A 144,179-nucleotide genomic window follows, 5' to 3' on the forward strand; every position below is an offset into this window, starting at 1 on the left:
GTGGACTATTATACTAAATGGAAGGCAATGTGGTGGCCTTTATACTATATGGTGGACTATGTGGTAACATTATACTATTTGAAGGGTTATGTGAGGGCCATTGTACTGTTTGCAAGGCCATTGTACTTTTTTCAGCACTTTGTGGGGGCCATTATACTGTGTTCATGGCTATGTAGAGCCCATTATACTGTTTGAAAGGCTATTATAATGAATGCGAGTAATTAAATTGTGAAGGTTTGTGTGGGGTCCATCGTAATGTGTGGAGGGCTTGGTAGGAGTTTTTATGCTGTTTGGAAGGCTGTGTAGAGTGGATTATATTGTTTTAAGGGTTAGCGGGGGCCATTACACAGTGTGGATGGTTGTGCTGGGGCCATTATACTGTCTGTGGGCCATTATAATGTATGTAGGGCTATGTGGGGGGCATATTTGGACAGTTGGGGTATCATACAGTGTTGGGGTCACCACAGTTTTCCAGGGGAGTTGAGGTGGGGGGTACAGGAGGGTCATCATACTGCCTATGTGGTGGAATTCAATGTGAGGGTATCATACCATATTTGGGTGGGCAGTTTTTGTTGGCCTCATTCTTTATAGGTGCAATCAAAAGACAATCAATGTGCGTCAATAGGAGGAAAATTAATTTGTAAGGGATGCAAAGTTGTGAGATATGCTCTTCTGTGACCGCACCAAATATTTTTTGGGGGCATTCCAATTAGACATAAATTGAGAAACACCTGTGCTAAAAGCCTTCAGAGAAGGACAGCCTATGGGAGAAAACAAAAGCTGCAAACAGGTATATTGCACATCCAGTCAAACGTCTACAAATTTACATAAGATACACTCAAGAAACCATAAATAGGTATATACCTTTCGTGCTATTATGTCGGTCGCAGGCAGGGCCGGACTGGGACTAAAATTCAGCCCTGGCATTTGAAGTTACACAGGCCCACTTGTCACATGGTGACTGTATAATATCGTTGTACACTTGTAGGCAGGGCCAGTTTTAGGCAAAGTGGGGCCCTAGGCAAACTTTAAAATGGGGCCCCAAATGCTAACATATTGCACATCACACAAAAGCATTTCGGTTGTATTTACGTGCGGTGAGTTCAGGCCGCTAAATGAGTTTGATCAACAATACTGAAGTTGTTCAACACTTGTTTCCCGGCCTCTTTCCACCAGCTAAGGAAAAATGATGGGACAGAACGATCACTAATAGATCACTAACAGATCACCATACAGTATCATGTTATCAGCAGCACATCTACAGTTTACACCGGTGATATACCCCATAGTCCTCTATATATTATAATGTGCTTCACAGTCCTAGTATATAGTAGTATATACAGCACAGCCCACACAGTAGTATATGCAGCACAGCCCGTGTACTAGTATATACAGCACAGCCCACACAGTAGTACAGTATATACAGCACAGCCCACACAGTAGTATATACAGCACAGCCCACACAGTGGTATATACAGCACAGCCCGCGTAGTAGTATACAGCACAGCCCACATCTCTTCCCCCCCCCCCACTCCCCGAGAATGGCCCCACAGTCCAGGAAAAAAAAACAACACACTCCTCACCTCTCTTGCCCACGCTGCTCCCTGCTCCTGTCTCGGCGTTTGCAGTCTGCCCGGGACACAGCAGGTGCGCGATGATATGATGTCATCGTGCACCCACAGTGTCAGAGGCAGAGCGGGGAATGATGGGAGAGGCAGCGTCTGTAGACGCTCTCTCATCCATCATTGCATTCAACTGTACCGGCGTCATAGACGCTGGTATAGTTGAATGCGACGGCAGGGGGGTGAGTCGGCGCTGGCGGAGGGGTGAGTCGGCGCTGGCGGGGGAGGCGGATCGAGCAGCCCACTACTGGCACTTGCCCTTCTGGCATTTGCCAGTAGTGCCCAATGGCCAGGACTCACAGCGAGTATGCTAAATTGAAAAAACTTTATGTATACAGTACATCAACAGCACAATACGTATATATGTAAATGAAAACCAATAAAAACACAATATGAGGTAGTTTGTGTGCACTGTACACCGAATAGCAAACTTTGGGGTAGTGACAAACCAGGCTGCAAACAGGTGATTTATAGAAATTAAAGTATGGAGATCAGCCTAATCTGCCCACCCTGCCATCGTAGCGTATGTGCCAATATGCATTCAGCTACACATTAAAAACCTCAACAAACAGAGGAAACACTATACAGTAATGAAGTATGTAATTACCCCATTCCCCGCTATGCAGTCCAGCAAAGTTCTTAGTTGCATCCACTTGAAACAAGAGCCGCACTCGGTGCTGTACGGAGGTCCTTGTCGAAATAAAGAAGCAAGTAGAGCTGCGGGCCTGGATGGTGACGTGTCTGAACACAAAAACCAAGGCAATACGGGCACAGGTACAGCAGCTTGTGACATCACATAGTCCACGGAGCAAGAAAGCCGATGCGATACACCAGTCCTAGTCCTTACACGTTTTGGAAAACTCGATTTCCTTCTTTAGAGGATGTAATGCCGGTGGGTTTGTACCTTGTTTCTCCGGTGTTACTCTGCATGTCTCTGCTTTAACCCTTTGCTCCTCTCCGCCTAACTAGCAGGGATACTGTTGTCTGTTACCTGTATGGATGCAGCTCAGTTCCCTGCTCCTCTGTGTAGCTGTACATGTGTTGTGATGGCTTTGCTCTGCTGCATGACCATCCGCATGTGCGGTTCCTGGTTGCCGCTGTGGAAGCTATACACGGGTTGCAAGGTGCACTGCAGCTGGTGCATGAATTTCCACATGTGTCCAGGCTTGCAGCCGCTGTCAGGTGCCCTAAGCCTTAGTTTCTGTGTTAACTGTTCTGTAATGGTTTCTGTTTGTGCTTAGGGTGGGCGTGGCCACACCTTCCCTGCTTTTATTAGGGTTAGTGTGTGCACCTGAGTTGCCTTCCCCAGCCTATTGCTGAGGGGCAGCTCCTATATAAACTCCATCTTTCCTGTTGGGCATTGCCAGAGCTTTACAATAAGTCTGAGTCTTGCCATGTGTGTGCGGGGTTCAGCTCCTGTTCTGCCTGCATTCAGTTCTGGGAAAGCTGACCCCTGTTCTTCCGCCTGCTCTGGGGGCTGAGTACCCAGATCGGTTTCTGTTTGTGTCTTGTTTTTCCGCCTGCTCTGGGGGCTGAGTACCCAGATCCGCCTTTCCTGGAGGCTGCAAATCCAGGCCCGTTTCTGTTGTGTTTTCTTTCCTGCCTCCTTGATGGCTGCATTCTCAGGTCCAAACCCTTGATCCTGTTTCCATTCCTCTACCTGACCCTGTCTGAACTGTGTCCTCTGTGTTATGTTCCTGAAGTCCCTCTGTGTCTGAAACCCTGTACCCAGTGACTGTGAACTAACCTGGGTTCATCCTTTAAAGATGGAATCCGGTGTTTTTGCTGAGCGTTTACTATGCTGTGCTCAGCCTGCTATGCAGTACTAGCTCAGTCTGGCCCCAGTCCAACTCAGCGGTGCTGGCACCATCCAGCTTGAGTACCTTCCTAGGTCCGATTCCCAGAGCCTGACGGCCATAGTTAGAAACCTGACAGCCACTGCCTGGAGATGATGTCCGGAGACTGGCGACTGCTGTCTGGTTCCCGGAGACCAACCACCGCTGACTGGTTCTGTGTCATCCGTGTCCCAGCCGATGACCTAGGCCAGCACACCGGTGTCCCAATGTCATGCTGGTGCTCCAATGTCCTGCCTGTGTTCCGATGTCCTGATGTCCAGCCCGTGTCCAGATGTCCTGATGTCCAGCCTGTGTCCAGATGTCCAGCCTGTGTCCTGATGCTCCGATGCACAGCCTATGTCCAGCCTGTGTCCAGATGATCTGCCTGTGTCCCGATGGTACCCCGGGATCCACACTGTGATGTCTGTCCTGGGTCGGTGTCTGATGTTATCCTACTGAGCCTGTGCTATGCCTAAGGCCTGATAGAGAGGCCGTCCTAGTATGCCCGTGCCAGATGACCCTGGACTACATCAATCCGTGATGTCCTCCTGCCTTCGTCTGTTTCCCTGAGACATGTACCCTTTCTTGACGTGAGTAATCGGGAGCCTGGCATAGTTATGTTCTGTTTATGTACTGTGATTTTGTTAGAGTAAACTTTATCTTTCTTCTTACCTGAAATTGTGCGGTGTTACCTAGTTCTGTATGTCACCATCTTGTCCACAAGTTCAGCTGCCACAGACCCTGCTCGCTGCCCTTCCCTAGTCTGGGTAGGTCCAGGTTCCCTTCTGTGGTCCAGTGGGTCCACATTCCATTCCCACCTGGGACACTCACCCCACGTCATCGTGGTCTGGCGACGTGGATGCATCTGCGTTCGCAGCTGTAACAAAGGGGACTGGTAACAAGCTATACTGAGAGGCTTTTGTGTCCCTTTAATGCAGCAGAAAATGTAAGTAAAATATGCAAATTATGGATATGCAAATACTGCCTGCACTTCAGAAGATGAATATATAGATGCATACACACATCATAAGATATTAATCGCAAAATATATGGGTGTCAACAAAGGATACACACAGCCATCTGCACATGCTGCCCACAAGAGGGAAAGACATGTTTAAAAATCTATTTTTTTCTTCCACTCAACTTCCCATTAATATGCTTGGATGCAGCACTCTGTGAACATCCAGCTTCTTTAGCAATGGCCTTTTATGGCTTACCCTCCTTGTGGAGTGTCAGTGACTGCCTTCTGGACATCTGTCAAGTCAGCAGTCTTCCCCATGATTGTGGAGCCTACTGAAACAGACTATGGGATCTTTTTAAATGCTTAGGAAGCCTTTGCAGGTGTTTTTTGTTAGGCTAGGGTCACATTTGCGTATTTGGGTGCAGCGTCGTCGACGCAACACATGATGCACTGAAAACGCACGCAAAACGCAGCATATTTTTTACTGTCTAGACACTAGATAAAGACCACCAATGGATAGAAGAGGGTGGGTGTAATGGAATTTGTGTATATATACCCTGGCAGAGATGAATTCCTCCCTTTTTGCTTGTGGTTACAGCATCAAGATGCAGCGTCCCATGGAGAGTATCTACATGAATATGAATTGGATTTTGCCTTGGCTAATGCTTATGCTATTGCCTTTCATGAACAAAGGAAAAGAGAAAAACGGAGGAGTCATCGGCGCTTTTGGCTACACCCAATACTTGAAGTCCGTGAGAGCCGTGGAGCCTACCATTGCTTATTTGGTGAGCCGAATGACAATCTGGAAAAATATTTTGAATATACCAGGATGTCACAAGACAGCTTCCGCTATCTGCTGCGTCTTGTGGAAGGATCCATTACCAGGCAGGACACACAGCTACGGAGCTCAATTTCTGCAGAGGAACAGCTGCTGGTGACTTAGGTTTGGAGTCTCCACACTTTCCAGAATTGTTGCCGACACATGCCGCGCTTTGTGGGACAATCTCCGTGATTAATTTTTACCCCTCCCTACTACTGAATTATGGGAGGCCAACGCCAAAAAATTTGAACAAGTTTGTTCTTTCCCGAACTGCATTGGAGCTGTGGATGGGAAGCAAATTAGGATTACAAAGCCTGCAAGAACTGGATCTCAGTTCTTTAATTACAAAAAATACTTCTCCACAGTGCTCATGGCAATTGCAGGTGCAGACTGCAGGTTTATCGCCGTGGACATTGGAGCGTTTGGCCAGACAAATGACTCGCGGACATTTAAAGAGTCAGATATGGGCCGAAGGTTATATGGGAACAATTTTAATTTCCCCCAGCCACGACCTCTTCCCAACACCGAAGGCCCGGCAATGCCATTTGTTGTGGTTGGGGATGAGGCATTTCAAATGTGTGACAACCTACTGAAACCCTACTCCAGTCAGGGCTTGGACCACACCAAAAGTTGTTTTAATTATAGACTTCCAGGGCCAGAAGAACTGTGGAGTGCGCCTTTGGGATCCTTGTCTCCAAATGGCGTATTTTAGGATCCGCCATTAATCTGAAAATTGAGACAGTGGATGACGGTGAAGGCTTGTGTGTTTCTCCACAATTACATTATTGCTAAAGAGAGACTGAACGTGGAACTAGATGAACCCATATCAAACCCTTTGCCCGATTACCAAGATCATCCTCTGAGGAAAACTGTTGAAATTGGGCAGATGAGGGATCGATTTGCTTCCTATTTTGTTTCTGATGTTGGCCGTGTGTCATGGCAAGATCAAATGGTGTAGTGTTTATGTTTAACAGTTATACTTTATCCTGCTTTTAACTTACAATAAATTTATTGTGCTTAAAATCAAAGAAAACACTGACATTTAAAGATTTTAACACTATTGTGTCCTTTAAATGTAACTAGGTACCTAATGTAATGTTCTTTCAATTTTGTAATGTTCCTAGATTTTGTACTGTGTTGTGTTTTGAATAAACGTACTTTATTGTGCCTTTCCTTTTTAAAAACTGCTCATTTTTTAAAATTTTTTTGTTGTCAATAAAAAAATTTTAAAACTATTCCAATGTCCATTTTAGTACCAACTGTGTGTACCACAAAAAATGTGCTCAGGTGATCACCAGTTCCCAAATAGACTCTGCCAAACCACCCCACTTATGTTCACATAGCCGTGTGTTCCATAGTTGAGTGAACATGATCGGCTCCCTCCTTGTCAAGCTATGAAGCTTGCAGACTAGTTGCATATGGAACCCGGCTTCATGTAGCGCGCTGGCTGAAGCAGTTTTCAGCCGTTGCAGCTGCATGTGCCGCGGCTGTGTGACAGGCTCTACACATGCATGGCGAGGCCAACAAATAGGCCTGGGTTGTGCATGTGTTCTGCCTGTCACACAGCCTCGGAACATGCGGTTGCGGTGGAGGAAAAATGCAGATCATAATCCGCACTCCAGGAAGCCGGGTTCCATATGCTAGTAGTCGGCAAGTGTTATAGCTTGCCAAGGAGGGAGCCGATCATGTTCGCTCAACTCTAGTGAGTTAACACTATTGAACTCAGGATGCTGGAAAACATCCTGAGTCAAATAGTGGCGACACTTGGCCACGTGACTATTGCTACCACCTCACCTGACCCATTACCTTAAAGTATGTTTAAAAATTGTAATATTTTTTTGTAATCCTCTTTGTGTTTGTAACACCTCATAGTACAATGAGAGACACGAAAAAAAAGATTAAAAAATGGATAAAATAGTGTCTGACATTGCAGATATGAGGTGTGAAAAACAAAAGATTTGTGTACACGGCGCACGGTGTGAGTTGCCGGCAACTAATTTTAGAACAATAAAAAGAAATTGAGTTTGCAACATAACATTTTTATTGGGGGAAACAAAAAAAAAAAAGGGGGAAAGATTCTTAAGGGGTATCTACGTCGGCAATTAAGGGCGACTGATATCCACCGGTTTGGGAGTGGGTAGAGGAGGAAGAGGAACCGTACTCAAGAATGCTGGACGGTATCTCAGACCACCCTGTGGCCGACGGTGGTGAGATTGCCAAAGCAGGAGGGGAGGGAGGAGGCACGACCAGTCGACGAGTGACTGTTGACTGGCTCTGGCTACTCCTGCTCCGGCTTGACCCCGGCCGAGAGCTCGGTGAGGGTATTGGAGCAGCCAGAGCCGCCGTAGCTGTCCGGGTTTTTCGTTTTTTCCTCTCTCCCTCTGGGTGTTCCTCTGCATGCCGTCTTCTGGAACTTGATGGCCTGGCAGGAGCAGGACTCGGCGGCTCGGTGCGATGGTGTCGGTGGCAGCATCCCTCAGCACCCGGACCTCGGTAGAGTTGCTGTGCAGCAGGACTAGGAGTCATGCTTGCCAGCGTTGGTACAACTGGCATTGTAGTCGCTGACTGCATGATCCTAGCCTGCTGCAGAGCACTCACACAGGTGTTGTTGCAGGCCTGCATCACCGAAATCTGGAGTTCCGGTGTAAGGTGTTCCACCATACCCTTAGCAATGGCACTAAAAAAATGTTTTGCCGGCTTCATGAGCTCGGATTCCATTGATTCAAGGTGCCGGTCGATATTGGACAGAGCAGTGTCCATCCTATCTCCCAGCACCTTGAAACAATTTTGGAAAACCGTGCCCAAATGAAAATATTCGGGCATTAGCGGCCTGTCCAAGGACCGCTGATGCTGTCGGGAATACCCGAAAGAAGGAGCGCCTGAGGCCTCGGCCAAGGGAACACCAGATGGACCGCCTGCCGGTTCTCCAGATGGTGGTGCATGCCTGCTCTCGCTGTGGGACGGCTGTGACTGCTCAGATGGCGATTCATGAAGGACCGCTCCAGATGGCCGAACAGGTTCGAGGGTGCTGCTGTGTGTTCTGTAAAAACATAAGGAAAACATTAGTATACAAAATATAACATTTCACATTCGCCATCTCCTGTGTAATATAAAGTTAACATTACATCACACAACACTATAAAATAATTTAACATAATTGTAAAGGGTCACTTCCGTCTGTCAGTCTGTCTGTCATTCACTCACGGTTATTCATTCGCTGATTGTTCTCGCCAGCTGCCTGTCATGGCTGACGCGACCAATCAGCGACGGGCACAGTCCTGAATAAAATGGCCGCTCCTTACTCCCTGCAGTAAATGCCTGTCGCCCGCATACTCCCCTCTGTCATCGCTAAACACAGGCCGGCGGTAACGCACCACGTTATGCCGCGGGTTAAGCAATCCGTTGCCGCCGTTAAACCTTGGTGTCACCAACTTTTTACTATTGACGCTGCCTATGCCGCATCAATATTAAAAAAATTTAACAAATTTGATTTTAAAAAATACCATGCTATACTCAACCTCCGTAGCCGTTTGCGATGGCCGCCATCGTTTACGCTTATCGGCGGACCGGCCATGACGTCACGGTCATGTGACCGAGACGTCATCACAGGTCCTGTGATCAGACAAACCCTGGGAACGGAAACTGCCGTGAACTAGAAGGTCTCCCGTGGAATTTTATTTATTTTTTTAAACTGTGACAAACCTGGATGGGCATTATACTACGCCACTATGAAATATTGTACGTGGCTGGGCAATATACTATGTGGCTCTGTGCTGTATACTACGTCACTGGACTATACTAAATGGTTGGGCAATATACTACGTGGCTGGCCAATATACTACGTGAACATGCATGTTGTACAATACCCGATGTGTTGGAATAGGTACTAAATACTTACTCTCGGCGGCCAAGGATCGGTCTCAGGAACTGTAGAAGTTGTGTGTACTTATACGTTGATGTCCTTGCCGCAGCAGCACCACTTCGAGCCTGTTCCTCCTCCTTCCGCAGGCCCCGATTGAAACGGTCCTTCATGGAACGCCATCTTGTCTTCAATTTTTTGACTGTGAAAAAGCCCCCCCCCAAAAAAAGGTTACAGATTGAACATTTTCAAATGATAACACAACCGTGTGCGATGCAACAAACTTGCAGGAGTTGATCACATCACACATGGTTGTGTTATCCTGGCCTAATGGGTCAGAGCGGCGTTTCAGCAATACTTACCAAAGTTAGCTTTGTCCGTGGATGAAGCACTGTCAAAGCCATCCCACAGCGATTTGGCCACCTCAGCCCACATACGCCTCAACACGACCTGGTCCGCGTGCTGGGGGTCACGGCTGTCCCACAACGGGCCTCGCTCTTGGATACAGGTGACCATGAGATCAACGTCAATCCCCTCATCTTGGTCCCATTGTGAAACCTTAAATAATTGAAAAACATTAATGTTTTCAAGCTACATAAAAATAGCTACCCCCCCCCCCAAAAAAAAATGAAATGAAAAAAAAAAAACATTCCTAATGTTGTTTGAAAAAATATACTTACTCGCCGTCTTGCCACCACAGCTTGGCCCCGAAGTCGCTGCTCCTGCTGGGTCGCTTCCTCCTCACTTGAAGAAGCCTGGAAAATATTTAAAAAAAAATTAGTGACACGTGTACAAATACAACGAATAGTAAGCAACAGTAGATCATGTACTCACTGAACTCCCCTGCGGCGTTGTGTGGCTTGAGTCTGTGGCCATTACCACGATAAATTCTGCAAGGAAAAATTGAAAAAAATGATTACATTAACAGAATGCACAATACACAGCCACATAGAAGAAAATATCAAAAATACCATACATAACATTAAGACCACAACGGACAGTGCACTCATAGGACAATGCCAACTGCACAAGTGCTGAGCAAACCACACTGCCATATATTAAAATAAAAATCAATGGCAGAGATGACACAATGCCAGAGTATAGCAAAAGCAGAATACAACAGTCCCAGAAAAGATAACAAAACAAATAATAAGCAACTGCCCCCTATGTACAAATCAAAAAAAGACGCATATACCTTTTTTTAAAAAAAAATATATTTTTCAGAAAGGGCCAAGAAAAGGCAATCCATTATAAACCACCATACTTTACAATAAAACCAACAAGACAGGAGCCAAGAAAAAGCCATACGGTTACATATAACCCCAGAAATAGAAACCAGAATTAAAACCCCAGAAACCATAAACCACATAACCCCAGAAACGGAATAAAAAAAAAATCATATAAAGAAAAACCACAGTGGAACCACCGCATGCAATTACAGAACAACCCAAAAAGCGAACCCCCCCCCCCCCCCAAAAAAAAAAAAAAGGGAAAAGAAAAGTCAATCCTGGATAAACCACCATACTTTACAATAAAACCAACAAGGCCGGAGGCAAAGAAATGCCATCATAACACCAGAAATACATCACAACCAGATAATAAAAAAACACCAATTTCCATTAGGCTACTTTCACACTAGCGTTAACTGTAAACCGTCTAAAAACGTCTTTTTTGCCGAAAAAACGGATGCGTCAAAAAAGTGCAAAACAGTGACAAACGTATGCTACGCATACAGCATTTCGACGGATACATCGCAAATCCGCTAAACGTTTCCGTTGAAAATACTGGATACGTTGCATCCGTTTTACCATCCGTTGCATCCGTTTTTCCGACGGATCCGTTTTTAAAATGGGAGGCTCCCAAATTTGATTGACTCCTGGAAAATATGGAAAACTATATAGTTACTGTTTTTACAGCCCATCTTTGAGGGTTTTAGTTTAGTGGCAACGATGGAAGGTGTTCTTGGTAGGATTGCGAGTTTGTTTACTGATGTTATCTTTGAGACGAATCGCCTGGATATCATAGTGCGGGAGAAGGAGGCGGCAGCGGAAAAACGTAGGATGCTTCTGCAGCAACGGAGGAGGCGACTGTGGATTCATCCGATTAATGAACTACGGATGACCCGGGGTGTCCAGTCCACTCTGTACCTGGAGTTGCGGCACAATCCACACAAATTCTACAACTACGTGCGGATGAGGATGGAAAATTTTGACTTTTTGCTTGCAAAAATGGAGGATGTCATCCAAAGACAGGACACAAGGATGAGGCTTGCCATCACACCGGCGGAGCGGCTGATGGTGACCCTGCGGTAAGCCTCTTTTTTTTCTGTCATTGGTCATTTTTAATGTTATATTACATGCTGCAGACAATACTGCGCTGGCATACTGCGCACTATTTTCTGCAGCATGTAATTTTGGTTTTCTTTGCGGCCATTCCACTGCTTTTTTTAAATGTCATTGCTGATATTGAATGTTTTACAACAGACTGCAGAAAATACTGCGCTGAAATATTGCGTTGCATTTTCTGCAGTTTTTTTTTTGGGGGGGGGGGTTGGTTGACATGCAACTTCTTGTTTTTCTGTCATTGGTCATTTTTAATGTTATATTACATGCTGCAGACAATACTGCGCTGACATACTGCGCAGTATTTTCTGCAGCATGTAATTTTGGTTTTCTTTGCGGCAATTCCACTGCTTCTTTACACCGGTTTCATGCTGGTTTTATTGGGTGTCCCGTCCTTAAAAAAAATTTCACAGTGCCATATTGAAACTTGTTGGTCTGTGCAATTTTTCTAACATTTTTTTTTTTTTTTAACAGTTTCCTAGCTACGGGTGAATCTATGACTTCGCTCCATTACCAATTCCGGCTGGGCATTTCCACTATTTCAGGAATAGTGAAGGACACATGTCGGGCTATTTGGACCACTTTACAGCCAGAGTATATCCCCCAACCATCCATGGAAATCTGGTTGCGAAGTGCAGAACAGTTTCAGCAAATTTGCAATTTCCCAAATTGTGTGGGTTCAGTTGACGGGAAACACATACGGATTGCGAAACCGGCAGGAACAGGATCAGAGTACTATAATTACAAGAAGTATTTCTCCATCGTCCTTATGGCTATTGCAGACGCCAACTGCAAGTTCCTTGCCGTGGACATAGGAGCGTATGGACGGTCCAACGATTCGCAAGTTCTTAAAAACTCTCCAATGGGTCGTTGCCTTTATGGAGAGAGCTACGATATCCCGCCAGCCAGACCACTGCCAGGAACAAGTGAACCAGCCATGGAATATGTTTGTGTAGGTGATGAAGCCTTTCAACTGTCGCCGCACCTACTGAAACCGTATAGTAGCCGGAACTTAACCCATACCAAGCTGGTCTTTAATTACCGGCTTACTAGAGCACGAAGAGTAGTGGAGTGTTCTTTTGGCATATTGATGGCGAAGTGGCGAGTTCTGCTGACGGCAATCAAACTGAAAACCACAACTATAGACGAGGTAGTTAAAGCCTGTGTGGTGCTCCACAACTTTGTCCTTTCAAAGGAGCCCATTTCCTTGGATGACGAAGAGTTGGAGACCACCTTGTGGGCTACCGCAGCAGCTCGGTTCGCTCTACAGGTTCTGTTACAAGGATGAGGGACCAGTTTGCCGATTATTTTGTGTCACCTGTCGGGCGGATCCCATGGCAAGACATGATTGTGTAACCTGTTTTCCATGTGTTTGTTTATGTAAAAAATGTGTTTCTTCAGAAAAAAAAAAAAAAAAAAAAGTACAAAAGCGTGGTTTTCTTGCTAGTAAAACCAATATGTTATACCTTTCACACGTCTGGTGTTTATTTTTATTTTACCTTTGTTATTAGTTACCATATGACCTTAATAAATCCACACACACACACACACACACAGAGTAGAATTTTAATCAAACTGAATTTCATTTGAACTCTTTTTTCAAAACTTTATTTTATTTCCAAAAAACAAAAAAATATATATATGTTCAAACTTTTTTTAAAATATTTTTTACATTGTTTGGTAGAAAATAACTTTTTTAACAAACAGCCATTTATAAGTCTTGAAAGTGTGGGGTGGAGATACGAGGGGAGGAGGGGCTGGAAGGTTGGACCACGTCGATAGGTGGGGACCCTACTTGTTTGGGGTGCAGTGGAAGGGGGGGGGGGGTAAAACCAGGAGGCTGACCACAGGGGGGTGGTGTTGGGGTAGGGGGAAGACTTACTGGGGAAGAAAAGCTGGGCAAGGAAGAAAACATTGGGGAAGAAATTTGGTTTGGGGACCGGGATGGGTATGGGGACTGGGTTTGGTGTGGGGACTGGGTTGGGTATTGGGGCTGGGTTGGGTAATGGGGCTGGGTTGGGTAATGGGGCTGGTATGGGGATTGGGGCTGGGTTTGGTATTGGGGCTGGTGTGAGCATTGGTGCTGGGTTTGGTAATGGGGGTATGGTGTGGAAATGGGGCCCTTGGTGGGGCCTGGGGTGGAAATGGGGCCTGGGGTGGAATTGTAGTGGAGGTGTGGGGAGGTGTGTGGGTAGATTGGGGGTCGTTAATGGCCTTCAGTAGAGCATTATGGCAGGTATTCATTACCCGCATCTGTTGCTCAAAAGAAAGCTTCTCCATGCTCCTGAGCATGGATTGAAAAAAAATATTGGCCGGATCTGGACTTACAGCTGAATGCAGCCTATCCAAGCGACTGCTGGTTTCCTGGCTTGTTTCACTGATGCGTGATTGCACCATGTTGAAACTAGCAGTCACTTGCTCTCCCAAAATTTTGAAAGAGCCTTGGAAGGATGCATTCAGGTGTAAGAACTCAGGAGCATAGCTCCTTTCCTGACCCCTCTGTCGCTGCCGCCAAGAACCTAATGGTGGTCTAGAGGTGGCAGGATCAGAGGGGTGGGGTAAAGGGAACGCTAACTGTTCAGCATCAGATGCGAGCAATGAAGGCTGCAATAATGCTCCACTGCTTGGGGCGGATGAAGTGGAGGGGACAGAGGAGGGGTCAGTGGTGTGGGGCCTACCGACGTGGCCCTCAGTGGCGGACTCAGGAGGGATCGCTCCAGAGGGCGCAGAGGAAGATGCAGGCGCCCGGTGGCTGGAGAAGGTGCTGTGAAAGAAAAAACAAACGAAATTAATACATTGATATGAAAAAGCCCTGACTGAAAGCAAACTAAGTAGACAGGTTAACATGGTTATTAGTGGACTGTAGAATACTTACAGTCTGCTCAGCATTGTTCGCCTCAGGAAGGAGAGGGCCTGGCCATGTTTATATTTGCTCCTCTTCCTTCCTTCAGAGCCACTCGGGGCCTGCATCTCCTCGTTAAATTCCCTTTTAAAGCGATCCCTCAGTGACCGCCACCGCTTCCTAACCTTTTGACCTGTGAAGACAAGAATCAAAAGAAAAAAAAAAAATTGGTAAATGAAATACATTACAGTCAGCTCAAAACATCACTGGAAAGTGAATACTTACCTACTTTGCTCAGCTGCTGAGGATGAAGGCTCTCCCACCTTGGAAAGAGGTTGTGACACACTTCGTCCCAGAGCCGACGGGTGACACCGGTATCGGCATGCCTGCGGTCAGCCATGTTCCACAGCGGCTCCCGCTCGTGAACCTCCTCGATTAGACAGTCAATGTCGATGTCATCATCGTAGTCTTCGGCGGGAGCACGCTGTGAAGCCTGTGCAAAAAAAGAAGAAAAACAAACAAATGAGTACACTGAAACACTAAAGTACCAATAGAATCCCCCTCCCAACAAAAAAAAACCTCACTGATGGCCGACCGCGGCGACGATACCGCCGACGTTGGGAGTGTCTGGGAGAACCTTCAGCGGCAGCAGCAGCAGCAGCAGCCTGAAATAAAGGAAACAAATTCTCAGTAATGTAGGCATATATTTTCTGTGTTTAGTTATGTATGAAAATCTGTTTTGTGTATGGTGCAGTGTGATGTGCGAAGCAAATGTTTCACCACTACTTACACTTGGTTCCTCCTCCACTAGCATCTCTCCACCCGTCTCGCCCCCTTCTGACAGCTCCTCATCTGATTCAGCTTCCTGTTGAAACATAATTTATGCATGTAGTGATCCACAAAAATGTAAGTTTAAAAAAACAAAAACATTTAAACCACATGCTGCACAGACCACTATACTTAGTAAACACATCAGGAAAAGGCAATTAACCAATTAAGGCATGGACAAATGCACATGCAATCAATAAGATGCGCACTAACATGAGCACTAACATGCTTGGTATGTGTCCACGTTTAGGATTGCATCAGGATTTGGTCCAGATTTTCCAGCAGTTTTTGTAATCCAAAACCAGAAGTGTAACAATTAGGAAACGTATAATAAAAAAAAACATGCACCACTTCGGCATTTTACACCCACTCCTGGTTTTGGCTTACAAATACTGATGAAAAATCCTGATGCAATCCTGAACGTGGACACATACCCTCCCACATGAACAGGCATAAGATTGGCAAAGGCATAATAAGGTACAGGCACATGAAGACATACTTACAAAAGCACACAGCCGTACAAAAATACACACACACGCACGCACATAAGCTTTATGCAAATACACATATGTACAACAAAGGCAGAAAGGTGGACCCAATCAGAAGACGCATACACACACACACACGTAAAAAAGGCTGACAATCCTTTGGCTGGAGCTGCATGTCTTCACAGTGGCTGGCATCAGGGTGGACCTGGACTCTAGCATGGCACTGGCTGGTGCAGGACGATGGCAGGCCTCAGGTTCTCTTAAGGTTTTAAGCTCTTGCTGTAGTCAGTACCTCATACACACACAAATGCACAGGCACACAGATGCACACAAAAATTGCAATACTCACACTGGCTCTATGGTGGCTGGAGTCTTGTGGCTGGCTCCTGTGGCTGGCTGGGGTCTTGTAGCTGGGGTCTTGTGGCTGGGATCCTGTGGCTGGGATCCTGTGGCTGGGGTCTTGTGGCTGGCAGTCTTCTCTCTTGGGTCTTGCAGGCATATGTGGGGTTGAAGGCCCAGGCCAGGTTTATATAGATTTGGGGGTGTCTGGCCAATTGGCAACAAAATCCTGCTTCTGAGCATGCTCAGTGTAAAAAAAACGTATTGCAGCGCTGTATTGCGTCGTACGACGTGTCCCGACGCATCCGTCGCTCATAGGCTTCCATTGCAGCCAACGACGTATGCCGCAGGATGCGTCGCAACAAGTTTTATATGCGGAGACAAAAAACGTTACAATCAACGTTTTTTGCCGACGACGTGTCGCCAAATTTCGACGCATACGTCGTAAGACGGACACGACGTATGCCAATACGTCGCAATACGTCGCCAATACAAGTCTATGGGGAAAAAAACGCATCCAGCAAAAACTTTTGCTGGATGCGTTTTTTCTGAAAAAAGATGTTTTTAGACGGTTTACAGTTAACGCTAGTGTGAAAGTAGCCTTAAACAACCACAGTATAGCCGGATTAAAGTGCAGAGCAAACATTAAACATCCACAAATTGCAATAAAAAAATTAAAAAATAAAACACACATAAAAAAGAAAATGCGCAGATACATTCTATACTTAGATCTCTTGAAAGCAGATCTGAGAGAGAGCTTGTCTTGTGTGTGTCCTATGCTGCAGGCAATTGACAAACCAAGAAAAAACTTTATCTATATATATATATGGGTTGTTTTGTCACTGTCTAGACGCTTATCTTGTTATTTTATTAAACGATGCATGCGTCACACAACGCGCTGCGACACACGGACTTGCGCCCTCTGCCTTCTCAATTGACTTAAATGGGGTTTTTGACGCATTGGCGACGCATGCGTTTTTAAAAAAAATTTAGACGCTACAAAACTGCAACATGTAGCGTCGGCCGCGCCCTGCCAGGTGCGCCCAAACGACACATGCGTCGGAAAACGCGTGAAAACGCATAACAACGCATGTCCATGCGCCCCCAATGTTAAAGATAGGGGCGCATGACGCATGTGTCGACGATGCTGCGCCCAAAGGCGCAAATGTGAACGTAGCCTTATTCTAATTTACTGAGATAATGACTTATGGGTTTTCATTGGCTGTAAGCCATAATCATCAACATTAACATAAATAAATACTTAAAATAGATCACTCTGTAATGACTCTAGGTAATATATGAGTTTCACTTTTTGCATTGAAGCACAGAAATAAATTAACTTTTTGATGATATTCTAATTTTGTGAGAAGCACTTGTATTTGAGTTAGTCCTGAAAAGGGCTGTTGGTTTAATGTAACACCAGGAGCAACTCTCCCTACACTATGTCCGTGTGCAATGCTCCAAACATGGCGTCACCAGGTCCTATACAGACTTGATGGTACTATATGGCGGGCAGAGTAATGCCAGTAGCCAACATGTTTATGGCGGGCAATCCGGTCTAATAGCCGCTAAACACGTGAGTATAACACCCAAATACCCGGATACTCGATCACGTACTGAGCCCGCTCTCCCATCACCACACATCAACCTTCTTGATGCATAGAAAACCCCCAAAGGCTGATTATAATCATGGCTCCGCTCCATACACCTCGTACACACACGGCTCCGCTCCATACACCTCGTACACATGCGGCTCCGCTCCGTACACCTCGTACACACACGGCTCCGCTCCTTACACCTCGTACACATGCGGCTCCGCTCCTTACACCTCGTACACACACGGCTCCGCTCCGTACACCTCGTACACATGCGGCTCCGCTCCTTACACCTCGTACACACATGGCTCTGCTCCGTACACATCATACACACACGGCTCCGCTCCGTACACCTCGTACACACACGGCTCCGCTCCGTACACCTCGAACACACACGGCTCCGCTCCGTACACCCCGTACACACACGGCTCTGCTCCGTACACCCCGTACACACACGGCTCCGCTCCGTACACCTCGAACACACACGGCTCCGCTCCGTACACCTCGTACACACACGGCTCCGCTCCATACACCTCGTACACACGGCTCCGCTCCATACACCCCGTACACACACGGCTCCGCTCCGTACACCCCGTACACACACGGCTCCGCTCCGTACACCCCGTACACACACGGCTCTGCTCCGTACACCCCGTACACACACGGCTCTGCTATATCCACACTGTAAACCCCTCCTGACCCCACACATAAACTTCCCCTCATCCAGCACCATGACAACCAGCACAGCAGAGTCCTGCATACACTGAGGCCCCTGATCATGTGACCCCTGACTCCTCCCCCCCTGTGACCTCATCACAGGTCCTGTGCACAGAGCAGCCATATAGGTGGAGTGCGGCTCTGCGGGTGGAGGTCGGTGCTGGAGGCTCCATTATTCTCTGGTTGAGCCTAGAGTGTATGGGCTCCTTCCAGGTATATATTATTGTAGATATAGACTGTAAAAAGAAAAGAATGTCCAGCTTCACCGAATCCGTAAAAAAGAGTTTTCTTTATTCACATACTATTGAGCATAGAGGATACAGACTTCAGCACAAGCGATATGGGTAAGAATCTCAACGCGTTTCTGGAGACTAAGCTCCCTTAATCATGACATTCTAGATACAGACTGTACAGACTCCTGTCAGGTATATATTATTGTAGATACAGACTGTACGGGCCCCTGTCAGGTATATATTATTGTAGATATAGACTGTAAAAAGAAAAGAATGTCCAGCTTCACCGAATCCGTAAAAAAGAGTTTTCTTTATTCACATACTATTGAGCATAGAGGATACAGACTTCAGCACAAGCGATATGGGTAAGAATCTCAACGCGTTTCTGGAGACTAAGCTCCCTTAATCATGACATTCTAGATACAGACTGTACGGACTCCTGTCAGGTATATATTATTGTAGATACAGACTGTACGGGCCCCTGTCAGGTATATATTATTGTAGATATAGACTGTACGGGCTCCTGTCAGGTATATATTATTGTAGATACAGACTGTACAGGCTCCTGTCAGGTATATATTATTGTAGATATAGACTGTACGGGCTCCTGTCAGGTATATATTATTGTAGATATAGACTGTACGGGCTCCTGTCAGGTATATATTATTGTAGATACAGACTGTACGGACTCCTGTCAGGTATATATTATTGTAGATACAGACTGTACGGGCTCCTGTCAGGTATATATTATTGTAGATACAGACTGTATGGACTCCTGTCAGGTATATATTATTGTAGATACAGACTGTACGGGCTCCTGTCAGGTATATATTATTGTAGATATAGACTGTACGGGCTCCTGTCAGGTATATATTATTGTAGATATAGACTGTACGGGCTCCTGTCAGGCATATATTATTGTAGATATAGACTGTATGGGCTCCTGTCAGGTATATATTATTGTAGATACAGACTGTACAGGCTCCTGTCAGGTATATATTATTGTAGATACAGACTGTACGGGCTCCTGTCAGGTATATATTATTGTAGATACAGACTGTATTGGCTCCTGTCAGGTATATATTATTGTAGATATAGACTGTACGGGCTCCTGTCAGGTACATATTATTGTAGATACAGACGGTACGGGCTCCTGTCAGGTACATATTATTGTAGATACAGACGGTACGGGCTCCTGTCAGGTATATATTATTGGAAGCCCCCCCCCTACTTTACGTAGGGAATATAGGGGAGGTCACATGGCCACACAGCCTCTACAGCTGATTGGCCATTTCTGGTTGCTAACCAAGGTTGTTATTTTTGGTATTCATATTTGGTATTTTATTGGGTAAATCCGGCCCCAATCAGCCGTTTTGGCGGTCTTTTAACGGCTGACAATTGGTTGTCAGCGCGTTGCCTTGCTGTCGCCGGGATATTTATGGCCAGGTACTGGCAGGTTTCAACCATTGTGAGGTACCATGTGAAGAAAGAAGACCCCACCCTCCCTCCCTTAAAGCTGTACTTTGTCGTGATGTTTATGTTGTGGGAAAATCGCCCAGTCTCTGGGTGGATGGTTTGTTGGTTTATGGAATATTTGGTCAATTACTTGATTATTTATTTGGGATTGTTTGTTAAGTTATCAATGAGTTACCCAAAATAAACATCACGGCCTTATTTTTCCACTAAGAAAACTTTGTCTTGTGTTTATTTATGTATGAATGAGGCTTGTGTTGCCATGTAGATATAGACTGTACGGGCTCCTGTCAGGTATATATCAGTGATGATATCAGAATGTATGGGCTCCTGTCAGGTATATATATCATTGACGGTATCAGAATGTATGGGCTCCTGTCAGGTATATATCAGTGATGATATCAGAATGTATGGGCTCCTGTCAGGTATATATATCATTGACGGTATCAGAATGTACGGGCCCCTGTCAGGTATATATTAGTGATGATATCAGAATGTATGGGCCTCTGTCAGGTATATATTACTGATAATATCAGAATGTACGGGCTCCTGTCAGGTATATATTAGTGATGATATCAGAATGTATGGGCCCGTCAGGTATATATTAGTGATGATATCAGAATGTACGGGCTCCTGTCAGGTATATATTAGTGATGATATCAGAATGTGTGGGCTCCTGTCAGGTGTATATTAGTGATGATATCAGAATGTGTGGGCTCCTGTCAGGTATATATTACTGATAATATCAGAATGTACGGGCTCCTGTCAGGTATATATTAGTGATGATATCAGAATGTATGGGCCCCGTCAGGTATATATATTAGTGATGATATCAGAATGTATGGGCCCCTGTCAGGTATATATTAGTGATGATATCAGAATGTATGGGCTCCTGTCAGGTATATATTAGTGATGATATCAGAATGTATGGGCCCCGTCAGGTATATATATTACTGATGATATCAGAATGTATGGGCCTCTGTCAGGTATATATTACTGATAATATCAGAATGTACGGGCTCCTGTCAGGTATATATTAGTGATGATATCAGAATGTATGGGCTCCTGTCAGGTATATATATTAGTGATAATATCAGAATGTATGGGCCTCTGTCAGGTATATATTACTGATAATATCAGAATGTACGGGCTCCTGTCAGGTATATATTAGTGATGATATCAGAATGTATGGGCTCCTGTCAGGTATATATTAGTGATGATATCAGAATGTATGGGCCCGTCAGGTATATATTAGTGATGATATCAGAATGTATGGGCCCCTGTCAGGTATATATTACTGATAATATCAGAATGTACGGGCTCCTGTCAGGTATATATTAGTAATGATATCAGAATGTATGGGCTCCTGTCAGGTATATATTAGTGATGATATCAGAATGTATGGGCCCCTGTCAGGTATATATTACTGATAATATCAGAATGTATGGGCTCCTGTCAGGTATATATATTAGTGATGATATCAGAATGTATGGGCCCCTGTCAGGTATATATATTAGTGATGATATCAGAATGTATGGGCCACTGTCAGGTATATATTAGTGATATCAGAATGTATGGGCCCTGTCAGGTATATATATTAGTGATGATATCAGAATGTATGGGCTCCTGTCAGGTATATATTAGTGATGTATCAGAATGTATGGGCTCCTGTCAGGTATATATATTAGTGATGATATCAGAATGTATGGGCCCTGTCAGGTATATATATTAGTGATGATATCAGAATGTATGGGCCCTGTCAGGTATATATATTAGTGATGATATCAGAATGTATGGGCTCCTGTCAGGTATATATTAGTGATGTATCAGAATGTATGGGCTCCTGTCAGGTGTATATTAGTGATGATATCAGAATGTATGGGCCCTGTCAGGTATATATTATTGTAGATATAGACTGTATGGGCTCGTCAGGTATATATTACGGATTATATCAGAATGTATGGGCCCCTGTCAGGTATATATGCTGCGATTGTTCTCGTATGCTGATTCGGCATGCAAAAATAATCACAGATGTGATCTGCCCCATAGATTAACACTGGTCCGAGTGCCATGCGATGCTTTCTCACATAGCGCTCATCCGTATTCTACGCTAGTGTGACCCCGGCCTTAAACTTATGAAGCGACACAGACCACCTGCAGTTCAGCCACCATCAATATTTAAATTACAAGTTTTTCACCATCCAAAAAAATGCTAATTTTAACCTAGTTCCATAGGTTTCTTAAAGGGAACTTGTCACCAGGTTTTCCCCATATATAGTACCACCAGCACCTATATGGCCTTATACACACCCTTCTAGAGTGCTGTACCGTATATACTCGCGCATAAGCCGAAATTTTTTTGGGCAGAAAGAGACCCTCTCGGCTTATACTCGAGTCATTGTCGGCGGGGAAGCGGCGGCTGTCACATACTCACCTGCTCCTGGCGCAGTCCCTGCATGTCCGATGGTCTCCGGGCAGCTCTTCCTGTGTTCAGCGGTCACGTGGTTCTGCTCATTAATGAATATGGACGCATAATGGTTAAGGCTATGTGCGCACGTTGCAGATTTGCTTGAGGAAATGTCTGCATGGTTAGTGCGTCTCTTAGCAGAAAACGCAGTGGAAATTCTGTACTTTTTTATGCGGATTTGATGCGTTTCTGTAAATCGTGAGCGCTAAATAAAGATATATTAAAATAAATAAATAAATAAATAAAGGAATTTGATGCATTTCCTTATTCAAACTCTTCACGAGATACCCTCATTAATATTAACTAAAGACACACACACACCCATGTAGGAGCATTAACATAATTAACCTACATATGCTGTAAAAAAAACAACTAAGAAACCTGCGTGAAATGCAATATGTTTATTTTTCAAAAAATAAAACCTGCATGGGCTCCCGCATAATTTTCATAACCAGCAGTGGGAATGCTGACAGCTGATGTTACTATTCTGGAAAGGAGCCAATAACCATAAAGGTTCCCAGGCTATTAATATCACCTCACAGCTGTTTGCTTAGCCTTTACTGGCTATTTTACAGGGGGACACAAAATATTGACATAAAATCCAACCAGCAAATGCTAGGCAGACAGCTGTAGGCTGATATTTATAACCTGTGAAGAGGCCATGGATATTGGCAGCCCCACAGGCTAAAAACCATCAGCTCTCAGCCGTCGCAGAAATGGCGCATCTTATAGATGTGCCAATTCCGGCACTTAGCCTCGCTCTTCCCACTTGCCCTGTAGCAGAGGGGTTCATAATTGTGCGGTTGATGTCACCTTTTTATTGTCAAGTAACATCAAGCCCACAGGTTAGTAATGGAGAGGCATCTATCAGACATCTCTCCATTACTAAGCTGGCCTAATGTCACCTTACAATACAAAGGTGACATTAACCCCTTATTACCCCATATGCCACCGCTACAGGGCAGTGAGAAGACAGAGGCTGAGTGCCAGAATTGGCGCATCTTACAGATGCACCTTTTCTGGGGTGGCAATAACCATGGTCCCTCTCTAGGCTATAATATCTGTCCTCAGTCACTGGCTTTCACTCTGTGGCACAGAAAATTGTGCGGGAGCCCACGCCAGTTTTTTCAGTGAAAACATTATTAAATACATACAGGCCCCAAATTTTACACACACACACACACACACACACTACTAACCGTATTAGTCACTGACCTATATAAGTCTAACTGTTCTGCAATGGTTTACTGTATGTAAACCATGTCTCCTATCCTGTCAGCCTCTGCAATGATTTAACAGAAGCCGACAAATTAACTATCAGCTATTCCGCTGTCCGTGTGATATATTATAATATATATATATATACACATACATACACACAGACAGTACAGACCAAATGTTTAGACACACCTCATTTAAAGATTTTTCTGTATTTTCATGACTATGAAAACTGTACATTCACACTGAAGGCATCAAAACTATGTGGAATTATATACTTAATAAAAGTGTAAGGCAACTGAAAATATGTCTTATATTCTAGGTTTTTCAAAGTAGCCACGTTTTGCTTTGATGACTGCTTTGCACACTCTTGGCATTCTCTTGATGAGCTTCAAGAGGTAGTCACCGGGAATGGTCTTCCAACAATCTTGAAGGAGTTCCCAGAGATGCTTAGCACTTGTTGGCCCTTTTTGCCTTCACTCTGCGGTCCAGCTCACCCCAAACCATCTCGATTGGGTTCAGGTCTGGTGACTGTGGAGACCAGGTCATCTGGCGTAGCACCCCATCACTCATCTTCTTGGTCAAATAGCCCTTACACAGCCTGGAGGTGTGTTTGGGGTCATTATCCTGTTGAAAAATAAATGATGGTCCAACTAAACGCAAATAGGATGGATAGCATGCCGCTGCAAGATGCTGTGGTAGCCATGCAGGGTCAGTATGCCTTCAATTTTGAATAAATCCCCAACAGTGTCACCAGCAAAGCACCCCCAAACCATTACATCTCCTCCTCCATGCTTCACGGTAGGAACCAGGCATGTAGAGTCCATCCGTTCACCTTTTCTGTGTTGCACAAAGACACGGTGGTTGGAACCAAAGATCTCAAATTTGGACTCATCTGACCAAAGCACAGATTTCCACTGGTCTAATGTCCATTCCTTGTGTTATTTAGCCCAAACAAGTCTCTTCTGCTTGTTGCCTGTCCTTAGCAGTGGTTTCCTAGCAGCTATTTTACCATGAAGGCCTGCTGCACAAAGTCTCATCTTAAGGGCTTGTTTCCATTTGCGAGAAACACGTCCGTATCTCGCATGTGGAAACCAAGCTGTAGCACCTGCACTCCAGAGCGGAGCGTGCGGCCGCATAGGAACACATGGAGCTGCACGCTCCGCTCCAAAGTGCCGGCGCCACAGCTTGGTTTCCACATGCGAGATACGGATGTGTTTCTCGCAAATGGAAACAAGCCCTAACAGTTGTTGTAGAGATGTGTCTGCTGCTAGAACTCTGTGTGGCATTGACCTGGTCTCTAATCTGAGCTGCTGTTAACCTGCGATTTCTGAGGATGGTGACTCGGATAAACTTATCCTCAGAAGCAGAGGTGACTCTTGGTATTCCTTTCCTGGGGCGGTCCTCATGTGAGCCAGTTTCTTAGTAGCGCTTGGTGGTTTTTGCCACTGCACTTGGGGACACTTTTAAAGTTTTCCCAATTTTTCGGACTGACTGACCTTCATTTCTTAAAGTAATGATGGCCACTCGTTTTTCTTTACTTAGCTGCTTTTTTCCTGCCATAATACAAATTCTAACAGTCTATTCAGTAGGACTATCAGCTGTGTATCCACCAGACTTCTGCACAACACAACTGATGGTCCCAAACCCATTTATAAGGCAAGAAATCCCACTTATTAAACCTGACAGGGCACACCTGTGAAGTGAAAATCATTCCCAGTGACTACCTCTTGCAGCTCATCAAGAGAATGCCAAGAGTGTGCAAAGCAGTCATCAAAGAAAGAGGTGGCTACTTTGAAGAACCTAGAATATAAGACATAATTTCAGTTGTTTCACACTTTTTTGTTAAGTATATAATTCCACATGTGTTAATTCATAGTTTTGATGCCTTCAGTGTGAATGTACAATTTTCATAGTCATGAAAATACAGAAAAATCTTTAAATGAGAAGGTGTGTCCAAACTTTTGGTCTGTAGTGTATCTCTTTAGATTTTAAATACACCTATACTGTGTGTATATATCTATTCTATTGTAACCTGTCAGTGTGATTTTACTGTACACTGCACCTGAATTGTCGGGCCTTTCAAAGGACACTGTTGCGTATTTCTCGCAAGTCACACTGATGGCCCGTGTGGTGCGAGTTTTTCTTGCACAAATAGACTTTCATTGGCGAGTCTCAGCTGATATACGGTGCAAATCACAGCATACTGCAATTTCACTCGCACATATACGGCCTTGAAAAAAAAGTGATGGGAGATTAACATTGGTTCGAGTGCTATGCGATTTTTTTCTCGCATAGCACTCGTCCGTATTCCTCTCTAGTGTGACTCCCGCCTTAAAGGGAAAATCATTAAAAATTTATATTTTTTAAAATTTGTAAAATTTCTGATTTTTTTACAAAATAAAGCAAAACATATCAACTCAAGTTTACCATTATCATAAAGTCTAATATAACACGAAAAAAAAAAATTAATCTCAAAATCAATGGGATGTTGAAGCATTCCAGAGTTATTACTATATAAAGTGACACTGGTCAGATTTTAAAAAATTGGCCCCGCCACAAAGGGGCTAAGAGCTTGTACATGTGAACATTGTTTCAAAGGTGGCTTACCTGTCTCAGGCAGGTTTCACACCAGCGTTCGGCAGCCTTCTTCCTCCATTAAGCCCCGCCCACTGCTGCGCCTCTTCCTTCAGCTCCGCCTAAGTCTGCATGCATCCCCTATCTAACATTGGTTACGCAGGCATGCCTCATTTTAAAGATGCGCTGAACTGCGTCGAACGCAACATGTTGCATTTTATTGCAGTCGGCGCGTTAAAACAACGCATGCGGAGGCATCCGCTTGGCCTGCGTACCCAATATTAAAGATAGGGTATGCAGGACGCATGCAGACGTAGGCGGAACTGAATGAAGAATTGTGGCAGTGAGCGGGGCTTAGGCTACTTTCACACTAGTCAGTCGGTACGGGCCGTCGCAAACCGTCGGCCCGACGGACAGTATGTTTTATGTAGAACAACGTGGGCAGCGGAGGCAGTTTTACAACGCATCCGTGGCCCATTGTGAGTTCCGGGGAGGAGGGGGCGGAGTTCAGGCACACATGCGCGGTCGAAAATGGCGGACTCGACGCACAAAAAAACGTTACATGGAACTTTTTTTGTGCCGACGGTCCGCCAAAACACGACGCATCTGTCGCACGACGGATGCGACGTGTGGCAATCCGTCCCAATGTGTTGCTAATGAAAGTCTATGGAGAAAAAACGCATCATGCAGGCAACTTTGCAGGATGCGTTTTTTCTCCAAAACTACGCATTGAGACGTACAGCAAGCGACGTTAGTGTGAAAGTAGCCTTAACGGAGGAAGAAGGCTGCCATCCGCAGCCCTGCCGAACGCTGGTGTGAAACCAGCCTAAGGCTGTTATTATAGCACCTTACATGTGTTACACAGATACATCATGGGCTTGTCCTGCCCTGCGCATGAAATGAAAGGCGAAAACACAATGTGGAGACTTCAGAGCAATGTTTTATTTACATTCAGAACTGGTTTAAGAGGAACAAATGACCATTTCCCACAGAAATCTCAGACTTTTACTTATAGAAATACTGGATAAATATCATTTTACCATTAGATATAGAAACATTTCTAATTTTATAAAACTGCATTTTTTTGCATTGAATAACTTTATGCCCTTGCTTGTTTCATTTTATGCATTTCTACAGTATTTTAAAACTGTAATATGCTGTTGGTGCATGCGGGCTGGACTGTCGGTTTGGTATGTGGCTCTGCCCCCCCCCCCTGCCTCCAATGTCTGAGGTTTCGGTGTCCCAGACCAGAGATCATAATAACGGCCTTGAATTGTGAAGGACACGGCAGCCGACCCTGAGAAACATCCAAGGTGGGAACGCCCCATCATGTCAAAGAGAGTCTGCTAGATCCAGGCCTAGCAGACCAGTGCCGGTGGGTTCATGGATGCCAGGAGGGGGTTGGCCTAAAGGAAGGTCTCGTCTTTTTCTGGCGGGTCGGAGAGTTGTCCCGTCGTTTTTTTGGACAGAACATTTCCAAAACAACCAAAATTGAACAGCAGATCTCTTGGGAGGCAGACTTTAGTCCTCTGTTGCAGAAGCGAAGTACTCTTAAACTGATAGGTGCAGAGTAGGACACACTAGAAAGTTGGCGTGCATGATTGTTCAGGGCACTGGCGGTGTGGACCGGCCACCAGAGAAGGCCTAGACCGAAGCCTGGATATTTTAAGAGCAGGGTCACAGGAGCCTCTGGAAAACATGGAGGCTGCATGAATAGGAAGGTTTCCCCAGGAGACGTCCATATTGCTCAGGGGCAAACTAGGACATACTTGTCCTGTCCTTTCCATTTTTTTTTTTTAAAGTAGCCCCCTCACTGCCTGGTAGGATGTATGTGTCCTGAAGATCACACATCATTCTTCACAGACCGATGATGAAGATGGGCATGGAATAACCTGGACGCAGACCTTTCGGCGGCTGGCACATAACGGATTAGTCTTCCCTCCCTACTCTATCTGGCTCTAGGGGGGCGAGAGGGTAGGGGGATTCGTGGCATGGATCGTCCTCTGGGGAACCACAAACACTCTTGATGTGTCAGGGCCTTGCCTCATAGACCACAGATGATACGGTAGTGACAATTCTAGGTGGGAGATTAGAGTGACAATTCCACTGTCACCCTCAAAAGCCGTATCTGAAAAAAAAAGAAAAAGAAAAAGGAAAATCGTTAATAAAAAAAACCCCCAAAACCTAAGTCAGAAACTGGGCTGGGTGGTCCAGACCCATGTCTGCCTCCTACTGACATTAAGCTAAAAAGGATTAGCTTCGTGCCAGTTGGTGGTGTGGCCTCCTCTACAGGGAAATACCTAAATTTTTTTTTGCATAGCATAAGCAGCATACACTCATATTTTTTTTGGTGTACCCCAATGAAGCATTAGCCCCCCCCCCCCCCCACAACAACCAGATGGCCACACAGCATAACCTCGCTCCCCCAGTCAGAAACCTGCACCTCACATTAACCAGCGGGCCACACAGCATAACCTTGCTCCCCCAGTCAGAAACCTCCACCTCACATTAACCGGCGGACCCCACAGGATAAATCCAAAGCCCACCAGACATTCCCTCCCCTCAAGCGTAAATCCAAATATGACGCCCCCTGCCCCAACCATAAATCCCATCAGACACCCCCTCCAATCGAACGCCACCCCAGCTTAAACTCTCATCGGACGTCCAACCCCCACAAACCCCCATCGGACGTCCAACCCCCATCGGACGTCCAACCCCCACAAACCCCCATCGGACGTACAACCCCCACCGGACGCGGAACCCCCCACCCAACAGAAACCCCCAGATGCAGACCCCCCACCCCGCACAAACCCCTATCAGACGTGGACCCCCCCACCCAGCACAAACCCCCATCGGACGTCCAACCCCCATCGGACGTCCAACCCCCACAAACCCCCATCGGACGTACAACCCCCACCGGACGCGGAACCCCCCACCCAGCAGAAACCCCCAGATGCAGACCCCCCACCCCGCACAAACCCCTATCAGACGTGGACCCCCCCACCCAGCACAAACCCCCATCGGACGTGGACCCCCCCACCCAGCACACACCCCCTTCGATGTCCACCCCCCACCCAGCTTAAACCCTCTTCAGCCCCCCCAAACCCAACCCATAAGCAGGTCACCCCCCAATAAAAGGGATCCCCCAGTAAGCAGCAGGTCACCCCCCAATAAAAGGGTTCCATCTGTAAGCAGCAGGTCGTCCCCAAATCCCACCACGGGATCCCCCCAATAGCCAGCAGCAGGTCGCCTCCCCACATTCCACGACAAGCAGGTCGCCTCCCCACATTCAACGACAAGCAGGTCGCCTCCCCACATTCAACGACAAGCAGGTCGCCTCCCCACATTCAACGACAAGCAGGTCGCCTCCCCACATTCAACGACAAGCAGGTCGCCTCCCCACATTCCACGACAAGCAGGTCGCCTCCCCACATTCAACGACAAGCAGGTCGCCTCCCCACATTCAACGACAAGCAGGTCGCCTCCCCACATTCAACGACAAGCAGGTCGCCTACCAACATTCAACGACAAGCAGGTCGCCTCCCCACATTCAACGACAAGCAGGTCGCCTCCCCACATTCAACGACAAGCAGGTCGCCTCCCCACATTCAACGACAAGCAGGTCGCCTCCCCACATTCAACGACAAGCAGGTCGCCTCCCCACATTCAACGACAAGCAGGTCGCCTCCCCACTAGCAGGTCGCCCTCAAATCTCACCACAGGGGTCCCCCAAATAGCCTGCAGCAGGTCACCCCTCACATGCAGGTCGCCTCCCCACATCCCACCACAAGCAGGTCACCCCCCACATCCCACCACAGGGGTCCCCCAATAGCTTGCAGCAGGTCTCCTCCCACATCCACCACAAGGGTCCCCCCCAATAGACAGCAGGTCACGCCCTCCCAAAACCCGACCACAAGCATGTCGCCCTCAAACCCCACCACCAGGGTCTCCCCAATAGCCAGCAGCAGGTCGCCCCCACTAAAAGGGGTCCACCCCGTAAGCAGCAAGTCACCTCCAAACCCCACCACAGGGGTCCCCCTCAATAGCCAGCAGGTCACCCCCAAACCCCACCACAGGGGCCCATCAATAGCCATCAGCAGGTCACCCCTCCACAAGCAGGTCGCCTCCCCAAACCCAACCATAAGCAGGTCACCCTCACTAAAATGGGTCCCCCGCACGCAGGTCGCCCCCAAATCACACCACAGGGGTCCCACCATAGGGGTCACCCCAATAGCCAGCAGCAGGTCTCCCACCCCAAACAAGTCACCCCATAAGCAGCAGGTCACCCCTAAATCCCACAACAGGGGTCCCCCCAATTGCCAGCAGCAGGTCACCCCCCACTAAAATGGGTCACCCCCAATAGCATGCAGCAGGTCGCCCCCCCACAAGCAGGTCAGGGGTCCCCCAATAGCCTGCAGCCCCCCTCACACAAGCAGGTCGCCTACCACAGAAGTCCACCACAACAGACAGCAGCAGTCCCCCCCCCACAAAATCCCACAATAGCCAGCAGCAGCAGGTCCCCCCAAAATCCCACCACAGGGGTCCCCCACAATAGCCAGCAGCAGCGGAGCCCACCAAAATCCCACCGCAGGGGTCCCCCACAATAGCCAGCAGCAGCGGAGCCTCCCAAAATCCCACCGCAGGGGTCCCCCACAATAGCCAGCAGCAGCGGAGCCCCCCAAAATCCCACCGCAGGGATCCCCCACAATAGCCAGCAGCAGCGGAGCCCCCCAAACCACACCGGTCCCCCACAATAGCCAGCAGCAGCGGAGCCCCCCAAAATCCCACCGCAGGGATCCCCCACAATACCCAGCAGCAGCGGAGCCCCCCAAAACCACACCGGTCCCCCACAATAGCCAGCAGCAGCGGAGCCCACCAAAATCCCACCACAGGGGTCCCCCACAATAGCCAGCAGCAGCGGAGCCCCCCAAAATCCCACAGCAGGGGTCCCCCACAATAGCCAGCAGCAGCGGAGCCCCCCCAAAATCCCACCACAGGGGTCCCCCACAATAGCCAGCAGCAGCGGAGCCCACCAAAATCCCACCACAGGGGTCCCCCACAATAGCCAGCAGCAGCGGAGCCCCCCAAAATCCCACAGCAGGGGTCCCCCACAATAGCCAGCAGCAGCGGAGCCCCCCAAAATCCCACCACAGGGGTCCCCCACAATAGCCAGCAGAAGCGGAGCCCCCCAAAATCCCACCACAGGGGTCCCCCACAATAGCCAGCAGCAGCGGAGCCCCCCAAAATCCCACAGCAGGGGTCCCCCACAATAGCCAGCAGCAGCGGAGCCCACCAAAATCCCACAGCAGGGGTCCCCCACAATAGCCAGCAGCAGCGGAGCCCCCCAAAATAGCCAGCAGCAGCGGAGCCCACCAAAATCCCACCACAGGGGTCCCCCACAATAGCCAGCAGCAGCGGAGCCCCCCAAAATCCCACCACAGGGGTCCCCCACAATAGCCAGCAGAAGCGGAGCCCCCCAAAATCCCACAGCAGGGGTCCCCCACAATAGCCAGCAGCAGCGGAGCCCCCCAAAATCCCACCGCAGTGGTCCCCCACAATAGCCAGCAGCAGCAGAGACCCCCAAAATCCTACTTCAGGGGTCCCCCACAATAGCCAGCAACAGCGGAGCCCCCCAAAATCCCACCACGGGTCACTCCCCACACAGACAAGTAGGTCGACCACCACAGGGCCTCCCCCCAATAGCGATCAGCAAGCAGCATTTTTCACCCTGAAACCACTGACCTCCATGGCGTCCAGAAGCTGTCATGCTGCTTTCCTTTGCCGCCTTGGAGAACACGCCCCCTCCCGATAGGACACGCCCCCGGAAATGACGTCACACCTGGAAGGAGCAGCCCATACACTCTAGCATCTACCATTATTCTCTATGTGGAGTGCGGCTCTGCGGGTGGAGGTCGGTGCTGGAGGCTCCATTATTCTCTATGTGGAGTGCGGCTCTGTGGGTGGAGGTCAGTGCTGGAGGCTCCATTATTCTCTATGTGGAGTGCGGCTCTGCGGGTGGAGGTCGGTGCTGGAGGCTCCATTATTCTCTATGTGGAGTGCGGCTCTGCGGGTGGAGGTCGGTGCTGGAGGCTCCATTATTCTCTATGTGGAGTGCGGCTCTGTGGGTGGAGGTCAGTGCTGGAGGCTCCATTATTCTCTATGTGGAGTGCGGCTCTGCGGGTGGAGGTCGGTGCTGGAGGCTCCATTATTCTCTATGTGGAGTGCGGCTCTGCGGGTGGAGGTCAGTGCTGGACAGGGCCGGCTCCAGGTTTTTGAGGGCCCCGGGCGAAAGAGTCTCAGTGGGCCCCCCCCCCTTAAAATATATCACGATTCATGATGCCCAGATACAGCGGAGAAATATAGGTATAGTACAATGCCAGATTTCACTTCTTACATGAGTGATAGCTATTGTAAATTCTGCAGTGTATATATACAGGACAGGAGAAGTGGTACTGTGCGGTGTATATATACAGGAGGAGTGGTACTGTACAGTGTATATATACAGGAGGAGTGGTACTGTGCAGTGTATATATACAGGGGAGAGGTACTGTGCAGTGTATATATACAGGAGGAGCGGTACTGTGCAGTGTATATATACAGGAGGAGAGGTACTGTGCAGTGTATATATACAGGGGAGAGGTACTGTGCAGTGTATATATACAGGAGGAGCGGTACTGTACAGTGTATATATACAGGAGGAGTGGTACTGTACAGTGTATATATACAGGAGGAGTGGTGCTATGCAGTGTATATATACAGGAGGAGTGGTACTGTACAGTGTATATATACAGGAGGAGTGGTACTGTGCAGTGTATATATACAGGACAGTGTCCCATCAACCAGCATCCTCTGTACTCTCGATGTGAACAGTCTGTACACATCTATTTCTCACGACAAGGGTATACAAGCAGTTTTACAAACTCTGGAGGAAGCAAACACTGACATAAGGTCACGTGAATTGTGTCTCGACCTTCTCAACTTAGTATTGAGAGAAAATTTCTTCCGTTTTGAGGACGATTTTTTTGTCCAGACGTGCGGGACCGCCATGGGCTCAAATGTCGCCCCCGCCTACGCTAATCTATACATGGACAGATTCGAGCGTGACCATATCTACGCCAATCCATTATTTCAGCAGCATGCCATCGTGTGGCTCCGCTATATCGATGACATCTTTTGTATCTGGCTGGGAGACCTCAGTAGCCTATCCACCTTCTTTAATACCCTCAATAGCGTCAGGGAAGAACTCAAATTCACACTTTCTCATAATTCAGAGACTATTACCTTTCTAGACACAAGGGTGCAGAAGGACCCCCAGGGCAAATTAACCACCGACATTTACACCAAGCCCACTGACTGTAATAATCTCCTTCGTTATGACAGTTGCCACCCCAAATCCACAAGGGATAGTCTTCCACGGTCGCAATTCAAAAGGGTTACGAGAATTGTATCCGATAGTGCCACTAGAAAATCCAGATTACAGGAAATGTCAGATAAATTCAAATCTAGGAATTATCCATCTACACTACTAGCCACGGAAATGTCCAGGGCCCTCGATGATACGGTAACCAACCCTTCCACCACGAAACCACCTAGGTTACCTTTTGTGCATGACCATCATCCATCCATGAACAAGGTCCACAATCTGATTCATAAACATTGGCCTCTCCTCACGAAAGCGTATCCCAACATCACCATATTCAGAAACCCACCTTTAATGTGTCTCAGAAGACCTCAAAATATTAAAGACAGAGTGGTCAGGGCTGACATAGGCCAGAACAGCAGAACATCCACACGTACCCTCACAGGGCTTCGCAGAACTGGCACCTTTCCGTGCCTAAACTGTATGAGTTGTTCAAATATCATTAAAGGCAATGAAGTCGTACACCCCCGAACTGGCAAATCATACCCTATCAAAGATTTCTTCACATGCGAAACAAACTTTGTGGTATACATAATAAAATGCCCATGTGGATTGCTTTACGTGGGAGAGACCACCCAGGCCATACGCGACCGTATTTCTGGACATAAGTCCACTATTCGATGTGGTAAGACATGGCTACCCCTACCAGCACATTTTAAAGAGGCTAAACACAACATATCTCAATTAAGATACCAGATCATTGAAAAAGTGCCAAGACCAAAGAGAGGTGGTAACCACATCCGCTTATTAAAACAAAGGGAAACGTATTGGATATACACCTTAGATACCCTACACCCCAGAGGGTTAAATCGAGAAATAGATTGGCTAATCTGATATATTTCTTTCCCTAGACCCATTGAAAAACCGTTTGAAAAATCGTATGTCTCAGTTTCTTCATCCTTCTTCTGGGGCGGTAAGACCAACCTATATCCCCCTTTTTTTTTTCCCTTTTTTCCTTTTTTCTTTTCTCTTTTTCCTTTAAACCCCCCCCTTTATTTTCTTTTATTTTCCATTTTCTTTTGTTTGGACTCCTACAAATGCCGATTAGTATTATTATATTTTCAATTGTTTACCAATTCATTTACTTATTTACTTATTTTTGTTTGTTTGTTCAATTATCTATTGAATATGGTACCATCCTCATTGTACTGACCGTGAATTACTATATATACTATCAGCATTCCATGTATATGAACCGCCGACTAAGCTATATACTGTTACCACAATACTATGTATTATTACCATGACTATGTATACATTACTAGCAGTCTCCCTAGAAGGATATCCCACTTTTATCTCCATCTACTAGTGCCCTCCTCCCTTTTTTTATATAGCACTTTAGTGACTCAGTCACCCACGCAGGCGCAGACATTCCTGGCTAGCACAGTCCAGCGCGTGCGCGCTATATACCCCCTCCGCAAACCGCCATGACGCTTTACATCATGACAGAGAGTGGTGTTACACCACACGTGCAGGCACGGGTCTCCATAGACACCTGTGCTATGATCCGGCGCAGGCGCAATAGCGCCGCATTCACTTCCGGTCACATGACCGGACGGCACTGGATTAAAGGGATCCCTCCTCTGGTGCAGAACACACACGCTGCACCAGCACGCCGTTGTGCCCGCAGGACCACTGCGCCACCAATCCTAGTAAGTACGCCTTTACTACCCTTTGAAACACAAGCGGCAGTACATGCCACATTCTCACCCTCACCCACTCCACTTACTACAGCTCAGTGTTCACGGTCAGGACAGCGCTCCTCTGGCTGGCCGTTCCTGTTCCTCCTCCAGTGCAGTACGCATATACTACACGAGCACGCTGTGGCTCCAGCAAGACTACTGCGCCTCCTATTTCTTGTAAGTACTGTTGCACACATTCAGTGCTCACCCAATAATCGACTCCATCGCCATCACATGCCACTTACCCTGACAACTTTGCCCACTATAGCTCAAGCACCACAGTCAGGACAGCGCTCCTTTGGCTTGCTGCAAACCCCTCCTGGATCATCCACTAAACTGGTACATATATATATACATATGCATATTCTTCCCCTTTTTTCTCCTTTTGGTTCTTCTTCTCTTTTTTCCTTCCTCCACCCACGGTCACGCCATATTAAATCATTGAGAGACGCACCACCATAAACTACATCTAAGTCCTTGTTCTCAATGTTACACTTGGCCAGTGATATTTAGGCTACCTTCTTAACTATTCTTCCCCCTCTCCTTTCACCTTCAGGAAGTATATCAGCAATTTGAGATATCCCAATAAACGGTGCCAATAACCTTTCGGTGACCTTAAAGGGTATGCTCCATGTTTATTTTATTTAATTTGGATTTAATCATTTACGCTTTATACCTATTCCTGTACTACTGATACCCAGTGTCTTTTTCTTGGATGTTGCCAGCCTAGATGCATCTTCATATCTGCACCCATATCAACCTGGATAGACTGGCTCTCTTATATTTTGTAAATATCTTGTATATTTGTATATGAAACATTCTGACTGTATATATTGTTTTATATTTTTTCCAGCGACTATGTGATAAAGGCCGGAGTTCGGCCGAAACGTCAAAAATACTGTCGCTTCATCCACCACCGTAAATAAAATGTATTCACTTGAAAGCATACTTATCTATTGAGTGCAGTGATTCTATATCTATTTTATACAGGAGGAGTGGTACTGTACAGTGTATATATACAGGAGGAGTGGTGCTATGCAGTGTATATATACAGGAGTGGTACTGTGCAGTGTATATATACAGGAGGAGTGGTACTGTACAGTGTATATATACAGGAGGAGTGGTACTGTGCAGTGTATATATACAGGAGGAGTGGTACTGTACAGTGTATATATACAGGAGGAGTGGTGCTATGCAGTGTATATATACAGGACAGGAGGAGTGGTAATGTGCAGTGTATATATACAGGAGGAGTGGTACTGTGCAGTGTATATATACAGGAGGAGTGGTGCTATGCAGTGTATATATACAGGAGGAGTGGTACTGTACAGTGTATATATACAGGAGGAGTGGTGCTATGCAGTGTATATATACAGGAGGAGTGGTACTGTACAGTGTATATATACAGGAGGAGTGGTACTGTGCAGTTTATATATACAGGAGGAGTGGTACTGTGCAGTGTATATATACAGGACAGGAGGAGTGGTACTGTGCAGTGTATATATACAGGACAGGAGGAGTGGTACTGTGCAGTGTATATATACAGGACAGGAGGAGTGGTACTGTGCCGTGTATATATACAGGACAGGAGGAGGGGTACTGTGCAGTGTATATATACAGGACAGGAGGAGTGGTGCTGTGCAGTGTATATATACAGGACAGGAGGAGTGGTACTATGCAGTGTGTATATATATATATAGGACAGGAGGAGTGGTACTGTGCAGTGTATATATACAGGACAGGAGGAGTGGTACTGTGCAGTGTATATATACAGGAGGAGTGGTGCTATGCAGTGTATATATACAGGAGGAGTGGTACTGTGCAGTTTATATATACAGGAGGAGTGGTACTGTGCAGTGTATATATACAGGACAGGAGGAGTGGTACTGTGCAGTGTATATATACAGGACAGGAGGAGTGGTACTGTGCAGTGTATATATACAGGACAGGAGGAGTGGTACTGTGCCGTGTATATATACAGGACAGGAGGAGTGGTACTATGCAGTGTGTATATATATATATAGGACAGGAGGAGTGGTACTGTGCAGTGTATATATACAGGACAGGAGGAGTGGTACTGTGCAGTGTATATATACAGGACAGGAGGAGTGGTACTGTGCCGTGTATATATACAGGACAGGAGGAGTGGTACTATGCAGTGTGTATATATATATATAGGACAGGAGGAGTGGTACTGTGCAGTGTATATATACAGGACAGGAGGAGTGGTACTGTGCAGTGTATATATACAGGGGAGCGGTACTGTGCAGTGTGTATATATACAGGACAGGAGTGGTACTGTACAGTGTATATATACAGGGGAGTGGTACTGTGCAGTGTATATACTTCAACAGCCGCCCAGCCCAGGCCCCCAGCACCTGTCCTGTATATATATTATATACACTGTATCTATGCAGGCTGTGCTGGGGGCCTGGGCTGGGAGGCTGCTGTAGTATATATATATCAGCTGCAGCCGCCCAGCCCATGGCCGCCCCAGGTCACCCAGTCCCAGACTGTCAGAACATACAGCGATATAGCATGGCACTCACTCAGGTGCTGGTAGGAGCTCCGTCTCCTCCGATAAGTTCAGCAGTGCACACAGTCAGGAGATTCAGAGCAGGAGAACTCTCCGCCCACAATGTCACGCTGGCTGTGTCCTTAATTAACCCCTATGTGTGCCTGGCCCTGCACTGACAGTGAGAAGATGCTTGTGCCAGCGCAAATTGAAAGGGTAGAAAGGGTTAAAGCAGCCAGATGGCTCTATGACTGTGTGAGTGGGCCCCCCTGTCTCGTCAGGGCCCCGGCAATTGCCCGGCTAGGCCGGGTGTTGACGCCGGCCCTGGTGCTGGAGGCCCCATTATTCTCTATGTGGAGTGCGGCTCTGCGGGTGGAGGTCGGTGCTGGAGGCTCCATTATTCTCTATGTGGAGTGCGGCTCTGCGGGTGGAGGTCGGTGCTGGAGGCTCCATTATTCTCTATGTGGAGTGCGGCTCTGCGGGTGGAGGTCAGTGCTGGAGGCTCCATTATTCTCTATGTGGAGTGCGGCTCTGCGGGTGGAGGTTGGTGCTGGAGGCTCCATTATTCTCTATGTGGAGTGCGGCTCTGCGGGTGGAGGTCGGTGCTGGAGGCTCCATTATTCTCTATGTGGAGTGCGGGTGGAGGTCGGTGCTGGAGGCTCCATTATTCTCTATGTGGAGTGCGGCTCTGCGGGTGGAGGTCAGTGCTGGAGGCTCCATTATTCTCTATGTGGAGTGCGGCTCTGCGGGTGGAGGTCGGTGCTGGAGGCTCCATTATTCTCTATGTGGAGTGGGGCTCTGCGGGTGGAGGTCGGTGCTGGAGGCTCCATTATTCTCTATGTGGAGTGCGGCTCTGCGGGTGGAGGTCAGTGCTGGAGGCTCCATTATTCTCTATGTGGAGTGCGGCTCTGCGGGTGGAGGTCGGTGCTGGAGGCTCCATTATTCTCTATGTGGAGTGCGGCTCTGCGGGTGGAGGTCAGTGCTGGAGGCTCCATTATTCTCTATGTGGAGTGCGGCTCTGCGGGTGGAGGTCGGTGCTGGAGGCCCCATTATTCTCTATGTGGAGTGCGGCTCTGTGGGTGGAGGTCGGTGCTGGAGGCTCCATTATTCTCTATGTGGAGTGCGGCTCTGCGGGTGGAGGTCGGTGCTGGAGGCTCCATTATTCTCTATGTGGAGTGCGGGTGGAGGTCGGTGCTGGAGGCTCCATTATTCTCTATGTGGAGTGGGGCTCTGCGGGTGGAGGTCGGTGCTGGAGGCTCCATTATTCTCTATGTGGAGTGCGGCTCTGCGGGTGGAGGTCGGTGCTGGAGGCTCCATTATTCTCTATGTGGAGTGGGGCTCTGCGGGTGGAGTTTCCACACCAGAACTGTAGCAGGTAAAGACCCCAATATCCACAGGTGTCCCTTCTAATTGGGGGAACTATCATCTCTAATAATCCTCGGACAGTTCTGACAAACACGGGAAAGTGCCCCTTTATGGAGATGACAGAAAGTCTGTTTAGTCCCTTTAGCTTCATAGTATCAGCTCTAATCCAATGGTGAGAGAGCGATTTACCCTGAAGAGTCGCAGATTGTGGGGTTGTTATAAAATGTTATATTTAGGGGGTTTGTGTTGTCTCCTTATAAGAATCAAAAGAAAACCAAAAACAATACCAATGGAATCCTAGACTACAAAAACAAACCAAAACACAAGGATTCCTAAAATATAACTTTTAATAAACAAAGTTAAAATGCAAAGTTCTAAAATTGAGGACAATACAATGAAAATAAGTAACAAGGGAACTAACTGACCCCTATCAAAAACCTTACTCCTATCCACTACCTATTTGCGGGGGTAGGCACCCTAAGTTTCTGCGGTTGGTGCCCCCGCTCCTCGAAGACTGGCCCTGTTGGCCCTACAAATACCCTATAATACCTAGAAAGGTAATGTCACAAATATGAACCCAAAAACCAAAATTATCATAAAAAATTAGCAAAAATAGTATAAATAAATAAGAAAAAATTAGAAAAAACAAACTAAACAGAAAAACTCAAAAATTGGTATTTAGCCCAAGCTGAAGACCCTAAATAGGGTGTTCACATATCATATATTTAATGGGGTACATAGCGGGAGAGATATTACACAGAACAACTCAAAAACAAGAGAGAGACCCTCAGATAGCAATAATACCAACATATCCCCCTCCCTGCATAGAGTAGAAAACCCCAATCACCACATCTGTAGTTACAATGGTCTGTAGATTTGTCCCTAAGCAAAAGTATCATAAAAAATAAACAAAAAATTGTATGAAAAACATAATATAAAAAAATAATCAAAAACAAAAAAACGAAAAATAATTCAGTAACCAACAGCTTGGATGCCCCAATAAGGTATATAGACCAAATATCACTTTTTTTTGGGCCAATAGAGAGGGAAAATATTAATGTCCCATTTATGCACAAAACTCAGTTATGGGAAACCACTCAAATGACAATAATGCCTATATATGGATCTCACACAATGGTGAAATCAGCAAAAGCTAGATCCAAAAAAAAACCTCCTTTAATACATCGGCTGGTTCAAAAAAAGTCATTTCAAAGAGTGGAGACACCAGAGTATGATGCAATTCATTATCCCAAAGAGATGTATATATCATGTATCAAAAAAGTCATTCTGATGGCCATATCATATATAAACCAAATAAAGCGTATTTCACGCAGAGAAGAGATGAGGATATGGCCCGTCCACTACGTCGAGGTCCTTCAGTCCCGTTGTAAATATGGATCCAGCAGTCATATAAATAGCCACATATCATGCAGCAGAAGATAATCATTAAGCCATATCAAGCATATCGGTGCGGCAACCGTTTATCTGGCCATATCATATGCAGCAAAAATAGTCATTAGGCCATATTAGGCATTTTACTCATCTGATTCACAGAAGTCCTTTCACCAATGCTGCAGATATCGGTCCAGCCACCAACAGACCTCTCCAAAGCGTAGTCATAAGGCCATATCGAACCCTTTACTCATCTGATGTAGAAAAAATCCTTCGACAACGCTGCAGATATCAGTCCAGCCATCAGAACATCTCCATCCAGGATAACATCCCTTATAATACCCAACGCGTTTCCCCCCCGTGGGAAAACCGGGGGTTCATCAGGGGGTAGTGACCGTCCAAACGATGCAGAGATAGTGACCGTCCAAACGATGCAGAGATATCTCTGCATCGTTTGGACGGTCACTACCCCCTGATGAACCCCCGGTTTTCCCACGGGGGGGAAACGCGTTGGGTATTATAAGGGATGTTATCCTGGATGGAGATGTTCTGATGGCTGGACTGATATCTGCAGCGTTGTCGAAGGATTTTTTCTACATCAGATGAGTAAAGGGTTCGATATGGCCTTATGACTACGCTTTGGAGATGTCTGTTGGTGGCTGGACCGATATCTGCAGCATTGGTGAAAGGACTTCTGTGAATCAGATGAGTAAAATGCCTAATATGGCCTAATGACTATTTTTGCTGCATATGATATGGCCAGATAAACGGTTGCCGCACCGATATGCTTGATATGGCTTAATGATTATCTTCTGCTGCATGATATGTGGCTATTTATATGACTGCTGGATCCATATTTACAACGGGACTGAAGGACCTCGACGTAGTGGACGGGCCATATCCTCTTCTCTGCGTGAAATACGCTTTATTTGGTTTATATATGATATGGCCATCAGAATGACTTTTTTGATACATGATATATACATCTCTTTGGGATAATGAATTGCATCATACTCTGGTGTCTCCACTCTTTGAAATGACTTTTTTTGAACCAGCCGATGTATTAAAGGAGGTTTTTTTTTGGATCTAGCTTTTGCTGATTTCACCATTGTGTGAGATCCATATATAGGCATTATTGTCATTTGAGTGGTTTCCCATAACTGAGTTTTGTGCATAAATGGGACATTAATATTTTCCCTCTCTATTGGCCCAAAAAAAAGTGATATTTGGTCTATATACCTTATTGGGGCATCCAAGCTGTTGGTTACTGAATTATTTTTCATTTTTTTGTTTTTGATTATTTTTTATATTATGTTTTTCATACAATTTTTTGTTTATTTTTTATGATACTTTTGCTTAGGGACAAATCTACAGACCATTGTAACTACAGATGTGGTGATTGGGGTTTTCTACTCTATGCAGGGAGGGGGATATGTTGGTATTATTGCTATCTGAGGGTCTCTCTCTTGTTTTTGAGTTGTTCTGTGTAATATCTCTCCCGCTATGTACCCCATTAAATATATGATATGTGAACACCCTATTTAGGGTCTTCAGCTTGGGCTAAATACCAATTTTTGAGTTTTTCTGTTTAGTTTGTTTTTTCTAATTTTTTCTTATTTATTTATACTATTTTTGCTAATTTTTTATGATAATTTTGGTTTTTGGGTTCATATTTGTGACATTACCTTTCTAGGTATTATAGGGTATTTGTAGGGCCAACAGGGCCAGTCTTCGAGGAGCGGGGGCACCAACCGCAGAAACTTAGGGTGCCTACCCCCGCAAATAGGTAGTGGATAGGAGTAAGGTTTTTGATAGGGGTCAGTTAGTTCCCTTGTTACTTATTTTCATTGTATTGTCCTCAATTTTAGAACTTTGCATTTTAACTTTGTTTATTAAAAGTTATATTTTAAGAATCCTTGTGTTTTGGTTTGTCCTTATAAGAATCACAATGGTTTTGTTCCTTTTCGCTGATAGATACAAACGACTATGAAAGACGGGAACCAAGAAAACCTGTATTACTCTCATAGTACGGGGCCTCCACACAGTATTGTCGGGAAACCTCCATATAGAGGCCGGTGGGGATGGAGTCAGTGACCGACTCTGGACAAATCTGTTTCTAGAGCCGTAGTAGAAGATGAAGATGTCGTCCTCATCATGAAGTAGTTATTTCTCCTGTCCCATGTAATGAATATCTCCTGCAGTATTACTAATGCCGATTCCAGGGTCGGGAAATGAGACGAGAATTAGCGTTATGGAAGATGAGTCTATGAGGAACGTATTCAGCTGCCGACTCCGAGGGAGAAACTGCTTGTTGTCTGTGGCCTAAATATATAGGTTTTATTAGTAGATGGAAAGAAGAAAACTAAACACTGTAAAATAGCAAATATACCATTGCTGCTTGGGTCCCCTCCAGTCTCTGTATTTTCTGCTCAGTCCTAACGAAGTTATGATTCTTAGGGTATGTGCACACGTTGCGGATTTCTTGCAGAAAATTCCTGAAGAAAACCTGAAATTTTCTGCAAGAAATCCGCATTTTTTTTTTTGCGTTTTTTTTCCGTTTTTTTCGCGTTTTTTTAGCATTCTGCAAGCGTAATTAGCTTGCAGAATGCTAAAGTTTTCCAAGCGATCTGTAGCATCGCTTGGAAAACTGACTGACAGGTTGGTCACACTTGTCAAACATAGCGTTTGACAAGTGTGACCAACTTTTTACTATAGATGCAGCTTATGCAGCATCTATAGTAAAAGATAGAATGTTAAAAATAATAAAAAAAATAAAAAAATGCTTATACTCACCCAGACATCTCCTCAGCGGCGTCCGTTCCTCTTTCTCTAGCTGGCGTGTGCGCACAGGACCTTCCGTGACGTCACGGTCCGGTCACGTGAGCGGTCACATGACCGCTCACGACCAATCACAGGACAGTGACGTCATTCGGCGAGGTCCTTCAGCGCACACCAGCTACAGGAACCAGCCAGCGTGCAGCACAGAGGCGGGAACACAGCGCCGGACATCGAGGGTGAGTATAGGACTGTTTTTTATTTTATTTCTTATTTTTTTACCAATTATATGGTGCCCAGTGCGTGGAGGAGAGTCTCCTCTCCTCCACCCTGGGTACCAACCGCACATAATCTGCTTACTTCCCGCATCGTGGGCACAGCCCCGTGCGGGAAGTAAGCAGATCAATGGACCCCTAGGTGTGCGGAATCCCCGCAATTCCGCATTTTTAATGAACATGTTGCTTTTTTTTCCGCTATGCGATTTTTTTCGCGGAAAAAATCGCAACATTTGCACAAAAAATGCGGAATACCTTGTAAATAATAGGAGGCATATGTTAGCGTTTTTTTCGCGTTTTTATCACGTTTTTATAGCGAAAAAAACGCGAAAAAAACGCTAACAATCCTGAACGTGTGCACATGGCCTTACAGCCAATCAGTCACCAAAGCAGTGAGTAACATAGGCAGTGATTGGGAGCATGGAGGAGATGTCTAAAGGTACCGTCACACTAAGCGACGCTGCAGCGATAGCGACAGCGATGCCGATCACTGCAGCGTCGCTGTGTGGTCGCTGGAGAGCTGTCACACAGACCGCTCTCCAGCGACCAACGATGCCGAGGTCCCCGGGTAACCAGGGTAAACATCGGGTTGCTAAGCGCAGGGCCGCGCTTAGTAACCCGATGTTTACCCTGGTTACCAGCGTAAAATGTAAGTACATACTTACATGCGTCCCCCGGCGTCCGCTTCCTGTAATGACTGAGCACCGGCAGTAGCAGGGCACAGCGGTGACGTCACCGCTGTGCTGTGCTTTCACTTTCAATTTGCGGCGCTCAGTCAGTGTGGGAAGCGGACGCCGGGGGAAGCATGTGAGTATGTACTGTTTGTTTTTTTTTACATTTTACGCTGGTAACCAGGGTAAACATCGGGTTACTAAGCGCGGCCCTGCGCTTAGTAACCCGATGTTTACCCTGGTTACCAGTGTAAAATATCGCTGGTATGGTTGCTTTTGCTGTCAAACACGGCGATACACGGCGACCTAGCGACCAAATAATGTGCAGACCTTCTAGCAGCGACCAGCAATTTCACAGCGGGATTCTGATCGCTGCTGCGTGTCAAATACAGCGATATCGCTCCCTAGGACGCTGCAACGTCACAGATCGCTGGCGACGTTGCTTAGTGTGACGGTACCTTTAGTCAGCAATTCAACTTACGTTCCAGTCCATACAAGACTAGAGAGTACAACATCTACAAGTTTTATCTTTTTATGTTTTCCATTATTATCGCCAAGATTTTTATGATGTTACATCGGCTCATCTTCTTCTCATTCAGGTCTCTACAATATCCAATCCTCTGTGAAGATCTACTATAGAAGAGAATTTTCCTGATTTACCCATCAAAGATGGATATGGACAGAGACAAGATGGTGGAGAGGATATTACACCTCACCCTAGAGATCCTCTTCCGGCTTACTGGAGAGGTGAGAGATTCTGATGACGTCACATTACATCATTCTTATCTATGGGAATAACAGATGGACAGAACTGGAGAGGTGAGGACTCTGGAAATGTCTGTAGTGAGATTTATTAATGTGTCTCTCCATAACCAGGATTACACAGTAGTGAAGAAGACCTCTAGTGAACGCTGTCAGGACCCTGTGTCTGAGGGATGCGGAAGACCCCTGAGCCCAATCACAGGGCCTCCACCTCACCCCCTGATACATGAGGACATCAATGACCAGAAGATCCTAGAACTCACCTACAAGATGATTGAGCTGCTGACTGGAGAGGTGACACTGCTGGGAATGCTGGGACATTATACAGTAACGCTATGAAGGGATCGGGGGGATGACGGTGTCATTGTATGTGTCAGGTTCCTATAAGGTGTCAGGATGTCTCCGTCTATTTCTCAATGGAGGAGTGGGAGTATTTAGAAGGACACAAAGATCTGTACAAGGACATCATGATGGAGGTTCCCCAGCCCCTAAAATCACCAGGTAATGGACTGGACTAAATACAGACGGCCTATAATTATCTGTATGTAAAGAATAAATTCAGTCCCTGTATGTGTTTCTTCCAGATCTATCCAGTAGGAGGACAACACCAGAGAGATGTCCCCATCCTCTTCTTCCACAGGACTGTAAACAAGAAGATCCCAATGTTCCTCAGGATCATCAGGTAGATAGAGAGGTGTCATGAGATCTCCCCTATGATGTGTAGACAACTGTGAAGGTTTTGTGCTCAGTTTTGTTTTATCCACCATTATTATGTTTTGTTTTGTTTTTTTTATTATCGCTGACCGCACCCACTGAGAGAAGGGATCCGTCCCCAGTAACAGGAAACCTACAGATGAAAAGGGGCTCACCTCCTCAGTTGGTTTCTTGTTCCTGCGGGAACCTGCGCAGGAAAGATTACCTTGGCCTGTTCCTGCCACCTGTGCGGTGTCTGGGGAACGGCTGGGGCTGTGGCACCAGAAGCAGCGTCTGGAGATCCCTGCCTGTCAGTCTTCACCCTCGTCTGATGGTGGATGATGTGAGGCCAGGATCCGGAAGAGGCTGTCCTGGCTCACGCGGTGCAGTAGGACCAGACCGGCACTCATCTTGTGGAGCGGGATTCGTGCATCGGCTGCCCTTCTCTTCCATCGGGCAGTGCTTCCGGGTTTAGGCCCATGCATGCGCACTGCCCATTCAACATTACTGAACTGAAATTGCCTGGGTTCACTTCCAGGGGTCCGGGGAGGCTTGTTCCGGAGATGGACGGGCTGTAAGCATAAGATCCGGCGGCCTCCTGCTGCCAATGTGTCCCAAAGATGTCCTCTCCAGGAGAATCTGAGGTGCACCCACAGGTGGTGGAAGTGCAGCCGGACAGCAATCCCAATAACAGCAGTGGGCGCTCCCAAGAGGGCAACTCCACTAACAAGAGTGTACGGAGTAAGCTGTACCATCTAGAACTCGTGCTGTGCCTCCGCTTCCAGAACCGGTGCCACATCACAGCTTCACTGGGTGAGTGTTACATGACTCTGCCTATTAAGCTGACTCACCTTCTTTCTGTGTACCTCCCTATCAGGCTAAGAAAACTAAAAAAGCCAAGCACAAAGAATGTGCCTTGTGCTCACAACCCCTTCCTGACCTCCATCTTAAGACTGTGTCAGAGTTGTATCAGCCAGACTTTAGAGGAGGAGTCCTCGGTTAGATCCGCTGATATATGATTAATGATAAGAGAGGAACTTCAGTCCTTAGGATGTTCAAACAGGCATAAGAAACATAAGTCTAAAGCAAGGAGTGTTACCCCTGTCTCCAGTTCTGCTTCCAGTAGTGACCAGGCTGGATTCTCTGGTGCTTCTAATTCATTGTCATCTGGTGAAGAAGGGCTGTCTTTTTTTTCCCATAGAGAGTATGGATAACCTGGTGAAATCAGTTAGAAATAGTTAGAAATACCATGGGGCTTTTAGAGGTGAAAGAGGTTAGATCTACAAAGGAAATTATGTTTGCAGGTCTCTCGCAGAAAAAGAGACGAGCTTTCCCGGTTATTGGTGTGGTGAAGGATTTGGTCAGGATGGAATGGAGCAAGCAGGGACAGCGCGAGGGTTCCTCCCTTCATCTTCCAGGAGGAGGTATCCCTTTGTCCCTTTGAGGAAGATGACCGGACAGCTTGGTCCAAGGTGGACTCTGCAGTGGCTTCGACTTCTAGACATTTTGTCCTGCCTGTAGAAGATTCTGTGGTCCTATCTGACCCTCTAGACAAGTGTTTCTCAACTCCAATCCTCAAGACCCACCAACAGGTCATGTTTTCAGGATTTCCTTAGTATTGCCCAGGTGATGGAATTAATGCTTGAGCAGGTAATGAAATTATCACCTGTGCAATACTAAGTAAATCCTGAAAACATGACCTGTTGGTGGGTCTTGAGGACTGGAGTTGAGAAACATTGCTCTAGACTGCAAAGCAGAGACATTACTTAAAAGATCATGGGAGTCCTGCACCAGAGCCTTTAGACCGGCTATATCCAGAACATGTACAAAAATTGTACATGTTCTGGATAAAATTGTACAAAGTCTAAATTGTGCACAATTCCATGCCAAGGTGAGTTCCTGTTTGGCAGTGTGCTCGATTAGATCCTCACCAAGGCGGGAAAGAGAAAGAAGGGGTTCCCTAAACAGTCTGTTCCGTCCTACAGGAGGGCCTTCAGAAAGTGACCATTAGGTAGAAGGTGGCCTTATGAAAACCGAGATCGCTGGGAGACAAAGGAGACCAAACAAAAAGGTGCCCATTTTAGCGGATCCTCTCCCAGGAAGAGTAATAAATTCCATTGACCCTGACCTCCTGTGGGCGGCAGGTTAAAATTTTTTTGCCACAGATGGCGGGAGATCACTTCTAATCCCTGGACCCTGGGCTTAGTAACATCGGGGTTGAAACTAGAGTTTTGTCGAATCCCCTCAGATTCCTTTGTCATCACCTCTCTTAGATCCCCGGCACAACAGGAGGCTCTTGAGTTGGAGGTTTTATGTCTATTATCTAAGCATGTCCTGGTGGAGGTCCCGGGAGACCAGGAGGGAAGGGGATTCCATGGGTAGTGAAACCGTCCAGGATAGTTACTACGAATGCTAGCCCTGATGGATGGGGAGCTCATATGGACGATAACCTGGCCCAGGGGCAGAGGTCCATAGAGGAGGCTGTTGACTCCTCAAATCTAAAGGAATTAAAGGCAGTCAGTCATGCTTTACATCGCTTTCTCCCACAGCTGCAGGGGACGCATGTGAGAGTTTTGTCGGACAATACCATGTCAGTTGCATACGTAAATTGGCAAGGCGGAACTTGATCAAAATTGCTGATGTCTACTGTGGTGGATGTTCTCGATCTGGTCGAAGCCCATCTCTTGTCCCTCTCAGCCCTTCACATCAGGGGAGTGGAAAATCTTAAAGCGGCTTCCTCAGTCGCCATACGTTATATCAGAGAGAATGGGGTCTCAGTCACCAAGTATTCAGGAATTTAGCGGACTTGTGGGGACTTCCGAAAATAGACTTGTTTGCTACCAGGGACAACAGAAAGGTCCAAAGATTTGCCTCCCTGGACAGAGCAGATCAGCCGGAGTTGGTCGACTCCCTCCAGTTCCCTTGTCGCTTCAGTCTGGCCTATGCGTTTCCTCCAATGATAGTGCCTCCACAAGTCATCAGGAAGATCAGGGACGAGAGAGAAAGGGTAATTCTCTTTGCTCCTTTCTGGCCCAAGAGACCTTGGTTTTCATGGCTCAGAGCCATGTCCATATCCGACCCCTGGATCTTCCCATCAGATCTGGGCCTGCTCTCTTGCAGTCCATTCTGTCATACTTGGGTTAGAGGTCTCCACTTGACGGCGTGGAACTTGAGGCAGTTGTTGAAATTAAAGGGGTTTTCTGACAACCTGATTAGTACCAGTCTGCAGAGTAGGAAAGAATCCACGACCAAGATATACTGTAGAGTGTGGAGGAAGTTCCTTAATTTTCATACTGGGCCTTTCTCTAGTGAGGTTCCACTTGCTGCAATTTTCGAGGGTTGGGAGCTGGGTTTTTCAGTTAACACATTAAAGGATCAGATATCAGCTTTTGGGAGCCCTATCTAGTCGTAATATTGCAGGAGATAGATGGGTTGCACGGTTTATTTCAGCGTGTGAGCGTAGCGACTCTGTACACATTGCTCGCTTGCCTCCCTAGGACGTGCATCTGGTCCTTGATGCCCTGATAGGTCCGTCTTCTGTCTTGTCGCATGAAAGTACATATTAAATATCCCTGAAGGCAGAGTACGGCTCTGTTTGTGTCTTTTCAGAGCCACAGGAAAGGGTTTGGAGTCACAAGGAGCACTTTATCACGTTGGATCACAGCTACAATCTGTCTGGCTTACTCAGCAAAGGGTGAAGGTCCTCCGGATGGAATAAGGGCACATTCGGCACGGGCTATGGCATTCTCCTGGGCTAAGAAGGCGGACATCTCGATTGATCTGATATGTAATGCTGCAACATGGTCTTCACCATCTATCTTTTACAGCCACTATAGACTCAATTTGTCATCATCTTCTGACTTGGTTTTCGGGAGACCTGTCCTCAATACGGTGGTCCCTCCCAGATGATGGTTCTCTGTAAGTCTCTCAGTGGGTGCTGTCATGGCGAGAATAAAAAAGGATTACTTACCGGTAATTGTATTTTATGGAGTCCACGACAGAACCCACTTCCCTCCCTTAGTAGCACATAATAGAGATGTGTATCTATTTCACTCCGGGTGATGGTAGTATACGTTGAAGTATATGTTTATACATATTGAGTAGTTTTTATGAAGATGTTCTAATGTTTTCTTGGCGGTTCCTCTTGTACTCTGTAATCCAACTGAGGAGGGGAGGGGGACCACCCCTTTTTATCTGTAGGCTTCTTGTTCCTGGGGGTGGATCCCCTCTCTCAGTGGGTGCTATCGTGGACTCCATAAAATACAATTACTGGTAAGTAATCCGGTTTATCCAGTTTGTAATGAGAACGGTGGAGATGGCATGATCAGAGCTGATCATAGATGTGTCTTCTCCATCTGTCTGTGACTTTTACAATATTTGTTTCAGTGTGAAGATCTGACCCGTATTAATACTACAGAGACGTATGTGAGGGGTGATGACGAGTGGTGTAAAGAGGAGATTCCTACATATGACTACCCAGGTGAGTAGTAACCACTAAATGCAGAGAAGTCACAGATTCTTCTCAGCCACTGTCTGTGGCTGCTTTATCGGTGGTGTAGTCTGGCTGGATCACAATCGTGTGAGCACCATTTTGCCTCTAGACCACAACATTCTCCTCCACCCAAAAGTGTTCAAATGACTTTGGACTTTAAAAGCCCTTTTCTATAGAATATATAGCCTGGAGGGCCAACCTACACCCTGAAATTAGGAGACGATGGTCGTAACCTGCCCAGATCTGTAAACTCAAATGACAGTGTACGTAGAATGTGCTGACAAGTTAGAAAATCACTTGAAGAAAAATACTATGATGGGCCTGTAAGAGAAATTGGAGAGTAATGATGCTGCTGGCTTCCTATAACCTGTTATCTTATTGGATGAATCTACCTTCTTCCCCTTCTGTGCTGCTGAATGTGATCATATGGTCCCTACAAGACCAGGTCCAGTCTTTCTGGACAAACTTTGCTTTTATGATCGACAACATTAAATGTGCAGTGAGGGCCAAGTGTGAATTTCTGTACTGTAAGGGTATGTGTCCACGTTCAGGATTGCATCAGGATTTGGTCAGGATTTTACATCAGTATTTGTAAGCCAAAACCAGGAGTGGGTGATAAATGCAGAAGTGGTGCATATGTTTCTATTATACTTTTCCTCTATCTGTTCCACTCCTGGTTTTGGCTTACAAATACTGATGTAAAATCCTGACCAAATCCTGATGCAATCCTGAACGTGGACACATACCCTTACAGTTTCCCTTTTATACTGAATTTTCAATTTTACCCCTCGCCACGACAGCACCCACTTGAGAGAGGGACCCGCCCATAGGAACAGGAAACCTACAGAGATAAAAAGGGCTGTCCCCCTCTCCTCCTCAGTTGGTTTCCTGTTCCTATCGGAAATCCCTGGATTCCTACAGATGGAGGTGGTTGGAGCACCTCCAGATTACCTGAGCCTGTGCACCCGCCTGTGTGGTCCTCTCGATGACAGCAGGGGCTGCGGCATCAGTAGTAGCGGCGGGGGAGCCACTGCATGCAGCCTCCCCCCTCGTCTGTTCACCATTCGGCAGGTTCCGGACAACAAAGCCCGGCCTATGGAGGAGGCATGTGTGTGTGTGTGTGGGGCCGATCTTCCAGTTACCAGCGGTGGAGTGCAGTGCTAGAAGGCGGCGGAGGCTGCGTCGTGCGTGTAAGTCCATGCTGCTTCATTGAACCGGAAGTGGTCGGAGCACTTCTGGTTCGCGGCGGGCGGCGCGCTGCAGATGACCGCGCAATTCAAATGGCAGGCCGGGGCACAGAGCTATTCGCTCAGTATGCTGTCCCCGGCACATGATGAGCATCCACCAGCGGTGGAGCAAGATAGCGCTGTCAAAATCAGCGCTAAGGGCTCAAAATCATCGGCAAAAAGGAGTGGTCATTCCATGGAAGGATCTGACACTCACATGAGAAGTAAAACGAGGAGTAGAGATGCAGATCTACTCAGACCCCACACAGCGTCTCCACCTCCAAAACCGGTATGATGAAGATGATAGCTTCACTGGGTGAGTGTTTATGATCCTCTACCTATAAGCTGATCCCTTCCTTCTCTGCCTCTCCCCTTAGGCTAAGAAGACCAATAAATCTAAGTATAAGGAGTGTGCCCTGTGTATGCAACCCCTGCCCGACACGTATCTTAAAAGGTTGTGTCAAGGCTGTATAGATCAGACCTTACAGGATGAGGCGGCTGTTACAACCACAAATATCAGAGCCATAATAAGGCAGGAGATCCAATCTCTGGGATCAAAATCCCAAAAGAAACATGGAAGTAAGCGCCTTTCTCCCGTTTCCAGTTCAGAGTCTGAAGAGGGCTTAATCTGATCCTTCAATACCTCAGGATCATCTCCCAGCTCTTCTGAGGATGAAGGCGGAGCAAGTTTTCCAGTCGACAGTATAGACAACCTTATAAAATCCGTTAGGAACACAATGGGGTGTCCAGATACTAAGGAGGTCAGGTCGGTTCAGGACATCATGTTTGCAGGACTAGGCCAGAAAAAACGGTGTGCCTTTCTGGTCATATCCACTATTAAAGACCTTGTCAAAAAAGAATGGGACAAACAGGGCAAAGGGTTTCTCCCATCATCTTCCAAAAGGCGTTACCCTTTTAGTGATGAGGAATTAGCAGTGTGGTCTAAAGTCCCTAAGGTAGATGCAGCGGTAGCATCCACCTCAAAGCAATCTTCCCTTCCGGTAGAAGATGCAGGAATCTTACTAGATCCACTAGATCGTAAGACTGCAGCTCTCCTTAAAAGATCTTGGGAGACGAACACGGGAGCCTTTAAACCGGCCATATCAGGCACATGCACAGCTAGGTCACTATTAGTTGAATAGACCAGCTGGAGCAACAGGTAAAAGGCAAGATCACAAGAGAAAAAATTCTCCAGACCGTTCCACTGATCAGAAGTGCTGCGGCATTTTTAGCGGACGCTTCAGCGGATTCTCTCCGTCTGGCAGCGAGATCAGCAGGCCTGGTCAACGTGGCTCGTCGAGCCCTCTGGCTGAAAGGATGGAAGGGGGATGCACAGTCAAAATCCAGACTATGTACAATCCCGTGCCAGGGTGAGTTCCTGTTTGCAAAGGTTCTTGACGACCTACTCAATAAAGCAGGAGAAAGAAGGAAGGGATTTCCTAAACAGTTTCTTCCTTCTTATAGGAGAGCGTTAATAGAGTAGTCACAAACATTTTACATGTACGAATATATAATCAATATTCTATCAGAAGAAAATTTACTGTGAATGTCACCTGCATGCATGTCAGGACTATAATCAGGAAAAGTGCCAAAACTCCATATATAAACATCACAAAAAACGCAGTTAAATGCTCCCATAAAATGCATAAGTTTATTTAGAAACCAATAAAACATATATCAAAACAGAGGACAGATTAATCGATAACAATGAGGGGAAGTGAAGCGCTATGTGGCGGTACAAGTTGCCCAAGGACTACAAGGCTCCATCACTGCACAACCATACCAATGATTATAATTAATAAATAAACGACCCATGGCCATATCAAGTAGAAAGGATCAATATCCCTATGTATGGAAGCATAATAGCAATACACAAATCATGGCCACATGCATCTAAATATGCAACAATAATAATACCTGGTATGTGTTACAGCGGGAAGCCTAGAGTCCGGGGTGTATCTGTATGGGGCATCTATGGGGCCATAATGTTTGTGCAGCACTATATGGGGCAATAATGTGTGTGCAGCACTATATGGGGCCATAACGTTTGTGCAGCACTATATGGGGCCATAATGTTTGTGCAGCACTATATGGGGCCATAACATTTGTGCAGCACTATATGGGGCAAGTGTCTGTATGGAGCATCTTATAGGGCCATAATCAATGTTTTTGCAGCACTATATGGGGCAAATATCTTTATAGAGCATCTTATGGGGACATAATCAGCATTTGTGCAGCATTATATTGGGCAAATGTGTCTATGGAGGATCTTATGGGGCCTCTATTAACCTTTATGCAGGATTATATGGGGCATATTTTAATATGGAACATCTTATGGGGCCATCATGAACTGTATGGAGCATTATATGGGGCTCCTGATTCAATATGGATATTCAAAAACACTTAACCTACTGATGTCTCAATTAATTTTACTTTTATTGGTATCTATTTTTACTTTTGACATTTACCGGTAGCTGCTGCATTTCCCACCCTAGGCTTATACTCGAGTCATTAAGTTTTCCCAGTTTTTTGTGGCAAAATTAGGGGGGTAGGCTTATACTCGGGTCGGCTTATACTCAAGTATGTAAGGCTACGTTCACATTTGCGTTGTGCGCCGCAGCGTCGTCGCCGCAACGCACAACGCAAACAAAAACGCAGTTGCGTTTTGACCAAAAAACGCAGCGTTTTGCGCCGCATGCGTTTTTTGGCATTGAGTCATTCTTCATCCCCCCCCCCCAAAGTCTAGACAATGTTTTGCATTTTTTATTGGAAAACGCATGCGTCATACAACGCACCACGACGCAAATACTTGCGTCGTCTGCGTTGTCAATACAAGTCAATGGGAAAAAAGGCGCATCGACGACGCAAACACGACGCATGCGTTTTTTAAAAAGTCTGCGCCGCACAAAAAATGCAACATGTTGCGTTTGCCGCGCCCTGACAGGTGCGCCCTAACGCCGCATGCGGCGTACAACGCACCAAAACGCATGACAACGCATGTACATGCGGCGCCATGCGGCCCCAATGTTAAAGATAGGGCCGCACGACGCATGCGTTTTGTTGCGGCGACGACGCTGCGGCGCACAACGCAAATGTGAACGTAGCCTAAGGTAATTATAATCATTGGTATGGTTGTGCAGTGATGGGGCCTTGTAGTCCTTGGGCAACTTGTACCGCCACATAGTGCTTCATTTCCCCTTATTGTTGTCCATTAATCTGTCCTCTGTTTTCATATATGTTTTATTGGTTTCTAAATAAACTTATACATTTTATGGGAGCATTTAACTGCGTTTTTGTGATGTTTATTTATAGGAGAGCGCTTAGAAGACGGCCATTTAACAGGAGAAGGCCGTATGAACCACAAAGGGATCGCTGGGAAACAAAGGAAACAAAACAGAAAGGTGCCTTATTTAGTTATCCCGAAACATCCAGACGTGGTAGATACCATCAGTAATGAAATCCCAGTGGGTGGAAGACTGAAATATTTTCACCACAAATGGGAATGCATAACTTCAAACCAGTGGATCCTTCGTCTAGTAAAATCCGGACTAAAATTAGAATTTTCCCAACTACCAAGGGATAATTTTATTGTAACATCACTGAGAGCGCCGGAACAGCAAGAAGCGCTTCATTCAGAAATTTTGAGTCTTTTGGCTAAGAATGTTCTTATAGAAGTACCAAAGGATCATGAAGGGTTCCTAAACCGGATGGTTCTTTTCGTACTATAATTAACCTAAAAAGATTAAATTCCTTTTTGCATGACCACACCTTCAAGATGGAGTCAATAAGGTCCACTGTTACATTTTTGTTTCCTAGATGTTTCATGACGGGTCTAGATTTGAAGGATGCGTACTACCATCTTCCCATCTGTGCAGAACATCAACAATACCTCAGAGTGGCGGTCAACCTACAGGGCCGGATCCGTCACTTCCAATTTACGGCTATGCCATTCGGCCTTTCCATGGCTCCTCGGGCTTTCACAAAAGTCATGCTCGTGGTGATGGCTTATCTGTGTCATCAGGATACGTTAATCGTACCTTACCTAGATGACTTTTTAATAATTGGAAATTCAGCCTCGCAATGTAAAGAACGTTTGGCTAATACCATTTCATCTTTGCAGGCTTTAGGTTGAATTGTGAACTTCAAAAAATCCAGGCTTCAACCAGAAGCACTTCAGCCCTTCCTAGGACTAATCTTGGACTCTGTAAGTCAAAAATGTTTCTTACCAGAATCCCAAAAATTAACCATAATTTCAAAAGTTACTATGGCAAGGTCTAATCCTCAAATGTCCCTAAGAGATGCCATGTCTCTTTTAGGCTTACTCTCCTCCTGCATCCCTGCGGTTCAATGGGCCCAATATCATACTAGGGCCTTGCAACATGAGATTCTGTATGCACAATCACACTGTCAGGGTCCTTTAAATACAAAAATTACCCTATCAAAAGACGTGATTAATTCACTGCATTGGTGGTTAGATAAAAATCATTTGTCCAGAGGTGTCTCATGGACAATAATCCCCTCTAAAATAGTCACCACTGACGCAGGCCCAGAGGTGTGGGGAGCCCATTTCAGTAAAAATATAGCTCAAGGTTGCTGGAATACGGTAGAGATTCAGCAGTCCTCCAACTGGAAGGAACTAAAAGCGGTTAATTATGCCTTAAATGCTTTCCTTCCTCAGCTCCAAGGATCCCATATGAGAATCCTATCAGACAACACAGCATCCGTCGCATATTTAAATCGTCAAGGCGGAACGCGATCAGGAAGTCTAATGTCTTCAGCGGCAAACATTTTCAACCTAGCAGAACCCAATTTTCTGTCACTCACGGCTCTCCATATTAGAGGAGTAGAAAATTCAAATGCTGACTTCCTAAGTCGCCATGCACTCCGCCAAGGAGAATGGACTCTCAATCCTCAAATATTCAGGAGCATAGTGAAGATATGGGGTCTTCCACAAATAGACCTGTTCGCCACCAGAAAAAAACAGACAAGTGCAGATGTTCGCCTCCTTAAATGTAGTAGATCATCCAGACATAATAGACTCGCTCCAGTACCCGTGGAACTACGACCTAGCCTATGCCTTTCCTCCAATGATGCTGATTCCGTTGGTCATCAAGAAGATAAGGGAAGAAAAGGCCAGGATCATTCTGATAGCACCATTCTGGCCAAAAAGGCTTTGGTTCTCTTGTCTTCGAGCGATGTCAGTTTGCAATCCCTGGATTCTGCCAGTGATCCCAGACCTACTGTCTCAGGGTCCATTTTACCATCCACAAGTGAAAGGTCTTCACCTAACGGCGTGGAACTTGAGAGGCAAATACTGACATTAAGAGGGTTTTCTCAAGAACTAATTAACACCTTAATGTTAAGCAGGAAGAAATCTACAACTTTAATATACAGTAGAGTATGGAAAAAGTTCCTGACTTTCTATACAAAACCCTTCTCTAGCAAGGTTCCTATTAAAGCCATCCTAGAGTTCCTACAAAAAGGCCATGCATTGGGTTTGTCAGTCAATACGTTAAGGGTTCAGGTGTCCGCTTTAGGAGCCCTCTATAGTGCTAACATAGCGGGGGACAGGTGGATAGCAAGATTCATTAGAGCATGCAAAAGATGTACCCTAGTACATATCCCACGTTTACCTCCCTGGGACTTGAATCTAGTTCTTGATGCTTTTAAGTGAACCCCCTTTTGAGCCCTTACATTCTATTCCTCTAAAAAATCTCACGTATAAGGTAGCCTTATTGATAGCCTTGACCTCGGCCAGAAGAGTAGGGGACATCCAAGCTCTCTCCATAGACCCTTCTTTCTTAATGATATACCAGGACAGGGTGGTTCTCAAGCCTGATCCATCATATCTTCCCAAAGTAGCATCCTATTACCATAGATCTCAAGAGATCGTGTTGCCTTCCTTTTATGACAATCCATCAAATCCAGAGGGAAGAGAAGCTACATACAGTGGGGCAAAAAAGTATTTAGTCAGTCAGCAATAGTGCAAGTTCCACCACTTAAAAAGATGAGAGGCGTCTGTAATTTACATCATAGGTAGACCTCAACTATGGGAGACAAACTGAGAAAAAAAAATCCAGAAAATCACATTGTCTGTTTTTTTATCATTTTATTTGCATATTCTGGTGGAAAATAAGTATTTGGTCAGAAACAAAATTTCATCTCAATACTTTGTAATATATCCTTTGTTGGCAATGACAGAGGTCAAACGTTTTCTGTAAGTCTTCACAAGGTTGCCACACACTGTTGTTGGTATGTTGGCCCATTCCTCCATGCAGATCTCCTCTAGAGCAGTGATGTTTTTGGCTTTTCGCTTGGCAACACGGACTTTCAACTCCCTCCAAAGGTTTTCTATAGGGTTGAGATCTGGAGACTGGCTAGGCCACTCCAGGACCTTGAAATGCTTCTTACGAAGCCACTCCTTCGTTGCCCTGGCGGTGTGCTTTGGATTATTGTCATGTTGAAAGACCCAGCCACGTTTCATCTTCAATGCCCTTGCTGATGGAAGGAGGTTTGCACTCAAAATCTCACGATACATGGCCCCATTCATTCTTTCATGTACCCGGATCAGTCGTCCTGGCCCCTTTGCAGAGAAACAGCCCCAAAGCATGATGTTTCCACCACCATGCTTTACAGTAGGTATGGTGTTTGATGGATGCAACTCGGTATTCTTTTTCCTCCAAACACGACAAGTTGTGTTTCTACCAAACAGTTCCAGTTTGGTTTCATCAGACCATAGGACATTCTCCCAAAACTCCTCTGGATCATCCAAATGCTCTCTAGCAAACTTCAGACGGGCCCGGACATGTACTGGCTTAAGCAGTGGGACACGTCTGGCACTGCAGGATCTGAGTCCATGGTGGCGTAGTGTGTTACTTATGGTAGGCCTTGTTACATTGGTCCCAGCTCTCTGCAGTTCATTCACTAGGTCCCCCCGCGTGGTTCTGGGATTTTTGCTCACCGTTCTTGTGATCATTCTGACCCCACGGGGTGGGATTTTGCGTGGAGCCCCAGATTGAGGGAGATTATCAGTGGTCTTGAATGTCTTCCATTTTCTAATTATTGCTCCCACTGTTGATTTCTTCACTCCAAGCTGGTTGGCTATTGCAGATTCAGTCTTCCCAGCCTGGTGCAGGGCTACAATTTTGTTTCTGGTGTCCTTTGACAGCTCTTTGGTCTTCACCATAGTGCAGTTTGGAGTCAGACTGTTTGAGGGTGTGCACAGGTGTCTTTTTATACTGATAACAAGTTTAAACAGGTGCCATTACTACAGGTAATGAGTGGAGGAAAGAGGAGACTCTTAAAGAAGAAGTTACAGGTCTGTGAGAGCCAGAAATCTTGATTGTTTGTTTCTGACCAAATACTTATTTTCCACCATAATATGCAAATAAAATGATAAAAAAACAGACAATGTGATTTTCTGGATTTTTTTTTCTCAGTTTGTCTCCCATAGTTGAGGTCTACCTATGATGTAAATTACAGACGCCTCTCATCTTTTTAAGTGGTGGAACTTGCACTATTGCTGACTGACTAAATACTTTTTTGCCCCACTGTATGTTGGATGTGAAAAGAGCAGTCTTAAATTACAAATAGAGAACCCAGTCCTGCAGACAGAGTAGGGCTCTGTTTGTATGTTTTCAGGGTCACAGAAAAGGCCACGAGGTTACGAAGGCTACCTTGTCCCGCTGGATCAGAGATGCCATCTGTCTGGCCTACTTATCAAAAAGCAAAAATCCTCCAGAAGGAGTGAAAGCACATTCGGCCCAGGCTGTATCATCCTTGTTGGCAGAGAATAAAGACATCTCCATCGAGCTCATATGTAAGGCCGCAACCTGGTCGTCACCCTTGACCTTTTATAAGCATTATAGACTTGATCTATCTTCTACATCTGACTTGGCATTCGGGAGAGCTGTCCTCAGCACGGTGATCCCACCCAGGTGAAGGTTCTCTGTAAATCTCTCAATTGGGTGCTGTCGTGGCGAAGGGTAAAAAGCCGGATTACTTACAGTTAATGCCCTTTTAATGAGCCACGACAGCACCCTGTCACTTCCCACCCTAGTTGCTATGTATGGTTACATATACGGTATATTTTGTTCATGGGTGAATATAAATAAGATAAAACGTACAAAAGTTTACGGACATATATTAATTTAACAACGGCGGTTCCTCTCGTACTCTGAAAAACAACTGAGGAGGAGAGGGGGACCCTTTTTATCTCTGTAGGTTTCCTGTTCCTATGGGCGGGTCCCTCTCTCAAGTGGGTGCTTTCGTGGTTCATTAAAAGGGCATTACCGGTAAGTAATCCGGCTTTTCTTTTAAAACCAAATAACTTCAAGGAGAATTGTGATAAACTACATAAAAAACATTACACCTGTGCCATGATATATCTCTAAGCTGTGTGGCGCTGATGGCTGTAATATACAGTACAGACTAAAAGTTTGGACACACCTTCTCATTTAAAGATTTTTCTGTATTTTCATGACTATGAAATTTGTACATTCACACTAAAGGCATCAAAACTATGAATTAACACGTGGCATTATATACTTAATTTCAGTTGTTTCACACTTTTTTGTTATGTCTTATATTCTAGGTTTTTCAAAGTAGCCACCTTTTGCTTTGATGACTGCTTTGCACACTCTTGGCATTCTCTTGATGAGCTTCAAGAGGTAGTCACCGGAAATGGTTTTCACTTCACAGGTGTGCCCTGTCAGGTTTAATAAGTGGGATTTCTTGCCTTGTTGGGGGCCATCAGTTGTGTTGTGCAGAAGTCTGGTGGATACACAGCTGATAGTCCTACTGAATAGACTGTTCGAATTTGTATTATGGCCAGAAAAAAGCAGCTAAGTAAAGAAAAACGAGTGGCCATCATTACTTTAAGAAATGAAGGTCAGTTAGTCAGAAAAATTGGGAAAATTTTGAAAGTGTCCCCAAGTGCAGTGGGAAAAACCATCAAGCGCTACAAAAAAACTGGCTCACATAAAGACTGCCCCAGGAAAGGAAGACCAAGAGTCACCTCTGCTTCTGAGGATAAGTTTATCCAAGTCACCAGCCTCAGAAATCGCAGGTTAACAGCAGCTCAGATTAGAGACCAGGTCAATGCCACACAGAGTTCCAGCAGCAGACACATCTCTACAACAACTGTTAAGAGGAGACTTTGTGCAGCAGGCCTTCATGGTAAAATAGTTGCTAGGAAACCACTGCTAAGGACAGGCAACAAGCAGAAGAGACTTGTTTGGGCTAAAGAACACAAGGAATGGACATTAGACCAGTGGAAATCTGTGCTTTGGTCTGATGAGTCCAAATTTGAGATCTTTGGTTCCATCCACCGTGTCTTTGTGCGATGCAGAAAAGGTGAACGGATGGACTCTACATGCCTGGTTCCCACCGTGAAGCATGGAGGAGGGGGTGTGATGGTGTGGGAGTGCTTTGCTGGTGACACTATTGGGGATTTATTCAAAATTGAAGGCATACTGAACCAGCATGGCTACCACAGCATCTTGCAGCGGCATGCTATTCCATCCAGTTTACGTTTAGTTGGACCATCGTTTATTTTTCAACAAGACAATGACCCCAAACACACCTCCAGGCTGTGTAAGGGCTAATTGACCAAGCAGGAGAGTGATGGGGTGCTACGCCAGATGACCTGGCCTCCACAGTCACCAGACCTGAACCCAATTGATGGTTCGGGGTGAGCTGGATCGCAGAGTGAAGGCAAAACTGCCAACAAGTGCTAAGCGTCTCTGGGAACTCCTTCAAGATTGCTGGAAGACCATTCCCGGTGACTACCTCTTGAAGCTCATCAAGCGAATGCGAAGAGTGTGCAAAGCAGTCATCACAGCAAAAGGTGGCTACTTTGAAAAACCTAGAATATAAGACATATTTTCAGTAGTTTCACACTTTTTTGTTAAGTATATAATTCCACATGTGTTTATTTATAGTTTTGATGCCTTCAGTGTGAATGTACAATTTTCATAGTCATGAAAATACAGAAAAATCTTTAAATGAGAAGGTGTGTCAAAACTTTGGGTCTGTACTGTACATTTATTCACCCCTGCAGGAGATGTGTTGGCATGGCTCGAGCCCTGGTTTCATGGATTCACTCCACATCATAAATTACCGTATATACTTGAATATAAGCTGAGATTTTCAGCCCATTTTTGGGGGCTGAAAGTCCCCCTCTCGGCTTATACTCGAGTCATACCCAGGGGTCGGCAGGGGAGGGGGAGCGGTGGCGTCTAATTATACTCACCTGCTCCTGGTGCGGTCCCTGCAGGTCCCTGTCTCCCTGGCGCCCCAGCTTCTTCCTGTACTGAGCGGTCACATGGTACCGCTCATTACAGTAATGAATATGCTGCTCTACCTCCCATAGGGGTGGAGCCGCATATTCATTACTGTAATGAGCGGTAACGGTGACCGTTCAGTACAGGAAGAAGCTGCGGCGCCGGGGAAACAGGGACAGGAGCAGGTGAGTATAACGGGGAGCGCAGCGTTGCGCGATACTCACCTCCCCGTTCCGGGCGCCGCTCCGTCTTCAGCGTCTTCTGCAGTGACGCTCAGGTCAGAGGGCGCGATGACATGGAGTGGCGCCGGATCGAAGTCAGGTGAATATTGAAAGTGCCGGGGGCCTGAGCGACGGAGAGGTATGTTGTTTTTTTTTGTTTGTTTGTTTTTTAAATCGCAGCAACAGCAAATGGGGCAAGTGTCTGTATGGAGCATCTTATGGGGCCATAACATTTGTGCAGCCCTATATGGGGCAAGTGTCTGTATGGGGCCATAATCAACGTTTGTGCAGCACTATATGGGGTAAGTGTCTGTATGGATCATCTTATGGGGCCATAACGTTTGTGCAGCATTGTATGGGGCAAATATCTTTATGGAGCATCTTAAGGGGCCATAATCAAAGTTTGTGCAGCATTATATGGGGCAAATGTCTGTATGGAGCATCTTATGGGGCCATTATTAACCTTTATGCAGAATTGTATGGGGCATATTTTAATATGGAGCATCTTATGGGGCCATCATAAACTTTATGGGGCTCCTGATTCAATAAGGATATTCAAAAACACTTAACCTACTGATGTCTCAATTAATTCTACTTTTATTGGTATCTATTTTTACTTTTGACATTTACCGGTGGCTGCTGTATTTCCCTCCCTAGGCTTATACTCGAGTCATTAAGTTTTCCCAGTTTTTTTTTTTGTGGCAAAATTAGGGGGGTCGGCTTACAATCGGGTCGGCTTATACTCGAGTATATGCGGTACATTAGGCTTTCAATCCTCAATAATTCTGATTAATGTACAATCTCTCCTGAAATGGGGGGCACTAATACTTTCTGTACTCTTCTAGACAGGACTCTCATAATTTCTCCAGTGGTTCACCATAAATGGGTGCTCTGGTTTAGTGTTTGAGCTCTCCCCTCATACATACGTTGTTGTTGGGGATGTATCATAGAATAAAAAAACTGTCTATTTTTTTACCTGTTCATCTGTATGATATTTTGATTGTGGTGGGATCACCCTGCCTCAGTTATCTGAGTCTGTAACTCCGTGGTAGTCCTTAACCCCTTTCCGACATCGGGTCACCGATGGGTTGGCATGACCACCAGAGGTCTCCTGGAGACCTCTATGGTTGTCACTGCTGGCTTGCACGTGGTGGGAGCACATACAAGTGAGTAATCCTGCTACATCCAGGTGATCTGATCATCGCTTGTATGTAGCTGAGCCGATCGGGTTATGGCAGCTTCTAGTCCAAAATAGAAGTGTCCATGGAGACTATTGAAGCATGCCAAAAGTAGAAATTTTTTTTTAATAAAAATATAAAAAAATATAAAAGTTCATATCACCCCCTTTTGCCCTATTTAAAACAATAAAAAAATCAAACATAAACCTATTTGATATCGCCGAGTTCAGAATCACCCAATATATCAATATTAAAAAAGAATTAACCTGATTGCTAAATGGCGTAGCGACAAAAAAAAGTCAGTGCCAGAATTACTTTCTTTTTTTTGGTCTCCATGACATTGCATTAAAATGCAATAACTGACGATCAAAACATCATATATGCACCAAAATGGTATAATTAAAAATGTCAGCTCAGTGCGCAAAAAATCAGCCCTCACCCAACCCAAGATCACGAAAAATGGAGAAGCTACGGGTATCGGAAAATGGTGCTATTTATTTATTTATTTTTTAACCCCTTCCCGACCTGTGACACAGCGTAGGCGTCATGAAAGTCGGTGCCAATCCGACCTGTGACGCATATGCTGTGTCACAGAATGATCGCGTCCCTGCAGGCCGGGTGAAAGGGTTAACTCCAATTTCACCCGACATGCAGGGACAGGGGGAGTGGTACTTTAGCCCAGGGGGGGTGGCTTTAGCCCAGGGGGGATTGGCTGTTGAAAGTGCAACAGCCAATCAGAGCAATTTGTAATATTTCACCTATGAAAATGGTGAAATATTACAATCCAACCATGGCCGATGCTGCAATAGCATCAGCCATGGCTGGAGACCCCGAACTGCCCACCCCACCGACTGATGGCGGCGATCTGCAGCCGCCGTCAGTGTTCCGTACCCCTCCGTCCTGTCCTAAGCGCCTTCCTCTCCCATCCGACACTCCCCACCCTCCCCTCTGCCCCCCCCCCGCTGTCCGATCGCCCCCCCCATACTTACCTAGTCCCGGTGTCCTCGGTCTTCTCGCATGGGCGCCACCATCTTGGAAAATGGCATGCGCAGTGCGCCGGCCGATTCGTTCTTTGCACATTTTGATCGCTGCAATAGGTTCTATCACAGCGATCAAAATAAAAAAATAGTAAATAACCCCCCCCTCCTTTATCACCCCCATAGGTAGGGCCAATAATAAAATACTGAAAATATATTTATTTTTGTTTTTCTGTTAGGATTAGGGGTAGGGTTAGGGGTAGGGTTGCACTTAGGGTTGCACTTAGGGATGCACTTAGGGTTGCACTTAGGGATGCACTTAGGGTTGCACTTAGGGTTGCACTTAGGGTTGCACTTAGGGATAGTGTTGCACTTAGGGATGCACTTAGGGATAGGGTTGCACTTAGGGTTGCACTTAGGGATAGGGTTGCACTTAGGGTTGCACTTAGGGATGGGGTTGCACTTAGGGATAGGGTTGCACTTAGGGATAGGGTTGCACTTAGGGATAGGGTTGCACTTAGGGATAGGGTTGCACTTAGGGATAGGGCTGCACTTAGGGATAGGGTTGCACTTAGGGATAGGGCTGCACTTAGGGATAGGGCTGCACTTAGGGATAGGGCTGCACTTAGGGATAGGGCTGCACTTAGGGATAGGGCTGCACTTAGGGATAGGGCTGCACTTAGGGATAGGGCTGCACTTAGGGATAGGGCTGCACTTAGGGATAGGGCTGCACTTAGGGATAGGGCTGCACTTAGGGATAGGGCTGCACTTAGGGATAGGGCTGCACTTAGGGATAGGGCTGCACTTAGGGATAGGGCTGCACTTAGGGATAGGGCTGCACTTAGGGATAGGGCTGCACTTAGGGATAGGGCTGCACTTAGGGATAGGGCTGCACTTAGGGATAGGGCTGCACTTAGGGATAGGGCTGCACTTAGGGATAGGGCTGCACTTAGGGATAGGGCTGCACTTAGGGATAGGGCTGCACTTAGGGCTGCACTTAGGGCTGCACTTAGGGCTGCACTTAGGGCTGCACTTAGGGCTGCACTTAGGGCTGCACTTAGGGCTGCACTTAGGGATAGGGCTGCACTTAGGGATAGGGCTGCACTTAGGGATAGGGCTGCACTTAGGGATAGGGCTGCACTTAGGGATAGGGCTGCACTTAGGGATAGGGCTGCACTTAGGGATAGGGCTGCACTTAGGGCTGCACTTAGGGATAGGGCTGCACTTAGGGATAGGGCTGCACTTAGGGCTGCACTTAGGGATAGGGCTGCACTTAGGGATAGGGCTGCACTTAGGGATCGGGTTAGAATTAGGGTTAGGGTTACAATTAGTGTTAGAGTTAGGGTTAGAATTAGGGCTAGGGTTGGAATTAGGGTTAGAATCAGGCTATGTGCACATGGTGCAGATTTGGCTGCGGATCCGCAGCGGATTGGTCGCTGCGGATTCGTAGCAGTTTTCCATCATGTTTACAGTACCACATAAACCTATGGAAAACCAAATCCGCTGTGCCCATGGTGCGGAAAATACAGCGGGGAAACACTGCGTTGTACTTTCCGCAGCATGTCAATTCTTTGTGCGGATTTCGCAGCGTTTTACACCTGCTCCATAATAGGAATCCGCAGGTGAAATCCACACAAAAACACACTGGAAATCCGCGGTAAATCAGCAGGTAAAGCGCAGTGCGTTTTACCTGCAGATTTTTCAAAAACTGCGGAAAAATCCGCACACAAGTCCGCAACGTGGGCACATAGCCTTAGGGTTAGGGTTGGAATTAGGGTTAAGACTAGGGTTAGGGGTGTGTTGGGGTTAGGGTTGGGATTAGGATTAGGAGTGTGTTGGGGTTAGTGTTGGAGTTAGAATTGAGGGGTTTCCACTGTTTAGGCACATCAGGGGGTCTCCAAACGCGACATGGCGCCACCATTGATTCCAGCCAATCTTGCGTTGAAAAAGTCAAATGGTGCTCTCTCCCTTCCGAGCCCCGACGTGTGCCCAAACAGTGGTTTACCCCCACATATGGGGTACCAGTGTACTCAGGAGAAACTGGACAACAACTTTTGGGGTCCAATTTCTCCTGTAACCCTTGGGAAAATAAAAAATTGCAGGCTAAAAAATTTATTTTTGAGGAAAGAAAAATGATTTTTTATTTTCACGGCTCTGCGTTATAAACTTCTGTGAAGCACTTGGGGGTTCAAAGTGCTCACCACACATCTAGATTAGTTCCTTTGGGAGTCTGGTTTCCAAAATGGGGTCACTTGTGGGGAGTTTCTACTGTTTAGGCACATCAGGGGCTCTGCAAACGCAACGTGACGCCCGCAGAGCATTCCATCAAAGTCTGCATTTCAAAATGTCACTACTTCCCTTCCGAGCCCTGACGTGCGCCCAAACAGTGGTTTACCCCCACATATGGGGTATCGGCGTACTCAGGAGAAACTGGACAACAACTTTTGGGGTCAAATTTCTCCTGTTACCCTTGGGAAATTAAAAAATTGCTCGCTAAATCATCTTTTTTGAGGAAAGAAAAATGATTTTTTATTTTCACGGCTCTGCGTTGTAAACTTCTGTGAAGCACTTGGGGGTTGAACGTGCTCACCACACATCTAGATAAGTTCCTTGGGGGGTCTAGTTTCCAAAATGGGGTCACTTGTGGGGGGTTTCTACTGTTTAGGCACATCAGGGGCTTTGCAAACGTAACATGATGCCCGCAGACCATTCCATCAAAGTCTGCATTCCAAAACGTCACTACTTCCCTTCCGATCCCCGGCATGTGCCCAAACGGTGGTTTACCCCTACATATGGGGTACCAGCTTTTTAAGGAGAAACTGGACAACAACTTCTGGGGTCAAATTTCTCCTGTTACCCTTGGGAAAATAAAAAATTGGGGGCTAAAAATCATTTTTTGAGAAAAGAAAAATTATTTTTTATTTTCACGGCTCTGCGTTATAAACTTCTGTGAAGCAGCTGGGGGTTTAAAGTGCTCACTATGCATCTAGATAAGTTCCTTGAGGGGTCTAGTTTCCAAAATGGGGTCACATGTGGGGGAGCTCCAATGTTTAGGCACACAGGGTCTCTCCAAACGCGACATGGTGTCCGCTAACGATGGAGATAATTTTTCATTCAAAAAGTCAAATGGCGCTCCTTCCCTTCCGAGCCTTACCATGTGCCCAAACAGTGGTTTACCTCCACATGTGAGGTATCGGTGTACTCAGGAGAAATTGTCCAACAAATTTTTGGATCCATTTTATCCTGTTGCCCAGGTGAAAATGAAAAAATTGACGCTAAAATAATTTTTTTGTGAAAAAAAAGTACTGTTTCATTTTTACGGATCAATTTGTGAAGCACCTGGGGGTTTAAAGTGCTCACTATGCTTCTAGATAAGTTCCTTGGGGGGTCTAGTTTCCAAAATGGGGTCACTTGTGGGGGAGCTCCAATGTTTAGGCACACGGGGGCTCTCCAAACACGACATGGTGTCCGCTAAAGATTGGAGCCAATTTTTCATTGAAAAAGTCAAATGGCGCTCCTTCCCTTCCGAGCCCTGCCGTGCACCCAAACAGTGGTTTACCCCCACATATGAGGTATCAGCGTACTCAGGACAAATTGGACAACAACGTTCGTGGTCCAGTTTCTCCTTTTACCCTTGGGAAAATAAAAAAATTGTTGCTAAAAGATCATTTTTGTGACTAAAAAGTTAAATGTTCATTTTTTACTTCCATGTTGCTTCTGCTGCTGTGAAACACCTGAAGGGTTAATAAACTTCTTGAATGTGGTTTTGAGCACCTTGAGGGGTGCAGTTTTTAGAATGGTGTCACTTTTGGGTATTTTCAGCCATATAGAACCCTCAAACTGACTTCAAATGTGAGGTGGTCCCTAAAAAAAATGGTTTTGTAAATTTTGTTGTAAAAATGAGAAATCACTGGTCAAATTTTAACTCTTATAACTTCCTAGCAAAAAAAAAAATTTGTTTCCAAAATTGTGCTGATGTAAAAGTAGACATGTAGGAAATGTTATTTATTAACTATTTTGTGTTACATAACTCTCTGGTTTAACAGAATAAAAATTCAAAATGTGAAAATTGCAAAATTTTCGCCAAATTTCCATTTTTTTCACAAATTTCCATTTTTTTCACAAATAAACGCAGAAATTCTAAAGAAATGAGGTATCGCGCTAAAACCACTATAGACAACTTGTGCTACAAGTTGTGTGATAAACCTATTTTACCCAAGTTGTGTGATAAACCTATTTTACCCACAGTAGATTAGACTGTCAAAATTGGTGACAGGCACATGTGAAAATGAAGAATAAACATAGGCACTTACTGCGTCATGGAGGATAGTGCCGCTAGGTGTACTGATCTGCGGATGTTGATACTGAAGGTTTCAGACCACAGGACGACAGGAGACTTGCTCTTTTGTGTGAAAAGCCCGCAGAGCCAGAAGCTCCCTGGCCGGTGGTGATCCTGGATGCGCGGCTGAAAAAATGGCCGACGCTGCTGAACTATGCAGCGTGTGACGTCACAAAGGCTACGGAGCTAGAAAGGGGCCAAAACTAACCAACGCGTTTCTAGGGACTGCGTCCCTCTTCGTCAACCAACTAACGCGTTGGTTAGTTTTGGCCCCTTTCTAGCTCCGTAGCCTTTGTGACATCACACGCTGCATAGTTCAGCAGCGTCGGCCATTTTTTCAGCCGCGCATCCAGGATCACCACCGGCCGGGGAGCTTCTGGCTCTGCGGGCTTTTCACACAAAAGAGCAAGTCTCCTGTCGTCCTGTGGTCTGAAACCTTCAGTATCAACATCCGCAGATCAGTACACCTAGCGGCACTATCCTCCATGACGCAGTAAGTGCCTATGTTTATTTTTCATTTTCACATGTGCCTGTCACCAATTTTGACAGTCTAATCTACTGTGGGTAAAATAGGTTTATCACACAACTTGTAGCACAAGTTGTCTATAGTAGTTTTAGCGCGATACCTCATTTCTTTAGAATATTTTGGTTCACCTGTGGGTGTGACAGGGGAGGCACGGCACCTGTCTGGTATCAGCAGCTTTTTTCCCAGTTTGTCACGAGCGCCAGTGTGATAATTCTTTGTTGGTTAAACGCAGAAATTATCGACCTAAATTTACCACTAACATGAAGCCCAATATGTCACGAAAAAACATTCTCAGAACCGCTAGGATGCGGTGAAGCGTTCCAGAGTTATTACCTCATAAAGGGACACTGGTCAGAATTGCAAAAAACGGCCAGGTCATTAAGGTCAAAATAGGCTGGGTCATGAAGGGGTTAACAAAGTTTGGATTTCTTTTTTCACCACTTAGATAAAAAAGAACGTAGATATGTTTGGTGTCTATGAATTTGTGGTAATCTGGAGAACCATACTGGCTGGTCAGTTTTAGTATTTAGTGAATATAGTAAAAAAGCAAGACAAAAAACAACTGTGGGATTGCCCTTTTTTTTCCAATTTCACTGCACTTGGAATTTTTTTTCCCGTTTTCCAGTAAACAATATGTTAAAACTAAACTCTTGTTCAAAAATACAACTCAACCCACAAAAAACAAGCCCTCACATTACAATATTTAACAAAAAATAAAAGTTATGGCTCTGGGAAGAAGTGGAGCAAAAAATGAAAATGCAAAACCAAAAATACCTCTGGTCGTTAAGGGGTTAAAAAGGTCTCCATTCCCTTTTCCAAATGCTTGAGATCTAAATTTATCAAACGTCTGCTCTACACTATTGGGCTATATGCACACAATCCATTTTCGTGGCATTTTTTTTTACGTCTGTAAATGCTCCAAAAATGCAATGGAATACTAAAGCAAGGGAAATCACAGACCATCCTGAAGTGTACTGCACATTATCAGTAAATTTCTGTCCGTATTTGTATTGTTTTATTTTCTGCAGCATGCCAATTCTTTTTGCGTTTCTGCTGCGTTTTTGACTCTTTGACTTCAACTGAGTCAGTCAAATCTGCAGCTAAAACACAGGTGTAAAAAGGTTTGCGGACTAGCTTCAGATTTGCTGTCAAAAACGCTGCAAATTGTCAAAGGGAAATACTGTCAAAAGGAGGAAGAGTGTGTGGGCGGAGAATATGTATGTGTCTGTGTGTGAGCGGAGAATACGTGCGTGTGTGTCTCTGTGTGTGGGCGGAGAATGTGTGTCTGTACTCAAGCGACGGACATGTATACCCAGGCGTCGTCTGATGGGACTACTACTCCCATCTGGCTACATCTTTTGACAGGAGGTAGTCGCTACTGCAGTGTACCACTGAGCCCCCGTGAAAGTTCACTGGAGTTGATTAGCTGATCAGCTCCGGTGCTCTCACTTACGGCATCGCTGTATGGGAAAGTTCTCACACAGCGGTAGTGCCCTAAGTGAGAGAATCGCAGCTGATCAGCTGATGAACTCCAGTGAACTCTCACAGCAGCGCAGTGTTACACTGCGGGAATAATTACCTCCTGTCAATGTATCACTGGAGGCCAGGTATAGCAGTCACATCTCCTGATGTGACTGCTCTACACGTGAGATCGCCGTGGGACACTTGATATTAAATGGACTACGGCGGACAGGATAGTATATGTTCGTTTATTATTGTTTTGATTGTTTGCGGGAGACAAGGGAGTTGGAGATTAGGCATTCAGTAAATATGGTACATTTTGATTCAATAAAGGAGTCTGTGATTATTTCAAATAAAGGACTTTATTCTGGGTGTCTGTGTTTTATACAATATCATTAGGGCTAGTAATGGATAGGTGTCTTATAGAAGTCTCTCCATTACTAACCTGTGGGCTTGATGTCACCTGATAATACAAAGGCGACATCAACCCCACAGATATGAACCTCACTTGCCAACGCTACAGGGCAAGTGGGAAGAGCGAGGCTAAGTGCCAGAACTGGCGCATCTATAAGATGTGCCATTTCTGGGGTGGCTGAGAGCTGAAGTTTCTAACCTGGGGGATGCCAATATCCATGGTCCCTTCCCAGGCTATTAATAACACCCTGCAGCTGTCTGTCAAGCCTTAGCTGGTTCGAGCTTATAGGAGGAACCCATGTCAATTTTTTTTCTGGGGTTTCCCTGTAAACTAGCCAGTAAAGGCTAAGCAAATGGCTGTGAGCTGATATTTATACTCGTAGCCTGCAAATCTTTGGCTTTTGGCTCCTTCCCAGAATATTTACATCAGCTGTCGGCTTTCCCTCTGCTGGTTATGAAAACTATGCGGGAGCCCGGGCAATTTTTTTAAAAATATTTTGAATAATAAAACAGATATTGCATTTCATGCAGATTTCTGACAATTGCTTTTTTGTTACAGCATATGTAGGTTAATTATGTTAATGCTCCTACATAGGCTGGTGTGTCTTTATTTAATATTAATGAGGATATCTTGTTGAACAAGGAAATTACATCACAATTAATATTTTTTTTTTTTAAATATATCTTTATTTAGCTCTTTGGATATGCAAAAACGCATAAAACCACGTGTATTGTCAGCTGCGTTTTTCTGCCAAGAGATGCAGAAACCGTGTAGCAAATACGCAATGTGCGCACACAGCCTTATATATAGTTTTATTTAAAAGTATATTTCTTGTTGAAATTAATGTGATAGTTTATATTGCTATCGTAAAGGCCAATATTTTCTAAGAGCCACTGAGTTCCATACTTTAATTACCCCGACGAGGTTTTGCCGTTAGTTACTCATTGTTTCTTTTTATACTTAAAAAGACTGTTCAGCTTGATTATTTCAGTAGGTGTGTTATATAGTTGCAGTTTTGCCCATCATCCTTTAACTTCTTTAACCCCTTTACATCTGGATTTACACACAGACCCCTAGGCTTGGACCACATTGATATTTGCATTTCAGTAGTATGAGATGACAAGAAGAATAGTCAGGTAGTCTGGCTACAACCGTGAGGGAAGAGAAAATACAAAATCAAAAGACACAAGAGTAGTCAGTAAACAGGCCGGAGTCACAACAGGAAACAAATACCCAAGCTGGGAGCTGAGTACAGAGGACTGAACCAGAGGAGAACCAGCCTGTATCTCGCAGCTTCCAGCAATATGCTTCAAGCTTTAGTGGGGTGTGGTGCTTTCCAGTTGGCTGAAGTAAGGAGCAGATTACTCTAGCTGGACAGCGTGCACACCCAAACCCATGGATGGTACCCCTGCCAGAATGGATGGTATCACAGGTTGCAGGCAACTTAAACTTGGTGGCTCGACAGTCTGCGCCCCCCAGAGCTTCTGGTTCTTATGTCTCCTCCATTACCAGCGCCGCCTATAGAATGAATAAGCAGACGGCATAAGAGCAGATCCCAGAGAAGCTGGGACACAGCATTTGTAAAAGCCCTAATATGACAAAATGTCAGAAAACCAGAGCAGTAGAAATCCCTATAAAGTGACTCCATTTTGGACAGTATAACCCTCTGTGAATTAATCTTTAGGAGTAGTGACAATTTTGACTCCACAGCCACTTTCCGTTAATTAGCGCACAGTGGATGTTGGAGAGTAAAAATGGAAAATTTACCGTTTTATTACCCAACACATAGTGCCAAGATTGTGCTCCAGAAGACACACGCACCATAAATTAAGTGGGTTCTTCTCACTATAGTAATGCCAAATACATGGATGCTAAATGTGGTTTGAGCACACTGCAAGGCTAGTAAGCGAGGGGGAGATTTAACTTTGGAGAGTGGATATTGCTAGATTGGTTTATGGAAGTGATGTTGCTTTTCAAGCCACTAATAATGTAGAAACCTCTGTTTTTTTCCATTGACAGATGATGGACCTGAGAGGGGACTTGTTTTTTGTAAGATGAGTAGAACTTTTCATTGGTATTATTTTGTCTACATAACATTGTTTGGTGGCTTTTTATTCCATATTTGGGAGGCAGCATGAACAAACTGTTGACTGTTGAACCCCACGCTCCACTGGTTCATCCTATGATGTTTTCTATTAGACTGTGAACTGTCATTTTGTTGGTGAATAATTCAAATATATTACATAAGTTGCCATTTTTAATGACCGTTTAAGTAGAAATGTTCAAAAAATATTAAATTGTTGATATTTCGTGGAAAAATAATTGGTTTTATTCTTAGCAGATTACTGTACCAGGAGATCAGAGGGGCAGCTTTCATCTTCAATTTTCAAATCAGAGGATCTTGAGATCACACGGGATACAATTGAAGTGAATGTCATTACGCCAGATATACCATCATGCCTTCACAGCAAAGATCTGTCATCTGATCCTTTGAAATGGGTCCTGTCTTCTGATTCCTTACCAACTACTAAGGAAAATCAAAGTCATAAAATAAGCATTAAAAAACAAACTGCTCCTAAATCAAAGAAGCCGTTTTCACCTTCCGAATATGGAAATAGCTTTCCGCTTGAAAAGCATTTTCTTAAACATCAAACAATTCACACAGCAGAGAACAGATGTTCTTGTTCAAAATGTGGGAAATGTTTTAACCATAAATCAGCTCTGCTTCAGCACCATAGAATTCACACAGGGGAGAAGCCTTTTTCCTGTTCAGAATGTGGGAAATGTTTTAGCCAGAAATCAGCTCTGCTTCAGCACCAGAGAATTCACACAGGGGAGAAGCCTTTTTCCTGTTCAGATTGTGGGAAATGTTTTAACCGAAAATCAGTTCTTGATTACCACCAGAGAATTCACACAGGGGAGAAACCTTTTTCCTGTTCAGATTGTGGGAAATGTTTTAACCAAAAATCAGATTTGCGTACGCACCAGAGAAGTCACACAGGGGAGAAGCCTTTTTCTTGTTCAGAATGTGGGAAATGTTTTAACCAGAAATCAAATTTGCTTAAGCACCAGAGAATTCACACAGGGGAGAAGGCTTTTTCCTGTTCACAATGTGGGAAATGTTTTTGCCACAAATCACTTTTGCTTAGGCACCAGAGAATTCACACAGGGGAGAAGCCTTTTTCCTGTTCAGAATGTGGGAAATGTTTTAGCCAGAAATCATCTCTGCTTCAGCACCAGAGAATTCACACAGGGGAGAAGGCTTTTTCCTGTTCAGAATGTGGGAAATGTTTTATCCAGAAATCGTCTCTTGATCACCACCAGAGAACCCACACAGGTGAGAAGCCTTTTTCCTGTTCAGAATGTGGGAAGTGTTTTAACCTGAAAGTGCATCTTGATCAGCACCAGAGAACCCACACAGGTGAGAAGCCTTTTTCTTGTTCAGAATGTGGGAAATGTTTTAGCCAGAAATCAGATTTGCTTAAGCACCAGAGAATTCACACAGGGGAGAAGCCTTTTTCATGTTCAGAATGTGGGAAATGTTTTATCCAGAAATCGTCTCTTGATCACCACCAGAGAACCCACACAGGTGAGAAGCCTTTTTCCTGTTCAGAATGTGGGAAGTGTTTTAACCTGAAAGTGCATCTTGATCAGCACCAGAGAACCCACACAGGTGAGAAGCCTTTTTCTTGTTCAGAATGTGGGAAATGTTTTAGCCAGAAATCAGATTTGCTTAAGCACAAGAGAATTCACACAGGGGAGAAGCCTTTTTCCTGTTCAGAATGTGGGAAATGTTTTAGCCGAAAATCGGTTCTTGATCACCACCAGAGAAACCACACAGGGGAGAAGCCTTTTTCCTGTTCAGAATGTGGGAAATGTTTTAGCCAGAAATCAAATCTGCTTAAGCACCAGATAATTCACACAGGGGAGAAGCCTTTTTCCTGTTCAGAATGTGGGAATTGTTTTAGCCAGAAATCAGTTTTGCTTAAGCACCAGAGAATTCACACAGGGGAGAAGCCTTTTTCATGTTCAGAATGTGGGAAATGTTTCATCTGGAAATCGGTTCTTGATTACCACCAGAGAACCCACACAGGGGAGAAGCCTTTTTCCTGTTCAGAATGTGGGAAATGTGTTATCCGGAAATCAGATTTGCTTAAGCACCAGAGAATTCACACAGGGGAAAAGCCTTTTTCATGTTCTTAATGTGGGAAATGTTTTAAACGGAAATTGTGTTTTCTTAAAGGAGTTGTCATCATGTTTTGCCTTGTTAAAATAAAAAAAAAAATCATATTCACCTTCCGTACCGGTGCTGTTCCAGTGGTATCGTCACTCACATTCCTGGGGCTCATGAGGTTGTTGCATCACACAAGCCCTGTGCCCAATCAGCCCCAGCTTCACTGTCCCCGCCCTCGATGTATTGAACATGAAGCCAGTAGGGTTGAGCGAAACGGATCGGACATTTTCAAAAATCGCCGACTTTCAGCAAAGTCGGGTTTCATGAAACCCGACCCGATCCCACTGTGGGTTCGGCCATGCGGTCGGCGATCTTCACGCCAAAGTTGCGTTTCGTATGACGCTTTCCCCGCCATTTTTTCAGCCAATGAAGGAGTGTGGGCAACGTGATGACATAGGTTCCGGCTTGTTTTCTGCGGCGTCACAGGGGGTATAACTGCCATATTACCGTTTGGGATGTAGCGATTTCCACAGTCCAACACAACCAATGCTTTGCACGGAGGGGAGAGAGAGAGAGACTTTGATTTCCCATTGACTTACATTGGGTTTCGTGTTTCGGTCGATCCCCGACTTTTCGCGATAATCGGCCGATTTCAATCGACTCAACTTTTGAGAAAGTCGGGTTTCGTGAAACCCGACTCGATCCTAAAAAAGTAAAAGTCGCTCAACCCTAGAAGCCAGTGCTGTGACTTCTTTGACTTCCTCTTATTGTTCGATTTGTTTGAAGGTGAGAACAGTGAAGCCAGTGCTAATTGGAAGCAGGGCTCATATGACATAAAAACCTGAGCCCCCGAATTGCAAGTGCTGACACTGCTGGAACCGCGCCAGCATGGGAGGTTTACAGAAGTGTTTATATTTTAACAGGACCAAACATGAGGAATGAGAAGTCAAAATCCCACACAAAGGAAATGACATTATCATACCTAGAGTGTGAAAAATGAATTACTGGAAAATAGTATTTTGTTGACCATCAAAAATAACTCAAACTATATACATTATTGACAAATTGTACAAAAACATATAAAAGACAGACTTATTATTGAATGAGAAAGGGAAATTACTATATTTCATGGTCTATAATACACACTTTTTTATTAGATAATTTTTATTAAGAAAATTACACAATAGTTTTTACAAAGAGACATCAGTAGGACAAATATTTTCAATGTTACATGGTATCATTATATGTTATTGTTCTACATAAAATATAATAAAGTTGTCATCTTCCAAGGATTCGATTTATTTATTTATTTTTTTCATTCAAACTAATACAACCATCCCTCCCCGATAATACTCCAGAGAAATCTGTATTCATATTATTTTTTTTGTGGTGTGTATACATTAGAATATCTGCCATTCAGTTATCATAATTAGTTTGCATGTGTACTCGCCCTACTTATCTCATTTAACCTGGATTGATGATACTACAAGTGTTCATGAAGCCAGAAATTGCCATATGTTATTTCTCTGGAGTACTCCAGATGGTAGACATGGAACATTCAACCAGGTTCCCCAGATGTTGTCAAATTTCCAACCAAATAATATGGTTTTGCTTATTTATTAACTCATTAACTGTCGGTGGTTGACCATCTGGCCAATGTTGTGCAATAAGTTTGTAAGCTTGATACAATGTTCGCAAAAGATCTACAGCCATTGGGGATTCAAAACTTCCATAATCCGCATCACATCTGCTTCCTATTTTAATGTAGCGGTCAAGGGATGGTCTCCCATGTGAGACTGAGAGAGTTTCTGATAGATGTTTGAAATTAAGCCGGTGGTGTATTTTGCCGCTGCTATTGAGTCTCTAGTAAATATTTCGTATATCCGGTGCCACAGCACTAAAATGAATTATGCATGCAGATCTAAGTTGTAGGTATCGAAAGAAGAGGCCGTGAGGCAATGCAAACTCTTTTTGTAGTTTGTTAAAGCTTTTAAGTGTTCCATTTCCTACTAACTGATCTAAAGTCTGAATTCCCCTTGATTCCCAACCTCTGAAACCAGTAAATTTGTCAAAGTCCACCAGTCGCTGATTTTGCCATAATGGGGTAAAATTAGAGTATTCCCTTATCCCAAACAGTCTCTCCTCTGTCCTACACGTTTTACATTATTGCTAAGGTCTCAACAGGATAACTCCTAGCAATTGGCTGGAAGCCATCTTACAGGTGTAGTAATTATACTAAATAGCTCTGAAAAACAAGCTGGAGGGTATTCAGTATATGCTTGTGCTGCCCCTTTAAGAATGAAGGAGTGTGCACATGTGTGTACTAGGTGCGCCGCTGCAGCACTCACACAACCAGGAAGCAGGAAAATGCAGATGATTGTGCCGAGGGTCTGGGGCAGTGAGTAAGCCGGCGTCCCTGCATGGAGGGGGAAGGGGAAGGGGACACCATGCAGGAGTGCCAGTAGTAGTACTACAAACACACTACGCCGTCATGGATTAAAATCTTTCAGGGCACGCAAGGTCCTGATACTCACGCCAGCATATGTCAAGGCCCGTTAGAAGTTCCCCAATGGCCATCTGATTGATCCACAGGAGGCAAGGGAGAAGATCATGTTGTCAGATGAGACAAAATAGTACTTTTTGCTATCAACTCCTCTCGCGATATTTGGAGGAAGAAGCAGAATGAGTGCAACTCCAAGAACACTGTTCCAACCATGGAGCATGGTGGGGAAAACATCATACTTTGGGGTGCTTTTCTGCAAAGCAGACAGGACAACTGCACTATATTGAAGTGAGGATGAATGGGTCATGGATCGCAAGATTTTGGCCTTCTTTCAGTAGGTGCATTGAAGATGGGTCGTGGCTGGGTCTTTCAGCATGACAATGACTCAAAACACACAGCAAGAGCAACTAAGGAATGGCTCTGTAAGAAGCATTTCAAGGTCCTGGTGTGCTTAGCCGTTCTCCAGACCTGAAACCAATAGAAAATCTTTGGAGAGAGCTGAATATCAATGTTACACAGCAACCGCCCTGAAATCTGAAAGATTTGGAGCAGATCTGTATGGAGGAATGGGCCAAAATCCCTGATGCAGTGTGTGCAAACTTGGTCAAGAACTACAGGAAATGTCTGACCTCTGTTATTTCAAACACAGGTTTCTGTACCAAATATTTAAAACGTTATCTACTACCCTAATTCGTTTCATTTTTTATTCATTAATGTATTATTTGGCCAGTAAATGCATCCATACTCCTATTATAGATATATACCTTTATCATGCAGATAGCATCACTTGGTGTCTGCCAGACGCAACTCTGATGTTTTTAAATCACTTCTTGTCCCCAGGCGTACTGTTTTCTAATACTACAAGCTCCATCATGCGTTGCAGTGGCCTGTGAGCTAGCACTTAGCACGTCTTCTCCATTTTCCACATATATATATATATATATATATATATATATATATATATATATATATACAGTATATACATAGACATATGCACACACATTTCCTATTCTTTTGCATGTTTGTCACACTTACATGTGTCAGATCACCAAACAAAAGTGAATATTAGACAAAGATAACACAAAATACAGTTTTTAAATTAAGGTCTTTATTATTACAGGAAAAAAATCCAAACCTACAGGGCCGTGTGTGAAAAGTGATTGCCTCCTAAACCTAATAACTGGTTGGGCAGCCCTTAGCAGCAACAACTGCAATCAAGTGTAACACCCCAGGGTCCTGGTTGTTACAGTGGCATTGCTTTCCTCACGGGGAGAGTGATGTTACGCTTGGAAGCGATGAAGGATATCTTTTATCAGGCAATCACAATACACACAACATGTTCACCCTCCAGGCCGCAAGGGGGAGCTTTTGATCCTATTTCTAGGTGACTCCCCTGTATGTATGTATGTATGTATGTTTGTATGTATATATATTATATTGTGGTTTGGAGGGAAAGTGAGTCAGATAGTGCCGGACAGCAGTCTGAGGCAGGAAGAACATATGAGGGGCCGTGCAGCCACGAGAAAGTGCTGCAGCTCCTGGACAGAGGTTATTATTATTGTTTATTTATATAGTGCCATTAATTTTATGGTGCTGTACATGAGAAAAGGGGTTCCAGATAACGTTTATAGTAAACAAATTTACAATGACAGACTAGTGCAGAGGGGAGAGGACCCTGTCCTTGCAGACTTAAGGTACCGTCACATTAAGCGACGCTGCAGCGATATCGACAATGATGCCGATCGCTGCAGCGTCGCTGTTTGGTCGCTAGAGAGCTGTCACACAGACCGCTCTCTAGCGACCAACGATGCCGAGGTCCCCGGGTAACCAGGGTAAACATCGGGTTGCTAAGCGCAGGGCCGCGCTTAGTAACCCGATGTTTACCCTGGTTACCAGTGTAAAATGTAAAAAAAACAAACAGTACATACTCACATTCGCATCCCCCGATGTCCGCTTCCCTGCACTGACTGAGCGCCGGCCCTAACAGCAGAGCGGTGACGTCACCGCTGTGCTGTGCTTTCACTTTACGGCCGGCAGTCAGTCAGTGTGGGAAGCGGACGCCGGGGGACGCGAAGGTGAGTGTGCAGTGTTTGTTTTTTTTACACTGGTAACCAGGGTAAACATCGGGTTACTAAGCGTGGCCCTGCGCTTAGCAACCCAATGTTTACCCTGGTTATCAGTGTAAAAAATCGCTGGTATCATTGATTTTGGTGTCAAACACGACGATCCACGCCGGTCTGACGACCAAATAAAGTTCTGAACTTTCTTCAACGACCAGCGATATCACAGCAGGATCCTGATCGCTGCTGCCTGTCACACTCAACGATATCGCTAGCCAGGACGCTGCAACGTCATGGATCGCTAGCGATATCGTTTAGTGTGAAGGTACCTTTACATTCTACGGGATTAAATGAGATTATACTGAAAGCAGAACAGATTGCAGTGAGCGTGCAGGAGAGAGAAGCACAGGAGAGTGATACCAGTGGACAGAGCAGTGAATTAGCTACCTCCCTGCCTGGCGCAGATTACCGGTAGCTGGAACACCGAGGTTGTGAGGGACTCTAAGGCTGGAGTCACACATGGCGTAAGACAATACGCCACGTATTATACGTCCGTACTACGGCCGTAATACGGAGAAATGTTCCCAAAATAGTGATCCGTAGTCAGGGTGTGTCAGCGTATTTTGCGCATGGCATCCTCCGTATGTAATCCGTATGGCATCCGTACTGCGAGATTTTCGCGCAGGCTTGCAAAACCGACATCTAATGGATTTATGTGCTCAAATGTTAGGGAAAACATATATACAGTATATATATATATATATATATATATATATATATATATATATATATATATATATATATGTCATTGAGACACATATATATATATTCTGTATTTAGATTTCATTCAGCGCGATATCTGTGAACAGCCGGTAATTCAATTGCCGGCTTTTCATTTCTCCTGCACAAACCCGACAGGATATGAGACATGGTTTACATACAGTAAACCATCTCATATCCCCCTTTTTTTTGCATATTCCACACTACTAATGTTAGTAGTGTGTATGTGCAAAATTTCAGCGCTGTAGCTGCTGAAATAAAGGGTTAAATGGCGGAAAAAATTGGCGTGGGCTCCCGCGCAATTTTCTCCGCCAGAATGGTAAAGCCAGTGACTGAGGGCAGATATTAATAGCCAGGAGAGGGTCCATGGTTATTGGCCCCCCCGTGGCTAAAAACATCTGCCCCCAGCCACCCCAGAAAAGGCACATCTGGAAGATGCGCCTATTCTGGCACTTGGCCACTCTCTTCCCACTCCCTGTAGCGGTGGGATATGGGGTAATGAAGGGTTAATGCCACCTTGCTATTGTAAGGTGACATTAAGCCAGATTAATAATGGAGAGGCGTCAATTATGACACCTATCCATTATTAATCCAATTGTTGGAAAGGGTTAAAAAACACACACACACATTATTAAAAAGTATTTTAATGAAATAAACACAGCGGTTGTTTTAATAATTTATTGTTCTCTCAGTCCATCAGGAACACCCTCGCTTGGAAAAATAATAAACGCACAAGATACATACCTTCTGGTGAACCGTCTCGTCCCACGAAGTAATCCATCTGAAGGGGTTAACTAATATTACAGGCAGGAGCCCTGCTAAATGCAGCTGTGCTCCGTGCCTGTAATCCCCGGCGAATGAATGAAATGTAGGTCATTGACCTACATTTCCTTCAGTCGCGGTGATGCGCCCCCTGGTGGATGTCCTCATATGACCTGGAGCGTGGGAAAAAGTTCCCAGGCTGCAGTTCATGAGAACATCCACCAGAGGGCGCATCACCGCGACTGAAGGAAATGTAGGTCAATGACCTACATTTCATTCATTCGCCGGGGATTACAGGCACGGAGCACAGCTGCATTTAGCAGGGCTCGTGCCTGTAATATTAGTTAACCCCTTCAGATGGATTACTTCGTGGGACGAGACGGTTCACCAGAAGGTATGTATCTTGTGCGTTTATTATTTTTCCAAGCGAGGGTGTTCCTGATGGACTGAGAGAACAATAAATTATTAAAACAACCGCTGTGTTTATTTCATTAAAATACTTTTTAATCATGTGTGTGTGTGTGTGTTTTTTAACCCTTTCCAACAATTGGATTAATAATGGATAGGTGTCATAATTGACGCCTCTCCATTATTAATCTGGCTTAATGTCACCTTCCAATAGCAAGGTGGCATTAACCCTTCATTACCCCATATCCCACCGCTACAGGGAGTGGGAAGAGAGTGGCCAAGTGCCAGAATAGGCGCATCTTCCAGATGTGCCTTTTCTGGGGTGGCTGGGGGCAGATGTTTTTAGCCACGGGGGGGCCAATAATCATGGACCCTCTCCTGGTTATTAATATCTGTCCTCAGTCACTGGCTTTACCATTCTGGCGGAGAAAATTGCGCGGGAGCCCACGCCAATTTTTTCCGCCATTTAACCCTTTATTTCAGCAGCTACAGCGCTGAAATTTTGCACATACACACTACTAACATTAGTAGTGTGGAATATGCAAAAAAAAGGGGGATATGAGATGGTTTACTGTATGTAAACCATGTCTCATATCCTGTCGGGTTTGTGCAGGAGAAGGAAAAAGCCGGCAATTGAATTACCGACTTTTCACTAACACCGCTGCGTATTTCTCGCAAGTCACACTGCAGGTCCGTGTGGAATCCGTATTTTTCTCGCCCCCATAGACTTTCATTGGCGTATTATTTGCGCAATACGCTGACAAACGCAGCATGCTGCGATTTTGTACGGCCGTAGAAAGACGTATAATACTGAACCGTAATATACGGCTAATAGGAGCAGCCCCATTGAGAAGCATTGTGCCGTATGTAATGCGAGTTTTACGTACGTAGTTTTTGCGCTCTTACGTACGTAAAACACGCATGTGTGACCCCAGCCTAAGACTGACAGCAGAAACCGGCAGGACACCTGGATTATATATCACCTGTTCGCTCTAATACCCAGGAGGCACAGTGACAAATAGAGCCCGAGTCATGATAGAGATCCTGTAAAAAGACTCGAGTCACCTGCCATATGGGTTTATGTCCCACCTTCATGGAGGACAGAGAGAACTGTGAGGACCTTATCAGAAGTCATAGGCAGTAAGGGACTGTGGCTGCCTGAAGTCTTCAGTAAACCAGGTAAAGAGACTGCAAACGTGTCCTCGTTCTTTACTGCACCATTTACCATCTTTCATCTACACACCGGGAGCCCTGGGGATATACTTCACCTGTGGGAAGTTGTACCATCTAGCTTCCCTAACATCACCCCAGAGGACCCCTTAAAGCAGCGTTGGTGCCCACTGACAGAATACCACAGGTGGTGTCATGAATATGAACTTTCAATTTCCCTTTTACATGGGCGCCCAGGGCCACGAACCGGATCGCCACCGTGACATCCCTCTGTGAACACCGGACCTGGTACCAGGTACCCCAAGGCCCTGGAGGGTGACTCATTTTGGCATCACAAACAGGATGGACCAACCCTGAGAATCGGGTCATGTGTGCCTAAGAGACTGTGTTGTGCTGAAAGACTGTTAATTGTGAATTGCTGCCAAAACTGCCACCATTATAGCGCCACGAGGAGCGCTGGAGAAGAAAGGTGAGCCATCATGGGCGGGGACTAGCTGTGGGGCACGAAAGCAATGGCCGCCCACTCCAAATAATTTTGCACCATGAGGATATGCCCGTCAGCAACTGAGATCCGCCTCCTGATCCTGAATGGCAGGAGGAAGATGAAGCTCCGCCCCCAAAGGAGAGAGCGGGAACCAGATGAGGATGCAGCAAGGAACATGAAGGATGACATGGCGAGCAGACCGGACCTGGAGCGTGGGCTGGAAGGTGAGGACTCCCCCAGCCACCAGGATGGAAGCCGCGGCGAGCTGTCACCAGAAGTCCCAGAGTTCCTGAAAGAGGAGGTGAAGGAGCTGAGCGACCAACTCCTGCGGATGCAGCTGAGAGCCAAGACCAAATGGAAGGTGGCGCTGGGATTGAAACTGTAGGAGCAGCGTCCTATCCGGCGGCCCCTGATGTCAGCAGAGGAGACCGGCACCGGAGACACCACAGCAGCAGGTAAGGAGACCGACCGTGACCCATTAGCCGAGGAACTCCTAGTGGGCCCGCTAGCTGCACCACCATGTTATGGATCCTTACAGATTCAGATCCTGGGGGAATGGGACCAGGCCAATGGGATGGAAAGCCTTATGAGAGCCCCGGTCCCACCCACCAGTATGCCAGGCGAGATAATACGCCGAACAGACAGTGTATCACTGGGAGAACCCTGGGACAGGTCTAATGGGGTTCCCTGGGGCAGAAAGGCAAGAAGGAGAAATAATGGAGGTCCATAGCTGGGAGGAGTATCAGCAGCAGCTCGCCTATAAGTGGAAGTAAAGGACAAGGCATACCAAGGTGGGCGCAAAGCATTTGATAAAAGATCTATGCGCTAAGGCTCAGGCCCGCAAGGACAAACAGACTAACCAGGCCCCCGCTGAGGCAGGGCACTGTTGTGGCCTTTAAGCTAAAAAGAGGTTGGGGGTTCATCAAGGAGCCAGGCTTGTATGCTGAGGTGTTTGTCAACCGGGGAGATGTGGAATCTCACCTCAGAGAAGGACACTCGGACAGGGACTTATATCCAGGGGACACTGTAACTTTCACTCGGCATTTTGGTGACAAGTGATGGTATGCCTTAAGCGTAAGGAAACAAAGACGCAGCTTCTAATTTAAAGGGTACCCAACCTAAGACACCAGCAGTGCCACCTAGAGCCAAAGTGGTCACCACTACTGCTCCAATTTCAACACCAACCCCTAAAGCCTTCACCAAGACCACAGTGCGTACCATTACCACAACTGAAACAGCAGTGGCTACAGTACCAGTGATCACGTGTACCCAGGCCATGCAAACTCCTATTGCAGGACATGACCTGACTGTACACGAATACAAGACACATGATGTCTACCTGTCACCAGGCGTAACCTTGACTTATGATCTTCCCAGGCCAGGAAGTAACCAGTGCCAAGTGTTGTCTTGGAAGCAGCCAAAATAGATAAGCTTGAATATGACTGTGAATAAGTTAACTGTTTGAAAGTTCGTTTTACCTGGCCAAGGTTTTTGCACTAAAGAGTTCAATTGTTTAAAGGACATTCGTATCATGGACAGTGAATGATTCACAAACTTTATTGTATATAGTTGGCACCTATTTAGGTGCTTTCTACTGGTTTTACAAAGAAGCTTTGAAAGAACTGTTTCAAATGTTGCCTTGAATATTGATTTGTTTACAGAGACCTGAAGATCGCGTTGTTCCGGTGTTCTGGAAGGAGTCCCCGGATCCAAGATGGCTCCTTCCGGGTCCTGAAGTGAAGTGGCTAGCCGGCGCCTGCTCACACAGTGCTATGCAAAGTGTCAGATCAGCGATCTGATATAATATAATGATGTCCCACCCTGGGACAATGTTAGAAAGTAAAAAAAAATATATATAGAATGTATAAAAAAATAAAAAAAAATCCCCAAATTAAAAAAAAAAAAAAAATTCCCAATAAATCCATTTATTTATGTAAATAAAAAATAAAAACAATAAAAGTACACATATTTGGTATCGCCACGTCCGTAACAACCCGCTCTATAAAACTATCCCACTAGATAACCCCTTCAGTGAAGACCGCAAAAAAAAAAAAAAAAAAAAGTGAGGCAAAAAACAATGCTTTATTATCATACCAGCGAACAAAAAGTGGAATAACACGCGATCAAAAAGACGGATATAAATAAACATGGTACCGCTGAAAACGTCATCTTGTCCCACAGAAAAAAAGCCACCATACAGCATCATCAGCAGAAAAATAAAAAAAGTTATAGCTCTCAGAATAAAGCGATGCAAAAACAATTATTTTTTTTATATAAAATAGTTTTTATTATGTAAAAGCACCAAAACATAAAAAAGATATACGGTAAATGAGGTATCGCTGTAATCGTACTGACCTGAAGAATAAAGCTGCTTTATCAATTTTACCACATGTGGAACGGTATAAACGCTCCCCCTAAAAGAAATTCAGGAATTGCTGGGTTTTGTTCATTCTGCCTCTCAAAAATCAGAATATAAAGCGATCAAAAAATGTCATATGCCCAAAAATGGTACCAATAAAAACGTTAACTCGTCCCGCAAAAAACAAGACCTCACATGACTCTGTGGGCCAAAATATGGATAAATTATAGCTCTCAAAATGTGGTGATGCAAAAACTATTTTTTGCAATAAAAAGCGACTTTTAGTGTGTGACAGCTGCCAATCATTAAAATCCGCCAAAAAACGCTATAAAAGTAAATCAAACCCCCCATCATCACCCCCTTAGTTAGGGAAAAATAATAAAATTTTAAAAAATGTATTTCCATTTTCCCATTAGGGTTAGGGTTGGGGCTAAGGTTGGGGTTAGGGCTAGGGTTGGGGTTAGGGTTGGGGCTAAAGTTAGGGTTGGGGCTCAAGTTAGGGTTTGGATTACATTTACGGTTGGGATTAGGGTTAGGGGTGTGGTTAGGGTTATGGTTGGGATTAGGGTTAGGGGTGTGTTTGGGTTAGGGTTTCAGTTAGAAATGGGGGGTTTCCACTGTTAAGGCACTTTAGGGGCTCTCCAAACGCGACATGGCATCCGATCTCAATTCCAGCCAATTCTGCGTTGAAAAACTAAAACAGTGCTCCTTCCCTTCCGAGCTCTCCTGTGTGCCCAAACAGGGGTTTACCCCCACATATGGAGTATCAGCGTACTCAGGACAAATTGGACAACAAATTTTGCGGTCCAATTTTTCCTATTACCCTTGGGAAAATACAAAACCGGAGGCTAAAATATAATTTTTGTGGATAAAAAAAAAGATTTTTTATTTTCACGGCTCTGTGTTATAAACTGTAGTGAAACACTTGGAGGTTCAAAGTTCTCACAACACATCTAGATAAGTTCCTTGGGGGGGTCTAGTTTCCAACCTGGGGTCACTTGTGGGGGGTTTCTACTGTTTAGGTACATCAGAGGCTTTGCAAATGCAACGTGATGCCTGCAGACCAATCCATCTAAGTCTGCATACCAAACAGCGCTCCTTCCCTTCCGAGCTCTGCCGTGCGCCCAAACAGTGGTTCCCCCACATATGGGGTATCAGCGTACTCAGGACAAAACAACTTTTGTGGACCAGTTTCAACTGTTACCCTAGGGGGAAAAATTGCTGGCTAAAAGATCATTTTGTGGAAAGAAAAAATGATTTTTTAATTTTCACAGCTCTACATTATAAACTTTAGTGAAACAATCGGGGGTTAAAAGTGCTCACCACACATCTAGATAAGTTCCTTAGGGGGTCCTCTTTCCAAAATTAGGTCACTTGTGGGGGGTTTCCACTGTTTAGGCACATCAGGGGCTCTGCAAACACGACATGGTGTCCGATCTCAATTCCAGCAAATTTTGCATTGAAAAGTCAAATGGCGCTCCTTCCCTTCCGAGCTCTGCCATGTGCCCAAACAATGGTTTACCCCAACATATGGGGTATCAGCGTACTCAGGACAAATTGTGCAATGACTTTTGTTGTCCAATTTCTCCTGTTACCCTTGGTAAAATAAAACAAATTGGATCTGAAGCAAAAATGTTGTGAAAAAAAGTTAAATGTTCAATTTTTTTTAAACATTCCAAAAATTCCTGTTAAGCACCTGATGGGTTAATAAACTTTTTGAATGTGGTTTTGAGTACCTTGAGGGGTGCAGTTTTTAGAATGGTGTCACTTTTTTTTAGGCATTTTCTGTCATATAGACCCCTCAAAGTCACTTCAAGTGTGAGGTGGTCCCAAAAAAAATGGTTTCGCAAATTTTGTTGTAATAATGAGAAATCGCTGGTCAATTTTTAACCCTTATAACTTCCTAACAAAAAAAATTATGTTTCCAAAATTGTGGTAATGTAAAGCAGACATGTGGGTAATGTTATTTATTAACTATTTTGTATGATATGACTCTCTAATTTAAGGGCATAAAAACAACGTTTAAAAATTGCAAAATTGCCAAAATTTTCACCAAGTTTCCATTTTTTCCCCAAATAATCGCAAGTCAAATCTAAGAAATTTTACCACTATCATAAAGTACAATATGTCACGAGAAAACAGTCTCAGAATCACCAGGATCTGTTTAAGCATTTCAGAGTTATGACCTCATAAAGTGACAGTGGTCAGAATTGAAAAAATGGCCTGGTCAGGAAGTTGAAAACAGGCTTCGGGGTGAAGGGGTTAAATATTATAGCAAAAAGTTTAAAAATTGAAAATAAAGCTAATGTTCAGTTTTGCACTTTGAGTAAAGAGAAATCTAGATAGTATACCCATAAGGGTAGTTGCCATTTATAGGATAAGTTCTTTTTGAAAGTATGCATACAATGTATATATGTTTAGTAACGTTCAAGCATCAAATCCTCCCATAAAGGGAAGCCAAAGTTTACATTAATTAACTTGTTTCATCTGTTTACAGCATTTAAAAATTTGTATGTCTTTTTGCTAATTTATATTGTTGTTCTTCTTTTCCTAGTCCGGGAACACTGGATTTAACGGGGGGATGTAACACCACAGGGTCCTGGTTGTTACAGTGGCATTGCTTTCCTCACGGGGAGAGATGTCACGCTTGGAAGCGATGAAGGATATCTTTTATCAGGTAATCACAATACACACAACATGTTCACACTCCAGGCCACAAGGGGGAGCTTTTGATCCTATTTCTAGGTGACTCCCCTGTATATATATTGTGGTTTGCAGGGAAAGTGAGTCAGATAGTGCCGGACAGCAGACTGGAGCAGTCTGAGGCAGGAAGAACATATGAGGGGCCTTGCAGCCACAAAAAAGTGCTGCAGCTCCTGGACAGAGATTATACCAAAAGCAGAACAGATTGCAGTGATCGTGCAGGAGAGCGAAGCACAGGAGAGTGATACCAGTGGAGCAGAGCAGTGAATTAGCTACCTCCCTGGCTCGTGCAGATTACCGGTAGCCGGAACACCGAGGTTGTGAGGGACTCTAAGACTGACAGCAGAAACCGGCAGGACAAATGGATTATATATCACCTGTTCACCCTAATACCCAGGAGGCACAGTGACACATAGAGCCCGGGTCATGATAGAGATCCTGTAAAAAGGCTCGATTCACCTGTCATACGGGTTTATGTCCCACCTTCATGGAGGACAGACACAACTGTGAGGACCTTATCAGAAGCCATAGGCAGTAAGGGACCACCGCGCTATGAGGAAGGCTTTTAACTCCACCTAGTAAAAGGGACTCTGGATTCGCTTCCATGCCAGCCGGACCCTGCCTGCCCTGTGACCTGGACTGTGGCTGCCTGAAGTCTTCAATATACCAGGTAAAGAAACTGCAAACCTGTGTCCTCGTTCTTTACTGCACCACTCACCATCTTCCATCTTCACACCGGGAGCCCTGGGGAATACTTCACTTGTGGGAAGTTATACCATCTAGCTGCCATAACATCACCCCAGAGGACCTCTTAAAGCAGCATCAGTCCCCACTGACCGAATACCACAGGTGGCTTCACGAATACAAACTTTAATCAATTTCCCTTTTACATGGGCGCCCAAGGCCACGGACCGAGTCACCACCGTGACATCCCCCTGTGAACACTGTAACTGGTACCCCACGGCCCTGGCGGGAGACTCACAAGCGTTTGCGATAACTGGCAATGAGTTTCTGGAGTTATTTTGGCCACTCATCTTTGTTGAATTTCCGAGCATGAACCGCCTTTTTAAGCTCATGACACATCTCAATCGCATAGCTCCCAATCGTCCCGCATTCAGCTGGACTATCCTGTCACATCTCAGCTGTTCTCCCAACTTCTATACTCACCTCTCTGACATTTTCATTTCTTCCATAGGTCCTCCTCCTTGGAGGGTGGGGCTGCTTCTCTCTGCTGAGCGCATACATTATATGTAATATTCACTCTCCCTCTAGTGATTGGTCTCTCCAGAACTATGAACTTCCATCTCAGTATCTGCAGGCTGTTGCTTTACCAGTGAGCCAAAGCTCACAATGCTGGAGATGGAAAAATTTGGTCATATTGACCTCTATATTGCCGGCAATGCACTCAGAAGCAGAGTATACACATCCATAGCAATACATTGTGTATACAGTTGTGCTCAAAAGTTTACATATCCCAGGAGAATTTTTGCTTTCTTGGCCTTTTATCAGAGAATATGAATAACACAAAAACCTTTTCTCCACTCATGGTTAGTGGTTGGGTGAAGCCATTTAATGTCAAACTACTGTGTTTTCTCTTTTTAAATCATAATGACAACCCAAAACATCCAAATGTCCCTGATAAAAAGTTCACATACCCTGGTGATTTTGGCCTGGTAACATGCACAGAAGTTGACACAAATGGGTTTGAATGGCTACTAAAGGTAACATCCTCACCTGTGACAAATGCCAGGAAAATTGTTCAGGATGCAAAGAAAAACCCACAAATATCATCAGCTGAAATACTGGACTCTCTGAAAACTAGCGGTGTGGCTGTTTCAAGATGAACAATAAGGAGTCACTTGAAGAAAAATGGGCTGTATGGTCTGGCTGAGTTGCCAGATGAAAGCCATTACTGCGCAAATGCCACGAAGTATCTCACCTACAATACGCAAAACAGCCCAGAGACAAGCCTGAAAACTTCTGGAACAAGGTAACTCGGATGAGACCAAAATTGAACTTTTTGGCCACAACCATAAACGTTACATTTGGAGAGAGGTCAACAAGACCTATGATGAAAGGAACACCATTCCTACTGTAAAGCACAGAGGTGGATCGCTGATATTTTGGGGATGTGTGAGCTACAAAGACACAGGAAATTTGGCTAAAGTTGAAGGAAAGATGAATGCAACACGTCAGCAAATACTGGAGACGTACTTGGAAGTAGAGTTGAGCGACTTTTACTTTTTTAGGATCGAGTCGGGTTTCGTGAAACCCGACTTTGTCAAAAGTCGGGTCGGGTGAAATCGGCCGATTATTGCGAAAAGTCGGGGATCCGACTGAAACATGAAACCCAATGCAAGTCAATGGGGAAGCAAAGTCGGCAGTGAGTGGAGGACAGGAAAACACCTACAGGGCCCATTTTAATGCCAAAAACATCAATTCTTGTTACTTAAGCTTGTCAATCTTAATTTGCCTTATAATAATAGTTAGGCATTGAAAATTGGGGGTCATTTGGCTAAAGTTGTGGGGGGGTAGGGCTGGCTCAAGTTTTCCATGGGCCCAGGAAATGCGGACTACGTCACGGCAGTGGAGCAGGGAGAGGTAAGTATTTCAACTTTGCAAGTGCTGTGATCCTGAATAAGCAGGGGGGCTCACTCGTTCACATTGGCACTGGCACAGGGCCCCTCAAAGTACGGCGGTGTGTTGGACGGCGGGGGTGCCTCCCACCAGCAGAGACACTTTTGCGTACTATGAGGGCCCTGTGTAAGGTGGTATAGTATGCGGGAAGGGGAACCTGAGTTTCAGCAGGGTCAGATTCAGGCTGTGTAGAGTGCAAGGGGAATGTAGTGGTCTGGGTCAATGTACCAGCAGACTCCTCTAGCAGTGGCTGGGCAATGGGCAGGATGAGAAGGAAACAAAGTTAGTAGGCCCAAATAATAAAGTGAGCTAAATGCAGTTCAAATATGGTAACAGGACTAAACAGGCGGCATTGCTTTGTTCAGTGGAAGACAACTGTAATGAGTGGCAGGCACAGTTAGTAGGGCCAAATAATAAAGTGGGCCAAATGCAGTTCAAAATTGGTAACAGGAGTAAACAGCCGGCACTGCTTTGTTCAGTGGAGGAGAACAACAAGCAGCGGCAGACACCGTTAATAGGCCCAACCAAGCAAGTAGGCCAAATGCAGTTAAATATCTGATATAGGCTGAAAGCCTGAAAATTGAAGCTCAGCTTTGTTCAGTGGAGGAGAAAAGCAAGGAGCGGCAGACACCGTTAGTAGGCCCAACCAAACAAGTAGGCCAAATGCAGTTTCATATTGTAAATATAGGCCGAAAACCTGAAGATTGAAGCTCAGTTTTGTTCAGTGGAGGAGAAAAGCAAGGAGCGGCAGACACCGTTAGTAGGGCCCAACCAAACAAGTAGGCCAAATGCAGTTTCATATTGTAAATATAGGCCGAAAGCCTGAAAATTGAAGCACAGGAGAAAAGCACAGGAGAACACCAAGGAGCGGCAGACACCGTTAGTAGGCCCAACCAAACTAGTAGGCAAAATGCAGTTTCATATTCAAAATATAGGCCGAAAGCCTGAAGATTGAAGCTCCGCTTTGTTCAGTGGAGGACAGCTGTATTGAGTGGCGCAGACAGACACAAGTAGTAGGCCAAAAATAAAAAAGTAAGCTCAATGCAGTTTAAAATAGGTTACAGGGGTACACAGGCAGCACTGGTTAGGTCAGCGGAGGACGATTGCAAGGAGTGGAGCAGACTTACTAGGCCTAAAGTAAAAAAAGTAGGCTCTATGCAGTTTAAAATAAGTTACAAGGGTACACAGGCAGCATTGGTTAGGTCAGAGGAGGACGATTGCAAGGAGTGGAGCAGACTTACTGTCAGGACTCTGAACATTTTTTACCTTTTGTGCATTACTGCCCTTTTCCAGGATGGCATCTTTGGTCTCATGTGCACTGTGTCTTCCTGCTATAAAACTCCACCCCAGCCTTCAGTCTGTGCTACAGTATTCTGCCTTGCACCCAGCTCCTGACCTCTGATTACTCCCTGGCTATATACCTGCTCCTGTGAACATGTGTGGTGATCCTGCTACTCTGCTCTGAGTTCCTGCTGCAAACACCAGTTTCCAGTAATCTTCCTTCATCTGCTGCTTGTGTTTACTTCCATCTGCATTTGCTGGACATGTAAGCTGTTTCTGCTCTGCAAAGACCTGAGATTATTAACCAGGCCTCCCTGGTTGAGCTAAGATATGATTTGAACTGCCTTATAAGCTTATCCATCTGTGTTTGGACTAAGACAAGGATTTATTCGTGTCAAGTATCCTCAAGAATAACTATGCTTCATAGACTTTCTACTTGATTGCATTTTCCTCTGAAGTTTCCTATAGACTGCTAAGCTGCGTTTAATATTTACACCAAGTGTTGTGGACTTGAGTTTCTCTCTGCACCTGTTTGAATCACCGTGTGATAATATAGACTTTACCACTTATAAAACTGTGTCCTGTAGTTGTCTTATTCCACGCAAAGAGTCTGCTGAGTTATCCCCTATAATTATTACACTTACTAGGCCTAAAATGAAAAAGTAGGCTCTATGCAGTTTAAAATAGGTTACAGGGGTACACAGGCAGCATTGGTTTGGTCAGTGCAGGACGATTACAAGGAGTGGCGCAGACTTACTAGACCTAAAATAGAAAAGTAGGCTCAATGCAGTTTAAAATGGGTTACAGGGGTACACAGGCAGCATTGGTTTGTTCGGTGGAGGACAACTGGAAGAAGTGGCTGACACCGTAAGTTGGCCAAAATAGTAAAGTAAGCTAAATGTCTGCAAAAAAAATGTTCCTAAATAAACAGGTGGCAAAGCTAGGCACAGGGGTGGGTTCCTCTGCTGAGTAGAAGACAGTGGTAGTTCGCACAAAGTATTCACAGGTCTAAATGGAGGGCAGGGCCCCTGTATATTTTTACGATCATCTATCATTTCAACAAATTTGTATTGGCAGTGCCATTGAAGGATTTAACAGCACAGACTAAACAATGGTGGAGCAGTGAGAGGTAAGTTTTGCAAGTGGTGGAGCACTGTTTGAGCTGGGGGGAACACTCTCTTGTAGGCGGCGGTACTGGCCCAGGGCCCCTCATATTACGACGGTGTGTCTGATGTTGGGTGTGCACCACCACCGCCAGAAACACTTCATTGTACTATGAGGGACCCTGTGCCAGTGCCGTCGGCCAAAAGTGGGCACACCCACCTGTCCAGACAAACGGCACTCGCACGGGTGCTTGCGCCAAGTGGTGACCACGGCCCCGTGGGGGAGGTCAGCCCATTTAGGGAGGTGTAAAAACGGCCTATGGTGGACATTCAGCAGCTGCAAATGGAGGAATTGGAGCAGTCAGTAAGAGGAGGCCAAAAGCAAGACCTTTTTACAGGAAAGCTACGTGTCAGCAGGGGAAGGTGGGGCAAAATAATTAGAAATCCATGATTGGTTCATTTTAATGAAGGTTAGATCATCAACATTTTAGGTAGCCAGACGAGTCCTTTTTTCGGTCAGTATTGAACCAGCAGCACTGAATACTCTTTCTGATAGCACACTAGCAGCTGGGCAAGCGAGCTCCTGTAATGCATATTCTGCCAATTCAGGCCAGGTGTCTATTTTAGATGCCCAGTAATCAAAGGGGAATGACGTGTGAGGGAGAACATCGATAAGGGAGGAAAAATAGTTCGTAACCATACTGGAAAAATGTCTCCTGTCACTTTGAATTGATGCAGCAGTACCTGTCGTGTCTGCGGCCATTGCGAAATCAATCCACAACCTGGTCATAAAACCCCTCTGTCCAACGCCACTTCTGATTTGTGCATCTCTAAGGCTGGTTTCACATTTGCGTTTGTTGCCGCAGCGTTTGTACCGCATATAAACGCATGCGTCGTGTTTTCCTATATTTAACATTAAAAACGCATGCTTTTTTTTGTTCGCGTTTTGCCGCGTTTGACGACGCATGCGTCGTCTCGTCGTTTGCGGCTTGGCGCGGAAATACAACATGTAGTAATTTCTAGAGGCATCTATTTGCCGCCAGGAAACGCATGCAGTCGATTGCGACAAAAAAACGCATTGCTGTCTATGTAAACGCATGCATTTTTTTGCACATGCGTTTGGTTGCGTTTTTGAACGCATGCGTTTCAATTGAGAAAAACATGTCTAGACACTGATAAGCCACCCCCCACCATCAAGGTGATAAAAGGGAGGGTGTGGACAGTTGCAGGTCACTTCTCACCAGACACTGAAGCAGACGAGACTCAGGCTACATCCTTGGAGGAAACAAAGACACTGAACTATGTGAGTATATCCTATCCAATGCCTTCATTTTCTATTTTCTGTCTCTACATGTCCTAATTTCTGCCATTTCTTTCTTTCTACATGCATCAGAATGTCTTCTTCGGATTCTTCATCTGGTGAGGAGTTTCGGCCAGGACAGTAGGAAGTGGAGCATGTCCTCAGTGAGGTGAGTACTTGCCTCGTCAGATTGGTAAGTATTCACTGTCACATCGACACATGTGACAATTTGATATTTTCTGTTTTTTAGAGCTCTTCTACTGTGGCTGAGACAGGGCAGGAGCAGCGGAGTCAAGGTCCGGTGGAAAGGCGGCAGCGGGTACGTATACAAGGCTGACTGTCCTCCGTGTATTATTCTTGAATCTTCCTTTCTTTACACTCGTATTTCTTACTTTTTTCTTCTGAAATCCTTTTGTATGTTGACTTTCCTATTCATGCCATTTCTCAGCATCTTTTTTCTTTCTTTTGCTTATGTAAATTGAGCAAACTTTAATGACTTTCTTTAATTTTTAGGTTTCACAACGGGAGGATGACCTAATCGAAAATGACTTCCTTATCACCCTGGTCCAGGAGCGAGTCCCGTTGTGGGACACCCGGGATCCACTGCACTCGAACAACATCACGATCCGGCGGTTATGGAATGAGGTGGCCCAAGCGATGTGGGATGGCTGGGACAACGCCCCGACACGGGTCCGAGCTGCATTTGGTAAGTATTGGACTGCAGTGTGAAGCAGCAGAGACCTTGGTCGTGCTCACTCGACTGTGTGTGATGAAAGAAACTCTCAGGAGTTTCTCTCGGCACACACAGTTGTGTGAGCACGACCAAAAGTCCTTTTTCTGACCACAATTTTTTTTTTTACAGTATCCAAAGTCAAAACACGTTGGCGTTCAATGAAGGACCGCTTCAACAAGGACCTGCGTCAAGAGAGCCGTGTTCCCAGTGGTTCAGGAGCAAGGATCAGAAGATACAAATACCATCGAGTTCTGGCATTTTTAAGACCGGTCCTTGCCCAGAGAACGTAAGTATTTATCACGTGCATTAGGTTGTGTTGTATTGCCATAATCTGTATTTTTTTATTCCACAGAATATTGCGTCTGGTAATTTTTTTGATATTAATTATCTTTTTCCTTTTTTCACAGCACATACAGCACGACTGTCGGCCCAGGTTCTGGAGCGGTCCTTCATCCGACAGCCATGGACCCGTCCCAGCCATCCGCCAGCGCAGCAGCAAGTGGGCCTTCCACACTAACTGGAGACCAGGGAGCTGGTCCATCAGGTCTTCCCCTTTCGCAGTCCTCTTCCACTGCCCCCTTTTTTTTGGGCTCATCCCGGCAGCGGCAGAGGGCTTCGGACAGGTCACTCATGCTCGAGTTTTTGCACTTGAGCTCGGTTTTACACGATGCGATCAAGGCTTTGGGTGACCGAATGGATGTTTTGCATAACCTCTTAAATGCACGTATCCAGGAGGTCAGCAAAAGCCTTGATCCAAGTGAAAGCCGATCTCCAGAGGCCAGCACATCATTTTTTTAATCAAATTGAGCAGGGCATGTCGGAACAGCTTACTCCTGATCTCCAGCTGAGTGTCATGCAGGCCTGCAATGCTGCTTATGTGCAGGCTATGCAGCAGAGTCGGTATTTTCAGCAGACAGTGGGGGCATATCCACCTGTGCCTTCACTGTCACGCTTGATGTCCACCTCTGCTGCATCCCACTGCATGGCCACCTCAATTCCTTCCACAGCCGGACACCACTACAGTACCACAACCATGCCGAGTGCAGTTGGACATCCCACCGCCACCACCATGACATCCGCTGCTCCTGCTTGGACCTCCTCCACGAGGCAGCAGGACCCTGGCATGGCCTTCCGTACTGCCTCCTCCATGATGCAGTAGGACCCTGGCATGGCCTTCCGTACCGCCTCCTCCACGATGCAGCAGGACCCTGGCATGGCATTCCATACCGCCTCCTCCACGATGCAGCAGGACCCTGGCATGGCATTCCGTACCGCGTCCTCCACGATGCAGCAGGACCCTTCCATGGCATTCTGTACCGCCTCCTCCACGATGCAGCAGGACCCTGGCATGGCCTTCCATACCGCCTCCTCCACGATGCAGCAGGACCCTGGCATGGCCTTCCGTACCGCCTCCTCCACGATGCAGCAGGACCCTGGCATGGCATTCCGTACCGCCTCCTCCACGATGCAGCAGGACCCGGGCATGGCCTTCCGTACCGCCTCCTCCACGATGCAGCAGGACCCTGGCATGGCATTCCGTACCGCCTCCTCCCCGATGCAGCAGGACCCTGGCATGGCATTTCGTACCGCCTCCTCCTCGATGCAGCAGGACCCTGGCATGTCCTTCCCCTCTACGAGCGCTATGGACTCTGGCATGGCTGCACCCTCTACGAGCGCTAGGGACTCTGGCATGGCTGCACCCTCTACGAGCGGTATGGACTCTGGCACAGTGCAGCCGGACCCTGACAGGTCACCCGCCACCACGCCATGCCATATGAGCCCACCAAGACCTCCCACAACCAGGCAAGCCAAAAAAAAGGACCAAAAATTAAAAAACTGAGGACTCTTAGCATTCCTCACCCTTCACCTCCCAATGTGTCTGTAATGTCAGGTTTGTCTCACCCTTCCAGTGCGTCTGAAGTCTCTCATGTGTCAAGCCCCATCCCCGAACTTCCAGACCCGTCTAGTTTCATTGCCCCTTCTCCTGCCACCTCTGCGTCGTCCACGGTTACCCAGGCCTCAGTACTTCACACCCCCCGTTTACATCACTCTACCCTGTTATGGATCTGGTGGTTAGGAGCACCTGGAATTACCTGATAGTCAAAACTGCAAAATAGAGCGAGCTCTGGGAAGTGGGAGCTCTGCTGACCGCAGCCCTCTAATCCTATTATCACACACACTAGAATTAGCCGTGGATCGTGCCTGACTCTGCCTAGACGACTCTGCACAGCCTGAGAGGTAACTACCCCTAAAGAGAAACAAAGCCTCACTTGCCTCAGAGAAATTCCCCAAAGGAAAAGGCAGCCCCCACATATATTAACTGTGAGTTAAGAGGAAGGTACAAACACAGAGATGAAAAACAGGTTTCAGCAAAGGAGGCCAGTCTTACTAAATAGACAGAGTATAGATAAAGGGAACTTTGCGGTCAGCACAAAAATCTACAAAAGCCACACAGAGAGAGCAAAAAGACCCCCGCACCGACTCACGGTGCGGTGGTGCCCCTCTGCTACCCAGAGCTTCCAGCTAGCAAAACAAAATCATGATAACCAGCTGGACAGAAACTTAACAGGTACTAAGGAATATATTCAGTACATAAATGAACAACAAATGAGCTTAGCAGGGACTTAGCTTCAATTGAAGTGAACAGGACATCAGAAAGATCCAGGAGAGATCTGAACCAGTACTGATACATTGACAGCCGGCATCAAGTAATGATCTGAGCGGAGTTAAATAGAGGAACCAGCCCAGTCCTAAACGATGCAGCTGAGGAAGCTACTTCCAGACCAGCAGCTCCACTTTCAGCCACCAGAGGGAGTCCACGGACAGAACTCACAGAAGTACCATTCCTGACCACAGGAGGGAGTCCGAGAACGGAGTTCACAACAGAACTCACAGAAATACCATTCCTGACCACAAGAGGGAGTTCGAGAACAGAGTTCACAACACTACCCCAAGCCGGCGCAGTAAAGAATATTTTTTTTTCAGTTAACAAAATAAAAAAAGTTTGATTTGCCACAATTATGTTTGGTTTATTGTGTCTTCTGCCGCCGGCAACACACACCGTGCACCATGAAACTTCGCCACACACTATTTTTTGGGGCCACATCATATCTCCACTAGTTAAAAATAAAAAGACAGCAGCTTTATGTGTCTTTAGTATACAGATATAAGGTGGCCCAAAAAATATTACATGTATCTCCATAATCTCTTTTGGTCTGTGCTTAGTTTGCCACTCTGAAGAGAAAATGGTGGAAATACAGTGCAGACCTCTACTAAACAGGTCAGGTGTCAAAAACTCTTTATTTCTGACACCTGACCTGTTAGTTAGAGAAATACCTTGTATAACCACCATTTTCTCTTCTTATATTACACACAACTTGAGGGACAATGGTGGTCTATGCTCACCTGCACAGGTGTCAGAAATAGTGAATTCATGAGCCTGTATATGTTTATCATGAATTCATTATTTCTGACACCTGACTTGATGAGTATAGATTGTGTGACAGTGATTCTCTTCATCTTGTGTCCAATGGATACAGGAGAAGAGAATCATGACGCAATGACGTCAACAAGCTTACCAATAAAGCAACATGGCTGCCACTACTAGCAGTATGTGGCCAGTGTTGTATATCAGTATTTGTAAGCCAAAACAAGGAGTGGAACCATTAGAGTTAAATTATGATATTAACATAACTAGCACTTCTGCTTTTATCACCCACTCCTGGTTTTGGATTACAAAAACTGATATTAAATACAGATCAAATATTGGAAGTTTAAGACACCCTGGGTTTGGAGAGGAAAAAGATAGGAGACACGGTCAACTCAACCAAAACTAAAGTTTATTAATGAGAAATATTATAAAGTTTATTAATGAGATATATTATTATCATTGTAGAAAATAACTGGTACAGATCGAATTACAACAGGACATTTACACTACATTGTCCTGCCATGACACACGTCCAATATCTGAATCAAAAAAGGCCGCAAATTGGTCCCGCATTTGACCAACTGCTGCTGTGGACCGCAACGGGTGATGCTGGAAATCGGGCAGTGGGTGTGCAACTGGTTCATCAAGTTCAATGTGGGGTTGCTCCTTAACCATTATATAATTATGCAGGACCACACAGGCTTTGACCACCTCGTCGACTGTTTCCACATTTAGATTTATGGCTGATGCAAGAATGCGCGATTTAGCGACCAGAATGCCAAAGGCACACTCTACAGTTCTTCGGGCCCTGGTCAGTCTGTAGTTAAAGATCCTTCTAGTGTGGTTCAAGTCCCGACTGGAATAGGGCTTCAGTAGGTTTTCACACATCTGAAAGGCCTCATCCCCAACCATAACAAATGGCATCAGTGGTCCTTGAGTGTTGGGAAGAGGTTGTGGTGTGGGAAAATTTAAATTTTTGCCATACACACGGCGGCCCATATCCGAGTTCTTGAAAGTCTGCCACGGCCAAAAGCTCCAATGTCCACGGCGATGAAGCGACAGTTCGCATCGGATATTGCCGTGAGCACAACAGAAAAATATTTTTTGTAGTTGAAATACTCCGATCCTGTTCTGGCAGGTTTGATAATGCGGATGTGCTTTCCATCCACCGCTCCTAAACAGTTGGGGAAATCACACACACTCCAGAATTTCTCTGCAATTTCTAGCCACATGTCCAAGGTGGGTAGGGGTATAAATTCTTCCCGGAGTACATTCCACAAAGCCCGGCAGGTGTCCGCAACTATTCCAGACAGGGTGGATATACCAAGCCGGTATTGGAAGTGGAGGGATGATAAACTCTCTCCGGTGGCCAGAAATCTGTAAGAAAAACAAACACAAAAACCATTACAATCTATTCTTTTTATGGTGTGATTATGCTCAAGAAAGAAAGGAAAATACCCCAAAAATACATGTCAGAAAACACTAAATTTGGACTGTCATTGGTTTAGAATTTGAACGTACTTTAATGTAACCAGCAGACGCTCCTCGGGTGGAATAGCTTTACGGAGCTGGGTGTCCTGTCGCCGTATGGCTCCTTGGACACGAGACAACAAATCCAGGAATGAGTCTTGCGACATTCATGTGTATTCCTGGAATTTCTCCGGTTGGCATTAAGCTCAGCATAGAGCGTGTGGTAGGCTCCACGGCTCTCACGTAGTTCGATAATGGGGTGCCTCCAAAAACGCCTACGTTGTCTCCTTCTCCAGCTTTGGCGATTTCTGTCTGGCTCCCAAGCGAAAGCACAGGCAAGAAACAACTTGAAGCTGAAATCCAGGTTGAACTAAAAGCTCTCCATGCGAAGATCCATCATGACACAGGATACAGTAGCAAACTGTAAAAATTTCAGTAGCCCTAGGGTCTATATATAGAGATTCCATAACACACGCCCTCTGTAGTCCCATTGGCGGTGTCTGGTTATCTTTATTTTTCTCTTGTGAAATTTCTCATCATGCGCACCAGAAACGCAAACGCAGGAAAAAACGCATGTAAAGGCGTACAAACGTGGCGTTTTTTTAAATGCATGCGTCAACGCATGCGTCAAAAAAACACCGCGTTTGTATGCATTTACATGCGTTTTTTCCACCACTTGCGGATGCGTTTTAAACACTGCGGATTTAGATGCAAATGTGAAACTAGCCTAACACCTCCAAACCAAACGGTCTACAAGAGTTGCTTGTTTGGTAGCCAATATTTGCTCAAGGTTCTCATGTGGCATGATATTTTGCAATTTCCCTTTATAGCGTGGATCCAGGAGGCAGGCCAACCAGTAATCGTCATCGATCATCATTTTGATAATGCGGGGGTCCCTATTTGGGATACACAAGGCATAATCAGCCATGTGGGCCAATGTTCCAGGTGTCAAATCACTGCTTGTGCTGGGTTGAGGAGCACTTTCTGGCAAATCAATATCACTTGTCTCCCACAAAAACCCTGTACCTGACCTTGCAACGCCACCAGTTTCTATTGCCCCCTGAGAAGCTTCCTCCTCCCATAAATATTCATCCCCATCATCCTCCTCCTCCTCCTCTTCGTCCACCACCTCGTCCGGGAGAGTTCCCTGAGCAGACTATGGCTGACTGTCATGAAGGCTTCCCTCTTCCTCGACTGCAGACGCCTGCTCCTTAATGTGCATCAAACTTTGCATCAGCAGACGCATTACTGGGATGCTCATGCTTATGATGGCGTTGTGTGCACTTACTAGCCGTGTGCATTCCTTAAAACACTGAAGGACTTGACAGAGGTCTTGTAGCTTCGACCACTGCACACCTGACCTCCATGTCTGCCATCCAACTGCCTGCCCATGTATGTATGTATGTATGTGTATCCTCCCACAAATACATTACAGCACACCTCTGTTCGCACAGCCTCTGAAGCATGTGCAGTGTGGAGTTCCACCTTCTTGCAGCGTCGATTACTAGGCGGTGCTGGGGAAGCTTCAACGATCGCTGATGGTTCTGCATATGGCTGAAGTGTACGGGCGACCGGCGGATGTGTGAGCAAAGTCTTCGCACCTTCAGGAGCAGGGCTGGTAACCCCGGATAACTTTTCAGGAAGCACTGCACCTCCAGGTTCAAGGTGTGAGCCAGGCAAGGTATGTGTTTCAGTTCTGAAAGGGCTATGGCAGCCATAAAATTCCTTCCGTTATCACTGACTACCTTGCCTGCCTCAAGATGTACACTGCCCAGCCATGAATGAGTTTCTTGCTGCAAGAACTCGGCCAGAACTTCCGCGGTGTGTCTGTTGTCGCCCAAACACTTCATTTCCAATGCAGCCTGCTGACGCTTACCACTAGCTGTTCCATAATGGGACACCTAGTGTGCAACACTGGCAGCTGCGGATGGAGTGGTCGTGCGACTGCGCTCTGTGGACGAGCTTTCGCTTCTGCTGGAGGAGGAGGAAGAGGAGGGGTGGCGAATGCCTACAGCCAACTGTTTCTAGACCGTGGGCTAGGCAGAACTGTCCCACTATGGCTGTCCCCTGTGGACCCTGCATCCACCACATAAACCCATTGTGCCGTGATGGACACGTAACGTCCCTGGCCATGCCTACTGGTCCATGCATCTGCTGTGAGGTGCACCTTTCTACTGACTGATTGCCTGAGTGCATGGACAATGCGGTCTTTGACATGCTGGTGGAGGGCTGGGATGGCTTTTCTCGCAAAGAAGTGTCGACTGGGTAGGTCATAGCGTGGTACTGCATAGGCCATCAGGGCTTTGAAAGCTTCGCTTTCAACCAACCGGTAGGGCATCATCTCTAACGAGATTAGTCTAGCAATGTGGGCGTTCAAACCCTGTATATGCGGATGAGATGATGAGTACTTCCTTTTCCTAACGAGAGTCTCTCTTGTAGGGTGAGCTGGACTGGAGAGCTGCATATGGTGGAACTAGCGGGGGTGATTGTGGACATGGCAGATTGAGAGAGGGTTGGTGAGGGTATTCTTGCTGTTGGCCTACATACAGTGTTTCCTACCAACAACCTGGTGATTCCCTGACTGCTTTGGCCTTGGGGCGATACCTCCACATTTGCTGCAGGTGGTGTCCTAAACGGTGGGCTTACAGTGAGGGAAGCAATGTAGCGTTGCTGACTAGCTTCATGCAGAGCGGGTGCACCTACGTTACAGGACGTTTGGTAGTTAGTCCAGGCTTGCAAGTGCATGCTGGTTAAATGTCTACGCATGCAAGTTGTATTTACATTTTTGACATTCTGCCCTCTGCTAAAGGTCCTTGAGCATTTCTTATAGATAACTTTGCACTGATCATTCGGATCTTGGTAAAAAAATTACCAGACTGCACTCTTTCTACTATCGAATACTTTTTCAGGCATTGCATGCTGTGCTACTTTCACGGGATGGCCACGCTGTCCTAAAACTGTTTTTGGTTTTGACACACAGTTTTGGCCAGATACGGGCCTGCCAGATGAAAGCTGTTGCGATGTTGATGCCTGCTGCGGCTCATACTCCTCCACTTCAGAGCAACTGACAGCGGCACCCTTTTTCCCCAATGGCTGCCAATCGGGGTCAACAACTGGGTCATCTATCACCTCCTCTTCAATGTCCTGTGCACCTTCCTCTGTGTCACCGTGTAAGGTGCTATAGCGTTCGGGATGGGGCACCATAGTCTCATCAGGGTCAGGTTCTGGCTCAGTACACTGCGAGGGCAATGTTGTGATCTGAGTCAATGGAACAGCATAATAATCTAGCTGTGGCTGTGCATCTGTGCACTCCATGTCCGATTCATCTTGTAATGGGCTGTTAACTATTTCCCTTTCTAACCCAGGCACGGTATGTGTAAAGAGCTCCATGGAGTAACCTGTTGTGTCGCCTGACGCATCCTTCACTGTTGTTCTTTGTGAAGGACACAAGGCAGGGACTTGTTCCTGACCAGGAGCATCCACTGACGACTCGCTGCTTTTAAATTTTGAACTTTCTGAAGAGGAGGCGAAAGAGCTAGAGGCTGAGTCAGCAAGGAAAGGCAAAACTTTTTCCTGCTGCTCCAGGTTTAAAAGTGGTTTTCCTACTCCCAGGAAAGGGAGCGTTCGAGGCCTTGTGTAGGCAGACGATGACGCTGGCTCAACAACTCGAGCCTTAGGTGCTATTTTGCTTTTCCCACTACCACCAGATGCTCCACTACCACCACCACCATCATTACCAGCTGGCAATGACCGCCCACGGCCTCGACCTCTTCCACCAGACTTCCTCATTCTTGGCAAAATGTAACCAAACTAACAACCGTTATATGGTACTGTAAAACTGCAGCGCCCCAGAGTCCTGGTCGTTGCAGTACTGTTGCTCCGCCACTAAGGGGGGCTATGGTACGTCTGATGGCACTGAAGGAGTTCATCTGACCAGGTATCACAGACACCAATACATTTCACAGTCTGGCCTCCAGGGGGAGCTAAGGGCACTATGCATTAGGCCACTCCTCACAGTCTGGTAAAACTGGGGGTTGGATAGGAAGTTAGATCAGAAAGCTGACTGAGTTGGAACCAGGCAACACCTTGTGGCAGAGGGTGTTGTGGGGGAAGATTCAGAGGGGTCCCTGACAGGGGTGGGATCCTGACAGAGGCCTAGCAACCAGAGAGAACGTTACGGGACCGCGCCTGCACGATATAGCGGCGGTACCCCAAGAAAGGACAAAAAGCGAGGTTTATTGTGCTGAGTGAGAAACGAGATCAACGCAACAAGGAGAACACCAGTAGGAGTCGTGCTGTAAGACGAGGCAACATCCTACTGAGGCGCGTAACCGGTGGCCGGAACGCCGAGGAAGTATAGAGCTCCAGGCCAAACTTCAAACCTACGGCAGGACAGTCAGTTATAGGCGGGCTGTCTCACCCAATTGACCTAGGAAGACACAGGGGGGTAACAACAGGAGTGGGGCGACGCTAGAGTCCCGGAAGAGCTCCGAGCCTCCCCGTCATATGGGTGCGTCCTAACCATAAGAACTGGGGAACGTGGAAGAACATCAGAATCCAGTTGTGAGGGAACATGAGAAACAGACACAACAGTTGTGACTATCCCGTAAGCACAGCAGGGAAGGACCACAACACACAAGCGCTAGAAGGTAGGCACAGATTTCCACCTGCAAAGGGAACTCTGGAGGTGTCATCGGACCGGCAGGACTTGCGCAGCCTGGTTAACCGTATTCCGGACTGAGGACCCTGAAGCCTTCAGTAAAGAGGTAAAGAGACTGCAACCTGGTGTCCTCGTTATTTACTGTGACCAGCACTGCACCGCACCATAACATCGTCATCCCCTACCTCCACCTTCATTGTACGCCCCTCAGCAGGGTCACGGACCGGGTCTAGCCACCGTGACAACCCCAGAGCAGAGACTCAGAGGCCCGGTACCGGGTACCCCTCGGCCCTGCGGCACTGGGGGCGCTACAACTTGGCGTCACGAACAGGATCTACTTAAGCCTGAAGAATCAGGTCATGTGTGCCTTGGAACTGTGATTTACTGTGCTTGGACTGATTTTATTGCAAGGACTGTGTGTTGCCATTTACCGCCAAAATCTGCCATTACAACGCCCTGAGGAGAACGCAGGAGAAGAAGAGGGGCGTGGAGTGGGCGTGGACCAGCTGAAGAGCGCGAAGGACAATGGCCGCCCAGTCTAAACATTTTTGCATCCTGAGGCCGTGTCCGTCAGCAGCCGAGGTCCGCCTTCTCATCCTCTTTGGAGGGTGGAGACCATGGAGACGGGGCCGCCCACGAAAGAGACCGCGGGAAGAAGACACTGGAGAAGGAGCAAAGATGGTGACGCCGGGAGTACCGCGTGGGAACGACCCGACCCAGCATGAGGCTGCACCACCCGACAAAGCCCCAGATGCCCCATCGTTGCAGGGACTGGCCCTTACGGAGTTACCGACGGGCAGACCTAACTGGCCGCCGTCTGAGGAGTGTGTGGCCACAGCCGAGGCCCGGCAGATAGCACGCCGCCTTGAGGCCGACGCTCGTGTGATCGCTCGGCTGGGTCAGCCTACGGAGGTCCGCCTAACTCCGGTGTCCCCTGCTTCCTCCATCCCGGCAGCGGCAGAGTGTGAGCTGCAGGCACAGGGCCTGAGGATCCTGCCGGAGGCAGAACACCTGCGGTGCCTGATGACAGCATGGCGGAACAGACCCCAGCCTGCAGCCCAGGTCGATCTGACGAGCGTCGAAGAGACCCCGCCGTCACACTGGGGTGTTGTGGTGTCCTTCAACTCCCGGAAAGGAAGGGGAGTTATTCAAGAGATCGGGGAGCCACTACAGGTCCGTGTTGACCGAGAAGAAGTGGAGCCCTGCGGGGGAAGGTACGATTGCGACCTGGAGCCTGGCGACACAGTGACCTATACCCGGTGGAGGGAGGTCGGCTGGATGGCTCGGGGCGTCCAGCAGTGTGTCGCGCTCCAGGCTGCTGCCAGAACGTCTGAGGATGAGCCTCCTGCAGGGAAGGTGGCGGAACCCGTCCCCGCGGAATCTCAGGAGGTCCGGGCCCCGTTGGCCGGGTGAGGCCTGGAAGGAGACCGCCCCCTGCGCTGCCAGAAATTGAGTAAGCAAGAATGCTTTATAAAGTGTAAATAGTTAACTGTTTGTCCTTCTGATGTTTTTGCTGCTACAACCTGTTAAATATGCTTATTCTGCACATTTATTTAAATCAAGACTTAACCAGGTGCGTTATTCTTAAAAGAAAAATGTCGTCATATTCTCATAAAAAGTATAGTGGTTTATTGATTGTCCATAGAAAAATCACTTTGCAGCAAAAACATAAAACAGATGAAAATAGTTACGAACGGATTGTCCATGTGTAGAGAACAGCATTAGTTACCCCTCTTTCCCAAGTCCTGAATGGAAACCATCGGTCTGTGTGTCTGAATTTGAAGGTCATCATGGCAGCTAACAGCTGTTGTTCCTTCCTTCTCGGACATCCATGGAGAATGATGAAGAAGATGGGAGGTGACAGTCCCACGTGACAAAAGACCCCCACACCCTCCTAAGAGACACATATATCTTCTCTACAGATCACGTGTTGCCTGTATATGGAGTGGACTTATGCTCTGAGCTCCTATATACATAAATAGCTTTTGTAACGTCAGCATGAAACAATATGCTCTATACTGCATCAAGACCAAGAATAAGTCAATTAATTAATATTTAACAATTCCCCCTTTTGAGGGTGACAGACATTCATTGATTGGAACCCTCAAATTAATAAAATCTTCTTTCTTCTTTTCTTCTTCTTTAGCAAAATAATTTAGTGTTCATAATATCAATAATAATAATAATAATAATATTGTTCTACGTATTCAATAATATAATGATATGTAAATTCATGTTATGGTAAGCCGTGACCAATATTCATATAAAATATATATGATTATACTTCCCTATATCTACTTGAAGCATCTCAGGTCTGATGTCATCTGATGTCATCTGGTCTTCATTTTGATGTCTTCTCCTTGGTTCTTTTTAGACAATCTTTTTCATAATTCTTATGAAATAGATGATAGCATGTAGATATTGTAGAGACTGTCTGTCATGTGTCAATCAAAGTCCATAAATTCAAATGTTGATAAGAAAACAAAGTTCATAGATGAAATGTAGCTTTAATATCTGTGTAGTGTCACCTTTAAAAACCTGGACTTACATTGGCTCGCCTTGGAAATCATCTGGAATCTCCATATCATCCGTAGTGGTCTTGGAATAGGTGTTTTTGGTCAGCACAGCAAGGGTTAAATTGACTCTTCCCTGCTAAATATAGCACCATGACCAGTCTTTAGTGCACTGGGCACATGTCAGGGTTGTAGCGTCCTGACAATCGCCTGTTCACCAGCTTTCATGGAAGTCTTATAGGTGATAGGAAACCACTGGAACATAATAACACAGTTCATCTTAGCATCATAGGATCATCGTCCTCTCCGTGGTTGGCAGGTAGGATATTGTACTCATACTTGTCAGTGATGGATGCTGTAGTTGTGAATGGTGACATGAATTGTATTCGACACAGTCTATTATTACTCAGAAATCATAGCATTGTTACCTTGTGGAACTCTGGATAACGTTTTTTCTTCTTGCAACTTTTAATTGAATATAAAAATATGAAAAGTCTTTATTAACGTAACTTTAGTATCTTGATTGAAGTCTTCATTCCCTATTCTATACCAAATCTGGTAATTTTCCTAACTTATAATATCATAGCTTACCATAGCAATCAATAATATCCATATAATTATTATCAGAATATTAATATGGAACTCATATTTGGAAAAATAAAATAATAATAATAATGATAATGAAAAATGATAATATATTATTAACCATCTTCTTCATGTGATAGGACATTTTTATGTCATGGGTGTAATTTCTTTTTTTGAACCCATAGATGTCAGTGTGTCTTTTATGTAACAAGTGTTTATATTACTAAAACTTTATTAATAAACTATAACCAATAATATGTAAGAATGTGTAGCCATGAACCAAAATAAGAATATATATATATGAATAAATGAATAAGTGAAAGAATTGTTGTATTTAACTCAGAATTAAAACATTTCTTATATAATGAAACCATATGATCATTAAATTTGATAAAGCAATATACTTGTATTAGACATTACTTTATTAAATATTGATTTTTCTTTTTTTTTTTAAGATAAAAAATGAAAATTGAGAATAAAAATTGAAGAAAAAGTGAAAAATGAAAAATAAAAATTGAGAATAAAAATTGAAGATAAAATGAAAAATGAAAAATAAAAATGATAAACAAATAAAAATAAGAAATAGTGAAAAATGAAAAATGAGAATAAAATAAAAATAAAAATAAGGCCTTTACATATTGATGATAAATGCAGAGGTTATGTCTCAATAACACATTCCCTTTAATATTTCCATTATCTAGATGTTGTCATAACCTTGGATTACCAAAATATTGAAATTATGCAACTTTGCATATAATAACCTTCATTAGAGAAAAAAATGACTTTTATAATACTTATTGTATTGTACCCAATAATACCTTATTAATATTTCTTTTTTATTAAAATGTGTGAAAAAGAGGTATTGATGAAATGTGATGATGTAATCTGTATCAAAAACACATTTCCCCCTTAATATCAAAAAATATTATTTTATGAAAAAATTAATTTGTAAAAACCAAAATTAAAAATAATTAATTTTAGAACTGTCAGATCAGCTTGTGCCATATATTTGTTTGAAAATGGGTATCCATTTATGTAATCAATAAAAACATTGAATATGAAAAAATTATAATTTGGGAAAATTATTCTAAATGTAGACTTGATAAACCATATTGATGTGTGATTGCACTTATTCACTATTACTAAATCAAGAAATAATAATTAAAGAAATATATGTAAATATATGTTGAGTAAATAATTTTTTCAATATATATCTTAACATTTGCAATTTAACTGAATCTTATTTTCATACACACAAATTTTTTGTTATTTTCTTTCTTTCTCTCCACATACCATAAATCATGAGGCCTCTTACATACTGCACGTACCACGCTCCACGCTCCTTACGTTACACTTCATTCTTGCGTTAAGTGCACTTAGCAGCTGCTCATCTGTCATATGTCACTCAAACTATGACTCACATATAAGTTGACACTACATATTTTACATACAAAAAAGAATACACATATATTAACCCAAAATATTGTGTCCTAATTATCAATCAATCAATGCGCATTGTATACTATTACATTTAGTATTCTAATATTTTTTTAATATTCCCCAAATATAATTCTCTAACACTATCTAACTTAACACTATGTTCTAACCTATAGATAGGACTCTTCCATATGAAATGTGTGCATTTGTTGTACAGTTATATTTAGTACAGGTCTGCAACTGAATCAGTTTGAATGTAAAGGCTGAGGAGCTTCAAATTCTCCTTACACTAAAACAAGGATATATGATATTTTAACTCACAGCTGTTCACATCATGCACCATGCAGTGGAGGAAAAAAACTACATTATTTCCATGCAAAGGAAAAAAACAAGTTTTTAGTTTATTAGTTATGTATTATTTTTTTTTAAGTGTTAAATATATACAATCATGCAGTTATTATAGCTTCCTGTGTAAATAAAACATAAATTCATGTAAAAAGGTTTTTTTGTTCAATTCCTGTTTTTGAAATGAAAGCTCTAAGGAAAAATAAAAGATAAAGGTTAATTTCATATTTATTTGAAAACAAAATAATTTAAATATGTTATACATATGCATATATTTAATATATGTAATTAATGTAATTCTAAGTATTACTGGAATAAATTCTAATTATTTCACTATACATATATACCTACATATATATATACATATACACATAAATACAGTTACTATAATCTCTACTTTTATAAATATGCTACAGTACTTACTGTATACTATATTAACATATATATAACTGCAGAAATATATTGTATAAAATAATTACATATTAATAAATAATACATTGTATAACTCAGTTATACATCATATAATTGTTTTCAGCCAATTCCTAACCCAAATTTTACCTCTCTGTCAATAATCTGTTGGTAAACACCATTTAATAAAATCATCTTTAAACTTATGAACTGAGATAATGGAGTGTTCAGTTGAGCAGGCCCGGGGATACTCACCACTTGTTTCTGTCTGTCAATTTCCGCCATTTTTACAGACAGATCTGACCCTGCAGCTTTTAACCCTTTCAGTGCAGCTTCAGTGGAAGACTCATAGGGTTTGTAGCAAATATGTAATTTTCTTCGTTCTTCATAGATTTGATTTTGGGTCAGTTTTGGAGATTTTGATTTTGGCTTCTGATAAGATATAATTCTGTCTGATTTAAAAACCTTAGTATGATTTGTTTTCCTTTCAAGATTCTCATGTTTTCTAAAAAATTCAATGGACTGCGCACATTCATATAATGAACCTTTTTGTGAAGCAATATCACGAGATACAGGATTTAGGAATCGAAATTTGTTCACAAAACAACTTATCATTGATTTTTTACTGGAATTAGTACTGATCATCCTGTAAACCCTTTCAAAAATGGACATGAATGTAAAAGTACATTCTTTCCGGCCAATCCTCAATTTTAGAAGAATATCAAGATCTGGATAATTTTCTTTTAGTCCACAAAATATCAAATTTTTTAATCTCTCTACATCAGTCATTTCTTCATGGAATTCTTCATTCTGCATGTTTAGTGAGAATTTCCTGGAGAAACTTACTGGTAGCCAAATTTTAAATAATTTATTTTTCTCCTGATTAGTCAGATCATACTTATCGGCAAAACTTTCAAATATCTCTGAATTTCTGCACACATCGATTTTGTCATCATATGCAGGAATGATTTTACATAATTTTAACAAAGTCTTCCTAGATTTAGTTTGGAGTTGGGCCTCTGAACCGTCTTCTATTTTTAGTGGCCCTTGTATATCATCTTTGTCAGTTGTCAGGTCTCCTACGTGTCCTCCATCTTGTTTTTCATCATGAGGCACAAAGTCAAGGTCACCTTGGGTGGTCATAACAGACACGTGCGTCACCTCTTCATCTTCCTCACTCTTTACTTTACAGTCAATCTTGGGGACATCATTCATTTCCTTTTCCTTAGAAATTCTTTCTACACAATCTTTTTTGAACTTTTCTGTAACAAACTCATGAAATACATTAACCATATGTAATATATTTTTCAGTTGCTCTTTTTCTTTTTTTCCTAGATACTAGTTTAGAATCTAACTTCATATTTGCGATTCTGCATTCCGCATATAAAGATAACCAAAATATTTCTACACTAGATCTGTATAAACTTACAAATTCTATCTGACTTGATTTAGCAAATGAATTAATCAAATCCATTGTTCTTACCTTGAAATCTCAGCTTGTAGTTCTTTTGCTGGGCTCCAAACTTCACTTGACCACGGCTATTTTTAGCACGTCTATTTTCAACACGTCCGGCACTTGTAGTACTCCTACTACTTGTCAATTCAACTAACACCTGTTAGTCTCTGTTCGTTTACAAAGTCATAGGTTCTTCTTGAGATCTTTGTGACTTGAAGTTTTGAAGTGAAATTTCTGAATACTTGCACAAAATCTTGCAAACTCTTCTGTCTTCCCCCCGTGTGCAAAAATGAAGGAAATTCACGAAAAAAAATAGCACAAAAATCAAAACTGGCTGGCTTCGGCAATGTTAAATATGCTTATTCTGCACATTTATTTAAATCAAGACTTAACCAGGTGCGTTATTCTTAAAAGAAAAATGTCGTCATATTCTCATAAAAAGTATAGTGGTTTATTGATTGTCCATAGAAAAATCACTTTGCAGCAAAAACATAAAACAGATGAAAATAGTTACGAACGGATTGTCTATCTGTAGAGAACAGCATTAGTTACCCCTCTTTCCCAAGTCCTGAATGGAAACCATCGGTCTGTGTGTCTGAATTTGAAGGTCATCATGGCAGCTAACAGCTGTTGTTCCTTCCTTCTTGGACATCCATGGAGAATGATGAAGAAGATGGGAGGTGACAGTCCCACGTGACAAAAGACCCCCACACCCTCCTAAGAGACACTTATATATCTTCTCTACAGATCACGTGTTGCCTGTATATGGAGTGGACTTATGCTCTGAGCTCCTATATACATAGCTTTTGTAATGTCAGCATGAAACAATATGCTCTATACTGCATCAAGACCAAGAATAAGTCAATTAATTAATATTTAACACAACCCGATCAGGGTTAACTCTTAAAGGGATCCCTTTGTTTACCCGGGATCCCTTCTTCTGCTTTTTGTTTTTGTTTCCTGTTTATTCATCATTGAAAGAACTGCTGAATCATGAACAATGCATGATTACAAACTTTTTGTATATAGTTTGCACCTTCTTAAAGGTGCTCTCTACTGGTTTTACACAAGGAAAGGACTCTTTGCGAAGACACTGGTCTTGGAACCAGCACCGGAGTCCTTACTGCGAACAGACTTGCAGCTTGAGAAGTTGCACTACCTCATAGAGACTTGGTCCCCTCTTAAAGGGGATGTTCACATATTGCACTTATGAACAGTGTTGCCTTAAGATGGGTAAATGGCAATAATGTCTTGAAAGAAGAAGTTAAATGTAGCTAACTAGTTGATTGTGAGAAATGTTTAATGATGTTGATAGAAGAATGAGGACAGAAAGTGAACCCGTACAGGGTTAGTCAGTGAGTCCTCCTAGGAGCCATACAGAGATGGCTCAGTAATCCTGAACTGAAAGATGGATGATAAGTTCTATACCGTGTATAGTAGTAGAAAGGCAGTAGGCCCGGGCGGAAAGGGGCTGTCCTGTAACAGAAAGGAGAGGCAGTAGGCCTGGAGCAGATAGGACAGGCGGTCCTGCAGATGTAAAGAAGGAGAATGCAGAAAGGTTGATTAGCCTTATAGTGTTTTATAAGAAGGTCTTTAGTGGATTCAGTGTGTACGTCCTTAAAGGCAATGTTAAATTATTGTTCAAAAATTTGCACTTAGTAGAATACCCGGTTGGGTAAAAGAAGTTATTTATAGTATGCTACTTAAATATTTAACCATGTTTGTAACGTTCAAGTGTTCTCACCTCCCATAAAGGGAAGCTCTGTCAAAGTTTACTTGTTATTGCCTTTTAAAAATTGTATGTCTTTTTGCTGACATGTATTGTTGTTTTCTTCCCAGGGGTACTGGATTTAACCGGGGGGGGGGGGGGAGTGCAGCGCCCCAGAGTCCTGGTCGTTGCAGTACTGTTGCTCCGCCACTAAGGGGGGCTATGGTATGTCTGATGGCACTGAAGGAGTTCATCTGACCAGGTATCACAGACACCAATACATTTCACAGTCTGGCCTCCAGGGGGAGCTAAGGGCACTATGCATTAGGCCACTCCTCACAGTCTGGTAAAACTGGGGGTTGGATAGGAAGTTAGATCAGAAAGCTGACTGGGTTGGAACCAGGCAACACCTTGTGGCAGAGGGTGTTGTGGGGGAAGATTCAGAGGGGTCCCTGTCAGGGGTGGGATCCTGACAGAGGCCTAGCAACCAGAGAGAACGTTACGGGACCGCGCCTGCACGATATAGCGGTGGTACCCCAAGAAAGGACAAGAAGCGAGGTTTGTTGTGCTGAGTGAGAAACGAGATCAACGCAACAAGGAGAATACCAGTAGGAGTCGTGCTGTAAGACGAGGCAACATCCTACTGAGGTGCGTAACCGGTGGCCGGAACGCCGAGGAAGTATAGAGCTCCAGGCCAAACTTCAAACCTACGGCAGGACAGTCAGTTATAGGCGGGCTGTCTCACCCAATTGACCTAGGAAGACACAGGGGGGTAACAACAGGAGTGGGGCGACGCTAGAGTCCCGGAAGAGCTCCGAGCCTCCCCGTCATACGGGTGCGTCCTAACCATAAGAAATGGGGGACGTGGAAGAACATCAGAATCCAGTTGTGAGGGAACACGAGAAACAGACACAACAGTTGTGGTGACTATCCCGTAAGCACAGCAGGGAAGGACCACAACACACAAGCGCTAGAAGGTAGGCACAGATTTCCACATCGGACCGGCAGGACTTGCGCAGCCTGGTTAACCATATTCCGGACTGAGGACCCTGAAGCCTTCAGTAAAGAGACTGCAACCTGGTGTCCTCATTATTTACTGTGACCAGCACTGCACCGCACCATAACATCGTCATCCCCTACCTCCACCTTCATTGTACGCCCCTCAGCAGGGTCACGGACCGGGTCTAGCCACCGTGACAACCCCAGAGCAGAGACTCAGAGGCCCGGTACCGGGTACCCCTCGGCCCTGCGGGCACTACAAAACAAGGTAGAAGGTGCATGTAAACTTGTTATGAATTTAAATCTCCCTTTCTATATGTGTGGGAGACTGCTGCAAAAATCAGGCCCACTGTATTACACTACACAGTATAAGTGGCAGAAAGTGGCTGGCAGATATACGCCAAACAGAAGGGACGCAGATGCACTTAGTGGCAATATAAATCTCCCTTTTTATATGTGGGACACTGCTGCAAAGTAAATTGGCAAGGCGGAACTTGATCAAAATTGCTGATGTCTACTGTGGTGGATGTTCTCGATCTGGCCGAAGCCCATCTCTTGTCCCTCTCAGCCCTTCACATCAGGGGAGTGGAAAATCTTAAAGCGGCTTCCTCAGTCGCCATACGTTCTATCAGAGAGAATGGGGTCTGTCACCAAGTATTCAGGAATTTAGTGGACTTGTGGGGACTTCCGGAAATAGACTTGTTTGCTACCAGGGACAACAGAAAGGTCCAAAGATTTGCCTCCCTGGACAGAGCAGATCAGCCGGAGTTGGTCGACTCCCTCCAGTTCCCTTGTCGCTTCAGTCTGGCCTATGCGTTTCCTCCAATGATGGTGCTTCCACAAGTCATCAGGAAGATCAGGGACGAGAGAGAAATATCGGATTACTCAAGGGTAATGCTCTTTTATAGAGCCCACGACAGCACCCACTGAGAGGGGATCCGCCCCTAGGAACAGGAAACCTACAGAGAGATAAAAGGGGCGGCCCCCCCTAGCTCCTCAGTTGTTTTACAGAGAAAAAGGAGGAACCGCCGCCAGGTTTTTTAGTTTAACAGGTTTTAGGCATATATACATATTTACAACTTCATACCATATTACTCTATTATATACATCTCCCTATTAAGACACCACGTGCAACTAAATAAAGAAAAGGGAGGGATTTGAATGGTTGCTGTCGTGGGCTCTATAAAAGAGCATTACCGGTGAGTAATCCGATATTTTCTATTCGCCACGACAGCACCCACTGAGAGATTTTCAGAGACTATATACTGGGTGGGTTAACTGAATCAAGAACCGAAAGCCCAAAGGTTAGGTCAGAAGCAGCAGATAGATCTAATCTATAGTGTCTATAGAAGGTATTTGGTGAAGACCAAGTTGCAGCCTTACATATAAGATCTATCGGCACATTCGCCCTTTCTGCCCAGGAGGTCGATACGGCTCTTGTGGAGTGTGCTCCCACATGCATTGGAGGATCTCTTCCTCCAGCTTTATACGCCAGGACTATGGCATCTCTTATCCAGCGCGATAGCGTGTTCTTTGTAACTCTGGAACCCTTGGTTTTTCCCTGGAAAGACACAAAGAGAGCCATACTCTTCCTCCAGTCCCTAGTCTTCTCTAAATAGGCTAGAATAGTTCTCTTAACATCTAGGGTATGAAGCCTGGCTTCTTCTGGAGTCGAGTGGTCTTTATAAAAGGTAGGTAATAAGATCTCCTGGGATCTATGAAAACTAGTGGCTACCTTAGGGAGATAACAAGGGTCCGTTTTCAAAATTATTCTATCGGATGTCACGGATAGATAAGGAGGGTCAATTGACAAGGCATGGAGGTCACTCACTCTTCTAGCGGATACTAACGCTACTAACAGTATTGTTTTTAGCGAGATGTTCTTTAGTGAGGCCGCATCTAGAGGCTCAAACGGGCTTTGTGTCAAGGCATCTAGAACCAGAGATAGATCCCACTGAGGCACCTGTGGTATATGAATAGGTTTTGATCGTTCACATGCTGATATAAAACGAGAAACCCATCTATCTCTGCCACATCATAACTAAAGAGTGCTCCCAGAGCTGAGACCTGGACTCTTAGGGTATTTACAGACAGTCCCAATTCAAGCCCTTTTTGTAAGAACTCCAATATTGAAAATATAGGTACCTCAGCGGAAAGTTGTGCAGTATGAAATTGGAGGAATTTTTTCCAAACCCTGACATAGATTTGGGTAGTAGAAGGCTTCCTACTCTTCATAAGAGTATCTATAAGCCCACTGGAAAAACCCCTTACAGTTAGTAAGTGCCTCTCAAATTCCATACAGTCAGATTCATGCCTTTTACCCGAGGATGGAAAAACGGTCCCTGAGACAACAGGTCCTTGGACTGAGGCAGGATCCAAGGGTCTGTAGTTGACATCGCCCTGAGCCAGGAGAACCATGGCCTTTTGGGCCAGAATGGGGCCACCAACAGAACTCTTGCCCCCTCCTCCCTTATTTTTCTTATTACTATAGGTAATAGATTCCATGGAGGGGATGCATAGGCTAGGTCGAATGTCCATGGCACCTGAAGGGCATCGAATATGTCGGGGTTGTCCAGTCTGCAAAGGGAGGCAAAAGTTTTGACCTGACGGTTGGACTTTGTTGCGAATAGGTCTATTTGAGGTACTCCCCATCGGTCTGTTATCAATCTGAAAATCTTTCTGCTGAGCATCCACTCCCCCTGATGAAGGGTATGGCGACTGAGGAAATCGGCCTGAACGTTGTCTATGCCTCTGATGTGCACCGCTGATAAGGACAACAGATGACTTTCGGCTAAGGTCATGATGTCTGATGAGATTTCCATAAGATTTTCTGACCGTGTACCTCCTTGATGATTCAAATAGGCTACTGCCGAGGTGTTGTCTGAGAGGACCCTTGTGTGAGAGCCTCGTAGCTGGGGAAGAAAGTGGAGTAGGGAATAATATATGGCTCTTAATTCTTTTACATTAGAGGAATTAGCCAGTTCTGACCTGGACCAAAGGCCCTGAACCACCTGATCTTTAAAATGTGCTCCTCAGCCTTCCGGACTAGCATCTGTGGTTACTATGGTAGAAGGGGTGATGACCCAAGGTACCCCCTCTGATAGATTTCCCCAATCTAACCACCATGTAAGGGAGTGTACTACCTCTGATGTAAAGTAAATTGTTCGGTCTAAATGTCCTTTATTTTTAATGTCCTCCTGCAATATGAATTTCTGGAGCTGCCTGGTATGGAATTGTGCCCATTTAACCGCAGGGATACATGATGACAGTGAACCTAGTAATGACATGGCATTTCTCAGTGACATACTACGTCTTTTGATTGCCAGGCTTACTTTGCCAACAATAGAAGACTTCTTATCATCAGGTAACCGACAAATTTGGTCCACTGAATCCAGAAGGAGTCCTAGGAATCTCTGACAAGTGACGGGTTGGAGTCTGGATTTTTCCCAGTTGACAATCCAGCCCAGCGTTTGTAAGGAAAACGCCACCTCCTCCAACCTTTGTTCACACTGTAAGGAGTTTTTTCCCACAATTAGTAGATCATCCAGATATGGAATGACCAGAGTGTCTTTTAATCGCAGAAAAGACATTACCTCCAATAGCAATTTAGTAAAGACCCTAGGCGCCATAGATAGGCCAAAGGGCATTGCCCTATATTGTAAATGACGAATTTGCCCGTCTATAAATACTGCTACCCGAAGAAACTGCTGGTGTGACTGGTGTATAGGAAGATGGTAATACGCATCCTTAAGATCCAGTACTACCATGTAACAGTTTGGGAACAGATTTTTAATGGCTGATCGAACAGATTCCATTTTAAATGTTGTGGGTCTTATGAACGTGTTCAGTTTTCTCAAATTAAATATAGTTCTATAGGATCCGTCAGGTTTAGTAATCAGAAACAAGGGGGAGTAGAACCCCACCCCTGTTTGAGATGACGGAACGTCTATCAAAACCCGTTTGGCAAGAAGGGACTTAATTTCTATCTCCAGTGCTTCCTGTTGTAGTCTGGATTTTAGGGAGGTGAGCAGGAAGGAATCCGGAGGTTTTCGGATAAAGTCTAGGGTGAGGCATGAGGATATTAATTTTAAGGCCCATGGATTAACAGTTATTTTATTCCACTGATTTATAAATCCTAGAAGTCTACCGCCCACTGGTGGAATAGGGTTCCCGGAATTTTTCAGCTGGTTTGAAGGGACGTTTGTTGAACAAATTGCCCTTTTGCCTGAACTCTTTGTGCCTCCATTCTTTAAAGCCTCCCTTTCTGCCAAATGATGGCTTCCTGAATGCCCTTCTGTAAGAAGGAACAAATGGATTAGGGAAGCCCTTTTTTCGCTCACCCGCCTTAGTGAGAATTTCATCCAACACACTTCCAAAGAGGTACTCACCCTGACAGGGTATGGCGCATAATTTGGATCTAGATTGGGCATCTCCCTTCCAGTTTTTTAGCCATAAGGCTCGGCGAGCAGTATTGGAGAGGCTAGCTGTTCTGGCCGCCAGGCGGAGAGAATCCACGGAGGCATCGGATATAAATGCCGCAGCACCTTTTATCAAGGGAATTGACGCACGTAATTTCTCTCTAGAAACACCGTTTCTGATATTTTGGTCCAGCTGCTCTAACCAAACCAGCATAGACCTACTGGTACATGTGGCTGAGATTGCTGGCTTGAAAGCAGTGACACAGGCCTCCCATGATTTTTTTAAGGAGTGCATCCGATTTCCTGTCCATGGGATCGGATAAGGAACCTGCATCCTCTACAGGTAAAGAGGAACGGCGAGATGTAGATGCTACTGCCGCATCGACTTTCGGTACTTTAGCCCAGGAATCCATATCCTCGTCATCAAAGGGGTAGCGTCTCTTGCAGGGTATTGGCACAAACCCCTTTTGCCCTTTACCCCATTCTTTTTTAATGAGGTCTTTTATGGCCTGATTTACGGGAAATACCTGGCCCTTCCGCTGAGAAAGACCAGCGAACATAAGTTCCTGTGGCGTTTGGGGTTCTTTTGATTCAGCCAACCCCATCGTACTTCTTACTGACTTTATTAAGTTGTTGACACCGTCAGTAGGAAAACAGACTTAGTTCTGTTCCCCTGATGACTCAGACGATTGAGACACATCCGAATCCACCTCTCCACTCTCTGCTGACGTGTCAGCTCTAGGTGAGTGCAGCGCCCCAGAGTCCTGGTCGTTGCAGTACTGTGGCTCCGCCGCTAAGGGGAGCTATGGTACGTCTGATGGCACTGAAGGAGTTCATCTGACCAGGTATCACAGACACCAATACATTTCACAGCCGGGCCTCCAGGGGGAGCTAAGGGTTCTATTCACTAGGCCACTCCCCACCATTGTGGGTAAACTGGGGGTCAGGCAGGAAGTTAGGAGAGAAAGCTGACTGGATTAGACCAGACAACACCTTGTGGCAGAGGGTGTTGTGGGGGAAGAGACAGTAGGGTCTCTGTCAGGGGTGGGATCCTGACAGAGGCTTGGCAAATTGAGCGAACGTAACGGGACCGTGCCTGCTCAGCATAGCGGCGGTGCCCAAGGAAGGATCAGAAGCGAGAGAGATTGTGCTGAGTGAGAAACGAGATCGAAGCGATAGGAGAATACCAGTAGGAGTCGTGCGTAAGACCGAGGCAACATCCTATTGAGGCGCACAACCGGTGGCCGGAACGCCGAGGGAGTATTATACCGTTCAGCTTCAAGCAATACTCTAAACAGCGGCAGGACAGTCAGTCTAAGGCGGGCTGTCTCACACAAATCACCTATGCAGTCTTGGGGGGCAACTTGTGGAGAGGGGCGACTTTAGGGTCCCGGAAGAGCTCCGAGCCTACCCGTCAAACGGGTGCCGTCCCAACCAGAACATCAGGGAGGGACGGAGGATTAGCAGAACATCATCTAATCGAGTTGTGAGGGAACTTAAGAAACAGACACAACAGTTGTGGGGACTTTCCGTAAGCACAGCAGGGAAGGACCACAACACATAGCGCAAGCAGGAAGGCACAGATCTCCACCTGTGAAGAGAACTCTGGAGGTGTCATTGGACCGGCCGGACTTGCGCAGCCTGGTGAACTGTATTCTGGACTGAGGACTCAGAGACCTTCAGTAAAGAGGTAAAGAGACTGCAACCTGGTGTCCTCGTTATTTACTGCGACCTGCACCCCACAACTGCACCACTATCACCACTCATTGCACCGGATGTCCCCCACTGACCGGCAGGGCCACGGACCGGGTCTAGCCACCGTGACAACCCCAGAACAGAGACTCAGAGACCCGGTGCCGGGTACCCCTCGGCCCAGCGGCGGTGTGGGGGCGCTCCATGAGGACTTTTCCACATTAACAGAGGGGCCCCCTCCTAACGACTGCAGCTCCTCACGAATTATAAGCCGTATGTCATTCATTTTGACAGACTCCTCCTGCCGCAAGGTGTTGTTTATACAGGCCTGACACAGGTTTTTAAGATAAGAGTCAGGCAGGGGCTCAGTACATATAGCACACTGTTTATGCTTTGTTTTCCCCGTCCTCTTTGCCTAAAACATAAGCAGAGGAAATACTTATAAACTTTCTTGAAGCTATACCACACTCACCCAGAAGCACATGTATCTACCGGTTGCTGGGTTTGCCTGGCCTGGGGTGTGGAACGGGACGATCTGCCTCCTGATTTCACAGTGGAATCACTCCTCTTTGAGTGTCCACTATTCTTATTTCTGGTATCACCACCGGGTATCAGTGGGTCCTCCATAGGGCGCACAGAGACTTCCTCTTGGGACGACATGATAGCGCGCTGTCTGTCCCGCTCATGTGCAATTTATAGTGCAGGATTTACACACACACCCCCCTCTTTTTTTTTTTTTTTTTTTTTTTATTACCTGATCCATTGGTGCAGCGTCAGGGGGACAAGGAGAAAACCGCCTAGAGGAAACCAATATGGCGGTTCCCCCGGAAATAGACTGCTGAACTCCTGGGGGCAGGGATCTACTTCTGTGATGCGGCTCCACTGCGCATGCGCCGGCGTCCCAGCCGGCCGGCTTTTCAAGCGCTTCTTCTACCCACGTCGCCGCCATACCTGAGGGACTGGGGAAACAGCTGATGACCGCTCCACACACTCTGGAGGGTATCGTCACCTGGCTCCGGAAACCTGCTTCTTTCAGGTAACTCGGTCGGCCCAGGCACACCGCATCACCGGCCGTCCCTTACAACGATGTCCCAGCAGGGAGATCGTTGTTCACCACCGACTATAACAGATGAGGGGGGAACCAGCAGGAACGCCCGACCCTGTTCACTCGCTCTGGAGCCCCTGTTGCTCAGCAGAGACGCACAGGCGGCATCCAGGCAAGTTTTCCTCTTGACATTAGCTTCAGAGAATCTTCTCTGTGGGTTCCCCTTTAGGAACAGGAAACCAACTGAGGAGCGAGGGGGGGCCGCCCCTTTTATCTCTCTGTAGGTTTCCTGTTCCTAGGGGCGGATCCCCTCTCTCAGTGGGTGCTGTCGTGGCGAATAGAAAAGGGTAATTCTCTTCGCTCCTTTCTGGCCCAAGAGACCTTGGTTTTCATGGCTCAGAGCCATGTCCATATCTGACCCCTGGATCTTCCCATCAGATCTGGGCCTGCTCTCTTGCAGTCCATTCTGTCATCCTTGGGTGAGAGGTCTCCACTTGACGGCGTGGAACTTGAGGCAGTTGTTGAAATTAAGGGGGTTTTCTGACAACCTGATTAGTACCAGTCTGCAGAGTAGGAAAGAATCCACGACCAAGATATACAGTAGAGTGTGGAGGAAGTTCCTTAATTTTCATACTGGGCCTTTCTCTAGTGAGGTTCCAGTTGCTGCAATTTTCGAGGGTTGGGAGCTGGGTTTTTCAGTTAACACATTAAAGGATCAGATATCAGCTTTTGGGAGCCCTATCTAGTCGTAATATTGCAGGAGATAGATGGGTTGCACGGTTTATTTCAGTGTGTGAGCGTAGCGACTCTGTACACATTGCTCGCTTGCCTCCCTAGGACCTGAATCTGGTCCTTGATGCACCTGATAGGTCCGTCTTCTGTCTTGTCGCATGAAAGTACATATCATTAAAGTACATATTAAATATCCCTGAAGGCAGAGTACGGCTCTGTTTGTGTCTTTTGAGAGCCACAGGAAAGGGTTTGGAGTCACAAGGAGCACTTTATCATGTTGGATCACAGATACAATCTGTCTGGCTTATTCAGCAAAGGGTGAAGGTCCTCTGGATGGAATAAGGGCACATTCGGCACGGGCTATGGCATTCTCCTGGGCTAAGAAGGCAGACATCTCGATTGATCTGATATGTAATGCTGCAATATGGTCTTCACCATCTATCTTTTACAGCCACTATAGACTCAATTTGTCATCTTCTGACTTGGTTTTCGGGAGACCTGTCCTCAATACGGTGGTCCCTCCCAGATGATGGTTCTCTGTAAGTCTCTCAGTGGGTGCTGTCATGGCGAGAATAAAAAAGGATTACTTACCGGTAATTGTATTTTATGGAGTCCACGACAGAACCCACTTCCCTCCCTTAGTCGCACATAATAGAGATGTGTATGTATTTCACTCCGGGTGATGGTAGTATACATTGAAGTATATGTTTATACATATTGAGTAGTTTTTATGAAGATGTTCTAATGTTTTCTTGGCGGTTCCTCTTGTACTCTGTAATCCAACTGAGGAGGGGAGGGGGACTACCCCTTTTTATCTGTAGGCTTCTTGTTCCTGGGGGTGGATCCCCTCTCTCAGTGGGTGCTATCGTGGACTCCATAAAATACGATTACTGGTAAGTAATCCGGTTTATCCAGTTTGTAATGAGAACGGTGGAGATGGCAGGATTAGAGCTGATCATAGATGTGACTTCTCCATCTGTCTGTGACTTTTACAATATTTGTTTCAGTGTGAAGATCTGACCCGTATTAATACTACAGAGACATATGTGAGGGGTGATGAGTGGTGTAAAGAGGAGATTCCTACATATGACTACCCAGGTGAGTAGTAACCACTAAATGCAGAGAAGTCACAGATTCTTCTCAGCCACTGTCTGTGGCTGCTTTATCGGTGGTGTAGTCTGGCTGGATCACAATCGTGTGATCACCGTTTTGCCTCTAGACCACAACATTCTCCTCCACCCAAAACTGTTCAAATGACTTTGGACTTTAAAAGCCCTTTTCTATAGAATATATAGCCTGGAGGGCCAACCTACACCCTGAAATTAAAAGATGATGGTCGTAACCTGCCCAGATCTGTAAACTCAAATGACAGTGTACGTAGAATGTGCTGACAAGTTAGAAAATCACTTGAAGAAAAATACTATGATGGGCCTGTAAGAGAAATTGGAGGGTAATGATGCTGTTGGCTTCCTATAACCTGTTATCTTATTGGATGAATCTACCTTCTTCCCCTTCTGTGCTGCTGAATGTGCTCATATGGTCCCCACAAGACCAGGTCCAGTCTTTCTGGACAAACTTTGCTTTTATGATCGACAACATTAAATGTGCAGTGAGGGCCTAGTGTGAATTTCTGTACTGTAAGGGTATGTGTCCACGTTCAGGATTGCATCAGTATTTGTAAGCCAAAACCAGGAGTGGGTGATAAATGCAGAAGTGGTGCATATGTTTCTATTATACTTTTCCTCTATCTGTTCCACTCCTGGTTTTGGCTTACAAATACTGATGTAAAATCCTGATGCAATCCTGAACGTGGACACATACCCTAACAGTTTCCCTTTTATACTGAATTTTCAATTTTACCTCTCGCCACGACAGCACCCACTTGAGAGAGGGACCCGCCCATAGGAACAGGAAACCCACAGAGATAAAAAGGGCTGTCCCTCTCTCCTCCTCAGTTGGTTTCCTGTTCCTATCAGAAATCCCTGGATTCCTACAGATGGAGGTGGTTGGAGCACCTCCAGATTACCTGAGCCTGTGCACCTGCCTGTGTGGTCCTCTCGATGACAGCAGGGGCTGCGGCATCAGTAGTAGCGGCGGGGGAGCCACTGCATGCAGCCTCCCCCCTCGTCTGTTCACCATTCGGCAGGTTCCGGACAACAAAGCCCGGCCTATGGAGGAGGCATGTGTGTGGGGCCGATCTTCCAGTTACCAGCGGTGGAGTGCAGTGCTAGAAGGCGGCGGAGGCTGCATCGTACGGGTAAGTCCATGCTGCTTCATTGAACCGGAAGTGGTCGGAGCACTTCCGGTTCGCGGCGGGCGGCGCGCTGCAGATGACCGCGCAATTCAAATGGCTGTCCCCGGCGCATGATGAGCATCCACCAGTGGTGGAGCAAGATAGCGCTGTCAAAATCAGCACTAAGGGCTCAAAATCATCGGCAAAAAGGAGTTGTCGTTCCATGGAAGGATCTGACACTCGCATGAGAAGTAAAACGAGGAGTAGAGATGCAGATCTACTCAGACCCCACACAGTGTGTCCACCTCCAGAACCGGTATGATGATGATGAAGATGATAGCTTCACTGGGTGAGTGTTTATGATCCTCTACCTATAAGCTGATCCCTTCCTTCTCTGCCTCTCCCCTTAGGCTAAGAAGACCAATAAATCTAAGTATAAGGAGTGTGCCCTGTGTATGCAACCCGTGCCCGACACGTATCTTAAAAGGTTGTGTCAAAGCTGTATAGATCAGACCTTACAGGATGAGGCGGCTGTTACGACCACAAATATCAGAGCCATAAAAAGGCAGGTGATCCAGTATCTGGGATCAAAATCCCTAAAGAAACATGGAAGTAAGCGCCTTTCTCCCGTTTCCAGTTCAGAGTCTGAAGAGGGCTTAATCTGATCCTTCAATACCTCAGGATCATCTCCCAGCTCTTCTGAGGATGAAGGCGGAGCATGTTTTCCAGTCGACAGTATAGACAACCTTATAAAATCCGTTAGGAACACTATGGGGTGTCCAGATACTAAGGAGGTCAGGTCGGTTCAGGACATCATGTTTGCAGGACTAGGTCAGAAAAAACTGCGTGCCTTTCCAGTCATTTCCGCATTTGACCTTGTCAAAAAAGAATGGTACAAACAGGGCAAAGGGTTTCTCCCATCATCTTCCAGAAGGCGTTACCCTTTTAGTGATGAGGAATTAGCAGTGTGGTCTAAAGTCCCTAAGGTAGATGCAGCGGTAGCATCCACCTCAAAGCAATCTTCCCTTCCGGTAGAAGATGCAGGAATCTTACTAGATCCACTAGATCGTAAGACTGCAGCTCTCCTTAAAAGATCTTGGGAGACGAACACGGGAGCCTTTAAACCGGCCATATCAGGCACATGCACAGCTAGGTCACTATTAGTTGGATAGACCAGCTGGAGCAACAGGTAAAAGGCAAGATCACAAGAGAAAAAATTCTCCAGACAGTTCCACTGATCAGAAGTGCTGCGGCATTTTTAGCGGACGCTTCAGCGGATTCTCTCCGTCTGGCAGCGAGATCAGCAGGCCTGGTCAATGCGGTTCGTCGAGCCCTCTGGCTGAAAGGATGGAAGGGGGATGCACAGTCAAAATTCAGACTATGTACAATCCCGTGCCAGGGTGAGTTCCTGTTTGGCAAGGTTCTTGACGACCTACTCAATAAAGCAGGAGAAAGAAGGAAGGGATTTCCTAAACAGTTTCTTCCTTCTTATAGGAGAGCGTTAATAGAGTAGTCACAAACATTTTACATGTACGAATATATAATCAATATTCTATCAGAAGAAAATTTACTGTGAATGTCACCTGCATGCATGTCAGGACTATAATCAGGAAAAGTGCCAAAACTCCATATATAAACATCACAAAAAACGCAGTTAAATGCTCCCATAAAATGTATAAGTTTATTTAGAAACCAATAAAACATATATCAAAACAGAGGACAGATTAATCGATAACAATGAGGGGAAGTGAAGCGCTATGTGGCGGTACAAGTTGCCCAAGGACTACAAGGCTCCATCACTGCACAACCATACCAATGATTATAATTAATAAATAAACGACCCATGGCCATATCAAGTAGAAAGGATCAATATCCCTATGTATGGAAGCATAATAGCAATACACCGGGGTCCGGGGTGGACTCTAGGCTTCCCGCTGTAACACATACCAGGTATTATTATTGTTGCATATTTAGATGCATGTGGCCATGATTTGTGTATTGCTATTATGCTTCCATACATAGGGATATTGATCCTTTCTACTTGACATGGCCATGGGTCCTTTATTTATTACCGTATATACTGGAGTATAAGCTCAGATTTTCAGCCCACTTTTTTGGGCTGAAAGTCCCCCTCTCGGCTTATACTCGAGTCATACCCAGAGGTCGGCAGGGGAGGGGGAGCGAGGGCTGTCTAAAAATACTCACCTAGTCCAGGCGCGGTCCCTGGCTTCCCCGGCGCTGGCAGCAGCAGCTTCAGCTTCTTCCTGTACTGAGCTGTCACATGGTACCGCTCATTACAGTAAATGAATATGCGGCTCCACCTCCCATGGGGGTGGAGCCGCGTACTCATGACTGTAATGGGCGGTAACGGTGACCGCTCAGTACAGTTAGAAGCTGCAGCGCCGGGGAAGCAGGGACTGCACAGCGCCAGGACCAGGTGAGTATACGGGGAGGGGAGCGCAGCGCTGTGCGATAGTCACCTTTCCTCGTTCCGGGCGCCGCTCTGTCTTCAGCAGTGACTCTCAGGTCCGAGGGCGCGGTGATGTAGTTAGTGTGCGCCCTCTGCTGAACGTCGGTGCTGAACATGGAGTGGCGCCGGAACGAGGTGCGGGTGACTTGAAAGTGCCGGGGTCCTGAGCGACGGAGAGAGGTGAGCATGTGATTTTTTTTTTTTATTTTTCTTTTTTTATCGCAGCAAATGGGGCAAATATCTGTATGGGCATCTATGGGGCCATAATGTTTGTGCAGCACTATATGGGGCCATAATGTTTGTGCAGCACTATATGGGGCCATAACGTTTGTGCAGCACTATATGGGGCCATAACGTTTGTGCAGCACTATATGGGGCCATAACGTTTCTGCAGCACTATATGGGGCCATAACGTTTGTGCAGCACTATATGGGGCCATAATGTTTGTGCAGCACTATATGGGGGCCATAACATTTGTGCAGCACTATATGGGGGCCATAACGTTTGTGCAGCACTATATGAGGCAAGTGTCTGTATGGGGCCATAATTAACGTTTGTAGGGCACTACAGTATATGGGGCAAGTGTCTGTATGGAGCATCTTATAGGGCCATAATCAAGGTTTTTGCAGCACTATATGGGGCAAATATCTTTATAGAGCATCTTATGGGGCCATAATCAGCATTTGTGCAGCATTATATTGGGCAAATGTGTCTATGGAGGATCTTATGGGGCCTTTATTAACCTTTATGCAGGATTATATGGGGCATATTTTAATATGGAACATCTTATGGGGCCATCATAAACTGCATGGAGCAATATATGGGGCTCCTGATTCAATATGAATATTCAAAAACACTTAACCTACTGATGTCTCAATTAATTTTACTTTTATTGGTATCTATTTTTACTTTTGACATTTACCCTAGGCTTATACTCGAGTCATTAAGTTTTCCCAGTTTTTTGTGGCAAAATTAGGGGGGTAGGCTTATACTTGGGTCGGCTTATACTCGAGTATATAAGGTAATTATAATCATTGGTATGGTTGTGCAGGGATGGGGCCTTGTAGTCCTTGGGCAACTTGTACCGCCACATAGTGCTTCATTTCCCCTCATTGTTGTCCATTAATCTGTCCTCTGTTTTGATATGTTTTATTGGTTTCTAAATAAACTTATACATTTTATGGGAGCATTTAACTGCGTTTTTGTGATGTTTATTTATAGGAGAGCGCTTAGAAGACGGCCATTTAACAGGAAAAGGCCGTATGAGCCACAAAGGGATCGCTGGGAAACAAAGGAAACAAAACAGAAAGGTGCCTTATTTAGTTATCCCGAAACATCCAGACGTGGTAGATACCATCAGTAATGAAATCCCAGTGGGTGGAAGACTGAAATATTTTCACCACAAATGGGAATGCATAACTTCAAACCAGTGGATCCTTCGTCTAGTAAAATCCGGACTAAAATTAGAATTTTCCCAACTACCAAGGGATAATTTTATTGTAACATCACTGAGAGCGCCGGAACAGCAAGAAGCGCTTCAGTCAGAAATTCTGAGTCTTTTGGCTAAGAATGTTCTTATAGAAGTACCAAAGCATCAGGAAGGGAGAGGATTTTATTCCTCTTTGTTTCTGGTTCCTAAACCGGATGGTTCTTTTCGTACTATAATTAACCTAAAAAGATTAAATTCCTTTTTGCATGACCACACCTTCAAGATGGAGTCAATAAGGTCCACTGTTAAATTTTTGTTTCCTAGATGTTTCATGACTGGTCTAGATTTGAAGGATGCGTACTACCATCTTCCCATCTATGCAGAACATCAACAATACCTCAGAGTGGCGGTCAACCTACAGGGCCGGATCCGTCACTTCCAATTTACGGCTATGCCATTCGGCCTTTCCATGGCTCCTCGGGTTTTCACAAAAGTCATGCTCGTGGTGATGGCTTATCTGTGTCATCAGGATACGTTAATCGTACCTTACCTAGATGACTTTTTAATAATTGCAAATTCAGCCTCGCAATGTAAAGAACGTTTGGCTAATACCATTTCATCTTTGCAGGCTTTAGGTTGAATTGTGAACTTCAAAAAATCCAGGCTTCAACCAGAAACACTTCAGTCCTTCCTAGGACTAATCTTGGACTCTGTAAGTCAAAAATGTTTCTTACCAGAATCCAAAAAATTAACCATAATTTCAAAAGTTACTATGGCAAGGTCTAATCCTCAAATGTCCCTAAGAGATGCCATGTCTCTTTTAGGCTTACTCTCCTCCTGCATCCCTGCGGTTCAATGGGCCCAATATCATACTAGGGCCTTGCAACATGAGATTCTGTATGCACAATCACACTGTCAGGGTCCTTTAAATACAAAAATTACCCTATCAAAAGACATGATTAATTCACTGCATTGGTGGTTAGATAAAAATCATTTCTCCAGAGGTGTCTCATGGACAATAATCCCCTCTAAAATAGTCACCACTGACGCAGGCCCAGAGGTGTGGGGAGCCCATTTCAGTAAAAATATAGCTCAAGGTTGCTGGAATACGGTAGAGATTCAGCAGTCCTCCAACTGGAAGGAACTAAAAGCGGTTAATTATGCCTTAAATGCTTTCCTTCCTCAGCTCCAAGGATCCCATATGAGAATCCTATCAGACAACACAACATCCGTCGCATATTTAAATCGTCAAGGCGGAACGCGATCAGGAAGTCTGTCTTCAGCGGCAAACATTTTCAACCTAGCAGAACCCAATTTTCTGTCACTCACGGCTCTCCATATTAGAGGAGTAGAAAATTCAAATGCCGACTTCCTAAGCCGCCATGCACTCCGCCAAGGAGAATGGACTCTCAATCCTCAAATATTCAGGAGCATAGTGAAGATATGGGGTCTTCCACAAATAGACCTGTTCGCCACCAGAAAAAAACAGACAAGTGCAGATGTTCGCCACCTTAAATGTAATAGATCATCCAGACATAATAGACTCGCTCCAGTACCCGTGGAACTATGACCTAGCCTATGCCTTTCCTCCAATGATGCTGATTCCGTTGGTCATCAAGAAGATAAGGGAAGAAAAGGCCAGGATCATTCTGATAGCACCATTCTGGCCAAAAAGGCTTTGGTTCTCTTGTCTTCGAGCGATGTCAGTTTGCGATCCCTGGATTCTGCCAGTGATCCCAGACCTACTGTCTCAGGGTCCATTTTACCATCCACAAGTGAAAGGTCTTCACCTAACGGCGTGGAACTTGAGAGGCAAATACTGACATTAAGAGGGTTTTCTCAAGAACTAATTAACACCTTAATGTAAGCAGGAAGAAATCTACAACTTTAATATACAGTAGAGTATGGAAAAAGTTCCTGACTTTCTATACAAAACCCTTCTCTAGCAAGGTTCCTATTAAAGCCATCCTAGAGTTCCTACAAAAAAGCCATGCATTGGGTTTGTCAGTCAATACGTTAAGGGTTCAGGTGTCCGCTTTAGGAGCCCTCTATAGTGCTAACATAGCGGGGGACAGGTGGATAGCAAGATTCATTAGAGCATGCAAAAGATGTACCCTAGTACATATCCCACGTTTACCTCCCTGGGACTTGAATCTAGTTCTTGATGCTTTAAGTGAACCCCCTTTTGAGCCCTTACATTCTATTCCTCTAAAAAATCTCACGTATAAGGTAGCCTTATTGATAGCCTTGACCTCGGCCAGAAGAGTAGGGGACATCCAAGCTCTCTCCATAGACCCTTCTTTCTTAATGATATACCAGGACAGGGTGGTTCTCAAGCCTGATCCATCATATCTTCCCAAAGTAGCATCCTATTACCATAGATCTCAAGAGATCGTGTTGCCTTCCTTTTATGACAATCCATCAAATCCAGAGGGAAGAGAAGCTACATACAGTGGGGCAAAAAAGTATTTAGTCAGTCAGCAATAGTGCAAGTTCCACCACTTAAAAAGATGAGAGGCGTCTGTAATTTACATCATAGGTAGACCTCAACTATGGGAGACAAACTGAGAAAAAAAAATCCAGAAAATCACATTGTCTGTTTTTTTATCATTTTATTTGCATATTCTGGTGGAAAATAAGTATTTGGTCAGAAACAAAATTTCATCTCAATACTTTGTAATATATCCTTTGTTGGCAATGACAGAGGTCAAACGTTTTCTGTAAGTCTTCACAAGGTTGCCACACACTGTTGTTGGTATGTTGGCCCATTCCTCCATGCAGATCTCCTCTAGAGCAGTGATGTTTTTGGCTTTTCGCTTGGCAACACGGACTTTCAACTCCCTCCAAAGGTTTTCTATAGGGTTGAGATCTGGAGACTGGCTAGGCCACTCCAGGACCTTGAAATGCTTCTTACGAAGCCACTCCTTCGTTGCCCTGGCGGTGTGCTTTGGATTATTGTCATGTTGAAAGACCCAGCCACGTTTCATCTTCAATGCCCTTGCTGATGGAAGGAGGTTTGCACTCAAAATCTCACGATACATGGCCCCATTCATTCTTTCATGTACCCGGATCAGTCGTCCTGGCCCCTTTGCAGAGAAACAGCCCCAAAGCATGATGTTTCCACCACCATGCTTTACAGTAGGTATGGTGTTTGATGGATGCAACTCAGTATTCTTTTTCCTCCAAACACGACAAGTTGTGTTTCTACCAAACAGTTCCAGTTTGGTTTCATCAGACCATAGGACATTCTCCCAAAACTCCTCTGGATCATCCAAATGCTCTCTAGCAAACTTCAGACGGGCCCGGACATGTACTGGCTTAAGCAGTGGGACACGTCTGGCACTGCAGGATCTGAGTCCATGGTGGCGTAGTGTGTTACTTATGGTAGGCCTTGTTACATTGGTCCCAGCTCTCTGCAGTTCATTCACTAGGTCCCCCCGCGTGGTTCTGGGATTTTTGCTCACCGTTCTTGTGATCATTCTGACCCCACGGGATGGGATTTTGCGTGGAGCCCCAGATCGAGGGAGATTATCAGTGGTCTTGAATGTCTTCCATTTTCTAATTATTGCTCCCACTGTTGATTTCTTCACTCCAAGCTGGTTGGCTATTGCAGATTCAGTCTTCCCAGCCTGGTGCAGGGCTACAATTTTGTTTCTGGTGTCCTTTGACAGCTCTTTGGTCTTCACCATAGTGCAGTTTGGAGTCAGACTGTTTGAGGGTGTGCACAGGTGTCTTTTTATACTGATAACAAGTTTAAACAGGTACCATTACTACAGGTAATGAGTGGAGGAAAGAGGAGACTCTTAAAGAAGAAGTTACAGGTCTGTGAGAGCCAGAAATCTTGATTGTTTGTTTCTGACCAAATACTTATTTTCTATTCGCCACGACAGCACCCACTGAGAGAGGGGATCCGCCCCTAGGAACAGGAAACCTACAGAGAGATAAAAGGGGCGGCCCCCCCTCGCTCCTCAGTTGGTTTCCTGTTCCTAGAAGGAAGCCCACAGAGAAGATCTCTGTAGACACTGTACAGCGGTGTCTGAAAAGAGGAAAAACTCGCCTGGATGCCGCCTGTGCGTCTCTGCTGAGCGGCAGGGGCTCCAGAGCGAGTAGAAGCAGAGTCGGGGATTCCTGTTGGTTCCCTCCTCATCTGCACCGGCCAAATAGTGGGGCCTGGAAAGCTCCAACGATCTCCCTGCTGGGACATCGTTGTGGAAGGAAGACCATGGCGGTATGGTTACCTGAGATCCCGGTCTGGAAGGTGTGGTACGGAATAGCGGTGGCTCCCCCCGGTCCCTCAGGTACGATGCGTGGGGTTGTAATGCCGGAAGAAAGCGGCAGACGCCGGCGCATGCGCAGTGCGTCCGGAATCCCGGATGTAGTATGGCCGACCCCCGGAGGTCGGCATTGCATTTCCGGGGTAGCGGCCATATTGGATTCCTCCTGGCGGTGTTCGCAGGTGTCCTGGTGCAGGTAATTAAAAAAAAAAAAAAAATGGGTTGCAGCTGCGGGGGCTGAGATTGATAGCCCACACTATAAAAGTCTGATAGGAAGGGAAAAACAGTGTGCATTATGTCGTCCCACGAGGAAGTCAGTGAGCACCCTGTAGAAGAGCCACAAAAGCAAAGTGGTAATGCTGCAAAAAAGAATAGTGGACACTCCAGGAAGAGTGATTCCACTGAAAAATCAGGAAGGAGATCATCCCGTTCCACATCCCAGACCGGACGATCCACCCAACAATCGGTATAGTATGCTTCAGAATGTTTGGGTATTCAGCTCCTTCAGAGCTTATATTGGTCTCCTCTGCTCATGTCCCTCTAGGCAAAAAGCAAGGAGAAGACCAAGCACAAGCAGTGTGCTATATGTATTGAGCCCCTGCCTGACTCTTATCCAAAAACGTTATGTCAGGCATGCATAGATAACACCCTGCGGCAGGAGGAGTCCGTTAAAATGGACGAAATACGGCTCATGATTCGGGAGGAACTCCAATCGTTGAGTGGTGGTCCCTCAGGCAGTGTTGAGAAGAGAAGTAGGAGAAAATCCTCACCCAATGCTGACACGTCGGCGGAAAGTGGGGAAATTGATTCAGACGTCTCCCACTTGTCTGGTTCCTCAGATGAGGAGGAATATGTCTGTTTCCCGACTGAGGGAGTAAATAGTCTAGTCAAATCAGTGAGGAAAACGATGGGGGTGTCGGAGGTTAAAGGACCCCAAACGGCCCAGGAGGTTATGTTCGCAGGTCTATCTCAGCGAAAGGGCCACGTATTCCCAGTGAACCAGACTATAAAAGACCTCATTAAAAAAGAGTGGAGCAAGGGGCAGAAAGGGTTTACACCAGTATCCTGTAAGAGACGTTACCCCTTTGAGGACGAAGATTTAAACACCTGGACTAAAGTTCCAAAGGTCGATGCGGCTGTCGCATCCACTTCCCGCCGTTCTTCCCTACCAGTGGAAGATTCAGGCTCCTTATCTGATCCCATGGATAGGAAATCGGATGCACTTTTGAAAAAATCGTGGGAGGCCTGTGTCACTGCATTTAGGCCGGCAATCTCCACCACATGTACCAGTAGATCTATGCTGGTTTGGTTAGACCAGCTGGACCAGAATATCAAGAATGGTATATCTAGAGAGAAATTGAGGGCATCCATCCCCTTAATTAAGAGCGCTGCGGCATTTATTTCCGATGCCTCCGTGGATTCTCTCCGCCTGGCGGCCAGGACAGCCAGCCTCGCAAATACTGCCCGCCGAGCCTTATGGTTAAAGAACTGGAAGGGGGATGCCCAGTCCAGATCCAAGTTGTGTGCCATACCCTGTCAGGGTGAGTACCTCTTTGGAACTATTCTGGATGAGATACTCACTAAGGCGGGTGAGCGTAAAAAAGGTTTTCCTAATCCCTTTGTTCCTGCTTACAGAAGGGCATTTAGGAGGCCAGCATTTGGCAGAAAGGGAAGCTTTAAAGAGCAATGGAGGAACAAAGACTTCAGGCAGAAAGGCAATTTGTTTAACAAACGTCCCTTCAAACCAGCTGAAAAATCCCGAGAACCCTATTCCACCAGTGGGCGGTAGACTACTGGGATTTATCAATCAGTGGAGAGAAATAACTATCAACCCATGGGCCATAAAATTTATATCCTCAGGCCTTACTCTAGACTTCATCCGAAAACCTCCGGATTCCTTTCGGCTCACCTCCCTAAAGTCCAAACTACAACAAGAAGCATTGGAAGTAGAAGTCAAGTCCCTTCTTGCAAAACGGGTCTTAATAGAGGTTCCGTCATCTCAAACCGGGCAGGGGTTCTACTCCCCCTTGTTTCTGATTACAAAACCTGACGGATCCTATAGAACTATTTTTAATTTGAGAAATCTAAATATGTTCATAAAACCCACAACATTTAAGATGGAATCCATTCGATCAGCCATTAAAAATTTGTTCCCTAACTGTTACATGGTAGTACTTGATCTCAAAGATGCTTATTATCATCTTCCCATACACCAGTCGCACCAGCAGTTTCTTCGGGTAGCAGTAGTTATAGACGGTCAAGTTCGTCATTTTCAATATAGAGCAATGCCCTTTGGTCTGTCTATGGCTCCTAGAGCCTTTACTAAGCTGCTTTTGGAAGTAATGTCCTTCCTACGGTTAAAAGACACATTGGTCATCCCATATCTGGACGACCTACTAATTGTGGGGAAAAATTTCTTACAGTGTGAGCAAAGGTTGGAGGAGGTGGTATCCTCTTTACAAAGGCTGGGTTGGATTATTAACTGGGAAAAATCCAGACTCCAACCCGTCACTTGTCAGAAATTTTTAGGTCTCCTCCTGGATTCAGTAGACCAAAAATGTTGGTTGCCTGATGATAAAAAGTATTCGATAATTAGTAAAGTAGATTTAGCTATCAAAAAGCGTAATATGTCACTGAGAAATGCCATGTCATTGTTAGGTTCACTATCATCATGTATCCCTGCGGTTAAATGGGCTCAATTCCATACCAGGCAGCTGCAAAAATTGGTATTGCAGGAAGACACAAAAGATAGGGTACATTTAGATCGAACAATTTTCTTAACGGCAGAGGTAGTACACTCCCTTACATGGTGGTTAGATTGGGGAAATCTATCAGAGGGGGTACCATGGGTCATCACCCCTTCTGCCGTAGTAACCACGGATGCTAGTCCGGAGGGCTGGGGAGCACATTTTGGTGGTCAGGTGGTTCAGGGCCTTTGGTCCAGGTCAGAGTTAGCTAATTCTTCTAATGTAAAAGAATTAAGAGCCATATATTATTCCCTACTCCACTTTCTTCCCCAGCTACGAGGCTCTCACACAAGGGTCCTCTCAGACAACACCTCGGCAGTAGCCTATTTAAATCGTCAAGGAGGTACACGATCAGAAAATCTTATGAGAGTCTCTTCAGACATCATGACGTTAGCCGAAAGTCATCTGTTGTCCTTGTCAGCGGTGCACATCAGAGGTATAGACAACATCCGTGCCGATTTCCTCAGTCGCCATACCCTTCATCAAGGGGAATGGATGCTCAGCAGAGAGATTTTCCGGCAGATAACAGACCGATGGGGCATGCCACAAATAGACCTATTCGCAACAAGGTCCAACCGTCAGGTCAAAACATTTGCTTCCCTTTGCAGACTGGACAACCCCGACATATTCGATGCCCTTCAGGTACCATGGACATTCGACCTGGCCTACGCATTCCCTCCATGGAATCTATTACCTATAGTAATAAGAAAAATAAGGGAGGAGGGGGCAAGAGTTCTGTTGGTGGCCCCATTCTGGCCCAAAAGGCCATGGTTCTCCTGGCTCAGGGCAATGTCGACTACAGACCCTTGGATCCTGCCTCAGACCAAGGACCTGTTGTCTCAGGGACCGTTTCTCCATCCTCGGGTAAAAGGCATGAATCTGACGGTATGGAATTTGAAAGGCACTTACTAACTCTAAGGGGTTTTTCCAGTGGGCTTATAGATACTCTTATGAAGAGTAGAAAGCCTTCCACTACCCAAATCTATGTCAGAGTTTGGAAAAAATTCCTTAAATTTCATACTGCACAACTTTCCGCTGAAGTTCCTATATTTGCAATATTGGAGTTCTTGCAAAAAGGACTTGAATTAGGACTGTCGGTAAATACTCTAAGAGTCCAGGTTTCAGCTCTAGGAGCCCTCTTTAGTTATGATGTGGCGGGAGATAGATGGGTTTCTCGTTTTATATCAGCATGTGAACGATCAAAACCTATTCATATACCACAGGTGCCTCAGTGGGATCTATCTCTGGTCCTAGATGCCTTGACACAAAGCCCGTTTGAGCCGCTACATGAGGCCTCATTAAAGAACATCTCGCTAAAAACAATACTGTTAGTAGCGTTCGTATCCGCTAGAAGAGTGAGTGATCTCCATGCCTTGTCTATTGACCCTCCTTATCTATCCGTGACATCTGATAGAATAATTTTAAAGACGGACCCTTGTTATCTCCCTAAGGTAGCCACTAGTTTTCACAGATCCCAGGAGATCCTGTTACCTACCTTCTATGAAGACCACTCGACTCCAGAAGAAGCCAGGCTTCATACCCTAGATGTTAAGAGAACTATTCTAGCCTACTTAGAGAGGACTAGGGACTGGAGGAAGAGTAGGGCTCTCTTTGTCTCTTTCCAGGGAAAAACCAAGGGTTCCAGAGTTACAAAGAACACGCTATCACGCTGGATTAGAGATGCCATTATCCTGGCGTATAAAGCTGGAGGAAGAGATCCTCCAATGCATGTGGGAGCACACTCCACAAGAGCCGTGTCGACCTCCTGGGCAGAAAGGGCGAACGTGCCGATAGATCTTATATGTAAGGCTGCAACTTGGTCTTCACCAAACACCTTCTATAGACATTATAGATTAGATCTGTCTGCTGCTTCTGACCTGACCTTTGGGGTTTCGGTTCTTGATTCAGTTAACCCACCCAGTATATAGTCTCTGAAAATCTCTCAGTGGGTGCTGTCGTGGCGAATAGAAAATATCGGATTACGTACCGGTAATGCTCTTTTATAGAGCCCACGACCGCACCCATTCGATTCCCTCCCTTTTCTTTATTTAGTTGCACGTGGTGTCTTGATAGGGAGATGTATATAATAGAATAATATGGTATGAGGTTGTAAATATGTATATATGCCTAAACCTAATAAGACTAAAAAACCTGGCGGCGGTTCCTCCTTTTTCTCTGTAAAACAACTGAGGAGCGAGGGGGGGCCGCCCCTTTTATCTCTCTGTAGGTTTCCTGTTCCTAGGGGCGGATCCCCTCTCTCAGTGGGTGCTGTCGTGGGCTCTATAAAAGAGCATTACCGGTACGTAATCCGATATTTTCCACCATAATATGCAAATAAAATGATAAAAAAACAGACAATGTGATTTTCTGGATTTTTTTTTCTCAGTTTGTCTCCCATAGTTGAGGTCTACCTATGATGTAAATTACAGACGCCTCTCATCTTTTTAAGTGGTGGAACTTGCACTATTGCTGACTGACTAAATACTTTTTTGCCCCACTGTATGTTGGATGTGAAAAGAGCAGTCTTAAATTACAAATAGAGAACCCAGTCCTGCAGACAGAGTAGGGCTCTGTTTGTATGTTTTCAGGGTCACAGAAAAGGCCACGAGGTTACGAAGGCTACCTTGTCCCGCTGGATCAGAGATGCCATCTGTCTGGCCTACTTATCAAAAAGCAAAAATCCTCCAGAAGGAGTGAAAGCACATTCGGCCCAGGCTGTATCATCCTTGTTGGCAGAGAATAAAGACATCTCCATCGAGCTCATATGTAAGGCCGCAACCTGGTCGTCACCCTTGACCTTTTATAAGCATTATAGACTTGATCTATCTTCTACATCTGACTTGGCATTCGGGAGAGCTGTCCTCAGCACGGTGATCCCACCCAGGTGAAGGTTCTCTGTAAATCTCTCAATTGGGTGCTGTCGTGGCGAAGGGTAAAAAGCCGGATTACTTACAGTTAATGCCCTTTTAATGAGCCACGACAGCACCCTGTCACTTCCCACCCTAGTTGCTATGTATGGTTACATATACGGTATATTTTGTTCATGGGTGAATATAAATAAGATAAAACGTACAAAAGTTTACGGACATATATTAATTTAACAACGGCGGTTCCTCTCGTACTCTGAAAAACAACTGAGGAGGAGAGGGGGACCCTTTTTATCTCTGTAGGTTTCCTGTTCCTATGGGCGGGTCCCTCTCTCAAGTGGGTGCTTTCGTGGTTCATTAAAAGGGCATTACCGGTAAGTAATCCGGCTTTTCTTTTAAAACCAAATAACTTCAAGGAGAATTGTGATAAACTACATAAAAAACATTACACCTGTGCCATGATATATCTCTAAGCTGTGTGGCGCTGATGGCTGTAATATACAGTACAGACTAAAAGTTTGGACACACCTTCTCATTTAAAGATTTTTCTGTATTTTCATGACTATGAAATTTGTACATTCACACTAAAGGCATCAAAACTATGAATTAACACGTGGCATTATATACTTAATTTCAGTTGTTTCACACTTTTTTGTTATGTCTTATATTCTAGGTTTTTCAAAGTAGCCACCTTTTGCTTTGATGACTGCTTTGCACACTCTTGGCATTCTCTTGATGAGCTTCAAGAGGTAGTCACCGGAAATGGTTTTCACTTCACAGGTGTGCCCTGTCAGGTTTAATAAGTGGGATTTCTTGCCTTGGTGGGGGCCATCAGTTGTGTTGTGCAGAAGTCTGGTGGATACACAGCTGATAGTCCTACTGAATAGACTGTTCGAATTTGTATTATGGCCAGAAAAAAGCAGCTAAGTAAAGAAAAACGAGTGGCCATCATTACTTTAAGAAATGAAGGTCAGTTAGTCAGAAAAATTGGGAAAACTTTGAAAGTGTCCCCAAGTGCAGTGGGAAAAACCATCAAGCGCTACAAAAAAACTGGCTCACATAAAGACTGCCCCAGGAAAGGAAGACCAAGAGTCACCTCTGCTTCTGAGGATAAGTTTATCCAAGTCACCAGCCTCAGAAATCGCAGGTTAACAGCAGCTCAGATTAGAGACCAGGTCAATGCCACACAGAGTTCCAGCAGCAGACACATCTCTACAACAACTGTTAAGAGGAGACTTTGTGCAGCAGGCCTTCATGGTAAAATAGCTGCTAGGAAACCACTGCTAAGGACAGGCAACAAGCAGAAGAGACTTGTTTGGGCTAAAGAACACAAGGAATGGACATTAGACCAGTGGAAATCTGTGCTTTGGTCTGATGAGTCCAAATTTGAGATCTTTGGTTCCATCCACCGTGTCTTTGTGCGATGCAGAAAAGGTGAACGGATGGACTCTACATGCCTGGTTCCCACCGTGAAGCATGGAGGAGGGGGTGTGATGGTGTGGGAGTGCTTTGCTGGTGACACTATTGGGGATTTATTCAAAATTGAAGGCATACTGAACCAGCATGGCTACCACAGCATCTTGCAGCGGCATGCTATTCCATCCAGTTTACGTTTAGTTGGACCATCGTTTATTTTTCAACAAGACAATGACCCCAAACACACCTCCAGGCTGTGTAAGGGCTAATTGACCAAGCAGGAGAGTGATGGGGTGCTACGCCAGATGACCTGGCCTCCACAGTCACCAGACCTGAACCCAATTGATGGTTCGGGGTGAGCTGGATCGCAGAGTGAAGGCAAAACTGCCAACAAGTGCTAAGCGTCTCTGGGAACTCCTTCAAGATTGCTGGAAGACCATTCCCGGTGACTACCTCTTGAAGCTCATCAAGCGAATGCCAAGAGTGTGCAAAGCAGTCATCACAGCAAAAGGTGGCTACTTTGAAAAACCTAGAATATAAGACATATTTTCAGTAGTTTCACACTTTTTTGTTAAGTATATAATTCCACATGTGTTTATTTATAGTTTTGATGCCTTCAGTGTGAATGTACAATTTTCATAGTCATGAAAATACAGAAAAATCTTTAAATGAGAAGGTGTGTCAAAACTTTGGGTCTGTACTGTACATTTATTCACCCCTGCAGGAGATGTGTTGGCATGGCTCGAGCCCTGGTTTCATGGATTCACTCCACATCATAAATTACCGTATATACTTGAATATAAGCCGAGATTTTCAGCCCATTTTTGGGGGCTGAAAGTCCCCCTCTCGGCTTATACTCGAGTCATACCCAGGGGTCGGCAGGGGAGGGGGAGCGGTGGCGTCTAATTATACTCACCTGCTCCTGGTGCGGTCCCTGCAGGTCCCTGGCGCCCCAGCTTCTTCCTGTACTGAGCGGTCACATGGTACCGCTCATTACAGTAATGAATATGCTGCTCTACCTCCCATAGGGGTGGAGCCGCATATTCATTACTGTAATGAGCGGTAACGGTGACCGTTCAGTACAGGAAGAAGCTGCGGCGCCGGGGAAACAGGGACAGGAGCAGGTGAGTATAACGGGGAGCGCAGCGTTGCGCGATACTCACCTCCCCGTTCCGGGCGCCGCTCCGTCTTCAGCGTCTTCTGCAGTGACGCTCAGGTCAGAGGGCGCGATGACATGGAGTGGCGCCGGATCGAAGTCAGGTGAATATTGAAAGTGCCGGGGGCCTGAGCGACGGAGAGGTATGTTGTTTTTTTTTGTTTGTTTGTTTTTTAAATCGCAGCAACAGCAAATGGGGCAAGTGTCTGTATGGAGCATCTTATGGGGCCATAACATTTGTGCAGCACTATATGGGGCAAGTGTCTGTATGGATCATCTTATGGGGCCATAACGTTTGTGCAGCATTGTATGGGGCAAATATCTTTATGGAGCATCTTAAGGGGCCATAATCAAAGTTTGTGCAGCATTATATGGGGCAAATGTCTGTATGGAGCATCTTATGGGGCCATTATTAACCTTTATGCAGAATTGTATGGGGCATATTTTAATATGGAGCATCTTATGGGGCCATCATAAACTTTATGGGGCTCCTGATTCAATAAGGATATTCAAAAACACTTAACCTACTGATGTCTCAATTAATTCTACTTTTATTGGTATCTATTTTTACTTTTGACATTTACCGGTAGCTGCTGTATTTCCCTCCCTAGGCTTATACTCGAGTCATTAAGTTTTCCCAGTTTTTTTTGTGGCAAAATTAGGGGGGTCGGCTTACAATCGGGTCGGCTTATACTCGAGTATATGCGGTACATTAGGCTTTCAATCCTCAATAATTCTGATTAATGTACAATCTCTCCTGAAATGGGGGGCACTAATACTTTCTCCACTCTTCTAGACAGGACTCTCATAATTTCTCCAGTGGTTCACCATAAATGGGTGCTCTGGTTTAGTGTTTGAGCTCTCCCCTCATACATACGTTGTTGTTGGGGATGTATCATAGAATAAAAAAACTGCCTATTTTTTTACCTGTTCATCTGTATGATATTTTGATTGTGGTGGGATCACCCTGCCTCAGTTATCTGAATCTGTAACTCCGTGGTAGTCCTTAACCCCTTTCCGACATCGGGTCACCGATGGGTTGGCATGACCACCAGTGGTCTCCTGGAGACCTCTATGGTTGTCACTGCTGGCTTGCACGTGGTGGGAGCACATACAAGTGAGTAATCCTGCTACATCCAGGTGATCTGGTCATCGCTTATATGTAGCTGAGCCGATTGGGTTATGGCAGCTTCTAGTCCAAAATAGAAGTGTCCATGGAGACTATTGAAGCATGCCAAAAGTAGAATTTTTTTTTTATAAAAATATAAAAAAATATAAAAGTTCAAATCACCCCCTTTTGCCCTATTTAAAACAATAAAAAAATCAAACATAAACCTATTTGATATCGCCGAGTTCAGAATCACCCAATATATCAATATTAAAAAAGAATTAACCTGATTGCTAAATGGCGTAGCGACAAAAAAAGTCAGTGCCAGAATTACTTTCTTTTTTTTGGTCTCCATGACATTGCATTAAAATGCAATAACTGACGATCAAAACATCATATATGCACCAGAATGGTATAATTAAAAATGTCAGCTCAGTGCGCAAAAAATCAGCCCTCACCCAACCCAAGATCACGAAAAATGGAGAAGCTACGGGTATCGGAAAATGGTGCTATTTATTTATTTATTTTTTAACCCCTTCCCGACCTGTGACACAGCGTAGGCGTCATGAAAGTCTGTGCCAATCCGACCTGTGACGCATATGCTGTGTCACAGAATGATCGCGTCCCTGCAGGCCGGGTGAAAGGGTTAACTCCAGTTTCACCCGACATGCAGGGACAGGGGGAGTGGTACTTTAGCCTTCGCCCCCCCCGACCCCCCCCCCCCCCCCCCGTGGCTACGATCGCTCTGATTGGCTGTTGAAAGTGCAACAGCCAATCAGAGCAATTTGTAATATTTCACCTATGAAAATGGTGAAATATTACAATCCAACCATGGCCGATGCTGCAATAGCATCAGCCATGGCTGGAGACCCCGAACTGCCCACCCCACCGACTGATGGCGGCGATCTGCAGCCGCCGTCAGTGTTCCGTACCCCTCCGTCCTGTCCTAAGCGCCTTCCTCTCCCATCCGACACTCCCCACCCTCCCCTCTGCCCCCCCCTGTTGTCCGATCGCACCCCCCCCCCCCCATACTTACCTAGTCCCGGTGTCCCTCCCGGTGTCCTCGGTCTTCTTGCATGGGCGCCACCATCTTGGAAAATGGCATGCGCAGTGCGCCGGCCGATTCGTTCTTTGCACATTTTGATCGCTGCAATAGGTTCTATCACAGCGATCAAAATAAAAAAATAGTAAATAACCCCCCCCCCCTTTATCACCCCCATAGGTAGGGCCAATAATAAAATACTGAAAATATATATTTTTTTGTTTTTCTGTTAGGGGTAGGGTTAGGGGTAGGGTTGCACTTAGGGTTGCACTTAGGGTTGCACTTAGGGTTGCACTTAGGGATGCACTTAGGGTTGCACTTAGGGTTGCACTTAGGGATGCACTTAGGGATGCACTTAGGGTTGCACTTAGGGATAGTGTTGCACTTAGGGATGCACTTAGGGTTGCACTTAGGGATAGAGTTGCACTTAGGGTTGCACTTAGGGATAGGGTTGCACTTAGGGATGGGGTTGCACTTAGGGATAGGGTTGCACTTAGGGATAGGGTTGCACTTAGGGATAGGGTTGCACTTAGGGATAGGGTTGCACTTAGGGATAGGGTTGCACTTAGGGATAGGGTTGCACTTAGGGATAGGGCTGCACTTAGGGATAGGGCTGCACTTAGGGATAGGGCTGCACTTAGGGATAGGGCTGCACTTAGGGATAGGGCTGCACTTAGGGATAGGGCTGCACTTAGGGATAGGGCTGCACTTGGGGATAGGGCTGCACTTGGGGATAGGGCTGCACTTGGGGATAGGGCTGCACTTGGGGATAGGGCTGCACTTGGGGATAGGGCTGCACTTGGGGATAGGGCTGCACTTGGGGATAGGGCTGCACTTGGGGATAGGGCTGCACTTGGGGATAGGGCTGCACTTGGGGATAGGGCTGCACTTGGGGATAGGGCTGCACTTGGGGATAGGGCTGCACTTGGGGATAGGGCTGCACTTGGGGATAGGGCTGCACTTGGGGATAGGGCTGCACTTGGGGATAGGGCTGCACTTGGGGATAGGGCTGCACTTAGGGATAGGGCTGCACTTGGGGATAGGGCTGCACTTGGGGATAGGGCTGCACTTGGGGATAGGGCTGCACTTGGGGATAGGGCTGCACTTAGGGCTAGGGCTGCACTTAGGGCTAGGGCTGCACTTAGGGCTAGGGCTGCACTTAGGGCTAGGGCTGCACTTAGGGCTAGGGCTGCACTTA

At 45.4% G+C, this 144,179-nt stretch overlaps 1 protein-coding gene and 1 long non-coding RNA gene across 6 annotated transcripts; one reads left to right on the top strand and one right to left on the bottom strand.

The window, feature by feature from the left end:
- The first annotated feature begins 18,306 nt into the window (after nt 1–18,306).
- LOC143766547 (uncharacterized) lies at nt 18,307–76,348 on the top strand. Of its 5 annotated transcripts, none has more exons than XM_077254310.1 (7): nt 18,307–18,461; nt 44,911–45,058; nt 45,188–45,367; nt 45,451–45,574; nt 45,658–45,755; nt 50,153–50,246; nt 73,223–76,348. In XM_077254310.1, the coding sequence occupies exons 2-7, from the start codon at nt 44,981–44,983 to the stop codon at nt 75,085–75,087; spliced, it is 2,439 nt and encodes an 812-aa protein (XP_077110425.1). In that variant the 5' UTR covers nt 18,307–18,461; nt 44,911–44,980; the 3' UTR covers nt 75,088–76,348. The 5 variants fall into 5 exon arrangements, with proteins under 5 accessions (XP_077110425.1, XP_077110430.1, XP_077110427.1 ...); XM_077254315.1 differs by having other exon boundaries at nt 73,226–76,348; XM_077254312.1 differs by lacking the exon at nt 18,307–18,461 and adding an exon at nt 18,700–18,846.
- LOC143766558 (uncharacterized) lies at nt 27,144–32,038 on the bottom strand. Its single transcript, XR_013213595.1, has 2 exons — nt 31,959–32,038; nt 27,144–28,344 (listed from the first exon to the last, which is right to left on the bottom strand). It is a non-coding gene; the product is annotated as an uncharacterized LOC143766558 (long non-coding RNA).
- Nucleotides 76,349–144,179: the final 67,831 nt, after the last annotated feature.

Source organism: Ranitomeya variabilis, chromosome 4, assembly GCF_051348905.1.
Source record: "Ranitomeya variabilis isolate aRanVar5 chromosome 4, aRanVar5.hap1, whole genome shotgun sequence".
Classification (NCBI taxonomy): Eukaryota; Metazoa; Chordata; class Amphibia; order Anura; family Dendrobatidae; genus Ranitomeya; species Ranitomeya variabilis.

Coding starts and splice junctions, on each gene's coding strand:
- LOC143766547 (XM_077254310.1), top strand. CDS start 44,981: ATGGATATGGACAGAGACAAGATGGTGGAGAGGATATTACACCTCACC. Junction 45,059..45,187: donor TCTTCCGGCTTACTGGAGAG/GTGAGAGATTCT, acceptor CTCCATAACCAG/GATTACACAGTAGTGAAGAA. Junction 45,368..45,450: donor TTGAGCTGCTGACTGGAGAG/GTGACACTGCTG, acceptor TGTATGTGTCAG/GTTCCTATAAGGTGTCAGGA.